Source organism: Oreochromis niloticus, linkage group LG22, assembly GCF_001858045.2.
Source record: "Oreochromis niloticus isolate F11D_XX linkage group LG22, O_niloticus_UMD_NMBU, whole genome shotgun sequence".
In the NCBI taxonomy this organism is placed as follows: Eukaryota; Metazoa; Chordata; class Actinopteri; order Cichliformes; family Cichlidae; genus Oreochromis; species Oreochromis niloticus.
In genome coordinates this window covers 8940528-9061219 of record NC_031985.2, presented here as the reverse complement: position 1 = coordinate 9061219, position 120692 = coordinate 8940528, and the positions used below count along the sequence as shown (strand labels likewise).

Here is a 120692-nt window from a genome sequence, read left to right as displayed (position 1 = left end):
GGGAATACTAAAGCTTTTTTTAATATTATGTTTTTCACTAATGGCAGTGGTTGCCTCAGGACAACCTTTTAAAGGGTGTGGCAGTGTTATGCCCAATGCATTATTTACTTTGCGACTTGGTATCTCATATTTGACCTGGAACACTTTCAGCAGTTGACGGTGGATTACTGGCACCTACTGGAAGAATTTTAAAAACCCTGCTATAACCCACCCACACACTCGCTTGGTCATTTACTTTTCCCTCATTTCACTTTCTAGACTGTTTTCCAAGTTGCACTTTGTGACTCCACTGCGGTGTATCCCTCAAAGCGCACTTGCAACATTTCCAGATCCTTACATCTCCCCAAGCATACAATCTGATGGCAAACAGATGTTGATTCAGCAGCTGTTTAAATACAGCAACACAATTAAAGCTACGATAATGTGTGAAGGCTGAGTTGTTACCTACTCTGTGTTGTGGCAGGAAAGAAACATCTTCCTTGCGAGAGAGTTCACAAGGGAGCTTAAAACCTCCCTGATATTCTGGTTTTGAAGGCATGTGGAAAGAGATTTCATTTGGCTTTCATGTTTTTTAAGCCTGCTCATCAGTCAACCATAAAAAATATTTGTTTAATATTCTGCTCATCTCACAGTGCACAGATTTAAAAACCAGAGCAGTGGGACACAACAATAGAAAATACAGGAAACATGACTAGTGATGGAATTGCTTCCCTCAATGTGGAAGGGTTTTATTTATGACTGATAACTAACAGACAGACAGACAGACAGACAGATAGATGTGTGTGTGTGTGTGTGTGTGTGTGTGTGTGTGTGTGTGTGTGTGTGTGTGTGTGTGGTGTAAAACTAACCATAGTGCATGTTTATCAGAGCCGTCAGATTAACACACAAAAAAAATAAAAGCATTAGAAAATCTCAAATGGGCTTGTTCCTAATATAAATTAAAATTTCATGCATGATGCACCACCTTTGTCCTGTAATTAAATCGTTCATTACTAAAAACTTAAAAAAAAAATTTTTTAAAAACAGTTGTCAAAATTCTTCAAACTTCAGGTTAAAAGAAACGTGCGCCACACGTAGAACAAAACAATGTTTCAACAGCAAAAAGTTTAATAAAGTTTTACCACGATCAAAGAACAGTTTTCCCAGGAGTTTGCAGGAAGCAGGCCAGAAAGGGAACAAGCCAGTCAGTCTGAACTACACCCCCCAAATCTATCCCTCAGTCAGCATCTACCCAGGATGAAAGGCTTTCCTCGTGTCTCTAATCTGAGCTTCCTCGTCTCCTTCTCTTTCTGTGACGCTGAAATCAATCTCAGTACGTCACACTGAAGGATTTACCAGTGTCTAAAATTCATCTGGAGGACAAAGGCAGGCGGAGAGAAGAGAGAGGAGGATTGAGGAGTTTTTACCTTCAGTTAAAGAGGAATATACAAATCACTGTGGGAGAAGGACTCTTAGTATTCACATGTTGTTTCAGGCATTTAAGGTGATCAAACCTTCTACCCTTCACCCTTTTGTGTGTGTGTGTGTGATTAAAAAAGAGAACCTTGTTGCATATGAGGTCATAAAACACAGCAGTAATAACTCTTTATGATCCAGCTGTGCCAAATGTCATATTTAACTGACACCACTTTAAATTGGCAGCTCCAAAGAAAGGATCTCACATTTTGTTAAACGCTCTCTGGAATCTTAAGACTGTCCTTGAAAAAAATGACAACTTGTTGTGCATCTCTAGTGGGAGGAACTAAGACGCAAGGCAAAGAGGCGAGGATAAGAATCAAGGATGTACAAAGTGATAAATGAGAAATGGGCCTTAGGATGGCACGGCAGGATAAAAACATTAATGTTATTCCCCCTCAGCTGCTCTGTAAGATTAGCTCGCTGCTCTGCAGACCTCTGGTAAGTTTTACTGCTGGTCATTTTGTATGATATGCTTCATTAAGAAGAATCAAATGCATGTCAGTGATATTGGTTTCTCACCTGCTTTTAATGTTACTGCAGACAATGATGGTAAAGTCGTTAACCTGTTAGCTCATGTGTAAGTAAGAGCTCTGCCCCTATGTTTCCCTGTCTGCTTGTCTCTCTGTCTACGAGTCTATGTCTGAGTAATTCTCATGTCCCAGTTGTAGTGACTTCCTCCTTTGTTTTGACAACTGATCTTCCTTGTTTCCTTGTTGTTTTGCTTTCTTTGTCTCTCCATCTCTGCTATTTTTTTAACTCTTCTCGCATGTGTCTCGTCTTGTCTTTCTTTACTCTCTAGTTGCCTTCCTCCTCCTCCCCTGAGTTTTTCCTTGAGCTTTAGTTTCCTCTGTTGTGTTCCTGCTTTCTGGCTGCACTTAGTCTTTGGACTATATTTTGGACTCAGCCTGCTCTTCCTCAGCAGCACCCTTTGTTGTTTACACCCACTAGCAAGTTCATTAAAGAACCTGTTTTTTGCAACCTGCCTCCTTGCCTCTGTGTTGTCTTGCATTTGGATCCTCGCTTTGAACTGACAGTAAAAGATAATGGGTTATGATCCAGGTTTCCAGGCCATGCGAGACAAAACATTTCCTGAATACAGACCAATGGGTTATGTCAAAGCTCGCTACATTAATCTTTATATACAGTCCGTGGCACTGAAACGCATTTCATTTTGATGAAATTTACCCAAAGCCATCACATTTCTTCCTATTAAAATGTCAGAAGACAAACCCCTTCTGCAGCCTTCTGCCCCTGCAGTGGTTGCCATGCCTCCCCACTCTGATGCAGGGCCATGTGAGAGACCATCCCTGTGGCCAGGGAAGTCAGATTGATTAAACAAGCTGCCGGGATAATGTGATCATGTATCAGTCAGCCCACACGTTTAGCTCCATAATTCTTTCTCCATGGCAGCCTGTCTCCTCTCCAGCTTTGGCCTTTTGAAGTTTCACAAATCCACCCCCCTCCTCCTCACCAAGCCTTCTCTCCTCTTCTCTCTTCCTCCTCCTCCTCTTCCATTCCTCCATTCATCCTCCTCCATCATCTTCACCCTGTGTGTTCCTCTGTCCATCTTGGCTTCCAGCTCCCCTTCACCCTTAATAACTACTCTCACCCTGTCTATCCTGACCTCCAGTGTTCCTGCGGCCTCGATGACTCCCCACACCTCCTCCATCCACCCCCCTCTTGCTGCTTCTTCCCATCATTAGGCATTTTAACCCACTCCCTTCCCCTCCTCTATTAGTTGGCTCTGTAGCTGTTGCTTTGCTAATGGCACTCCAAGGGAGCACGGCGATAATACTGTTGGCTTTAATTAAAGACATTAAAGGCCTGGAAAGTCACAGAGCCCCCGGGATGATATGTTCTGTTCTCACACCTCCCGAAATACTTCTCTCTCTTCTCTTCTCCATCACTTTTTTCTTCTCTTTCCTTTGCTGTTGCTCATTTGATTCTTTTATTTTTGCGTTGAATCTCGAGCTCCCTCATTTCCCCTACACCTACTGTCTCTTCCTTCCTGTTTCAGTTCTTCTGCTGTTCATTCATTTTACTTTCCCTTCTTTTCAGTATCCCTTTGCTTCTCTTCCATTAAGACCTTTTTTCCTCGCCGTCTTTACCTTTACATGTCTTTCTTCCTGTGACTACCTGCAGCATGCTCTTGGCACACAGCTTGTAGATGGCTTCATTAGCATTGATGCCTAAGATGCTGTTTACCAGTAATTAATGTTTTCCTTGTGAGTTTGATTCACATTACAAGATTGTTGCCGATTTTCAAGAAACCAGTATGGCTCCATGTTCTTGTCAGAAGGCGAGCACCGATACCTTAAATTTAAAAACAGAGCACAGGTACTGCGTGACTTCTGTAGATTTTGTGTGTGTGCATGTCTTCATGTTTGGAATTACCTGGATTTCCTAATGCATTTATAATCCAAACCAAATAGCTTCAAGTGAGTTCTCCCAACGCTCCCAAATATGGTGCTGAAAATAAACAACAACTCAGGACCTCAGACTGGATTTTAAATGGGTTGGATTAAAGTACCTCCACAAATTCACCATCTCAGCTGGTTAAATTTCATTTCCAGAGTACCTGCCAGCTTTAGTGCATGCTATTCATACAATACATGGAGCAGCATTGTGTGCTTTAATGCTACCTCCTTCAAATTTCTGTGTGCGTGTGCTTGTATTAATAGAAGATGTGGACATTCAGCTACAAACTTCTAGCAACTGTGTCTCACACACACACACAGAGCCACGTGCACACATCCACATGCACACACCCCTTTATAGGGAAAGTTGTGCACTTCAAGGCGTTGATTAGTCTGGCTGTTGGTGCTTCCCTGCATCTCCATTTAGCCATTATTGGAGGCACATCTGCTCTCTATGAGCCGACTCCTGTTTATATCCCCATCATACACAATGCAAATACACACACACAAACACACAGGGACGTACAAACACCTTGACAGATCTGGAAACAAGCACGAATGCAAGTACACACACAGACAATCCCAGAAGCGAACTCATGCATGTCAACATCTACATGGACGCACATGCATTTGCATGCATACACACCTCAAGGAGAATCACAATGGGAGCGAGGCAGTTTCCGATCATCTCACATCAGCTCAACACCCCTCCATAAATAGAAAAACTGGCTCAGCACCGCAGGGAAGAAAACAACATTTGGAGAACAGATTAAAGTGGGGGTTTCTGAGGGTGGAGGTGAGCACATGAGCACGTGTGGCGTTGTATAGAGCTGTGTATCACATTGTGCATGGACATTCCAGTGAGGCTCATGGGTCACACGAGGATGAAACTTTTTTTTTCCCTCAATGCACTTTACATTTTGTGTCGGCCTGCAAACGCATGTCTGGATGTGTTAAACTACTTGTATCAGTGTTATCTCGTGTTTGTGTGTTTGTGTGTGTGTGTGTGTGTGTGTGTGTGTGTGTGTGTGAGAAAGAGAGAGAGAGACAGAGAGAGAGGGAGTGAGTGAGTGAGTGTCTTGGAATAAGGAAGACTGAGTCACCCTCTGGCTCGCCATCTTTATCCCTGGCACCCCTTTCTCTGTTTAGCCCTGCAGCAGTGACGATGAGAAGTCCTCTCAATTCAATCAAACAACATGAAGGGAAAAGAAGAAAAAAACCACACGCACACAGAAAACAATTAACTTTGACAGAGAAAGGAGCAATGAGGGGAGCCTCAGAGTTTAGGTGGAATTGGAGAGGGGATCAGGGGAGTAAATAAAGAAAGGTTAAAAGAGGGATATAAAAGAGATGGAAAGAAAGTAAGCACACTCATCAGAAATATGTTCAGTGGTGTAAGCCAAATGCTCAGGACCATCACATGGTCACAGACCACTTTGCTATATTGGAGCGATAAAGGTGCTCATGAGAAAAGGTAAAAAATACAGAAGTCGTTACAATTATTTGCATGCAAACACAAATGTTCCTCAGAGCGACATTTTGCAATGAACACCTGCAACTCTGTAAATGGTCTTCTGAGTAACAAACCCTCTAATCCTCTTTCCATAATTATCTTTACACAGAATGTGTGATAGAGTTAACGTGGTTTGCAATTTGCCAGGAAACTCCTTGAACATAACATAACACAACTAAAAATTAGGCTTTGAAGCATCAGTTCAACAGCAGACTAGTATTTGTTCACTCGCATAACCGCATGTGCTGCACCGGTAGTTAACTGAAAACACAAGGGGAACAGTGGGGTGTACTGACACGCTTGTTTCCTCCGCCATAGTGCTTTCTGAATGTTGTGCATCGCTGCGCACAAAGAGAAAATAAAGACCAGGTTCACGCAACATAATGACTTTACATGCTCATCACTGTAGAGGCAGTCCACACAGCGACAATGTCGTATTATGGCAAAAAGCGGGCCCAAAGAGCAGACTCAGACAACAGCAGAAAGCTTCGTACTGTTTACTGTGAAAGAATGAATTGTTAATGGGTTCAGACAGTTGGAGACACTTTAGACTGGTACACGGAAGCTCTGTTAGACAGGAGACAAGAGATTAACAGGAACCCAAGAGGATGATGAGAATAATGAGAGTGAACCAGAGGTCTTGGTTGCGTTGGAAGTGAGGGGAGGCTCAGAGGGAGTGTGAAGGTAGCTGGCGAGTATCAGACAGGTGGCGGAGAAAGCGCTTGAAGAGCGGGCAGGCAGGTGAGCGGGTAAGTCCTTCCTTTGACAGATTACATGGGGCTGGTGAGTAGTTCTGGGGGTTTCTGGAGGCAACAAGTGAGCAGGTTTCCAGGTAAGATGTGTGAGGAGGTTCAGAGCTGGTAACATCGCAGCGACAACAATCTGGGAAAGAACTGTTGGAACCTCCGGCCTGACACACTCCACACATATTATTTCCAGGTAAAAGGCGGGAGTGGGAAGGACTGCTCAAATGGAGGAACTCCATCCAGGGCAAGAGGAAGGAGCCAGCTCAGCGTTTCAACCTGAGGCTTCAAAACACAGAAACAAAAAAATGATAAAAAGCAGATCATCAGGCAATCAACTGCTCCACAAGAGAAGCATCTAAGAAGGCAGGCTAAAGTAAACAGAGCAGAGTTTTAAACAGTTAAAGAATCTTTTCAAAAGTTATTTTCAAACTCTGTAAGCAAGAATTTAACAGCACTGAACTTGACACACCACTTCAGATGTCCAGTGAAAGTTATTCGGTTATTTCAGTGCAATGCTGTGAATTTCATTTAATGTTTTTTTTTACTTCTTCCAAGAAGGTCTTTGGTAGTGTTTGCGTGCATGCGTGTGTATGTGTCATCATTCTGTCTGTAAACACAACAGTTGGAAAAGTTTTAAATGAATTCCAATAAAACTGTGTAGGGGTGTAGAGTGGGGTCGTGCTGACGGTCCATTGAAACTTGGCTTACATCCACCAAAGTCTTCAAGGTCAGCTTAATAATTTATTGGTTGAAAACGGGGGGAAAAAAAGGCTTCTAACTCCAAACTATGATTTTTACAAGTGTGGTGTGTCTGGTTAACACATAAAGTATCGTGTAAAGATTTCAACTATGTCACATTTGGTCAATAGATTGATATGAAGGTGATAACTGTGGTATATAGAGCTGTGTTTCATACAAGAACACAAGAATAGAAATACTATAATACTAAAATGCTGTCAGACCTAAAATGAGGACGTGGGCCCAGCAGGTGAATCTAAGTTACAAGTCTTTTTTTAAATGAACAACAAATAGGTATATGAACTATGTGGTTATTCTAAATATCACATTATTTTATTATGACTAATAACAGGTTATTAGGTTTAAATATATAACAATGCTAATACATGGACAATGTTCCTGAACACATTTTCTTAAACAGAACAAACCTGTGTTTAAACATCTTTCACTTGATATTTATTACTAAACATTTAAACACTTTTACTATATAAGGAAACAAATGCTACACATGTAATATATCCACATTAATAAAAATGAAAAAATGGAGTTTGCAGCTTGTGGTAACAAAATCTCCAATTCAGACAGATCCGTAATTCCTTCTCTCCACAGGAATACGTTCTCACGAGTTCCAGGTTTCCTGCGCAGAGACAAACGGAAAGTAAGTTGAGGTCACAGAGCCAAACATGCAGATTTCAGAAGCAACAATTCCACCAACTGTTTCCAGTCTAACAATCAGAAAGCTGATCACAAAATTACTCACAGGTGAGTTAATCATCCCAGGTGCATGGAGGTGGAAGGTGGGAAGCAGCAGAAGGACCCATCCCTGGAGCACAATGCATGGTTAGCTCTCACAAACACACATACAACACACATAGTTGACTGTACACCAATCCATCCAACCAACGTCATCGTCAGGTATGACGGAGGTAACAGAAGAAGAGAATTTGTCCTGTTGTTGTTGTTTAGAAAACAACCAAAACCAAAGAACTCATCATGGACGTGAGGAGGCACAGAGTGGTCTATTTTTCTCTCATTATAAATGGAGAACAGGTGGAATCTGTCTCCACCTTCAGGTTTCTGGGCACCTACATCTCCATGGATCTCACCTGGATGCACAACACCATAAAGAAGGCCCAGCAGCAGCTGGACTTCCTTTGTGTCCTGAGGAAGAAGAACCTGGACCAGAAGCTGCTGCTGGCTTTCTAACGATCCTCAGTGGAGAGGGTGGCCTCCTGCTGCCTGGGTGTTTGCTACGCACGGACCACAACAGAGAACTGGAAGGCTGCACAGACGGTAATTAAGACCACCTTAAAAAAAAAAATCACTGGCTGCCCTCTGCCACCCCTGGACGCCATCAGCAGATCCTCCTGTCTCAGGAAAACCAGGGCCGTCACAGGTGATCCCTTGCACCCTGGCTGCCTGTTTGACCCGCTGCCCTCTGGTCAGTGCCTCAGGTCAATCAGGTCCCACACCTTCAGACTCACAAACAGCTTCTTCCCCTGGGCCATTCGCACTGTTAACAAACACTACCCCCCACTCCTGCCCCCCCACCTCACCAATCTGAGCCATGGTGTGAGTAACCTTCATCGCTCAGACCACTTACACACAGACTCTTTCAGACCAAGTCCTTTGCATTACATTCAAGCACTTTGCAACCTGTTCTCTAATGTGTGCCTCCCTCATGTTTTGTATATATTCATCTTGACTGAATCCATTTCTCCTTTTTCTTATTTATTCCTGCTGTCTTACTATTTATGTTTTATTCCGCCACAGTTGGCATGGAGCACCCATTATGTGCATACATGTGCAATGAAAATAAAGGGCTATTCAATTCTATTCTACAACAGAAAAAGAGAAGATGAGGAGAACCTTGACAGTATATTCAAATGGGTTTCAACAGGGCAAATAACAAAAGCCTGCGATTTGCACCTATTTCTGTTGCACTACAATTTTCTTAAAATACAAATAAAAAGAACAAAGTTTAAAAAATGAACATACAGAAAATACAACACTATTGGCACTGAAAGTAAATCCTGCGCAGAGAGTGAGCTGCCTTGGCGGGGTCTGTGCTCTCAGAGTGCCACGTGTTGGTTTCTGGTTTTCAGTGATTTAAAATGAGTTTAAAAGAGCTCTTATGTGTACTGCTGTTTTATTATTTTAACAAGTCTACATAATGCAAACAGGAACAAATTTATGAATGCTGCAGTGAACTGCTGAATCCCAACATCACATGAAAAAATTCAGATTCTGATCATTTTAAGTTTCTGTCTGAGCTTTGCTCACAGTCACTCTTTACATTAGCTTACACAGAGCACAAACATGCCACCAGTGCTGATGAGGTCTGAGGACAGGCCTATTCATTTATATCCTCTGTAATGGACATTTGTTTTTCGTTTATATCTTTTGACTTATTTGAGCTGCCCTGATAAGTCCTGATGTACTAAATAGAGGACATCCTGGGCTTTCCATTGATATCTCACGTGTTTGGGTGGCCTCTGTTAGCTCCAAAGGGGAAGGAAATCACACAAAAAAAGTTCAGTTGGAAGACTCTTTTTTCCTCGGTTCTCAGTAGGTTAAATATAATATAATATAAATGCAGTGTTACTAAACAGTGTAAGTTTAGGGTGAATTTAAAAAAAACGGGCTTATAACACAATCTGCCTGTTTAAAGCAAAAGAGAGTCAAAGCTGCATTGAGCTATATCAAATAAAATCAAAACAACCTTACCGTTCATAATCTGATCTCGAATCTGCATGAATTGCTGCACAGCCAGACAACAATTTAAACACACCAGAAATCCATCCAACCCAGAGCAGAATCTAAGCTGACTGAAAATGAGCCTAAACTGAAATTTCATTGAGTGAACCAACTCAGAGTTAGTACCTGAGTATGCTCTTAGATCTTTTCCACAGACTCAGTGCTGGTGCTGGGCCCAAGACTGGAATCAGTGACATCAGAGGCTCTGAGAGCGTGCCACGGTCAGGACAGGCCTGGTTTCTGGCCAGCTTATCTTTCACCCCCACCCACAGGAAGAGTTTGTTGGATAACTGCGCGTCAGCTGTGATGCATGTTAGCCATCACCTAATTTATTTGCAGTATACGTGGACCAGCTCATCCTTTTACTTCCTGCCTGACTGGTGTCCCTTATTTACTGTGAAATCCCTTGCACATTGTAAGCTGAAGCCTCCTCAACATCCATTCTGCTGGTTTCATTGTGGTTCTTTGTGTTTATAAAGGTAGAATGGGAGGCAGAGCCTTCAGCCATCAGGCCTCTCTCATTTGGAGCCAGCTCCCAGTTTGAATTCAAGATGCAGATGTCTTCTCTACTTTTAAAATTAGACCCAACACTTTTTGAAGGCACTTTGTGATAAATGTTATATTTAAGGCTGGATCACATGATCCTGAACCATCCCTTTATTATGCTAATATAGGCCCAGAATGCTCCATCACAATGTGATACTCTTACTTGTTGGCATCTTAAGCAGGACAATCAGAGGAAGAACTGACAGTTAGGCAAGGATCCCAGGGAGCAGAGGGAGATTTGGCAAAGAGTGAGCAGGCAGCTTTCAGGTAAGTCTATTTTTATTTTATTGGTGCAGCATCCAGCTGGAGGGCCTGCGTTAGAAAATGGGAAGTGACCATTAAACTCAGAATTGGGAACACAGAGGAGACACACAGGTTTCGGGTAGGCAACTGGAGAACAAAGCAGAGTTACAGAGAAATTAAAAGAACAAGTATAAGACACAACAGGCTTAATTACCACCGCACTGGTGACTAGCAGAGAGTAGAAGCACAAGCCAGTAATACCATGAGCCAGTGAGCTGGGAGAAGGACTGTTATCCTTTCTCCCTGCTTTCTCTTTTCTCTTTCCCCTCATCAGTTGTAACAGATGGCTGCCTCTCCCTGAGCCTGCTTATGCTGCAGGTTTCTTCCTATTAAAAGGGAGTTTTTCCTTCCCACAGTTGTGAAGGCTCACAGAGGGCTGTTTGGGCTTTAGGGTCTTTAGCTTACAGCAGGGGTGTCCAACTCCAGTCCTCAAGAGCTACTGTCCTGCAGCTTTTAGATGCATCCTTGTTCCGACACAAATGAATCAAATGAATGGCTTGTTACCAGGCCTTTGCCAAACTTGATGGCATGCTGAAGAGGTAATCCAATCATCTGATTCAGCTGTGTTGGAGTAGGAATGCATTTATGTATAAATTAACATGAATCAAACTGAATCCTGCAAAAAAACAGGAAGGTACTGACTCCTGCCTGGACACCTTACCAGCACACCTGAGCTGGTCAACACATAAAGACTTTAACAGAACTGTTTTTATTTTCCTGCCACTGGCATGTCTGCCCACCCTACACCACTTCTGTATTCTCCAAACATCCAGCCTTTCCACCCCTTCCACCACCTGCTACCAAAACAGAGACAAAAGAGCATTTGAATCCGGCTCCAATCCAGCAGCCACAGCTTGATCTACAGATAATTCCCTGTCTTCACATTGGCCAAGCACTAACCTGTTCTGGCCTGAAACCCTCTCACCTGCAATCACTTACCTGCTCCAAGCTCTCGCCCTATTGAATTTCTGTGATAGTTCATTAAACCTTTTAAAACTGATTATTGATGTCTGGGTTCTGCTTTTGAGTCTAAAACCTTGTTGGTTAACAACCTGCTGCAAGAAATTAATGACTTTGGAGCCTATACAGATTCTAATTAACCTACACTTGGAAACACTATATAAGAAAAAAATGACTTAATTTAGACCTTTCATTTTCTACGTGTATATCTCACAATACAATTAATTTGATTATATTAACACATACAATGCTCATCTGGGGGAGTGTGTAGCCTTTTTTTTATAGCCACAGTTTACAGATGTGTGATTGTGCCTGTTCAGACCTTGGCTGTGCAGCTTTCTTGAGAACCATAAACAAAGAAATTATATCAGTTAAATAGATAAATGAAAATATAGTCTGCACAGCCATCTTCATGGGAGTTTTAGACCATCTGAGTCACCAAATATTGTAAAAGGTAAAATTTCTAGGCCGGCTCTCACTTTTTCACACCCCCTCAGGGCCTGTTTGAGGGTTATGAACGCTAGAAAGTTAGAAGTAGGCTTATATTAAAGTTATGATAAGGGTTTGACAGTTAGTTGTCAGTGTTGGTCAAGTTACTTGAAAAAAGTAATCAGTTACTAATTACTGATTACTTCCCCCAAAAAGTAATCCCGTTACTTTACTGATTACTTATTTTCAAAAGTAATCAATTACTTAGTTACTTAGTTACTTAGTTACTTTTTAAAAACACGATTTACAACCTGAACAGGTAATAAAGCGATAGATCTTTCAGCCCAATTCTACTTTTTCTGCATAATTCATCATACAAAATGTAATCAAATGGAAACGTCTCTTTTTAAAACTTGTTTTATTAGTTTTAATCTTTTAACTTTATGCATCAAGCAAAAATTAAATTATATGCAACATTCTCTGACTGGAAGAAATTTGTTTAACATTTAAACCTATTTTCTGCACATTCCAGCACATAAAATAAAATTTTTTTTATGTTTACACTCACTCTTTCAAATAGATGCAAGTAAAACACAGCAGAAAATAAATAAAATCAAAGACTAGCGGTCCTGTCGCTCTATTTTCACCTGTAAAGCAGGACTGGGGTAGGCGGAGGAGGTTTGCCCTGGTGCAGGTGTGCCGCAGCGGTCAGTGGAAGAATCCGCGAGTTTCTCTGTGAATTTCACATTACGTCGTAGTACACTCGGTGCTTGCTTGGAAGTTTAGGGTTTTTTTCGCTGTAAAAAGAAGTTTTCTTCCCACGCACAACGGACACTAATGTTTTTGTCACTTTTTATGGAATCAAACTCAAAATAAGGTCAGTACTTCCACGCTTTAAACGCTGCATGCTACACTCTGTCCCGCACTCGATATATTATGATCTGCAGACAGCTGTTGTCACGAACGTCGCACTCGCTTACGTCACTGTCATGAGACGTTCTCGCAAAAAATCACGGTTTTAGTAACGCAGTAACGCAGCGTTCCTACGTGAAAGTAACGGTAATCTAATTACCGTTTTTGCAATAGTAATCCCTTACATTACTCGTTACTTGAAAAAAGTAATCAGATTACAGTAACGCGTTACAAGTAACGCGTTACTGCCCATCTCTGTTAGTTGTGATGGTCAAACTTGGCTTGTGAATGCATCAGTGTCAATGAATGTCCTCACAAAAACAGGAAGACAAGCATGCCTATATACTCCAGCTTTTGGTGCAGCAGCAACATAATTTCCCAGCTGAGATATTCTGAGTTTTATCTACCCTAAAGACTGATACAGCCATTCTAGCACTAGCTGTATGAGACTTGTAAGGGAAATGTCAGATGTCTGAAACACCGGATGATGTTAAGGGCAGAATCTCATTCTCTGTGAAGTCAGGGTAAGTTGGACAGAATTTTCTGGCACATTAGCCAGAGAAAGTCCCTAATATCTGTGTTCGGGAATAAATCAGAGCTTCAGGGTTTGGAGGTAAAAAGACCAAATCAGCAGAGCTCATGCAGTAATACTAATGCTGTCCTGAGAGGGATTAAGAGAAAAATAATGCAGGAGAGAGAAAAACAGTGGACACGAACAAGCTGAAGGTGGGTAAGGTGAACATGAGAGGCAGCATGACATATTCATAATAACATCTTTTTGAATGTAGCTGGTAGTTTAGTAGGAGAAATGCGTATTTCATCAGTCTTTTACATTGATGCCACCTGTCAGCGTATCCACGCAGAGCTTTTTATCCACAGCAAATTACCATTCAGGTGTGTCCAAGTCAATCCAAGAACAGCAGTTATTAATGTCTATGAATACTGCATGTCAGGAAGACCATTTCAAAACTCACCTCTGCAAGACAGCTTAATTGTTTCCAATTATCAAAACATGTTGGCACAGGTGTCGCTTCTCAAAAGAAGTGTGCAGAATTGTGAGTGCTGTATCCAAACACGCACAAAAATCTGTCTCAGCAGCACTGATGCAGAGCTATCGTGACAATTTACATAATTCATAGACACAGTGCCGAAATAACAGGACCTCACTGGCAATGCAAAGAAATATGATCACTGCTACAGAAAATTTAACCGAGGAACTCAAAGGAAAGCAAGAGTTCAGTTCAGGCGGTGTCTTCCTTTTCGCTTTTAAAAGTTACAGCCGACTTATAATACAAAGAGACTCTTTAGGCGGTGTTACTGTGGCACCTCAGTCTCTGCTCCTTCATCTCTGAGCACTCGGCTGCCTACTGACATGACCTAAGAGGAATATACAGTATAACAAGAGTGCTCGTGGAGTTCAGCTGCCATTTGTTGTCTCATTAGTCTGCTTTTTGCGCTTCTCTGTCTCCCAGCGAGTGCATTACTTTGGCACAACCATAAACAGACTCTCCCTCTCATCAACATCATCATCGAGTTCCAAGAGCCGCGATACGAGCCTTAATGATTTGTAGCTTTTTTTTCTTCATAAAAGTTTTCGCGAGCAGACAGACTTTAATGTCACCGGGGAGGGGAAGGGGTGTTTATTTAGCTGCCGATCATTATCAATGACCGATAACATTACTAAGCTGACATTTCTGACTTTAAAAGTCTTTGTCAGTGCCTAAACTAGAGGAGTCGCCGAGGATTTGCTTCATTAAAAGACATAATTTAGAGGGAATAGAGACTCACTCCCACCCACACTCCCAAGTGGGAGATTGCAGTGACAACAGGACAAGATGAAGCAAGACTGAACAATGACTAGACAAAAATGATTGTTATATATTACACCTCCACACATAGGTTGTTGCTTTTCTGCACGGATGATTTTATGCAAAAAGGCTTAAAATCATTCAGTAATGTTTGTTTTAGGAAAGATGGCAAAAGACGAGATGTAAACAACCCGGATGGAAGCAGATTTTCTTCAGCGGGTAAGTGATCCAATCCTGATGTCATGATAATCTCAGAGTTATCACAAAGTGGAAGCTGAGATAGTACAGCCATGTCTCCAATTCTTCAGGCTTCATCTTGCAAGGAACAGTTCCAGGAATCCACAGATAAGGAAGACAACATCCCAAAATGAACAATGGGAAAGCCACTTTTTCACTGGAGAAATGACAACTTCAACAGGGGTGAAGAAACAAGTGGTTGCATGTGCAGTAGTGGTCTACTGTACACAAAGCAGTCCAGTTGCTCAAGATTACATCTTTACTTCAGAAGGAAGACCAAAAACTCTATGGGGCTTTAAACGTGGGTTAAAGTTCAAATCATGATGCAGTTCCTCTCAAATTTTAACATTGAAGGGGATACAAAAACATGACAAACCGATCAGATCAGATGAATATTTTTATAAGGAAATCCCATTAAAAGGCCAAATTATTCATGCTTTGTTTTGCTGACGGTTGCTAATTTTTCCTCAGACCTCCAACATTTTAATGGAGACATGAGAGTAAGTCGGTTTTCCGTTATATAAGATCTTACAGAGTATGTAAAGTGCTTGAGTGCTGTAAAGAGCACTATAGAAGCCAAGTAAAATGTATTACTCTTGCAGTTCTTTTCCTTTATGCTGTGGATTTGATTCAAGCCTCGATTAAGTTGATCTGAAGATGTTTCTACTAAGCACCTCCCCGCCATTACCAGCTTTTATGATGAGCATTGATTCTGAGGCATGGTGCTTCCTCTCTGCTTACTGTAACAGTTTCAAAGGATGGTTAACGGCTTACAGTATCTGCACTCCACCAATACCGCACTCTGCTGCCCATAATTACCAATCTTTCAAGTAAGCAGATCTGCACTGTGCCTCATAATCAGTTCTGCACTGTAAAGATCCACGATAATATAAACTTGTGGCCGGCGATGCGACGGAGAAATTGCACAGGAGCCGGGGTATTGATTTCATTCATCTCCGCTGGTGCTGGGACTTGTAAACAGGTGTCTGCTGATTCTGTTATGGAGTTGTAGCACGCTTTGCAGGTAATGCAGTGGAAGAATAACGCGAGGAGACACATCAAGGTCACCTTCCCTTTCAGCAGTTACCACAGAGGTGCATCTTAACTGCCTCGCTGTCCCCGCGGCCAGCTGTGCAGCGCTGGTTGCAGTGGCCAGGTGTGAATGAATGTGAAGTGGCTGTGTGAGTGTGAACCAGACCGTGGCTGATAGAAAACATGTGCACCTTGAAAAACTTTCCCTGGCGAGTAGCATGGTAAAGGAGCATTTTAAACATCAATATATCACTGTCAGGGTAATTACAAACACTTGGTGTAATTACCATTAGCAAATGAGACCACAGAGGAGACAACTGTCTGCAACTCACACCTGCAGAGGTGTTGATGATGCTGGTCTTTTTAAAAAAGCTGCAGAGAGTTCACAACTGATATTTAGATATAATTGCAGCTAATTTTCATAATCAATTCATGTATCTATTTTTTTCATTTACTGGTATTTGAAAAAGGGGGCTGAAAAAAGGGCCATAACAATTTCCCAGAGTAATCAATTTCTATTTTTTGTCCAAAACCCAGCCCTGTTTAATTCCTGAGAAATAAAAGCAGGAAACTCTGAAACCGCAGTAGCTAGAAGTAGCAAATGTCATGCACCTGGTAAGTGTGCAGTTGATCAAAAGAAAGCAAATCATCTAATTGTCTCAGAGCTGGTTCTTGAGAAGCAGACAAGCAGAATAAATGTGTTTTTGCTCATATCGGGAAGAATATATGACGTTTATGATCCTTTCACTTTAAAAACAAACGTGACTCTCTGTGAGAACATGAATGCTCATCAGTCTGCCAGTCTTGTCCATTTAATTACATCTGAATGTTTATTAAACTTGCATGTCAACTGAAATTAATGATGTCATGTTACTAGCCTGAAATATTTATGCACTTTATCTTTAATCATTATTTAATTGATCTTCTCTATTAGTTGTAATTTATGCACATATGCTCCATCGTGCTGCTATTTATCTTGTTATCTTGTTGTGATGCTCGCTGCAGATATCCAGAGATGTCCTTTTAGTATTCTTCTCTCTGCCCTCGGTGTTTCCTCATATTCATATAAATAAGTTCTACACTGCAGCAGTTGAGAACAATAGCAGACCGCAGGCACACAATCATGTACAGTAGTATATAAGCCAGTATCCATAATTAATATTCCCTGAAGAAAGTAGTGCAGCAGCACTCTTCATATTCAGTTCTAAGTCGAGACGTGATAAAGACGAGTGTGGAGAAACTGCGAGAAAACAAAAGCACTGATTACACGTTCCCTGTCAACAACTGTGAACACAAACAGGTCTTATATTTTAATTATCTTTCATTTGATACTGCAGCATCTCAAGCAGAGACCGGTTTAATTAAAAAGAATTTTTATCCAAGTTTACTGTTTCTTTTTTTTAAACACACCCACAATAGGTTTACAGCCTGTCATAATAAGACCAAATAAAATGTGAGTGTGAATAAAAATCCTCAATATCTGATCCAGATCTCATGAGCAGACACAGAGCAGTGTGCAGCAGGTTGTTATAGTACAGTAATTATGCAGACACTATAAAAGAAGAAGACTGGTGCAATATGTGATGGTGCAGCTTCTGTGCTAAATGGGTTAAAAGTCACATTTTGTTGATATGAAAAATTATATCAACCTTATATTTCAATAATATGAAAGGTTACTTACTTACTTAAAAACACAGAATTTTCAGGGACATCATTTGGTGCATTCATACCTGCACATCACTACACCAGAAATGTTATTCAAAAACAGCATGTCTTAGAAAGAGATTGTGAATCTATGTGGCTTTTTACTTTTTATAAACAATATAATATTCTCCTTTTACTTTATTGCCCTTCAATAGATGCTTTGACAATAAGGATTTGGACTTAATGTAGCAAATATTTTCAAATCAGGCAGTGATCTTACCATTTCACATATAAACACAAATGCTCTAAAAGAAAATGTGTTCAGTGTCTTAAGAATAAAATGAAACCATATTTTGAAACACTGAAAGGACGACAGTCATTTAAAACACCATAACACATGTTATATCATATCTATTCCTCTTCCTGTCCCTTTAATGTTACTAGTTGTGTCTATTTTTCATCTTTTTATCTTTATTAGCATTCAGCAAAAGAAGTGTTGGGAAAAATATTATATTATAAAACAGAGACTAAATAAATAAGATTTATCTGCTGTCTGCAGCAACTGAGGACTCGCCTGACAAAAACAGATGAGAACGTTTAGCATGTATTCTTGATGATTCAGAGCCTGTGCTCTAGGTAAAGTGAGCAGATGTGTATCTCTTTTGATGGGAATACAAATTATGCGCAAAGCATTAAGTGCCATGTTGTCTGTTTCAGCATTTCTAATGACTCCAAACTTGGCAAACACGTGCTTGTTTTGGTATACTGTAATTTAATAATCACCACTTCTTCCCATTAAAAGCCAACATTAAATACACGAGGAGACTGAGCTCATGTTTGTATTAAGGTGTCCCCGGGGAACCTGTGATGTGAAAAGCGATGACCTAAGTTAAAAAGACAAGAAATTTATACTTTAGAGGCACGAGGAGATCACAGCGAGCCCGGATGGAGAAAAATTTTGGCAAGTTTAAGCATCAATACATCCGCTCATGTTTTTCAGCAGTCTTTTGAGATGAAAGTGTTATTGGAAAAAAAAAAATGTTGAAGTCATACTCCCTCTTTTCAGACAAACAGTGGATCCCTGTGGATTTGAAAGGTGCCTTTAAAAGGTTCTAGCTTTCTCCTTCGCTGGAGGAGGTGGCTACGGTCATCTTGTATTCATAGTGGGTACAATGAATTCCAATGGTGCCCTGGGTTCACAGTAAAAAAGCATCAAAATAGAACAGAAACTTCTGGAAAAATGTGGCTCCTTTTTTCGATTTCCTTTTTTATTTGTACTTTTTGCGCTTACAGATCAGAGTGACTCCCTGGTTCATTTTTGGGGTAAAGACCTTTGGCAAATGCTACTAACCTGTTTTTGGCTGTCATGAACAATCTCTCCCTGGAAGCAAAACGCGGGACTCTTTAGAAAATCCTGCATATTTTCCTTCGTACTACTTTCACATCCCCTTAAATTAACTTTTCTTTCCCAGTACATAATTTCTCTTTTCTCTACATACATTTTGCATTACCTCACATTAAGCTTTATTCTCCCTCATTCATATGAATAATTGGTGTGTTGGACTTGTTCGGTTAAATCAGATGCTACAGTCAGGACGGATAATGTGGAAGCACATGCTGCACTGCTGCTGTTCTGCCTGGCTCTAATGGCTGAGGTTGTAATATGGTGATTGCTTGGACATTGGCTGCATTTGTGGTTGAATCCCGGGTGCTATTAGTATGTCTGTGCAGTATTGAACATTAGCAAGACAGCAACACTAAGCCACCCAGGATTTGAATCTGCGGTGCTTTTAATCAGATGTGTTACCAGCACACTGCAGGAGTCAGGAGAGTACAGCAATAAATTACGAATAACTCAATACAGCGTTCAGTCCACACAGCCAAGTTAATCTACTGCACACACACACACACACACACACACACACACACACACACACACACACACACACACACACACACACACACACACTATGTGCATGCAGTTAGCCATTTGGCACATCTAAGCTAATGTATCACAGCCATAATCATAACAACCAAAACAAAACCAACACTACAGCCACTATCAGCTGCAGCGCGTCAACCCATGGATATAGTTATAATCACAGCTACCGCCTGTCTCGATCAGCCTCAGGAGCAGCTGATGCAGGAGCCGGGTGAACTAGCTCCTCTAGTAATCTTTGTAACTGCTGCAGCACAGACTTGTGTATGAGCAGCCACAGCTGAGGCTAGAGCCTGACAGCCAGCATTAAGGCTATAAAACAGCTGATAATGCAACACGCTCAGTAGAAGATTGTGTTACAGTCGTTCTTCCTGCATTCATAAACAACTCAGCCTGTCAACACGTAATGTCTCTAGTCCTGTCGGTGGATGTAAGATGACTTCTTCAAGCATAATATTCAGGAGAAAAACTGTATCATATCAAGGGCAATACAATGGTTATCTCCAAAATGTACAAAATGCACCAGTGAGTGCAGAAAGCTTCCCCGATCAATGGAACGAGTAGGAGCTCGGGAGCTAACAAAAAAGCCATTCAAACAAGTATCCGTTTCCAATAAAGTCTCGCCTTGTTTTCAGTTTCAAGAGGTTCTGTGCATGCATTCAATAACAATGTAATTAACTGCAGCTACATCACAGAGTTACTCAAATGACCAGGTTTCAAACATATTAAAAGGATAATTAGACCGAAGCCAAAATGCATTTGACAGGAACACAGCAGAAGTACTGGCAGCAGCATAAGTGCCGCCAATTAACGAGCACTTTTCTTATGTTTCACAGTTCACACTCTCCATCTCACCTTAAGAAGCATACTTTTTCCCCGTGACATTATCACACACCTTGTGATCAGAGCTAACAGCAAGTCGATTTATAGCTACTGTGAATCCAACTTAACATGAATCTTTGCTGGATCGCAGCACGACCTATCAAAAAGTTCTATACCGCCATGTTCCACACAACAATGAAATCTCATCTGACTCTAACAAATCAGTTAATAAGGAGAAGCTACAAAGTATCAGAGTATGACTTTATAGTAACAGATGTTGTATTAACTTCACAAGGCTCAGTTGCATGTAAAGTCTATGCAAAGACACTAACTACTGCAAATTCACTCAAATAAAAGGACATATGATCGTCTGTGAAAGGCTCAGTCCTCAAATCTCCTGCTTTCCTCTCTGCGCACTAACAGTGACACCTGCAGTCATCGGTGCAACTAACTCCTCAGGTTGTCAGATGGTGCCAGTTCATGGGGTTCGTCTTAGATAGGGATGAGTCTGCCTACAGGAGGGAAACTGACAGTCTGGTGACCTTGTGTATGGACTACAACCTGGAGCTCACTCCAGTGGAGATAATTGTAGATTTCAAGATGAAACCAGCCCCACGAGATCCCAGGTACCTGCATGACTGCCCAGTTGAATGTGTGAAGTCTTCACGTTTCCTGGGAAGCGTCGTCTCCCAAACAACAACATCAACTCCCTCATCAAAAAAAAAGCACAGCAGAGGATTTCCTTCCCGCAGCAGCTGAAGAAATTCAACCTGCTGAAGTTAATGATGGTACATTTCTACTCCTCCATCACTGTATCTATCCTCACCTCCTCCATCACAATCTAATCTGCTGTCACCACTGCCTATACCACCACCAACACCTCACGCCCCCACCTGCATGGCAGTAATATCAGGTACTGGATACATGCAGGTGGAATAGCTGGCAGCTAACTGTGGTTCAGTTCTATGCATAATGACTGCAATGAGCAAATATTTAAAAAAATTTAACCATCGCAACAAGTTCAAGTGTTAAAAACTGTGACTCCTTAAATGGTGACTTGAAGGTGTCTTGATTCATGCTCAGTCACCCAGATAAGAAAATCCCAGGAAGTTGATTCTATTCATCTGGATGGAGAAATTTCAGTGGAAGAAACCTTTTCTCAGTCATCCAAGTGACTTATTCAGACTCAGCTGCCTGCAGGTTTTTCTAACCTTGTTTATAAACTTGAATTGGGTATATATGGATCATTTCCCCCTTTGTAACAACTGACTATGGGCTAAATTTTTAAAACTCATCAAGTTGGATTTTGCATGCTCAAAGTCTAGATGGATGTCTCTGAATGACAGGAGTGTTGACACAGGGAGGTGTAGCCAGCAGCTGTCTGTAACGCCAAATGTCCACTAATCCACCAAATTGGACCTCCTGCATGTGTTTGTGACTTCTGAAGCATTATCTGACCAATAATCTGGAACACTGTGTGATGCAGCCCATTTGGTGCTCGTTGCATTGGTACAGATTTTGGATTCATGCTGCTAACCAAGCTTGAAAAGTCTGCTAGCACTTCATCCTCTTGCCCAGATTTGCTGATTTCTGTAACTTCCTAAAAACAACACAGCAGTAGCCAAAGTGCTAACACTGAGGATTCAGTGTCACCACATTTAATATTCATTATTTCCTATTATTTTATCTTTAATAACAAAACTTTGACAAACAGATAGTGCATGTATTCATCCTCCTGTCACGTCTCTCTATTTAAAAAGCATTTTGTTTCTTGTAGTTATTTGCAGGCTGCTTCAACTTGGATTAAAGATTTGGCGTCTCATCCCACAGACTATAATGAAGGAAAGCAAGTTCAGTAATTCATGTGATCGGATTTCATTATCACATAATGATTTGTTATCATCCTTGGAACTGACGTGGGAGTAACAGCGGAACATATTTGTCTTCTATTGACACTGCGCGCGCGCGCGCGCACACACACACACACACACACACACACACACACACACACACACACACAAACTGACAAAAAAAAGAAGAGGAGATGAAGAGAAAATGACTCTTGGTTGTCAGCACACTTTCATGTATACTTGGAAACACAAGCAAACTCTTCCACATTGCTATATACAAAACCACTGAGAGGTAAAAATAGCCTTTGTAACAGTATTAGAGCACACGGCCAATTAACTGGTTTTGTGTTCGCACTCCTGAGGCTACACAATCCACCAGTGAGAATACGGAGCTAAAACAGACATCTGCTTTTGTTTTAAATGCTGAAAGGAGATAAAGGAGAAATTTCTTCTCAGATACTAAAAACTGTTATGTAGAGAATAATCAATCTGGAACGCTGCACTGCAGTCTGGGAGATTTTTAGTGTTGTAATTTTTTTTCTCTTTTTGGTCTTTCTGCTCGCCAACAGCCTGCCTAATTCACTGCTTGTACCTACATTTGCCCAGAAAGCCATCTGACAACCCCCTGAGGATAGACAAGAACCTTTTTTATTTAGCTATGGATTTTTCTTGTTCACAAAGAGAGCAATAAAGGTAGCCTAAGAAAAAACAGAAGTCCTTCTCTAATACCGTCACCTGTGGTCTTTGTGTATCACTTTTCACGAGAGATTACTTACATGTTTCCCATACGTGAAAAAACAAAGTCTAAAAGCACATTTTTCCTACTTTTACTACCATGGCTCAGTACACACACTGCAGTTTTTAAATACAATGACCTGCTCTGCTGTAGACATGTCGCTTAAATCTCTAAAGAAAAGAAGTAAAAGAAAAGATTCTTTGTCTGAATGATAACAAGGCAAACAGTAAAACTGTGCCTTTCACTGAGAGGAAATTCAGAAGAAGAAGTGTAGGATTTGAGAGCTTTGTAGACCTATTTATTAGAGTGAACTCATTAGTGGTCTTTTCTATAAAAGAAGCCAGGACATGCTGCGAGGAGAGAGCTTTATGAATGTGAAGCCACAGGAACAGTGACCCATCGCTGAGGACGCCTGTCTGGATCTAAAATATCACGTGTACTAAGAAAAGTGAGCACTGGTGGGGCACTAAAGAGGTTTAACCTGCTGTGCTTTTCTTTAAAGAAGTGCGACCTTTAAATGGAGAATCACCTATTATTTTTTCACATGAAAGAATCTTGATCGATCAATGAATTTGTGAAGGAAGGGTGTAATGAAAAAGTACCTGTTTTTGAGAAACCCCTGTTGATGTTGGAAGCACAAAGGAAAAGATGCAGTTTCCAGTCAGGATGTGCCAAGACTGTTGGAAGCAGAAAGAAATGGACCATCCGCCCATCCAGGGGGAACCAATCCCAGCTGTCATGGATCGGGAGGCAGGGTACACCCTGGATGGGTCAGCGTTCTTTCAAAGGGTTAATACACAGAGACAATCACTTACACTCACAATCACATACAATTAATTTAGAACTGGCAGCTAACCTAACATCCATGTCTTTGGACTATGAGAGGAATCCAGAAAGCCATCTGACAACCCCCTGAGGGGAGAGGACCCAATCAAACTGAACCCTGAAATCTCCCAGGACTTTCTTCCTGTAAGGCAACAGTGCTCCACCGTGCCACCCCTATTCAGGGAATTCAAATCAAATCTCTTTTTTTACCTGTTCTCTCGAGAGAAATGCACCATTATGTTTCTTGGGTCTGTCTAATTCAGACTGCAGCGTCCCTGCTCAGGGTTAATGTGGTGGTTTGTTCCCTGTTCACTCTCAGGATTTTGTGTTTTTACACTTCAAAGCTGCTTGCGTTTAACACTTGAACTTGTTTGAATGGATTTATTTGCATGGGGACAAAGAATTTAATGTTTCTCATAATTCTATTATAGTCTATGCCAAGAAGATGTTATTGTCCAAAACAAAGCCTTCAGTGCGGCCAACCTTAAGAAGACTGGAGTAAAAATTCATCAGGTTCTGTGTGCATTCATCCTCCTCAGGTGTTTATTCCAGCTCTAGCACAGACCTACATAAAAGCATAAAGAGGAACATTAATTATTTTATGTAAATCGGTACCTCAGAAAAGCTCCCACTTTAAAGTGTACATGTGACACATGAACTGTTACAAAGCTTCATGCCAGTTTTAATATCTGTGCGGGGCAGCGCGCTCTGATTAATTAGAAATTCAAAAACTGTCATTTTAAAGCACGCATACAGTGGCTGTATTTCAGAGGCTCTGTCATATTTGCATGAGAAAACAGTTTTGAATTGTTCAGCCGCTCCACAGGAGTTTGTAGCTGTAAATAAACATTTGGTTAACATAAACAAGGTGGAGGGTTTTGACAAGCTACAACTCCAATCAAGTGCAATTTAAACAATATAAATCTGAATGATGACCCACAATTGTGTGATTACAGTTAGTCATGAGTGACTTTACAAGAAAAACAAAGCTAATGGTAAATGTGTTTACACTGTCTGGGGTGCATCTATTTAGATCAGGAGTCTTGAACTCCAGTCCTCGAGGGCCGCTGCCCTGCAACTTTTCCATGTGTACGTGGTTGCAGCACACCTGAATACAATTAGTAGGTCATTAGACAGACTCTATAGAACGTGACTGCATGCTGAAGAGGCAACCGCTAAGCCTACTCAAGTAAAGTAAAAATAAGTATTTAGAAAAATGTACTTCTAAAAGTACTTTTATTGCACCATGTTCATTTACTCATGAGCTGCTGTAACATGAATCCAATGGCTGAATTACCACCTCAGCATGCAGGGAGTCAACTGTGCAAAAATGAATTAATTAAATACACCATTAAATAATTATTTAAATGTGTCAATAATTAATTAAAATGTGAAATAAATAAATAATTTAAATTTGTCAATAATTAATTAATTAAACGTGTCAAAAATATTTATTTAATTAATTATTGCCACATTTAATCAATTATTTAATGGTGTATTTAATTAATTAATTATGGCAGTCCTGGCGTTCCATACATATCGGGTCATATGTTGATAACATGATTTAATCACTGATTAAAAAAAATATGTCAAAGCAAGGAAATGCAAGTGGTTAATTAGTGTTATCTGTCACTATCCTGGGTCATGTGACCCAGCGTTTTGACTTGTCTTATATTTTGATGGTTTGTGTTGAAGTTCAGCTCCTTCTATTTTGCCTAAGTTCCCATGTTAGTTCAGTTTTTTCAGATCCCCTTTGTCTCGTCGCCCCCTGTGTTTATCTCCCTCGTCCTTCATGTATTTCTGTGACGTCTTTGTCTCATCTCCAGTTCCCTTTTTCCTTTGTGTGTATTTATAGTGTGCGCGTTCCTCGTCAGTTCGTCATGTTAAGTCCGCGCGTCTTAGTCTGTCATGTGTTTCTTGCTGCATGAACTATGCCGTCAAGCTCATGTTGTCATGTCTGCGTCCCGTTATGGTTCCTGTTTTATTTTGAAGAGGTCTGGTGTTCCATGTTCAGTGTTTCACTTCCCCTGTGGTGTCATTATGTTCATTTGTGTCAGCTGTGTTCCCCGTGTGTTTCCACTTCCCCCATTGTGGTTCTGTGCATTTAAGTCCTCTGTCTTCCTTTGTTCTGTCTCAGGTCGTCTGTTGAGTTCTTGTTGTGTTTCCAGGTTTTTATCATGTTCAAGGATTTGTTATTTGTGTCTCATGTGTTTAGCATTTAGTTTAGTTCTAGTTAATTTTGCCTCAGTGTGCATCTGCCTTTTGTTTTGTACCTTTTCCCAGGCACAAATACGGCTCGCCTTTTGTTAAGTTATAGTTTCGTTCCAAGTGTCTGCATTTGGGTCCTCCTCCTTCCACACAGGCTGCCAGTGCAAACCGTGACCTTATTGGCATCTGAGTGGCACACGTTGACCTTTTTTATGTCAGTTAAACTCAAACCAATACAAGTAGTGAAAAAACAACTGCTAGCAGACTTACAGCTGTAACCCAGAAAATATTTTTATGTTTTTTGCAAAAAGTCAAATGCAGCTTCATATTTCTTTCATTTATAAAGTTCTTTGGATGAATACAGATAAGTGAAACTCCTACTTTGGTATAAGAAAGAGTAATGCAACAGACTGAGCGCCCTTTATGTGCTATCAGGTTTTCCTATTCTTGAAGTTTATGGAAATGGGCTTATTAGAATTTATGATACTTCATATGGCACAGAAGACGATGGACCTCATTCAGTATATGGGCATGAAAATGCTCTTACCCTGCACAAAGAATGAGCTTGCACACAAAATCACCGTCAGATTCATGACACGTTCTTACCGCCATGGGTGTCATAGTGAGTCAAACTCATTTCAAATCCACTGGCTTGCGCTCACTGCCTGAAATCTTCATACTATCAGTGGACCGGTAGCAAGTTTATCATAAGGTGAACTGGAGAAAATGGTAGCAATGTTATAAAATATGAGCCTGCACCACTAAGCTAAAAAAAATAAGGAAAAGTATGCTTGAAGAAATTTAAATAATAGTGTCTGAGACGGAAAGGGCACAGCTTTCCAGAGTGTTTAAATGGGATATATGACATTGAAGAAAACAGCTGGAGGACAAGGAGCAGCTGATCTCTTAGCTGAGATGAGAAATTCACAGTGATAAAGCTGCAGAGTACGTTACTTTACAGAAACATGTGATCACAATGCACCCAACATGTGACATGCAGCACATACATGGAACATGTGATAGCGTAAGCACCAAATGTAAATGGAAGAAAAGGGTTGCAGACTGCAGGTCACTGGTGTCATTAATAACCATTTTTTTTGAGAAGCCACAAGTTTTTTGGTCAAAACAAAGTTTGTCTCCCAGTCGCAAAGATGAATAGATCACCGTTTCCAAACTCCAGATAAAACTGACCACTGGTGCTATTGTTATTATTCTGTTTTCAAGTTGTCACTGAAGGAAAAAGTAAAAAACTGTCTTTCCTACACTGTCACGGGAAAGTCAATTGAGCTGCATGAGGACAGTTTGCTCTGATATCATGGTGGGAACTGCTGATTGTTTGGTTTACCACCTGCGGTCTGAAGCCTGAAGAAGATTGCCATATACCTGCTGTGAAGCGCTGCTGAGTGAGTGATGGCTGAGTGCATGTGTGTGCATCATAAAAGATGTGAGGAAGTCAAGCTATGTGGATGAGTATGCAAGAAAAAAAAGGTGTTTAAGGATTAAAGGGTTAAAGTGCATGTGAGGAATATTCAGTTTAGCTCTAAAAGCTGCGTGTGTGTGTGTGTGTGTGTGTGTGTGTGTGTGTGTGTGTGTGTGTGTGTGTGTGCAGGGAAACTGTTTATTTTATTTTATTTCTTTTTTTTGGTGTGTTTTTAATTTGTGTAGGTGTGTGCGTACAAGCTTTTACAGTTGTGTGGGTGAGCAGCAGAAATCTTTCATCACAGTCAGGTGGGCGAGAAGGAGATAGAAAGCCTTCAAAAAAGGACAAAAACAATAACAGCGCAATCTTTGTAGTTTATGGGTCTGAAATTGAATTTGTGCATCAACCCTGTTCACCTGCCATGTCACAGTGGGTCATGTCATTTCAGCTCTGCCGGTGTTTTAATCTCCAAACCTGTGGCGAACTCCAACTAACCCCTCTCACCGGCTGACCCCAGAATGGCTGAAACGAAGCCATTAAACTGTCTCGTCCAATTACAGAGCCACTTAATCTGACACACACAACCATATTCGGCCGCACAAAGTCATTCGGTGATCTATTAGCACACTGTGATTCTCCCTTACCAGAAGCTATCATAAAACTTTAATGTCCTTCCAAACCCCCCACCTCATCTAACCATCATGTAAAGTAGGAAGACAAAGCCAGCGTGACCCTGGGCGTTGCTGTGTTCCTGTGAGCCACTGCTGGACTATTTTATACAGGACACTGAACGTATACATGAGCGCCGTTTGCATTTTTTTCCCCTCTCTATCAAATTTTCTTGTTCTTTTTCTTTGCTCTTGGCTTCTAAATCAAGTCTGAGCTGATGTCTGTCTCGGCTACTCCGTTCAAGTTGCTTCAATTCAATTTACTTTAGTTTCATACAATATAGCTTGATTGAAGCTGAAATCCACTGAAATATTCCTAATATGATTCTGGTTGTTCCTTGAACCACCAAAGAGAAGAGGAAAAAGAGAACTTTATTTTGTGTTTTTCCAGTAATTTGATCAACTGAAATCACTCTACGGCAGAGCAGTCGGAATATTTTTAAGGCTGTTGTCACAGTGGCATTTCATTATACCTAAACTACATACTGTGAGTCTTGCAGTATTTTATGGTAGACAGTAAGCATAAGACAGAGTTTTCCAAGTCTGTAAACAACAGTAAGCACCACAGACTGTTTATAAAAGATGAACAAAGTCTGTGAGTTTGAAAAGTAAAGTCGGTACTCGTGCATTCTTTCTAAATGCCAGTAGGGGGCCCCCATCTGAGTACACAAAGAAGTTTAGCTGTATAAAAGCCTATGCAAAGGCACCTTTTCCCTCATCATGTCACCACCGTAAACAGTTCACTGATGAGTTTATGATCTTAATTAGTAGTCTCAAGTTTTATTGAATACAGCATTAAGCTCATTTTGTAACTTGTGTTCCCCTTTACAGCCAAAGGAGGTTAAAGCATGGTGTGTTTTAAGGTGGATTTACCAGTGATTGGCATGTTGTGTGAGCATCCAGTGTCTCAGGTCCTCAGTCAGATCCTGCAGAATCTGTAGCTGGTGGTTTTATTTCTCTCACCGATGGCTAATGTCACTGTGGCTACTTCCATCTTTTACATAGTCTGTGTCACAAACCCTTTTTAAAACGTGGCAGAGCTAAAGTGTCATGTATCATTTATGTGTATATGAGTACAGAAGAGACTTGTGTTTTTGAGTGGAGTTGTTAGGCCACCCTGAGGGCACAGAGCCGTAAAAGGTGAGCAGGGTCGTGTGTACAGGAGTGATACAGGGTGGCACTGCTACCCTTTAAATATGAACCAAACCAGGGGTGTACATTTACCCAGATGAGTTGGTCTGAATATTTCACAAACCTCTACTGGGATATTCCACACAAACCATCTCTAAGGTTTAAATAATGGTCCAAAAAAGAGAAAACATACAGTAAGTAGTAGTTCTCTGGGCAAAAATGCCTCGTTCATGTCAGGGGTCAGAGGAGAATGGAACGACAGCTTGAAGCTGGAGGCCATAGCATCTCAAATAACCATTCATTAAAACCAAGGTATGCAGAAAAGCATCTATGAAAGCACAACATATCAAGCTTTTAAGCTGATATACAAAAGCAGAAGACCACACCAGCTGCGACTCCTGTCATCTGAGAGTAGGAAGCTGAGGCTACAGGTCACACGGCCCCAACAAAAATGGACAATACAAGATTGTAAAAACATTATCTGGGCTCAATTTCTGTGATACGGGGACAGTAACATCAGAATTTGGCATAAACCATGAAGCCATAATCCATAAAGCATGAATCTATCCTCCACTGCATCAGCGGCTCAGGCTGTTGGTGGTGTAATGGTGTGGGGAGATTGTTGGCACAGATTTTAGTCCCTTAGCACAACTGAGCATCGTTTAAATGCTACAGCCTACCTGAGTATTGTTGCTATGTTCATCCCTTTATGATCGTTGTGTACCCATCTCCTCCGTCCAGGGGGAGAATTATGCTTTGTTATTATAGATCAATCTAACTAAGAGAAAACACAGTCATTATAATTATCTACACCTACAGCACTGATGAAAGTGATGTACTAATTACTGAATCAATAATTATGATCCAACAGTATATATGAATCTGAAGATAAGCAGGATGTTTAAATGAAGCATTATTACTGATTTCTATTTTTACACTGTAGTGTATTTTTTAGGATCTAAATATTTCTTCCACAAAACCTTTTTTTAAATTAGTGCAAGGCTACATTTTAAAAATCAATTTTTCTTGAACTGCTCAAAATATGAAGGAGAACTAAGTTTGAGTGGCTATGATTCACAAGTGGAGAAGAAAAAACACACAGAGTCAAACAAAGATATGTAAGATTCAGACAATAAAACTTGAAGATGGGCAGATTTAGTAAGCAAACATGTCAGTCAAAGAAGAAAAATCTTGTCTTAGCCGTCTTAGTCTAGAAGGAGAGCCTCTTGTGTTTTGTGTTTGGGTTTTTTACTTACATGAGGCACATCTGATCCAGTAATATCATTTCAAACCATTATATATTCATTTTGTTTTGTTCCTGAAAACTTAATTATTTATACATGGATACATGATTTGATGATGCATCGTTTGTTTTTCCCTCCCAAAGGGAACACATAAGTAAATAAACTGCCACACTTGGTAAAGTTTTCGCTACGCCTAATATAGAAAAGACGGATGATAATATGAAAAAAACCTATTTAGCAAAGGGAGAAAAAATCCTTAAGGAAAATACCTGATCACACATGAAAAGTGCTTGACTTCAGTTTTTATTCAAAATGATCTCACTTACTATACTCTTAAAAGCCGATTTACAGACTGAAGCGTGTCTGAAAGGAGGCTTTATGTCTCGCACACGCATAACAATTTTTATGTCCCCACATTTCTGTCTCCATCTTCATATTTTTCACTCTTTCTTGTTCTGTTCGTTTAAATTCAGCCTCTCTGTCTTTTCCGTCTCATTTTCTCAATTTCATCGACTCTCCTCTTTTTATCCCTCTCGCTCTTTACTCTCCAATGGCAAGCTGTCCCCTCCAAACTTCCTCTGAGTAAATGGGAATTTGAATCCATTCAATTAACCCATCAGCCCGCTCTCTTTTTCTCCCCGTCTTCTGTCTTTCTTTCTTTCTTCTTCTCTCTGCTTGACTTCTTCCACGAGAATATTATTGAGCTCTCACTGCATAAAAAGTTAGCCCAACCGTACAATACTATCATAATAGTCATATCAATCAGACACTGCTGCTCACCTACCATTGAATTGCTTTGACAGTAATTGATGCCTTACTTCACACGCACAAAAGCTTTCGGGGAACAGCACAGCCTTTGTTTGCCACATGCAAGTGCGCCATTAGAGGGAACTTAAACTTCCCACATGAATCGTTGAAAACAGACCAAATTTGAGGAAAACAACCAAGTATTGTTGAAAGGTCCCTATTTCATCTGCATGAGTGATCTCCAAGTGCCAGCTCACTTGATTGTTCGTTGGCATAAAATTGCGCTGCCGGTGCTTCTCTTCTGCTTTAATGTGATGCTGGAGGATAAGGGACAGCAGACTGCAGAGTGTCCACTAACCGGAAAGGACTTGATCACGCTCCTGTCTGGTTTGTTTATTTAAAAATAGCTGTAGCTGCCTTTTATCCCTGCCTCGTGCTCTGTTTGCGTGGCTTTTATCTGTCATACGTGATCCCTGGGGGCACAGGGATGTTTCAGGTATATTGTTCCATCACAGTGGATAAAGTAGATTTGAGTGCCATTTATTGTTATATATCCACAGAACCGATTTTTTTTTTCCCAGGAATGTGACGGTCCTCAACAAAGACGTTATTATCTGACTTTATTTTGAAAGACTGTGGATCTTTATCGACTCACCGGGTTTGCAGGATTGATTTCAGCATTTGTTGCGCTGCCTCCAGTGCTGAAAGTGTCAGCAAAATGGCTCAAATGTGAGGAGGATGCTGAGATCTCGTCCAAGATAAACAAGCAGCTAATCTGAACTGATCATCTTTGTCTAGCAAAAAATGTTAGCGTCTGCCTTTGAATGCTTGTGTGGTTATTGCTCCTGTGGAAAATGCCACTCACCTGGAGGAAATATTGATGATCATACTTATCAGATATGGAGAGGTATTATAGGAAGGTTTATATTTACTGTGCAAACAATACAAAGTATGGCAGAGGTGCACTGAAACTTAGTGAGAACGCTCAGGTGGTTGAGACTGAGTGGAGCCTATTTTAAGTGCACACCTAGACACGAACAGATTGTGCAAGTATAACGATGAAATGTGTGGCATGCATATATTACTTGAGAATGACAGTGTGCCTTTGTCTGTTTTTTGTCAAAATTTCTGCAGATGGAGTCGGTTCACCGACTGTATACGGGCTGCATAATAAAGGATGTACAGCTGGAGGCAACAGCTAAAAATCAACCTTAACAACTGGAAAAAAAGAAACAACAAACAAACTTTGTGACAAATCTGTATACCAGCCACGCCCCACCAGGTTACAGACCAAAGAGTGTAAATGTCTGGTGAACCCTGACCAACTTGTTCTCATGTTCAGGTCTTTTTTCCTTTCTACAATAATTGTGTTGTTGAAATGGATTTAATAAAGTTGGATTATTGGACATATCTTACATGAATTGGCACACAGAAGAGTCTTAAATAGCAGCAAAAAGTAATCATCACAATAAAGTTGCCTGAATCCAAATGAATCCATTTTTATAAGGCTAACACTATATCTAATGTAAGTGTTACACACAAGGGCAGGCAAACAGATGCCCGCTGTTATCTCTTTTCTGTCTCTCGGACTCGGTGGGTGTTGGACTTTGCTGTCACCGTCATCTGTTCATAGTTTTTGGACAGAATGTCTCAGCGTAGCCACGTTGGTGGAGGGTCCCCACTTTGGTGGCCTCAAGATTTCTTCTTTGCTTTTTGCAGATGATGTGGTGGTGACCTCCAGCTTGCAATGGAGCAGTTTGAAGTGGCGAGAATGAGAACTTGTACCTCCAAGTTTGAGACCATAGTTCTCAGCCAATAGGGGGGAGTGCCTACTCCAAGTCAGGGACCAGTTACTCAGTTCAAGTATATCAGGGTCTCATTCACTAGTGACAGGAGAGAGAAAAGCAAGATTCACAAACGGATTGGGGCAGCATCCACAGTCAGAACAGATGCTGTTGAGTTAAGCATAAAAGCAAAGCAGTGGACCTCACTAGGTAAGGTATTTTGGGCACGTCCGACTGGGAGGAGGTCCTGGGACAGACCCAGGACTCGCCGGAGAAATTATATAGCTGGTTTGGGAACATCTTAATGTCTCACTGAGCTGGAATGAGGAGGAAGAGATGGCTGGGGTAGCAGAAGTCTGGGTTTATTTGCTCAGACTGCTGCCCAGCAAGCCAAACACAGATAAGTGGCAGAAAATGGATGGACTCATGGATGATTGAACAAAAAATAGCAATTTTGATTAAAATTGGGAATCACTGGCTTGTCTGTTTTCCTCTGTCATTCAGTAACTCCACTTCTGCTTTTTTCATTCATCTTGGAAATATTCTTCCTGCAATAGTTTGGAAGAAGCTACTGACCTCAGCAGTGTGGGGGAGAAAGAAGCAGGTGAGACTGCTGCCTTCTACCGATGACATTTTTGTTTTGTATTCATCAAAATATACATATATAGTTATTATGTAGTTTCAAAAACTAAAGTTTAAGAGAGAAAAAAAAAAAAATTCTTCATTTGCCTCTTGAATGGGTCCATACTGAACCATACGTGGGCCCCTGGCCACATGCCCAGAATGCCCAATGAATAATCCAGTAGGCATTCTGGGAAGACACAGCACCACTAAACCTACACATTTAAAACCTTATATATTTATTAAACGTGTAATTGTAGTTTATTAAAGATGGGCACAGCCAGGGTTTCTCAGCCTTGTGATAAGTTCAAGGTTTGGACACAAAGTTGCAGTCACAGTATTGAAGCCTCCAGGTACAAAAATGCGTAGTGGTAACACTACAGGTCTTCCAAACAACAGTTGGGGGTTCCTGTGCTGCTGACCTCAGAGTATGTGCAAAAGATCTGGAACTGATATCATACCAGCGTGGAGTTTACCTGGATTAACAAACTTTGTGTCAGGTGTTAAGGAATCAGGGCACATTGGTAAGAAGCTACATCTGCATCCTCCTCTTCTTCAAAATGGCCCCACCCTTAAACTTTAGGCTGTAGAAATAGAAACCAATGAGCTCTAAAAAAAAAAGCAAATGAAATAGTAACCAATTTTAGGTGAAAACAATAAGATCCAAGATTCCAAGTTGATGAATTTCATTTCTCTCAGCATTATTGCTGCCCTAAAAAAGTAGCAACCCCCTGTAGTGTAATTAAAAGAGCACAGTGCTGTGGTGGTTAGCATTGTCTCCTCACAGTAAGAAAGCCCAAGGTTTGAAGCTTTTCTGTGTGTTTGCATGTTCCCTGTGTCTCTATGGGCTCTCTCTGGGTACTTCCTTCATGCATGGGTTAAGTTAATTGGTGATTCAAAAATTTCTAATTGAATATCTCTTTCTTTCCTGTTTGCTCTCTGTGTTAACTGTGTAACAGACTGGTGGCCTGTCCCGGGTGTACCCTGCCTCTCGTCCCATGACAGCTGGGAAAGGCACCAGCCGCCCATGCATTCTCAAATTGGATAAACTTATTTGTTGTCTAGTAATTGCTAAGAGTTAGGAAAACAATTCTGAAAAGCCAAAAAAAAAAAAGAAAGAAATATTCCCAATGCACAGGATTAGATTCCTTCATCTGATGACGACATTCACATCAAATGATTAGTTTTAGAAGAATTTGTGTCTCTTTTCATGGCGAACAGGAACAAAACTAGCAAAATTAATCAGATTTCTACAAAAACTGACTTGCTGCAGAAGCAAATCCTGATTCCAATCGCTTTTCATGCTAAATATCTGTCTGCCTTGGCTGATAGAAAACATTTAATGCGCTCCGAGCTGATGCCGCTACAAGAAGATTGTGCAGAAACAAAGGTTCTCTATCTCAATCCTCCTAAAGAGTACAATTTGGAGATGCATTGTGGGTAGCTCTGTGCATACTAAATGCATATTGTCTCTCCCCAAGATGAGTTATTCCTGAGTTTGCGGCTCTAAACCACTTTACTGCAAACATTCTGCAGGAACTCATTCTGCTGCAGACTGACAGATAATTGCCACAGAGACTCGTGTGTCCCCACAGCTATCAGGCTGCACTTTAACAGGCCTGAAACAGACACCGTTAACCAACCAGAGCAGGGTACACTGGACACAAACTAGGATTGTTCCATTATGTTAAACCACTTTTTCTCTGCCTCTGTCTCTCTATCGAGCAATCTCAATAAAATAATAACATTTCATTACAAAATAACCTGTGGGTTGAGCCGAGCATCACAGATTGAGCATATCAGAGGAAGGACTTGCCCTTTAAATTATTAATTCTTTTTAACACATTTAGCCTTGGGTTTCTTTGTCTTACTAATTTGCTCCTGTCCCTCTGCAGTGGAAAGCCATGTTTCTGCCTCTCAGGAAAGTAGTTTTAAAAATCTGAGCCTGCAGTGAAAGACTCTCGGGATGTACCGAGCTGAACTGCTAAATCTCTTGAGGATCTGCTTCTGCCGGAGCCCTCCCTAGGATCAGCATACTGATGTAAAAAGTCAGTCTCATCCATACTGACACTTTTTTTAAACTCATTTTGTAGGTGTTTTTGCATCTGTTTGATAGTGAAAGTAGTAAAATGTCAGGAAGTGAGGGAAATAAGAGGGACAATAAGTAAAGGTCACGAGCTGAAATCCGACCGCGAGGATTTTCTAGCATTTCTTTCCGAAATGAAATTAACATTTTCTGATTTAAGCCAGAAAATCAATTCCTGCTAATCATTTATTGCTTTTCTTTAAATTTACAATGCGTCAGTAATAATTACTTAAACTATTAATTCTTATTTGTTTTGTATCCGCACTCTAATTTTAAGTTTCCCTTTATGTGAATGCTCATTAATGAGAATGAATGAGAAATACTTTATCTGTATTTAGGAAATTATTTTGTTGCAGCGGTTGAAGCAATACTGAAATAATTATAAGAATTATAATAATAATAATATTATCTGCCAGATGCCTCTTTGCCAGACACATATATTGTATTACAGGCGGTGATCATGTGGTATGAACGATTTAGTTTTCCTTTTGGCGACAGAGCTGAATCAGCCTGTTAGAGGCTGCCTGTCTGTAAGTCCTGCAGAGGGTGGTCGGCATTAGTGACCTTCTGCACAGCTTCAGAAGTTTCCGGTTTGCAGCCAATCACAGAGCCAGCCTTTCTGATCAGTTTGAGTACGTTAGTGCTAAAAAACCACAGCTAATTTCACCACACTCACCACAACGATCTATAGATAATCTTCATTTAGCTGCATATATTAAAGAACCCCTGTTTCCTTAGGAAATAGAGCCTACTCGCCTACTACTTGTGTACAGCCTCCGTGTTGGTCTTCCAGATCAGCCTGTTGTTGATGTGGATGCCCGGGTACTTGCACTACCCAACCACATCACATCCTGTCCCACGATAGACACGGGCCATGTAGGTCTTCTTTCTTCTGAAGTGGATCTCTCTCATCTTTCTCACATACAGAAGCAGATGATTCTTCCCAGACTGCTCCACAAAATCATCCACTAGTACTCTGCACACCTTCTGCCTCACGAATAATTCATCTAACCACTTCAGAATCAGTGACCTGGAGTTGTATTGAAAATCTGAGCCGTACAGGGTGAACAAGAATGGAGACAGCACAGCCCCTGTGGAGCTCCTGTGCTGCACATCATCAAATCACACAGAGCGCTGCCTAATTTCACATACTGTGGCCTCTGTCAGGTAGTCAGTAATCCTTCATCTGCAGTCTTAGGTAAGCCAAGACTATTATCTCCAGTCCCTTCGTCACACGTGATATAAGGCCAACTGGTTGATAGTCGTTAAGCTCTGAAGCTTTTGACTTCTTTGTTTCTGCTGCATCAGAGTTTGCACTGTGACAGTGATGTTTACCAGCCTAATGGTTTAGCTAGTACCATAGTCTGAGATTACTTACCGCATGCATAACTTTTATGCATTCAGTAAGGGGTGGCTGTAGCTCAGGTGGTAGAGCAGGTCACCTACTGATCGGTTCGATTCCTGGCTTCCCGTAGCCTGCATGCCAAATATCCTTGGGCAAGATACTAACCCCAAATTGTTCTCCGATGCATCCATCGGAGTATGAATGTGTGTGAATGGTAGCTAAAAGAAGCACTTGGACAAATGTGCTTGTGTAAATGGGTGAATGCACAAGTTGTGTAAAGCGCTTTGAGTGCTCAGAAGAGTAGAAAAGTGCTATATAAGAACCAGTCCATTTACCATATATTTATACACATGTTGTTAAGGTACAACATGGGGGGGCAGTGTCTACCAGGCTATTTCTGAACATTAAATCAGGTAAAACTATTTTTGAATATGCCTCTTTAATAGTAACCAGTTATCATTTACACTGTCACAATTTTTTTAGCTATTGAGAGAATTAATTGTAGGACACATTGGACTGCAAGAGATAAACAAGTTATATCGTCCAGTTTGAACAAAATAAAGCTAAATTTCAGTTAATCCAAACATGCCTTATTCATCTATTCTGAAGTCAAGTGCAGATGGTTGTGGCTCACGTACTGAGATGCATAATTCTGTTTTTTTTCCGTTCGAGCTATCAATGCTCAAACAAACAGTACTGTTGTGTTTACTGGAAACAGTTGTGGTTCTCACTGCCGGTAATTGGAAATTAATTACATCTTTTGCAACACAGTGTTTTCCCCAGTGTTTTACTCCACTGTGAATAAGCAAGAGACTGTGTGTGATATCCCTCAGAGCTCTCTCCAAGCTGAAACTTGGTGTGGTATTAAACTGTCGTTTTATCAGATTTGGAGCCTGAAATTTTAAATTGGGGGGACAGCATGGAGTCTGATCCAGGACTTGACCGCAGCTGTCAGTCAAGGCAAACCCAGATGCGGATCATAGGATCTGAGGCAGGAAGTAGAGGCAAAGGAATAATTTATTAGAAACTAGTAATGGATTTGGTAGAATGAATTATAGAGTCTCTTTAAGTCCTGGAGTGAGCTGAGGTAGGGAGGAGTGGAGCCAGCGACGAGGCTTGGAGCAGGCAGTTTGTGGCCGAGGCTGATGTTGAGACGGGGGAGCTGAGCGAAGGCAGACATTAGCTGAGGAGAATCCAGAGTGCAGGAAGTGTGCGAGTCTGGAGCAGAAAAGAAACAATAGCTCAAGTCAGGCTGGAGAAAAACTGCCAGAAGAGAGGGATGAGGATTAGCAAACAGTTTACCAAGCAAGCGAGAATGGCCTGACTGTGACTAACTGGGAAGCTGAGTCAACAATCTTGTGACATGGTGGAGCTGAAGACTGGTATTTATGGCATATAACAGTGAAGAAGATTGGCAGCCACACACACACAGAGAAGCACATAGATATACAGGGAAAGAGCTACTTTCTAGGAGGCAGCAAAAGTGAAGGGTGTGACACTTAAACCAGTTTAAATTTCAACATCTCAATAATTAATTTTAATATAATATCATACACATATATAATTAAATTATAATGTTAGGATTCAAACCAGACACCAATTAAAAGGAGTGAAATTACAGCCCTTGAGACGATAAATTATTTTGGTTAAAACTTAATCACTTCCAGACAGCTTGGATGTTTTGTCAACTCGTCTGTACAGCTGGAGTCATTTGGAGCCTGTGCAGTTATTAACTTGATAAACACTGACGCCTACAAATTACTTTTTTATAATACTAAATGTAAGGAAGTATAATTGCTTTATTGATTACACTCAGTGACTAAGCTGTTTGGAAGCAGGAGGCTCTATCTTTTATCACAATCCACCGTTTAGGTTTAAGCATCGAGAGCACTTTGCTAAAAGATGGTGAAAAACTGTAGCCTGGGTTAAACGTTTACGTGCCTCCACTTTTTTCTATTCTTTGTCCATCATTAACCAAGTGCCGAGTGGCAACCATTAGCATAAACAAGGTTAATTGCCTTTGGCGGATTTTTTTTTTGCAAGGGCACTTGTATTGTTGTTCATTAAAGACTTTCCTCGTTATGTAAAATATTTCCAGCAGCAACACATTCCTCTTCAAACATGGAATAGTTGCAAAATTCCAGTAAATATTTTTTTTTCAGAAAGCTTCTCTTATTTAGCTTACAAGAGACAAGCTTGAAACTCTGCTGCTTTCAAATGCATCACATGCTCTTTAATTTAGCTTAACTAAAAAGTGGAGATGACAATTTTTATGCTAAGATAAACAATTTATAAAACCAGAAGATTATTTACAATGAATTTATACACATTTTTTGCAAAGACAAAAGTTCTATGAAGATCCTTTCAGGGCATTTTGGAAAAAAAATGCTGTTTTTGTACTCGAAGTGATAAAAGGAGGAATGAAAACGTGTCATGAAGGTGTCATTCCAAAGGAAGTTTCCTAAAAATACCAGAGGTGTTTTCTTATTGCAGTGCTGAGATATCAGAAGCATCAGAAGTTAAATTAAAACATTTCACAGTTTCTAAGACACGTCTCTTGAAAACTTTCACCCTTTTTTCTCAACACTTTAAGCACAAAAATCCAATTTTGCAACTGCAGTCCATGAACTCTGACTTAGCAAAACTTTGGAAACACATGAAAACATTTTTATCTGCATCCAAAAACTACATTATAGCATCAGGTCACACAGCCAGTCAAAATACAAACACTACTGAGCATACGTTACGCAATGCAACAATAAGTTGAAAGCAATGTTCACAACATGCAACTCAAGGTTTGACAGTTTCAAGTGGCCATTGTACACTTCTACACAGAGAAACCGTGCGTAGCTCCATGTTTGATTTGGCAGATTTTTACCCCTGACACCCTTCCTGACGCAACTCCCAGGATCAAACTCAGATCTTCTGCTTTTTTTTGGCAGCTACACTAAACCTCTACACTTAAAGTTACAAAGCACGGAGTAAAAAATGAAAGTAGGGCCCTAAACTTCTTTTATTTACAAAATGATGCGCAGAATTGTCACTGTAACAACACAAAATCATGTGAACTGAACTCTTTACCTTGGGCTTTCCTCACTAACACGAGAAAGACAAACAGAACACAACCTGTAGCAAATGTGTATGTTTTGTATTTGCTGTGTCATATCTGTATAACACCGCTATGCCTCCATCAAACTACAGTTTACTTGTCAAAGTAGGCGACTTCAATTCTTTTTTTCTTTCATCCAACATAATTATAGTATGATCAAGTAAACACGATGTGGGGAAAAACTTTCATGAGTAAATCATAGCCTGGGACACACTCGAGTCTCATGTTGCACATTCCTCTGATTTATCTCATATGGGCTGTTGCTCCATAAACAAACATGGTAAACATGGCCTAACACAGTTAAATTTACTGGATTTTGTGTTCCCCGTCTTTCTCCTCCGTGTCTCTCATTGTTTCCATCCGCTGTTGGTTTCGACCTCCAGCTCACCCCTGCAAAAGTGAGTTTCATCACATCTGTAACAAGTGCGAACAATTTTGTGTAATCACGTTTAACTTCTGCCTCATGTGAGTAACTGTGCAAAAATGTGTTTTACTGAGTAACCATGTGTTTGGAGTTTTTCGAAAAGATTAAATGAGCTCTGCAAACTGTGTCTAACTGAGTGTAAACTGTTTAAGGTTTCCTCAAACAAGTGATTTATTCAATAAATCATCTTGGGAGCAGTCAGAGAACAGCAAATCTGAAAAACTGTAAGACACAAAGAACTGGCAGCTGTGCTATGAAGTAGGATTTGGGCTCAACCAGGTGACTTTAGGGTTAATCCTGGTACATAAACTGCTCCAGAACACGTTATGTTCTAGGTTACACATCAGCAGTTCTGTCAACATCACCATTCATGCAAGATCCCTCTGACCTCGCTGTTGCAGAGGTCAAACGTTTTAACAGTGTCTCTGTCTTCCTTCCTGCAGAGTCATAAACGTGACTTTATTTCACTAAAGTTGCATAAAAGGCAACATTTTTGCAAGATTTACTTTCTGGCTTCAAATAGGTTAAACTTCTTTTAAATGTAGTGTTTTCCAGTCTAGACTGACCAAAGTCTTTAAAGCATGCACACAAATACACACACATATACACTCATACTGCAGCTTTCAGTCTGTATTATGTTTAACTTGTTCCTATTATTCTGAAATTATAGTTTTATCTTCCTTTATAAGATCAGCTTCTCTGCTGTCAGTAAAATATCCATATTTGTGATTGTTCAGGTGCAGCCATCCCCACCTCTTTCCTGTGAATGTGCTCTGAGCTGATAAACCTTGGTTTCATTTATTGAGTTAATTGCCAGCTTCATATGACCACTTAACCCAGTTTCCAGTGTTGAAGGTAAGTAAACCCGGCCATGGATAACAAAGATACCTGGGTTTGTTTTTTCTTTTTAATGAAACCAGAGTGCAACAAAGCAGGGCTTTGTTTAGGAAAGTCCAGAGTCAACCTCAGTGTGGGTCAAAGCAGGAAGTTTAAAGTTTTCCAAAGGAGAGGTTTAAAATCCACTGAGACTCGGTGTTGAGAAAAAATGTGGCGTGGTTATCCCAGCTGGACATTTGTCAAAGCTGGGAAGGCACCTAAAGAAAGCTCCAGCTGATCCAGGAGAGAAGGACAACCGCTGCCTTTGAGAAAACCCTCAGAGATCCCGTATGTGTCACGAGTATCGGAACAGCTGAGACACATTTTTTCTAAACACCGGGTCTCTGTGGCTTTTAAACCCCAAAACACGCTGCACCAAAAATTGGTCCACCCCAAGGATCGGGTCCCCCGACACAAACAGAGTAACGTAGTGTACGCTGTTAAGTGCCAGGAGGATTGCCAGGATTTATACATCGGGGAAACCAAACAACCTCTGGCGAAGCGGATGGCACAACACAGAAGAGCTACCTCATCAGGCCAGGACTCTGCAGTCTATTTACACCTACAGGCCAGTGGACACTCTTTCAACGATGAGGATGTACACATCCTGGACAGGGAGGAACGCTGGTTTGACGCAGAGTCAAGGAGGCCATTTACGTTGTTAAGAGAATATTGTATAATATGATCAGCTATATGAAATGTATCTTTTTATATTATTATTAAGCACATGTTTAAATGACTTTTTACCTAGTAACTTGTGTGATGAACCGATGCAGCTACTAACCGCTTCCTGTCTTCAGAGAACATTTAGATGTAGAAAAGGGAAAGTCCCGCTACTGGAGTGATGATGTTATCTATGTAACAAACACACACACACACACACACACACACACACACACACACACACACACACACACACACACACACACACACACACACACACACACACACACACACACACAATACAGACAATCTTGTATAAATAAATGTCGCAGGCAGTCGTGGGGCGCAGTTCGTGCGTTCTACGACTGCCCCTCGCGAGTGAAAAACTTCTGCAGTGTTTGTGTGTTTTCTGACTTAGACGTCTCAACTGAACAACGGCAGGGTGATTTAAAGAAATCCCCTGTCATACGTGAAAAGGGAAAGACCATCTCTGAATCGAGGAGGGGGCCTAAGGGTACATCTTTCACTATCTTACAATGCTGTGATTGCAGCCATTCCCCAACTCTCTGTGAATGGTACTCATGGCCATTGATCAGTGTTCTTTGATCAGTGAGTCTGATCAGTGGTTGTTGATTAATAGTCATGAGAATTTGCATATTAATGATCAACAAACTGACCTCCCAGCTCATTGTTCCTTCAGTAATGCTGGTTTCAGTCATTCTGCAAATGTACTGTTTATAAGGTTTGGGGAAACCTGCAGTCAGCTGAGACTGAAGAAGTCACTTGGATGAGTGATGAAACGTTTCTCCCACTGAAAATTCTACGTCCAGATGAACAGAATCAACCTTTTGGGATTTTCCGGAGGGGCTGGTTGAGAGAGGGCAGGTAGGATTTGTCAACAGGGAGTTGACGGGCTTGACGAAGAACTATATCATGACATGTGGTTATCTCGAGCAAAGGAAGGCAGGATGAGCAAAGTCAAAGAAGCAAACAGCTGAGAAGCACTGGAGAACTAAATATGGAGCCCAAACATCTCCACCACTCCTGCTGACTGACAAAAATAAAAAAATCAGTGTGAGAGCGGATGGATGAGCCGGTGTACATTTACAGACGAGGTTGATTAGTTGATGAGTGTCAGGTGTGCATTTGAATCTGTTGAGAAGCAGTGCAGCTCCACACAAACAGGAAACTCACACACAAACACCCTAACAGAGAGGGAACGGAGGTTTTGAGGACAAACTAGAGGATCTGCGCTGGATGTACAGGAATCACAACAACATGGCATCAAGCATGGTGACCTTCATGTAGCCCAACAGTAGTCAGTGGAGAAAATGAGCCTAATACCCTCCTATTGCACAAAAATGACAAGTAGAACCCATCTGTTCAGTTTCCTGTTCCCCGAAACAAAAAAATAAATAAAGTCACACGTCACAGTGAAAAAAAGCAAATTTAGAACTTCCCACAGATCAAAACTGTTGGACTGTATAAATTTAATTGGTGGGAAATGTGATACGTGACCCATTTTCCCTTTACTGATTAATGAGTAACGACTATATTTAGTATGCTGAGAAAAAAAAACACTGATTTTTTTTTCCCCCGTTAGGTGAGAACACAAAATCCACTGTAGAAAATGTCAAGCACGCTGCTATGACAAAATCACTGATGACTAATCTGATTTTTGTTATTTAAACAGAGGAAATGATAAAAAATAAAATGCATTCACAAAGCAAAGCAAAGCTACCTGTTGATGTTTGGGTATGGAACATGCAAACTATACATAACTTTGGTCTGGCATTACAAAGTAATACCGTTTAGCTGTGCATCCTTCTCAAATCTATAGGAAAAAAAGTAAAAAGTTTTGTGGCATTGCTGAATTTTAACCTTTGGCTATTTAGCACTGGAATTATTTCTCAGTCATTAGTCAAAAAAGGAATTACCCATTTTTTCACACTTGCTGCTGTGTGGGAGGTGGCAGTAAAAATATGTCTGCGTGGGTGCTTGAGCTGAAGGCAGTTGGACTTCTTTTAGGTTCATGAAGATGTTTCACCTCTCATCCAGAAGGCTTCTTCACTTCTAAATGCTGATGGCGAGTTCCAGGTATTTAACCTCAGATGGTCCTGACCCACCACATGTTCATGAGCTGTTGCCTCGTGTGATCATGTGGGTTGACGTATGCAAAAAGCACCTTGGGGTAGGCTCTCGAGCTTAGGTGGTTTATAATTTGTGTTGTAGATCATCACCTCTGTTCAGTGATGGTTGTTCACAGTGAACATGAATGGACTCCTTTACTCTTCCATTTCCTCTGCAAAATGTGAACATTTGTAGCCTGAAAACAGTTTGCTGTCTCTTTTAAGTGGAAATATACAGCTGAGTCTTGTCCTGGAGAGCTGGCCCTCCTATAAAGTAGTTATTTGGTCGCCTCTGTGGAAAGGTCAGAGCAATTCTTACTGCATTGCACAGGTTGTTCAGCTTGTGCCTCGGTGTTTAGGGTCAAATCGGTTTTTGTGCGAATGCGATGTTGGATCTGAAGTTCATGGAGATGCCACACTTGGATAAAACTCAGATAATCCTGCCACTTACAGGAAACTGGGTTCCTCTGTGGTTGATGTTCTTTTCTGTATCTCTTTGCTGGTGGTAGGGGCCAAAATACAAGACAGAGAGCCAGTGACTAGTGGCCAAACACAGGCGAGACTACTGAGGGTGGGACAGGTGATCACAGTGAAGCAGAAAGAGCTGAAAAACAAGAACAAGACACATGAAAAACCAAACCTTCAAATTAAAATGCGAAATTAGGCAAATAATTACACTGGGACAGCAATGTATGGGAAACTAGAGACACACAAGGGCTTCTGGATCCCATGATCACATGTTCAGAAAAATGTATGAATTAAATAATCAGTATCACAAAAAGACTTATATACTATAAAAACAAGTTTCAAAGCACAGCCAAAATTAAAAGAAATGTAAATGAAGTTTAACTATAAATAATCTTTTCTTTTACAGGCATCTTAATCACCTACACACAAGCACACACACTATGTTGATCATTTATGATAAGTGAACAACTGCTGTACACTTTGAGTACAAAGTACAAAGTTTTCAGGTGCAAAAATGAAAGAAAATGTTTATTTTATTGCCTTTTTTGTAATATTACCTTTAAAATGTCAGAGACGGGACTGAAGTCTGGCTATGAGAAAGCAAATGTGCTTCATATATCAACACAGACCGTTAAAAAAGACTAAGGGAACAACTGATCCTCCATATAACACAAAGTCAGTTAAACTTCAGGGATATTAGTGTTTCTAATGGAAGCATAAACCACTGTGTGTCTGTTTCACCTGCGCAGGTGCTGTCAGCACAGCTGCCACTAAGGGATGTCATACTGACACGCCAGCCTCATGGAGTTTGTTTCTGACAGTTGGAAACTTGCACATAAGCTGTGCACGTGAGTTCATTTAGTAGGACGTAGTCCTCCTACTGCTCCTCCTCACACAAAGGAGCAGACGCTGGTACCTGTCCCGCTCTCCTCATGTAACACCCATGTCCTGGTATCTGCTCCGGATGTGCCTTCCTGGAAGACCTGTGCTACCTGGATGAGTTGCAGATACTGTTTCATGCAACCAGCAGTGACAAGGACAATAGCAAAAAGCAAAACCAAGGAAAAATCACTTCCTTTTCAGGGTTTCTCTTGTTTTTCTTCACTATTGTTGTGATTTGGAATGATATAACATAAATGGAATTGATTCAATTGATAATCCCTCGTGAATAGTGGCAAAACTCTGCTGTGTCTGATGTATTTTGATTGCACTGGTGCTGCAGAGTGGACATCAGCGGGTTAAATCACAACAATTTGGTGGATATAATTTGCAGGGAGTGGTGAATATCTCTCTTCATCTTTGACTATTAAAAATACATGACTGAGTTGCACTTTTCAAGCATGCAAAACAGCCTTTAAAACCAAATTGTAAAAACTGGGATATCTGCAGCGATTGGTTCTCATTCCTCTCTCTGCACAGTCTGTGTCCGTGTATATAGCGATACATAAGACCATGTAGTACAAGATGAAAGACCAATTAATTCAGAGCTTTTAGGAGACCCTGTCATAGCTCGGGGGCCCCTTAAATGGTAACCCACTTTCAGACCACTTATGGAGCCGGCTGTGCCAACGCAAAGTCAAAGCGAAATGATTAATGACGTTATTAAACAGTTTAGAGAGGTTGTGTGTTCTCCTAGCTGGAGCCAATTGAGAGCGATTTGTGAGGTGATACAATGTAGTGGAATGAAGTGAACCATGTGTGCGCGAATGTGGGTGGAAAAGTGTCGGAGTAAAATGGTTGTCGCTTTGCGAATGTGTGTGCAGAGACACGCGAGTGTGTGAGCCGACGGTCCCGACTGTCTCCGCTGAGGGAAGCGTACGTGTGGGGAAAGTTGAGGAAGGTATATGCATGAGTGTGTGTCAGGGGGTGGATAGGTGTGTGTGTTAGAAACAGAGAAAGGCACATGCAAAGGTCAAACTGGGGACAGGTGGAAATAAGCCAGTAAGCTAGAATCTCATTTCCTGTCAGCTGAAAGGGAGAGAGAGTGAGAGATGGAGGGGAGAAGAGGGAGGGGGGAGGGAAAAAGAGAGAAAGAAGAATGTCATCGATCGAATTTGGCATAAAGGAAGCGGGAAGCAGAATAGAAGAGGTGAGCAAAAAGGCACAGTGAAAGTGAGACAATATCGAAATGTTAGGGGGAGAGGAGAGGAGGGGAGAGGAGAGGAGAGGGAAAATCTGAAAAACAAAAGGAAGAGAGGATGCATACAGAAGGAAGACACAAAGGCAGATAACAGTAGGAGACAAAAGAAGAGGAAAAGAGAGAGAAAACAATGAGAGTGAGGGGTAATGATAGAAGAGGGAGATTTGAGATAAAAGAGGAAGTGAGCTGATGAAAAGAGAGGAATGTAAAGGAAAGAAGGGGAACGAAGGGAAACAAGGAGAGGAGCGAAAGAAAACATCAGCAGGAGAGGAATGGGGAAGAGACCAGATGAAAGGAAAGAAGAGGGGAGACATGGAGAGAGAAGGTGAAAGGAAACAACAATATGAAAAGAGGTGGCAGGAGATGAAAGCGGAGGAGGAAAAAATAAAGCAAAAAGGGAAGAGGAGAGTGGTGATAAAAAGAGACAATGAGAAGAGAGAAAGCAGGAGATGAAAGAAGAGAAGAGAGTGAAATGTGAAAGTGAGAGGCTATTGGGACAAATCGACAGCTGCTCCTGAGATCCTGTTAGGGCTCAGTCTGGAGAAAGACTGCTTGTAACACACACACACACATTTAACTACACAGCGCAGACATTCAGCACCAGTGCACACACAAATACGCCTCATTGCTTTTCAACTGGCTGCATACTATAGGCATAAATGGGAAACTCACACACACACAGTCACACGATTCACACAGAGATGCTGCAGCCATGCACACACACTAGCATGATGCAGGCAAACCTTCAGCTTTGCAGCATCCAAAAGGACACACTGCATCATCATCATCAGACTCAGGAGGACACACACACACACAAATCAGCTCCGATATAAGCCAAATGAAAACACGCAGGCGAGCTAAAGCGGCTCCAACAGCGTCTGTTTAGCATCATCTGAATGAAGAGACAATAGCAGTAAGTTGAACTCTGTGATCCATTAAAACCATTTAGATACAACCTTCACCCACCTCCCTCCCTCCCAACACCTCCCACTGCTCACTCCACTCACACTCACAAACGTTCAAAATGCCATCAGCTGCACTCTCTGAGAGGAATAATGAAAACTATGATTTCCATTCTGGGTGTAATGTGCAGGGAGTGGCTCCACACATTGTTTCCCTGTGTTCATCCTCTGCTGCCTGCTTTAACGCTCCTCTGTGGGTGTCCGCTGGAGCGCGCCAGGACAGCACTGCCCCCTGCTGGTCTGCAAGGAAACAACAACGAAAATCTAAGAAGAAGAGGCTGCCTTGGAGTTGCACCAGTTTGGTATTTGTTCGCTGGTCTGGCTGTTTTTTTATGAAGCTCACTTTTAAAAAATTCAAACGCCTGGAGCTTTTCACTGATTTTACACACTGAAGCTGGTTTTGCTCTGCCACTCAAACCGAGACAGTAGCCGTAGGCTACAATATGAAAAATCATAAAGATGATGCCATCAGAGTAGTTTGCTTTTTGACTGAAAGCCTGCATGCAAAACTGAAGGTGTGGTGTTTGAAAGAAGCAGTGTTTTAAACGACTGCTGAGAGATGCTTTGCTTATAAGCAGAAAGGATTATATTTTATCTCTGCTGCATTTTAGAGCTTCAGAGGGGCTTCTGTGATGTTTTTTCCACACCCATACAGTTGGCATACTCAGACGAGGCATTAAAAAAGCCTCTCAAAGATTCCCCATGCAAAACAAAATCAGTGAAGTACCTCTTAAGCTCTGTACCTATACGATAAGTTCCCTCTTTATTCATTACTCTCATCTCTTTTCTTTATAAATCTGCAACATTATGGCATTTCTTTGGATTCAGTACATGTATATTGTAAATGTAAGTGTATGTGTCTGCAGTGTTATATATTCCGAGACTAATCAGACTTACAAATAATCTTTAGACTAATGCACTTCATGTCCATTTTTGCATTAATGTTGCAAATGTAAATGTTTATTAAAATCCAAAACATTCTCATCCCACAGCATCAAAAACCACCACTCTGATTGTGTCTTCAATTTACACACATGATGTCCTTTGGTATCTCTGTTTTCACACCTGGCCAGAGATAACTTGTGGCTTTAGAAAGCTGGAGGTGTCAGACGTTAGTCAAGTCAGCCAATCAACACTGTCACTTTCACTCGCTGGTTAGGTTTAGGAAGCAAAAACCAAAAAAGTTTAAGAAAAGATCAGAGTTTAGGCTTGAACACAGTCTGAATTGAAGTATAGATGTTAGTTGCACAGTGAAAAACAATGCTTACTCACTGCTTTTTAATGTGACACAATGGGGTCTTTACAAGCAGCACACATGATGTTTTGAGAGTGAGACACATCTCATTATTGTCTGAACCTGGAGTGCTTACACGCTGATGCCAAAGGACACCTTGTTCATAATTTAGAGACACAGGTGACTTTGAAAAGCAGCAGTTTCTGACTCTTGGCGAACAAAAAAAGACTGAAAACTTTTACATTTTGAGCACTTTTCTTTAATGGATTTGATTTGAATCCAGTAGAAATGGTCCAATCTACCTGCACTACAAGTCAGAGTGACACTGCACTATCAGTGCAGGAGCAGAATCTCACAATACCAGCATTACATTCAACCCAGAGCCCAGGAGTGCTGGCTTGTTTCTGCTGTGCTCTGATGACCGAGAGAGGGAAAATGACCGTGTGAGTGAGCGCGAGAGACAGGCTGGAAAACTGCTGGAAGAGGAATATGGACTTTACAGTTTCTGCTTCTGCTTTCATCTCGACGTGACCTCTCCCTTTTGCCAGCTTCAAAACACAATGGGAGCACACTCGCTTATTACTGATTTGGATCCAGCATACACACTTACGCCTCCACTCCCTCCACCTCAGTTTCAAATAAGCAGATCAGCTGTGCGCCCTCTGCCTCGTGCCATGCATCATCGAGGCAAAGAAGGTGTCGGCGCTTATTACAGGATGGAAGGCTGACTGATTTCCTGCAACTCTTCAATTTCCAATAAATAAATAAATAAGAAGAAATAGAGAGAAAGACAGGGAGAGAGAGGGAAAATGTTGCTATGGAAACAGTTCAGACAAATGTAATTGTCTCCCTCCATCTTTGCAGGTCAAGGCAGTGGACATTTCAGCTCCATAATCTCTCCATCGCCTCTCCATCTGCCCACTGGCCTAAGAGCGCATAATAGGTTTTTTGGAGTCGTGAGCTACAAATAAGCTGAGTGATGCATAAGGTGATTTCATAACGTGTGTGCGTGTGCTCTATTACTGCCTCTTTGCATGGCAGAACAACTGTTTCTGAAGTTGTCTTAAAAACATTTCACTTCCGTTTAACAGGAAAACTTTAATTTTTATTTTCATCATCCACTTATCACAATCTTAAAGATACTCAAGGACATTTTATTAGAACTGACTCCATTAGTTGACTCAGTTTTTGCATTACATCATTTTATGTCCTTGTTAATGTCTCTTATTAGCTTCAAATATAGATGAGTTCATTATTTTCAGTTCTATTTGAAAATCAATGCAGGGTTTCTTTTGTAAAATGATGGATTATGTGAATTCAGGTTGGCGCCGTATGATGGCTCTTTACAGAGCAATAGTCAAACTCTCAAATCAGCAGGTGTTTTTGAGAAGTCAGACAGAAACTGTGGTCTTAGAAGAGCTTTATAACTGACAAACAACACAGACTAATCATGAAACAACAGACTTTAAGTGTTCCTAAAGTCGGCTTGTGCAGCAAATTGAATAAGCTTGAGGTTAACGAGTGAAGAGTCAACACCTGGAATGAGAAGAGATTACAAAAAGCTTTGTAGCCAATGAAAAATGCAAACAAATCTGAGCACCCTCTCCTGCAGCCACACCATAGAAGAGGACATAACTAATCTTTCATGTCCTTGTTACGTGGATTGTCACAACAAAACACCAGCAGGTGGGTGTGACAGCTCATTTTGCTCATAAGTATCCTGGTTTCTGATGTGTTGACTGATACGGGGAAACAACAAGCAGTTGATGTTTAAGGCTCGCCACTGTTCCACACAGTCATGTAAAATGGAAACGATGTCTCTGGCTCCAAAGCTGTAACTGCAAGCCGTTTCTCACGACTTTCTGCGCTGTGTGTGTCCTTGTGACAGTTTGCAGTGGAGTTTTGCAGCTACACTGATTGATGTGTTTGTTTACAAGCTACTGAGGTCGCTCTGCTGAGTCCATCTTTGTGTGAATTGTGAGGCTGAACTTTGGGAGTAGTCTATTGAAGTGGATCACGCAGTATATTGAAAGGTTGTTTACATATATTGATGATTTACATTTATTTCAACTCCCAAAGCAAACTGAGACTCACTGAGCTCTTTCAGTAGGAACATCAAACCGTGCAGGGCCTCCCACTGCTTTCAAAGCTGCCGCACCTCTTTGTGGCATCTGTGAATTCATTTTGTGTGACCCACCGGAGAATGATCCAATTTCTACCATCCCCCCAGAGGTGTTCTAATGGATTCTGATCTGGAGACTGACGAGGCCGTTGAACTTTGCTTTGTGACATGGCGCATCATTATGCTGAAAGCATCCTTCAGGAGATGGGACTGGAGCCATAAAGGGATGCACCTGGTCAGCAGCAATCCTCAGAATTGGCTGTGGCTTTAAAATGATGATTTATTGGTCTCAACGGGCACAAAGCATGCCAGGAAAACCTTCCCCACATCATTACACTGCCAGTCTGGACTGTTGACACGAGACAGGTTGGATCCGTGGATTAATGCTGTTGAAGCAAACATTCATCAAGCTTGGCTTTATTTCCAGACTTCCACTGTGGGTGTTTGGTGTGAGTGTAGCCACTGCAGCCCCACCCCTCTGCTCTTAGCTGACTGGATGGATAAACTTGTGACAAAACAATTCTGCAATCATGCACGATTATATCTGTGTTGCTCCTGCAGCACAACTGGCTGATTGCATAATCATGCAGGTAAGCAGGTGTACATTTGTTTCTCTGGTGTTTGATGAGGATTCATATGGAGATAGTTTACCTCAATTTCAGGAGTGGGACCACATCTTATACCCTCTGCTTGTGATTGTATATTTATGAATGCCCTTCCTGCCCTACGTACCAGTTTGTTGTCGTTTCCATGCCCCAGCTTCCCTCCTCCTTTCTCGGTTTATCGCTCCGTCTCGGTGGCACCAGGAGGATCTGCCTGACCCGGAAACCACCGTTGATCCTCAGTAAGGACTTCCCCAAACCGCAGTCTTGGGCCTACATGCTTGAGGTTGTGGTGACTGCCACTCACTGACTCTTAGAGGGATTTTATATGTTGAACTCCTCCTTAAACATGTTTCTGTAGGATACCACAAAAGGGGACATGTGGAAGGTTATGCTTTGAGGGGACATTTTTCTGCCTGCTATGGTTTGGGTTCACTTCTTCCTTCAAAGACATGTAATATGTAATGGCCAACTCTTTCCAGCTGGAAGCATTTTTTTCCTATTATGGCAATGTCTCCATATACTGGGGAGTTGGGGGGGCACACTGAATATATGGAAATGCTGTTAATCACAAAATCCTCACAAGAGGGGGGAAAAAAAACAACATTCACCACCTCGATTTAAATAAGCCTCCAATCCCATTTCCACTGGATTGGAGGTCTGGGTTCAGCAATGTTACTAAATGACCGGGTTTTTGCTTCAATGGATTTCCTTCCTTCCCTGAGTGGTTTATAGAGGATGATACATTATTTTCACGCATGGATTGGCCGCCACAGAGTCCAGAACTTAACTCCAACGAGGAGCTTTGCGATGTGCTGGAGAAGACTTTAGACAGCGGTCTGATTCGTCCACCATCAACAGAAGATCTCGGTGAAAAATTAATGCAACTCTGGACAGAAATAAAAGTTGTGATATTGCATAAAGTTGTCGAAACTATTCCACAGTGAATCCTCAAAGCTAAAGGCAGGGTGAAATATTTTTTGGAGAGTCGGTGTGGGTCATGGCATTTGCAAAATCAATGCATTACACTGTAGTTGTCAAACATAAGGCCCGGAGGCCAGAATCAGCCAGGCAAAGACTCTGAACGGGCCCACTGAAAGGTTGTGGAAAATGTAAAAGACGGCATATATTTTGAACCTTTTTAATTTCAAAGAAATTAAGTAAATTCACCAGTTTTATAACTACAGAAAAGTCCGGGCAATGAGCTATCAGGACTTTTTCTGTAATTTTACACATTTTTCACATAGAAAAACTGACACGTGTTAAAATTGCACTTTTTTTCCCCTATATTCAGATGTATTGGGGGTTAAATGTTTACTTAAATGCATTTATACAGACAGAGAGGGGAGTGTGTGCTGCATGTGGCCTGTGATGTAAAATGAGTTTGACATTCCACTATCAGGGAATATTCTTTGGGGGAAAAGGGTCCATCCAGTGGATCACTGATACAGAGTATACACGTTGACCCAACACTTCACACTGGTCTGTCCTTTACCTTATCCTTGGTCTTTAGGAGTAAATGGATCCCCAGCCTCCCCAGATTAACCAATAACCTTACAGTGGGAGGAAGCCTGAGGACCTGGAGGCTCAAATCCAGAGCTTACTTCCTGTGATGGTGCCAAACACTCTGCATCCTTGTGCTGTACATCACAAATATTTAAATACCCGTGTGTATGTTTGCCCACGTTTCACGTTCATCTCATCTGAGCCACCAACCCGGCGTCACTGTAAGCAGTAATTCTGCGAATAAATGTAACTTCATGCATGGAGAACTCAGATAAGACCCCATCCATTATAAAGCAAAGCAACAAAAAAAAATTAAAATATGTGAGATAATGGGCTTCAATTATGAGGATGTTTCTTTTGTGTGTTGAATCGCACTCCTCTATTATTGTTTCAGAGGAAACAACAACAATGAAAATAATAACCACATATTTCACATCTCTGCTTGAGATCAGAAGTTTTTCCTTTTTTCCTTCTAACAACACAAAAGACCGGAGGAAAACAAAATGTAAATTCCTAATATCAATGTTTCATCAGTCACGACTTGAGCCGGATGCATAAGAATTTATAATAAACCAAATGTGTTTCAGATCACAGCCTCTTTCTTCCCAAAAGAAAGAGGAAAGATTTCTTTGGGAACATGAAAAAAAGTCGAGCCTGTGAAGATAAAACAGACAATGCAAACATTATTTTGTGAATTTTCTTTATTTCTTCCCAGATAACTTTGATGTCAACGGCATCTCAGAGAATAATGACAAATGGTTTAACTCTGTAGAACGACAGAAAACAAATAAAGTCAAACCGTTTCCGTATTTTAATGTGATCATTAAAGTGAAGGCAGGGTAAAAGCGTAAAACGGGGCTGTGAAGCTCTCATACGAACCAGTTTGTGTAATGCAAAACAATGCTTTTGATTAAGTACATCTGCACTCGCTGCTAATGGAGCTTCACCTCGAGTCCAGTCCAGAATTAACTCAGTTTAAAGAAAAGGGGAAAAAGCCAGCGCCTGATTGTGCTGCAGTTTTAGCAGATGGCACGAAGGAAACACTGAGCACAATGAGGCGACCACAGCGGCGTAATGATCAGGAAGTCTGCCTGCTACAAACTTCATTTAATCTGCGAAAGCCTTGAAAGGCGATACGAGCGACGTGTTTATCTGCGAAGCACCGCAAATGGGAAAAATAAAGGACTGATTGTGATGTGTTTAGCATATGCAAGGCTAATTTATTAAACAGCCACTTATGCGGCTCCCTCGTGGCTTTGATGGTGTTTGCTTCCTGACCACAGAGAAGAAACCGAGGCGGGAAGTTTTATTTTCACATTAAACATGTATGAAGGCGATTGTTGTTCCACTGAAGAGACGCTAGCAAAAAAAAGAATAATGTTGGAAGTAAACACTGAATATTTAAAGAACTCATATTTTGATTGTGCTAAAATATCATCGGTGGCAAAGAGCTGAGCTCCTAATTGTACTTGATGTTATCTCCCATTCCCTTTTTATTCTGCTGGTCTAAAAAAAAAAAATGCCTCCCAAAAGGATTCCCAAATCAGTCAAATCAAGAATTCATCTTTCATTCTTTAGTTTTTCATATAAACTTCACTCAGAAACTGAATCAGAGCATTTTGCTGCGGATCTGAAAGATGTGATGAATCCGAGCTGAACTACTGAAGCCTCGGGAACAGTCAGCGCCAAGATCAGGTTTAAGCATCTCTCCTCTGGCCTGTAGCGTCAGTTATTCATCAAGATGGTTTTTGTTTGAGCTGCGCAGTATTGAAGATATCTGCCTTCCCTCAAATATACAGTTATAGAAACAGATGGCACTCGCAGCACCAAAATACACCAATGTCCCTTTACAGCTCCTTCAAATACATCTACACTGTGCTGTGAGCAGCTTCATACGGGAACTATTTTCTTTCTATAAAACTACATCCGCTGACCATGACTGTACAAAAATATGCACAACAAAAGGCTCGTCCTCGAGATAGCTCGACAGGATGTAAATATTAGAGGTATCCCCGTGTTGTGGGCTGTAATGACAGTCAGGCTCGTGACAGTGTCTGTGGATTTTTCCCCACAGTAACTGGTTTATGATTTCACGCGGAGTTCTTCGAATTGAATTTTCGCTGCAGTGAACACTGCAAGGCAAAGGCCATCTAGGTCCATTATATTAAAGAGAAGGCACACGTCTCTAAAGCTGACTTCACTGTGAGAACTTGCACAGTAACAGTCTAGATGTATAAAAGCACTGCAAGTCAAAGGAAACAGATTTTCCTAAAAATGAACCTAAAAATAAAATTTTTGCACAAAACTTGCAACAAACTTACATCAGGAAGGTTTCACTGTAAAGGCAGCATTTAGGTGCATTTACAATAAAACAGCACATCAGTCATAAATTAGAGTAAATTTTAAAATCTGAGGGGAATTGTGTCTGCTTCATTTTCACCTTTGCCTTGAGCTGCTTTCAAGGAAGAGGAGAAAGATTAAAAGTGTCTTCAGTCGACAGTTTCATTGTTGCCACATTTTGAGTCTCAATTTAAGTAATTTAACTTGAAAAAAACTGCCTCTTCTGGGTTTTTACATCACAGGTTTCGTTAGGAGGTTCTTACAGTCTGTGTCACGCTGCCCGTTTTAACTTCTTAGCAATTACAAATTTTCACGCCCTCACTGACGGCTCATTTTAAAACAGCTGTAACTGCGGGGGTCACACAAGCATCCTTTTAAAGACACCTCTAACTGTCTGGCGAGCCACATGAAAGCGAAAAACAGGTGCAAGCCAAGGTGCCGTTATCAGAGCAGCACGCCGCCGAACAGCAGTGAGTGATGTGGTGGAGATGGCACACATTTAAGAGAAGTCATGAAGGCGTAAACAGACGTTTAAATATCAAACGAGAGAATGCGACACTTCCATCTTTACTGGGGAATAAAACTGCAAACAAACTCCATTTAAGACACCCGAAGATCAGCAGAGAGAAAGAACAAACAATTTCTTTTAAGACTGTTAAACAGGAGCAAACAGGTCATTAAACCCTGAATTTCACATGAGGTCATATTGTTAATCTGTATATAACTAACATTGTATTATTGCAGCAGCGTGAAGAAACACGTATTTTATTGTGATATGTTGTTGAACATCAAAATGGACAAAAATACTCAAACTACCAAAAACAGTTTGCGTACATTAAGATGCTTGGATTTTTTTTTTTTTACTCAATCCACTGAATTGAAAATGAAGTGATAAATCAGTGCACAGATTTTTGATTTTTTTTATATATACACAAATATATTTTTCTCCTCAACTATTTGCTGGATTTCTGACAATCAGCAAAGCAGCAGGAGAGGCTGTCAGCATCCAAGCACCAGTGAAACTGACAAAATCCAAGTTAAGTGAACTGCAAGCAATCAATGTTACAGTCCACATCAACCTCTATCGACATTAGTATGTAAAATATATATATTTATGGGTTTTTTTGTTTTTTTCCCCCCCGTTTTTGATGTTATTGCTCAAAAAAAAATGAAACTTTCCACACATTCTCCCACTTTAAGCTCGCTCAGAGAACTGCAGTGCTCCCATTGTGGTACAATAAAAGGAAAAAAAAAAAACACATACAACACCAGCACAGACTTTTCATTACAACACTATCATATCTCATCTGAACAGAGATGGAGCTATTATAAAGACTGTAAGAGTGGAGCAGAATTGAGTGGGGAAAAGAGGCCGTTTCCACTCCAGATGAGCCAGAACATGTAGAAATTTGGAATTAAATAAAAAGCAAGGTGCTTGAGAAAGATTTTGGCGTTCCACACTTTGATTTCATACTCACACGCAGCACCGAAGTGAAGATTTCTGCTTTTCAGAGACAGTTCAGTCAGGTCCAGCCCTTTTCACTCAGGACTGAAGCACCCATTTTGGCCCCACAGTTCAGTAGTGTGAAGAGTCTCTTGAAGGTGGAAGCAGAGCTGAAGAGACGACCCTAAAAATCATCTGTGACATCAAAACTCATCCCACCAGTCAGAGGCGACAAGATCATTTTTATGAGTCTGTTTTTTTCCTGTTACACCAGCGGATTATACGACATGACATTTGACTGGTAATGAGTCCTGCCTTCAGCAGCCGCCACACTGCCAGCCTGCACTCAGTCACAAACATCCCTCCCAGAAACCAGCAGCTGCTGCTGCCTCTGCTGCCACAGAAGTGCCTTCAAACATTTGATTAGCATCCCAGGAGCACTTCTCATCAGCAGCATCAACACAAGTCTGCTGACACATTTCTTGGCATTTCACATCGAATGATTACAGATCTACTCCTACACAGCAGCTACCACTCAAGAAAGCCGCACTCAAATCTCTAATGAAGTCTGATTACCAAGCAAAATTTTTTTTAATGGCTTTGAAATTGTGAAGGTGGCAGCGGAACAAAATTCAGGACGTTAAAGAGCTTTTTATAGAGTCCAGCAATGGCCTGAATTTTCCTGAATGCACTTCGCTCCCTGGATAGCCACAGCCACGCTGGGGATGTGCTCAAACATTGTGTTTTCCTGCTCTGATTGCACCTCTCCAGGCAGTCAAAGCCATAATGAAATCCAAGCTGAGACATTTCATTAGAGTTGTGCCTCCTTCTCCAAAAGCCTAAGCTCTGAGGCTGAGTGGGCTCGAGGCTCGTGGAGTAACTCTGTTACTGTTGGGTCACAAATGCTCAAACTTTGTCAAATCAGGATGTAAAAAATATCAAAAGAAATTCTTTTCTTGAATTAACAGCCACGTTTGAGGCGAGAGAAAAGCGCCGCGTGCTCGTGCAGAGCGGCTCAGCGGTCATTAGATGAAGTCGCAGCCCGTCTTCAAAGGAAAAAATCTTAATTTCCACTTTATGACTGAAAAGAAGCATTTAAGGAGGGGAAAGTGTCAGCTTTAAAGTTCAAAGTGAGGCTTTTGATTTCATTTAATCATCCAGAATTTGGCTTCCCTGCCGTCAGCGACAGCCGCAGTGGAAGTCAGCGTTGGGGTCCATCAGGAGTTTCTTGCGGTCGACGTGCAGACAGTCTATGTGGTACCAGGCGTCGCACACGTCACACTGGATCCACTGCACCGTGTCCTGCTGGGGCAGCCGGCACCGCGGCGCCGCGCACGGCTCCACCGTGCCAACCATCACGTCGTCCTCTTCCTCGTCGTCTTCGTCCTCGTCCGAGGAGGAAGAGGAGGAGCCGGAGGAGGAGGAGGCCGAGGAGGTAGAGGATGAAGATGAGGAGGATGGAGAGGGCAGGGAAGGCCGTGGTGGGAGGGGGTGTTTCCTGGGGCGGCCGCGTCGCTTACTTCAAGGAGAACAAAAACATAAACAGGAAGAAATGAGAAGGACTGATGGTGACATCACAAAAAACAGACGAACAAATATGATTTTTTTTTTTTTAAACTGTTGCCTTTCAACTCACGCATTAAACCTCTAAAAGGGATCCACAACTCTTACATCATGTTGTAGTTGATCTGACTTTCAAGCAGCGATTGGCACCAAAACCTCATCAGAAAACAGTTTAACGAGGTCAGAACCGAGGGAAAGAAAGGGTTTTCTGACTGGTTGTCCTTTACAAACAACAGGTTTGTGCATCTGGTCTGAATCCCGAGCTTGTGCCTCACAGAGGAGTTCAGGCCTTGTTTAATATGAAGCTCCAACATTGTATAGTTTGTATATATGACAGAAAATCATATAGGGCTGTGCTTTGTAGAGATTTTTTAGAAAAACCTTCCAAACTCACCCTGTTGGATGATGAAATCGGTTGAACTGCACGCTAACTCTCTCGTCTGCGCGGATCCTCACCGACGGCGAGGCCAGGTTGTAGTTCTCCCCTCCTACCACCAGCGGGGAGAATACAGGGGAGCTGTTGGCTCTCCGCCTCCCTCTCGCTGCGGTTGGGGAGCAATGGGCAGGCTTCTGCTGGCGGAAGGCCGCGATGTTTCCGTGCACCACCGTCTTGACTCGGTTCACCTTCTCCACCTCTTGTTTGCTTGTGAAGGATGCCTGGAAGAGGTGCTCGTTGAGTCTGCTGTTTGTCATGGCTCCGTGGAAGCTGCCGATGGTCCGGATACCGACGGGGAAGGGCTTGGCCTCCAGCGGCCTGCGGATGTCGCTGTGAGTCTTGGGCTGCAGCTGAGGAGGCGGCGGCAAGCTGAAACCTTCAGATTCAGACTTGTAGAGCCTCCGCCTCTTCTTCCCACGAGCTCTCTGTCCATCCTCCACAACTCCTGCCAAAACTAAGAACAATGGAGAGAGAGGAAGGTAATGTAAGTGGAGACAGAAGCATCCACAACACTAATTTGTTCTTTTCCCTACTTTTATTTTGCAGAGAAAAGCCTTGAAAAGAAACCAGGAGTAACTTCATAAACTAATATTGAGTCTTTTTAAAAGCTGCCAAAAACAAATTTTGTGATAAAAATCTGCAGCTTCATGTCAGAAAGCTCCAGAAAGTGAGCAGTGTCATGCTGCAGCACGCCGCTGTGCTTTACCTCCTCGACTTCTGGGCTCGTCTGAGCTGTCGTCCTCCAGCAGCACCGTGTGAGCCGACTTCCTCCTGCTCCTGGAGGTCTGAGGGAGGGCCTTCGTTTGAGGCAGTGAAGCTGCGGAGGTGAATGATGGAGGAGTGGAGGGCAGTAGCAGGGAGGAAAAGCCCACGGCAAGAGGAGGCGAGGTCGAGGTGCCGGGGTCAGAGACGGTTCCCTCGTGGCTGTGGCTCCTCTTGAAGGTCCAGGCGCTGCCCTTCATCTTGCTCAGGCTGCCGATGGAGTTGAGGATGACCGTGGCTCTGTTGATGGACAGCTTCGAAAGGTCCAGGTTTGCAGCTACCTTGCGGTCCAAGCTGGTCCTAATCCTGTTCTGCAAGTCGGACGAAAAGGTTCCCGCCTAGGAAACCAGATATAAATATTTCATTTAAACCTTCACGAAGCGCAGGCCAAATGTCAATATCCAGAGGTGCGAGTCTAATTTGTCTGGCTGATGTATTTCTTCCCAGAAAAGTCATGGCACCTTTGAGATAATAAATCTATTTCTGCCTCTTGCTGCAAATCAACCTCATGCATCAGCACTTTTTTAATTGAAGTAGAAAAGTACGATTGCACATGATTTAATCTTCAAATTTCATTTAGTGACAGTATGCCTCCATGTCTTCATAGATAAAATGCTTTGGGGGGTTTTTGTGGGCTTGTTGTTGTTTACCAGACATTGTGGTACATTTTTATTGGCATTCTGAATACAAATAGTTCCCAGCACCACCTAATGAACGATGGCTGCACACACTTTGACGCACGAGTGGGATGGAAATTACAGGGTAACGTCGACATCAACATTTTCATTACTGTCAACATATTACACAAAAAAAGAAGGTGGAAAAAGGCATGTTAGTCCTTTTCATTAGTTTCTGTATCGACTCAGCTGTCTGTGGCAAAGACCAAAGATAACAATTTAAAAACCACTGACAAATGTAGGGTTTGTTTTTGTAAGAAAGTCCCTTCTTAAGCAGATGGTCACTGTGATTTCTAACGAATTCCTCAAACAGAAGGACATAAAGTGCATTTGTTGAAAGACGTTTGGTTTCCTACTGAGTATTTAGAGCAGCAGGACTGTGGGGGACCAAATCAAAAACCTATAATAACAGTCTCTGACAAGCATCTAAAATTAATGTCCTTATCGCAACTGAGGAATATTAGTTTTCTTCCCTCATACAGCCGCTACATTAATGCTGCTCCTCTGGTAGACTACATCATGGGTCACGTGATCTTTTGCCTTGGGGGACGTTAGCCTGCAAGCAAGGAAGGCTGCTGGTGGTACAGAATGTGATTCTTACGTGCATTAAGAAAACAACAGACTCAGATGTAACTTTTAGGGATATTTACTGTATTTTAGCATAAAGGAGAATCAGAGCGAGCACACAAGCTTACAGATCAATGGGCACCACGATTCGAGGCCATGCTTCTACCATGAATGTTTTTTTATGCTTCAAAATATTTATTCAGAAATCCTCTAACATCTGCAGACATTAGCAAACATAGTACAGAGGCTGGAAAAAGACTTTGAGCCCACTACCCGAATCTATCCGCCCATTTTCTTGAAAGCTTGTCCAGTTCAGGGTTGCAGAGGAGCCGGAGCCCGTCTGTCACAGGGTAACAGGACGGCACACTCTGAACTGCCTGCCACACCACTATATACACCTACAGCCAGTTTAGAACCACCAGTTAATCTAACGCTGGAGTGAAGTGTTAACAGTGACTATGGAGTCTAGAAATTTACAAATGTGCCCAACAAAACAATTTAACTATTTAAGAAAGGTTTAAAATGACTAAAATAGACACAAAATATGTGTAAACTCACTGTTTAACCTCGTCTGTTGAACTTCGCTTGAGTTTTTATATTTTCTTACTTTTAGACTCGTCGATTATTAAGTTTGTCTCTCCTGTACAATCAATGTAGACTGCTAAAAATAATAGTTAGGAATGTCTCGACTGTGTAACGTTGAGATAAGGACATCAGCAGTGTCACATGGTGCATTTACTCATGCAGCAGACAGAACATGTCCAGATTTATCCTTTAACCTTAAACTTATTTTTTAAGAAAAGTGTCACCATGACTCTGGCTTCATACTGAATGTAAATAGTTGATTCCAAACTACAGACTTACCTTTGGAAGCGTGATTGCATCGAAGTCCAGCGGGCGAACTTTAACCTTCTGGAAAAGGAAGTAGAACTCCGGGTTTCCTGGAGCAGTCTGGCCTCCGAAGATCAGCGTGTCGCCATCTGAGAGTTCCCACTGTATGCCCGGCTGGAGGCGGACCTCATTGACCCACGTGCCTAGAAACACAAGACCACGAAGATTTGAAGAAATGTTAAACTAAACACTGCCGGGCACAGATCAGCCCTCAAAATAAAACATTTTAAAGGTTTCTAGGAGGTCACACTGGCATGTAAGGTAGTGGGAAACTCTCTGAAGACACAAACGAGCAACAGTTTTCCAACTGAAGGCCGATGTTACCGGAGGCCAGGTATTCACAGAGCTTTTTAATATATGAATCTGACAGGGGCAAAAAAAAAGAATAAATCATGCAGAGCCCTGAAATAAAGTCGTTCGGTGACTGTGTGTTTACAGCTTCCAGAATTTAGGAGAAATGTAAAACAGTCTGCGAAATGGACCCAGAACTGAAGAGCTGGAAGGCTACAAGGCAATCAAACGGCCATGACAGCACAGCACAAAATGAGAAATGCGGGGCGAATACTAAAATGTAACTTTAATAGCAAAAATGAAAAATGTGGGAAACAGACTGTGAAATTACTTGAAAAATTAGGCAGTAAGGGTGCAGTTTAGATTCTGAGCCTGTCGGACAGCCACTGAATGAAGACCCAACTTTCACTCTTAATCTCCCCCTTCCTCACTCCGTGCATCTTCCTGTCCACTTCAGACTGCACTGAACACTCTCAGTAACCTGAGGTTCAGACTAACTTGTGTCCTGAATGTTTTTTCTTTGGTTCTTCTGTTTGTACATTTGCTTTTATTTGTTCTCCTGAAATTTCAGTTTACTGGTCCATTTTACACCCTCAGCTGTGAACGACCCGTTGAGACCGAATGAAATGGACCTCCTCTGTGCGAATGCTTTTCAAAGCCGGCGTGTGCAGGCGTGACATGTTATTTTCTTCATTCACAGCAGAATGCACCTGGCGGCAGGTATTGTTAAGTTTCAAACCAAATGTCTGAAACTCCTGTTTTTGTGGTGCCCTTTTTGCACAATTTTGTATCCATCAGGCTGTCCTATTATTTCTAACTGAGGCTGAAGCTGATGGCTCTTTTCTTTCCTGCAGGCTCTGAATGGGCTTTTTGGGGTTCTTCTGCAAACACAGTTGGTCCATTTGCAGTGAAAGATGATGCCTCCGCATTACGGCATCTGACAAAAATCTATCTGTTCGTGTCAGCTCCGACTGTTTGCATACGCAATAGTTATAGCTTTTATATTACCGGGCTAAAAGAATCAACCAGGATTTTATAAAACTTTTTTTTTTTTTTTTTTAAATTTGTATGACCAACAGCTCTAATCAAACCAAATGTGATTTGTAAGTAGAGAACGAGGTGGAACATGTTTGGCATGTTTGCTTGTAAACTGACATCGCTGATTAATCCATTTATGAAACGCCTGACATTTAATTTATTTTCCGTCTGAAAACTGAACAATTAATCAAATATTTTCTGTCAGGTCTATTCTTAAGCATAACATTTCTTTTTTACGGTGAGCCTGCGGCCCGTTCGGCTGCACAGAGCAGCCGCGTGCATTTTTGCATTGGTGACACCAGCCGCCATCATCTGATAACGCCGCCACTGATATTCATAGACTCTGACATTTTAATAACAAAGGTAATCTTTTGATCAGCGATATCCTGTTAATAATATAGAATCACGTGTTCCGACCTCACTGGATGGTGTGAAGAAATTTATACACGCATTCAGTGGCCACTTTATTAGGTACACCTCGTTAATACCAGTAAATGCCTTCTTTGTGGTACAAATTTAACACAGTGCTGGAAACATTAATCAGACATGTTGGTCAATATTAACATGACAGCTTCACACAGCTGCTGCACATCAATGTGAATTTCCAGTTGCACCACATCCTAAAGGTGAGCTGGTGATTGTGGAGCCCAATGAAGTAAAGTCAAGTCATTGTCATGTTCAAGAAACCAGTTTGAGCTTTGTGACATGGTGCATTACCCCGCTGGATGCAGCCATCAAATGATGGGCACACTGCTGTCATAAAGGAACAGACATGTTCAGCAACAACACTCAGGTAAGCTGTGGTGTTTAATGAAGGCTCAGTTGGTACTAAGGATCCCCAAGTGTACCAAGAAAATTTCCCTTACACTGTTACATCACCACCAGCAGCCTCAATGCCTGATACAAGCCAGGATAGAGTCATCCTGTCCCTTTCTAGTCTCTTCTGTTGCGCAGTTCTGAGGATGCAGCCCATGGGATCTGCATCCTCAGTTTCCTGTTTATAGTGACGTCTGAAGTGGTGCGGTCTTCTGCTGTGGCCCATCTGCTTCAAGGCCTGATTTGTTATGCATTCAGAGATGCTCTTCTGCATACACTGCTTGTAACAAACGGTTATTTTACCTCATGTTTCCTTTGTATGAAGCAGCATGGCGTCCTCTGATGTCTGACATCAGCAAAGTCACTTAAATCATCTTTCACCTAAAGCTCAGCTTGAACTTCAGCAGATCAACTTGATCACATGTATGTAACTAAATAAATTGCTGCCATGTGATTGGCTCATTAGATATTCTAGCTGACAACCAGCTGCACAGGTGCTTAACAAATTTATCATATTTATCACTACCCAGTGTAATGTTTATGCCACAGTATTGGTAATTACCAAAATCACTCTATGTTTCTGTACTGGTCAGTTCAGCAGTACTCTTTAATCAAAATCATCATTTCAGTGCTAAAACATCATTGTTGTTGTTGCTGTTATCCATGAGTTTTCAAATATACTGCTTTACAAAAAAGTAACATGCATCATTATTTTTTAGTTAAGATGCCAAATTACAAATTATTTAATTGCATTTCTGAACAGATAAATTTGTTTCAGTGGTTGAATTTTATGCTTGTTTGATTTCTGACTTCCCAGAGAGATTCAGTGTTTTGGCTTGAATTGTGCTACAAAAACATGAATTCAGTTAGAAATTTCTGTCTCCTGTTCAAAAATAGTAAACTGTGTGAAATGTCAAGAATGCGCTGAACAGGAAAGAGGCTGTATTAAACCACTTTGTGATGCAGGCTGGCCTTTGAGACAAATGGGGTAAAAAGTGTTCTTGCAGTGTGGTCAAGTATGCCTCAGAGTTGATTGCCGGGAGCCGTACTTACAAAAATGCGTCAAGGAAGAAGAAAACGAACGCTGGCTGAAGAGAATGTCAGGGTCCTCAAGATATTCAAGTGCTAGAAGAAAGAAGACTAGGCAGAAGGATGCTCATTTACCTCTGACCTTTAGAGGTAAATGCTTCTAGATCATATTCATAGATCTCCAGATAGACCTGAGCAGACAACTGAATGAACGATGCTTAAAGAGAGCAGCTGCTAAGAAGAAATCCAGCATCCAGAAACTCCTCCAAACGCCGGACTGTTCTGAGGTTCTGGAAGAAAGCTCTCTGGATGAAAGAGTCCAAGTCTGAGCTCTTTAATCAACACGTATAACAGGTGTTGAAATATACACTCACAGGTCAGGTGTCTTAAACTGCGCTCCACTGCACTGAGTGAACACCTGTCTGAAGAACGGTGTTCATCTCTCTGACGGCGCACCTCAAACCTGATACACGTTATGCTTTGTTTAAGATGTAAAGAGGAACTTTCCCCTAAATTAAATGTGCATATTTTATCTTCTGCTGGTTGGTGCCTGTTTCTCTTGAATTTAACTGATCCAGATGGCAACTTGTCTTGTGGCACCAAAAGTGGAGCCAAGTCTCTTTCTAGAACGCACAGTTACTCAAAAATAAATAAAGCTACGAATCGTGAGCTTGTTTTAAATCACTTCATATAAGGACAATTTGCTTTCTAAAAACTACAACAACAAACCATGGCGCCAACATTACAGCGCAGCTGAGGGGCAACCCCGTCAGTGTTTACATCCTGTCACGCTGTCATTAGCACGAGCCCCTCGTCATGGCTAAATGCACATTCAGAATGTTACGCTAGCAGGTGTAACCGAGTAGTAAACAGTTCCTACACGAAACTGCTCACAACAAGGTTTGTGGATGTTTTTGAGGAGCCAGGTCAGGATTTGTGTAAGAAGACACGGCTGCTGATTTGTTTTTTTATCTAATTTTTTGGTGTTTTGAAACCAAACAGTGGGACTGCCATTTAGATCAGTTACAGCACAGAAAAATACAAACATCTCTAAAACAGATGGAATTACAGCACCGCAGACCAGAGGAGAAACGCATGGATTCAAATTTATAATTACAAATAAAACGTGTACACAATCCATTTGAAGCTAACGTCATGCTTCGTGCTCACACTTGCATGGATGGTGAAATCAGGGTCAAAGATCAGGAACAACTGAGCACAGTTTAATTACTTCCTTATCACCAACACACTTTAATTTGAGTTTGATTGTTTGTTTGCTTTTAAACAAATCAAACAGGAAGGAGAAAATGCTTCTCGGTGGGCTGAAACAATTCTGTAACTGTAACGGTTCAGATAAAATAAAAGTTCTGGGGGCAGAGATAAGAGAAGTTTTTGAAGTTGAGGTTTCAGAGATGCTCTTTGTTGGTGATGCACGTGTGCGAGTCTTTAACTGCACGTGTGCGGCTGTGTTTAGGAGCGTAATGGCTCACTTTGTTTTGATAATTCAGTCGGTAAATAAGAAGAAGAATGTTTTCACTGCTTGAGTGCACAACAGAACTTTAGGGGAGGGTTAATTAGGATTTCTTTTTCAGTTTAGTTTCAGTTCAGATTTCAGACTGAAGGTTTGATTTTTATATTTCCAGAGAAGATGCAACACATTTTGAAGGCTGCTGAGTGAGAGTCCTGCAGACGTGCTGAACCTTGTCTGCTGGCAGCATTGATAACTTTGAATAAATTGACAAAGTCTCAAACTAAAGGACATTTTTTCCTGTATACTTAGAATTTTTTTAGGCCTGTTTTTTATGTCAGTTCACTGAAATGTGTTTTCACACATTTTGACCTGACTTTAATAAAATACTTCCGTTCTCAGTAGAAGTGGTGTTATTCCTGTAAGCGGGTGTGTTTTTACCTCATTCTCTTCCACAATGACTGCGGGAGGGTGTGACAGTGTGAGAATCTCAGGTTGACTGTGATGGTGTGTGTGTGATTCAGCCCTCGTGTCTCACCATGGCTGCTCCTGTCCTTAATGTGGACCCTCCATCCTTCCTCCTCTTGAGCTTCATCTCCTTCAACCGTCTCCCTCTCAGCTTCGACCTCAGCATGGATGCGGGACACCGACGGCGAGTCCAGCGTGACGTCGCACAGCTCCGCCGCTCGACCCAGACGAAAGACCGAGTGGTTCTGCGCCGGCCTGAAGGTGTACAGGTCCCGCGCCGAGTCACCCGCCGACGACCCGATCCGAAGCAGCTGGAAGCACGGCTGCACCCCGGCCAGCATGGCTTAAGCCTGTGATTGTCTGCCACCACGAAACCCCCCCCAACCTGCCCCACCCAGAGGCCACCCCTGATCTGTGACAGGCCCTGACTTAGAGCAAGCTACGATCCATTTTTGAACAAATCTGTGCTAGTGAAGTGGAGCTAAAATGAAGCCATTTGTGCTCGACCCAAGAGCACTGACAGCTAACAGCAATCTATACTTGACGATAAAATATTCCTGACATGCACCAGAAAGCAGCAAGTGTGAAGGTTACAGACAGGTGCAGCTGCTTTGAGCAACAGGTGTTTGCATTAGTATGGAAAGCTGATGTCTTCTTGTGTCCTCCTGTGCATACATGAATAAGTAATGAGGATATAGAGGAGCGTATAAGCCGGTGAAGTGTGGAAATGAGCTCCCGCACTCTGTTATGAGCCCCAGTTTAAACAGACTAAATCCCCCGTGGAGTGGAAGCTAGAAGACGGTGGGCCCGAGAATAAAAGAGCTGCTGTGATGTGGACCGTGCGCGCGCTAATGTGCCGCAAACATTAAACCCCGGAAAAGTAAACCTGGTGGTAACAGGTGCGACTTTTAGCTTGAAAACTAATATTTTTCAGGTTTGAGCAGCTGTCACCAGAGGCCTGATCTCTCTGTGTGTGCGCGTGCGTTTGTGTGTGTGTGGAGGGGATTAAAATCCCAGACTCGCTGACATCAATTGACATCAGCCAACTCACAGGTGGGAAGCTTGACAGGGTGCAACAGCTGGGGACTGTCTAATCTGAAAGAAAACAAGAGAAAAGTCACTCAGATGTAAAGTGCTTCTTCTTAATTGCTACACTTAGTGTCTGAAGGAGGGAAAAAACAGCTGTGAAATACAACTTATCTGACACTTAGAGAGGACAGAAAAGCTTAAAACCCCTTTTGTCACATCACATGGTGCAGGAGGTGAAGTAAGGGGATATCACACTTGTGGTAACTGTACAGCAGAGCAGAAAAAACCCTGTCAGCTGCACTTTTTTTCTTTTTAAGAGGCTGCTGCATCGTGCATCAGCTGCCTGCGGACTCCTTGACAATCACGGGATCAGCACACAAAGCAAAGCACACAAACCGAAACAAATTAAGCCAAAAAACTTATTTCTTCAAATAAAATTTCTATATATTCTCGTTTAATCCGCATAATATTTGACGAAGCCCTGAGTGCCTGGTGTTAAAATGAGGTTTAAGATAAACAGTGTTTGCCGATCAGAAGCAGGCTGAAGCTAGCTGACGTTAGTTCCTTGTAGGTGGAGTGAAAGTCAAAGCAGCCACTTACAACAATGAAAAAGCTGTGCACCCACTTCATGTCTTTAAATCCTCAGATCCACGCAGATTGACTCAATCCACGGCTCAGCGGGGGGATTTCACCCATAAAACATCGGCTTAGCTTTATTTTTCTGCGGTATTCTGTCGCCGCTGTTTGCCGGACTTCGGTGGGGCTTCTCGCCGTCTTTCCTCCCAGGAGGAAGTCCTTTGAAATTTGGCGCGCCACTCCGGGAGCTTCCTTGCGCGAGAAGCGACGTCACGTCCTGCTCCGCCCCCATTGGCTGCGGGCCAGGGCGCCTTCAGCGGGAGCAGGAGCGGCCCGGCCGGAGGAGGAGGCCCGAGGCAAGTGCCACAGCTGGGCTAGCCACTTTACTCAAGCTCAGCAGGCCAAGCTGCCGCATAGCGAGCAGTAAAAGTAGTTTAAAGAGATTTTGCAGAAGTTCAACAGACAAAAAAGGGTTAAACTCAAACACAGGGCAAACAACAAAGTAATATATTTAGCAGCTCATATTGTTCTCACAAAGACAGCTGTGAACAGGACCTAAGTTAAGAACAAGCTAGGAAAATACTGTTAGTGCATACATGCTGGTGCTGTGCAGCACTGCAAAATTTGGTATAGATCTGATTACTAAATATAAGTAAAGCTGTATAATAACTGAGCTCTGTGTATGCCTGTACAGGCAATAACATAAACTCAATGAAAGTTTAGTTATATAGCGCCAAATAGCAACAGCAGTCACCTCGAGCTGCTGTATATTGAAATGTGAAGACCCAACAATATAGCAGAGAAATCCCCAATAATTAAACAATCAAGCACTTGATAACAGTGGCAAAGAAAAACTCATTTTTAACAGGAAGAACCAGGATCAGGTAGGGCCAGCCATCTGCTTCGAACATTTGGGGGTGATGGGAGAAAGACAGGATAAAAAACACACACTGTGGAAGTGGTTATTAATGAAAGCAGTGAGATGACTCATCATCAGTTTGCAAATTCTGAACACATTTTAATGCCACACTGTGATTTTGACTTACACAATCATTAGTTAGTACAACAAAACACACCTTTTCCTGTATTTTGAAACGGCAATCTTTAAAGATCTGAAATGTAAATGTGTTTATCTCCAAAGCACTTCGGGTCAGCTTATGTTGTTTAAATGTGCACTTTATAGCATGAATGAGATAAAGCACAATACATTATCTCATTTATCCATATAAACGCGCACTAATGCAGGCACTTTTTTCTACGTTTAAACTCTTTATCTAATATCCACACTCCAATAAACACAACTCATGGTTCAGTATCTTGCCCAAAGACACTTTGGCATGCAGAGTGGAGCAGCCAGCAATTAAACCACCAACCTTCCTGTTAGTGGATGACCCGCTCTGAGCCACAGCCATCCCAGCGGATGTCAATGGCCTGCCAGAACTGCCCTGCCGACGGATCCAGTTCAGCCCGCTGGCTTTGCAAAGTGTGAAAATTGAATTGAAGTCCGAAATTACTCTAATTTTCTAATAAAATGAACTGCTATTCCCATGTGGTGGAGCTTCCATGTGCCTGCTACACGGGAGTGGAAGTGCATAGAAAGTTAAAAGTATTTCCAGAGCTTGACAACTTATTTAAATTATAAAAATATAAAATACTAATACTTCATTCCAAAAACTCCACATGTGCAGGTTTTGTGGTTTTTCACTGTGATCTGTAAACTGTAGATTCAATCAATGTAGTAAAACTGATGAATTTTGTTACAGTTGTGCTTGTTTATCTTCTTTATTCTCAGTTGTTTTATAAATGGATCTCTTTGTAAATGAGAAGAACCACTGAAGAAGAAACTATGCCTCATGATGTCGAGTAGTCTTTAAGATATTCTGGAAAAATCTGTGTTCATTTAGGCCTTTGTTTGGTGGTCTGATCAAATTAGAATTATAAACTGAGTCTAGAGGGCTTTTCATTACAGCAGAACTGAGTTTATCCAACAGAGTGGTTTCCTCAAAGTTGCAGCACACTTATTTATGCTGTACACACACAGTAACTCTATGCAGCATAAATAAGTTTAAGTATAGAAAACATTAAAGTGAAACACGATGGTAGCGCAGTGCGGCGTTGCCTGACAGCAAGAAGGTTTCTGGTTTCCGCCTCAGGCTGTCGGGATGTTGATGCGTGGAGTTTGCATGTTTTCCCAGTGCCTGCATGTGTGTCTCAACTGGTCTCAACTATGAGATTAGATGGACAGAAGAGAGTGAAACAAACTAAACCCACATAAAACTGCAGTAAATTCTCCAAGATGCTTCAAACACCCTTTGTGCCAAGTCCCCAGAAAATCTTGCACAAGCCTCCTGAAATCATCTTATTTACACTCACACATCATAAAGTCCGATTTGAGATGAGAAAAGAGAAACCCAAGAGTCTTCATAGGTCAACTCACAGTCACGGCTAAACATATTATTCTGCACAAACACGAACATCAAGGGGAAGTAACAGCAAGAGAGACATTGTCGAATATGTCAATAATAGCAGCAGGCACGCTAATAGTCCTCATTTGTATTTGTGTCGTTTTTATGTGATTCTGTTAATGTGAATTTTGTTAATTTGATGTAGCAGGAGGAGCGAGTCAGAGGGAGCATTTATTCTCATTTAACTGTTTATTATTAGTGCCTGTTTAGAGGGAACCCATACATGATGATATTTATAAGAAAATATGATTCCTGTTGGTATGTTTTTGCATTTTGTCATTATCTGTGATTCGGGATAATGTTTCTTAAAACTCTGCACTACAACCGCTAAAGCACTGAGATAATATTATGCAAAAGGACTTAAGAGGCACCAGTGCCTACAGGCAAGCACTGCACAATCAACTGGAGTGCTTTCATCACTACTTCCTATTACCTCTGGGTATATTTAGGTGAACTTAAAGAATTCAAAATGTGCTCTGTGCTTTCTCGGGAAAGTGGTTACCTTCTCTTACAGATTAAAACCATTTATATATAATGTGGCTTTCCTGATACGTTTTGGAAATGCGTGCTAATCCTTTATTGAAGTTCAAATGAAAAATACTTGAGTTGAATGAAGGAAACGGAAAGAGTACCTTAAAAAGCAGCGAGACAAAAATATAAATCTCGTCATTTGCTCTGGGTTGAAAATTCATTTAATTGGAATTATTCATTCATTACAGAAAAAGAGAGGAGCTTTACAAAAGTATGTGCCATTATGCCAAAAGGTCTCAAAGGTAATACAAATAAGCACTGATGTATCCTTCAAGCAAACCAGGCTTGTTTATGGCAGTACACTGAAGTATTGTTAGAGTCAATGACTGCATGTGTGACCTGAAAGACCTGATTTCTTTTTAAAACAAAACCAAGATGTTCATCAGAAAAGAAGAAAGGAGAGGAAAGCAATCGGACCAGAATTCCTGGTATCAATCAAACAGGTACAATCGTGTCTCCTTGAATCGTTTTGTCTCACTTCCTGTGACCTAGACTCACAACATTAACACAGATTTCTGTGTTTCAGTGTTTTTTTCTTCATAAAAGTCAGTCAGATGTCAGCACAACCTGCATATTTCTCACATTTTTCTCCAGAAATGCAGGCTAAAAGAATTACCCTGTTTTGTATCAGACTTTAAGAGCTTGTCTTTCTACTTTCTCCATTTAATTTCATTGATCAGCATAAAGAGAGACACTTCACTTTCATATCAGGTGATAAAAACAGTCACCTTCTAGCTTTTTAGTGTAAAGTCCACTGAGACAAAAGATCACGGCCCCGATCAAACTGAAAGAGAAAGTGAAATGATCCCAGCATCAAACACAGTCCTAAATAAAACAGAGTTGTGTTTTTCAGAAAAAGCTATAACAGTAATATTGACAATAACAATACTTCTGATGGGCTAAAACAACAAAGAGGATCCAGTTAAGCTTCAAGAACCACCCTGACTACCTGATCCCTATAAGCCAAGGAGATTAAACTCACACAGGTAGACTTACTAAACAGACCAGGCAAGATGCAAGGTGAACCCAGTGTCAATGTAATATTCAGATCACATAAACTAAACATCTGGAATACAAATTTTAATGCCACTTAGAGTCAGATCATGCATTTCAGATTTGAAATAGACATCAACTTGACAATTAAGAGTTTCAGTCTATGCACATTACGCCGTATGTTAAAGGAGAATACCAGCATCAAGGCAATATCTCATTTTAATGCATGCCATTTCATTTTTGTCAAAAACAGAATGAAAAAGTTAAATATGATAAAAACAAATTTCAAAGACTAAATCAAATAAAGGCAAAATTCTTTAATATTTCACATGTTTATCATTTATTTCATACTGGGTGTTAATAAATGCAACAAACATCCACTTCTGAAGGAAAATCAATTTTTATGATGAACAAATGGCAGAAAAGCACATGTGAAAAAGCACTAATATTCATCCTCAACTCACACTCGCTGCTGAATCCCTGCAGTGAAAGGTGATTTTGTTTTTTTAAGGTTAAGGAGGATCATGGGAAACAGCCACGAGTTCACAGTGAACTCTGGTGGCCGCCTGTACAGAAAAGTGCAGTTCACATTATTATTATCAATATTAGGTCACGTCTGCTGTCCCACAAGCAATCTACTGGTCGGCATGCTGCAGTTACACTAACTCTTAGGTATACTTGGACAGCATATATAGGCTATAATATCAGAGTAAGGAGAAATACTAAGCACAGCTAGAATAATTTTGTGCTCAATGTGATGCTATAAAAAGTCCAGACAATGAAAGTCATTCATTCAAAGGAGGTGAGTTTTTAAGCATATCCACTTCTCTCCTCTGAGATCAAGTACATTTATTTCAAAGTAAAGACAATGATTATGTGATTATTTTTTCATACGTACATTTTTTTACCTTTTCTTACATGAAAAACATCCGCAGGTGCTGGGAGGCTCGCGATAGGTCAGAAGTTTGACTACAAAACAGATTTCAAGCAGAAAATGATACACTGCACTCCTGAATAATTCACAATGCTGCTCAGAGCCGAAGTGCTGCTGAACCCGGATCAGTTTGTCCAAAAGATTACCGGCAATATTAGCGTGGTAAAATATTGCACTCAGAGTGATGGAGTGATAAGCGCTTTCCAATTAGTTTCTCCAATTATCCGTCATGAATCAGAGATGAGACTAAATTCAATCACAAAAGCCACTGATTTGAACTGGAGTGAATTAAATTTAATTGATGTGAGAGTCAGAAGCTGCAGTGAACAGTAGTGTGGGTATTTCGTGCGAGAGTGTATTTCTGTTATGATCAGAGGTATTAGCGCACTGCCACACTGCAGACATCATTTCGTGTTTTTTTTATTATATTCTTTGGATTTACAGAGAATAGTAGATTAACAGAAGAGCGAATCTACCAGAACTGAAAGAACATTTTATTAAATCTCCCCCTACCCACACACGGATCAACACTTCTGTTCTGAGAGGCTTTGTGAATAGCGGCTCAGATGTGTAATGAAAGAGAAAACATCAGACTGAGGATGAATGACAGCAAGTGAAATCCTTTCATAAAGCCTATGTCAGCCGTGATTGCCTGAACCTAAAGTTTTATTATTCCAGCAGGCACAGGCTGCGATCCAAAGGAGGGCGGTGTCCTTTCACCCTGCCAAGCGCAAAGTGCCCTCCAAAAGAGGCTTTATGATGCATGTTCGATCTGAAACCTTTCATCTTTATAAAGTAAAATGCATTTGAGAAAGTCTGCTGCTCTCAAAATTGAAGTACACAAAATAAAATGTCGACCAGGATCTGAAATATCTGCACGTAAATGTTAAATCTTCCTGATGAATGCATCTCAGATATTCTGATGTGATGCTTTCATAACAGCTCAGACTGAACAGTAAGGATAGCAGGCAGGTATTTGTCTTGAGCAATACCTGGGGCTCCACAAAGGACTCCGTATATCTGCTGAATATCTTGGCAGCCCGTGCAGCAGATATACCCCGCTGTGGTTAAATGGAAGTTTGTTTTTTTAAAATTCGACTTAGCATACAGCAACATTTTGAATAATATGCTAATTTCGTTTCTTGTGCCACAGTAAAACTGCAGCACGTCTGGCAGCAGGACAAGAACAGCATCCTAGTTAAGATGCATCGTTTCCATCTAGCTGCTAGCTTTGCAGATGCCAGATAAATGGCTTACGCTGTCTCTGAGGAAGATTAGCCTGTACAAAAACTAACAGGCTGAATTCTCTGAATCTTGGTGGTCAGGTGCAGCATGATCACAAGAGGAACGCATTTCTGATGCTTTAAAGTTGATAAATGAGTCGCTGGCCTTGGTACAGGATGCACCCTGATTGCTTATCTAGTTTAGAGGTATTTTTTTTCATGTTACCTTATCACAAACCTTCAGACACTCTGTAACTCAGAAAAAAAATCCCAAGTGTGCTGCTAGTTCACAAGTTATAAAACAAGCAAGCAAACGATGAGTCAGAAATCATTCACAATTTTATTTCTCCCTCTCTCTCTCCATATATATGAATATAGTGAATTGTGTGTATATATAGTGAATATATATGCTAGGTCTAAGTGTCTGGTATCCTTTTTCCCCATCGTGCACTTAAAATGTACCACAATGTTCTACTAAATAGTGTAAATACAACTACTACAAAAGATACAATCGCACACTGTGCTGAAGTTAAATGACAAATTATTTCAGTTTATGACACTGAGAAAATCTGCATTAATACCCAAAATACTGCCAGTTTATTAGATTGATGCTGTTATGTTTTAACTGTGTGACAGCAGCAGAGAATCACCTGACTGATATTTAAAAGTTTGATCACAGACAGCTGTCTACACAGAACTTCCTTTATAGACATCAACCAATAACGAATGAGTGAATGATTTCAGACACGACCAGAATCACCTGGGACTTTCCTGAAGTTATAGATTTGGGCAAGAAACCAAAGAAGCGTGCACGAATTCATGTAAAACAGATGTGCTTCTTTACATATCATCAATTTATTATCCTGTAACTATATCCTGCTGGCCTGCATTTGTTTGGATTTCTGGAACTTTATGTGAATCCGACATTCCTGCCCCGGTCTCGGAGGCAGTACGAGGTTAAATCAACAACGCTCGTGATGCTTTGCACCCCAGAGGCAGCCGAGTCTCCGCTGACATCAGCTTTGATGAAAGGACTTCACAGACCACGACCGAGGCCCAGACACACAAACATGGCACGAGCTACGAGTCTTCCCAGCTAAAGGCATAGTTTTCTGCTTACTGTCGATGTGTGGTTAAAGGATAAATGCAGCGTTTTAATAGTATAAAATCTTGCATAAGCCTTGCAGTAAGAAATATGTTAGTATTTTCACACTATACACATGCAGATCACATATCTGTATATTTACAACAGTGAAAAAAGGATAACTAAGTGAGCATGATCATGTTAGGATGCGCTACGCCTGATTCCTCTTTCCTGTGGGTGACAGTAATGTGTAAGTGCTATAATAGTAATATTGCTTTAGAATTAATTCAAACTCCACTGACCATCAATTTGCTCACCTAACAAGAGTTTTGGAAGCCCCTCAGTTTACACATATATCAGATGAAGTCCCTGCATGAGCAAAAGCACATCCATAGAAAACAGCCATATAAAATCATTCAGTCACATTAATGTAGGGCACGCAAGTCATTGTAAACACATGACGCTGAAATACGCAACTCAAACTAAGTTTTCCTGAATAAGAAGGGAACGAGCTAATAAAAAGTCTGTGTTTGCAAATAGCTTTACTGTATTTACAATAGCTGCTTCTTATCTTTGACCCTTTTTAAGTACAGTATGAACCCTTTTTTACATTTAAAAAGGGATTACTTGTTAAATTTTGTGCTTTTCTTTGCCAGGCATTGATTATCTGCACCTGTCTGACTGCTATTAGTCACCCTGGAAGGTTTGGATCGTAAATCTCTCAGACTTTTCCAGTTGACATTGATTCGGTTACAGCATGAGGTAGCCGTACTGCTAACAGCTGTCAATGGCAAACATAATAGTGATATCGAAATGTGGACTCGGTGATGAAGATAAGTGTGGTTCGGGTGTAATTCAGAGGGTGTAGCACGTGGCCGATGTTGCCGTGACACAACCTTGGTGGTATCACAGACTGTCGGGCCCCGCGGAGGACAGGACATGCCTGGACGCCGTTTCGTCAGCGCCGTGAGATGCCTCGCTCTCGTACTGTGGTGTAAATCAGCTTCCCGTGACCTGGATTAGCCCACGGGCCCCTTTCACAGCGAGGAAGGGGAACCAATTAGTCAGGAGCAGTTGTTAGGATGGAGAGAGCTTAATCTAATTGACTCTGTTCATGCTTCTTTTAAAAAATGTTTTATCTGCCATCACTTATTCCATTTCTCATCTGTAGCGTCTGTGTGTGTTCTCCCACAAAATGTTTTCATTGCTCTTAAGTGACCGCTAATTTACCAAACCTCCCTGTGTAAAAAGAAGCCCCTTCAAAAGCAGAAGAAAAAGCAGATTTTATTCAAGGATGTAATTTAAAAGAGATTTGACTACATCCCCAGCCCATTCTGCGGCCTCTTTTTAAAATCACGCTTTTAAAGCTCAAATCTGCAGCACGATGTCAGGATTGCCCTTGAGTAGATGAAAGGTGGTCGTGCAGCACTTAAACTTAAACATCGCTCTTACTTCAGTGATTGAACAGATTTTGAGCAATGCCTTTGTAACATTGTAACAGCTAAGTCAACAACACTGGACTATTATATAGTAAATTATGTGATAAGTTGGGATTCATAAAGCACAAGCAACAAGTTATTGGTTTAACCCTTAATTTGTGATTTGTATCTTCTCCTCTTTTTAATTTCCTGTTTTTAATGGGTTGAATTGACTCATGCCTCCATACGAAGCACTGAGTGTCTAATAATGTTGTTTCGGTTTACACGAACCACCCTCTCCACACACACACACACACACACACACACACATTTACACTTCTCACGACTTATTCAGTCTCCTTCTGTTGAGGCTGTGGGCTGCATCGTTATCGCAGACTGATCCAAACTGTGCCTTTCCACTCACTTCATTTTGGCAAACAACCGGGCTACAATAATTGGAGCACCGTGAGATGGATTGGGGCTGAGATGAAAATAGGGGGCTTTAAATCATGCAAGTCATTTATCTGTTCGCCGAATAGAACACTGTTCCATCTCTGTCGTCTCTTTTATCACCGCTCCTCACTCGACGGTGTCTGTGAATTGGTCCGTCTGCAAAGAGACCGAGAATCCAATTACGTTCTCAGGAGCCGTTCCAAAAGCCCCAGACGTGTTGCGCGCTAGTCTCTGGATTTTATTTTCCTCTGACAGGGCTTGTGACAACTCCCTTGGGTGGGTAAAACAGATGAGGACAGTTTCTGCAGTTAGTTGTTGCTCTTTTGGGTGGTTTTTTTTCTTCTTTTTTTGGCTTTTATCATTAGTGCAAGTGAGATGAAGTGGACGTTTAGGCGGTTTTCTCTAGATGATGCGTTGAAATTTGGCAGATTTGACACATTGGATATAAGAAAAGGGGAAACAGCCATCCAGTAGTAGGGTACTCAATCTAATCTAGCTTGTTTCACTTTGCAGGTTTTTGAGAAATAATACCTCGAGTAGATTTTTCTCCGGGTAAATGACTGCTGAAACAAGCACTTTTGTCGGAGATGTGGAGGCACTTTCCGACATGCTTGTACTGTTAATAATAGAGAGGCTGCGTGTGGGTGGGCTGAAATGCAATCATCACTGTGTTTGTCTGATGCAGTGAGAGCAGACAAAAGTGCTGTCATTCGCCATTGGAAAGGGAGACGCTCTCTGCTGTTATTGTCGTTAGTAGCCTTGGTCCTAGAAAATAATGTCTGATTCCTTGATGCGCGCTGGCTCTACCTGTCAAACTGTCACACTGCTGTCACATTTTTTGACCACTATTCACAGGAATCAAAATCATTTGATCCCCTTCAGGCGTTTCCCTAAAACTGATGAATGTGTTTTACCCTTTTCGTGTCATCACAGCTTCTTTTGTAAGCCTATGCTTCTTTAGCTGGCATGCAGTCTACTCTAATGTCAGCAATGTCCTGTAGATCTGAACTATGATAGCTACTCTAATGTTTCATTTAAATGCATGCATTTTCCAGATGCACGGAGCTGCTTTTGATACAGCTCGGGGGTTTCTATTTTTACCTTTCATTTTTCAGAGCATATTGCTTTAAATTTTGCATTGTGCATTCTGAGCAACTGCTGCTTTAGTTATTTTCTTCTAGGCTAGGCTAAACATCCGGATCCAAGCTTTAACATTTGTCTGTGATGTTGCTTCTTATGCAGTGATGAAGGACTTGATGGTGTTGAGATATGAGAAGTTCCTGCCAGACGACTGTGGATGTGTTAGGAGAGGTGAGCTTAAAAAAAATACACCCTGGTACTCCCTCTCAGGTGCTCTGGGCTGTTTCCTCCTTCTGCTCACCTTCTCCACTCTCAGCCCCTCCCTCTGACTTGGCTGTATCTGACTCAGCAGTGCCTCTGGAGGCGGTTCCCGGTGATGCAGCGCCACGGAGGCTTCCGTCAGGCATCGCAGCTGCGAGCGAGTGAGGATTAGAGATGGGGCTCAAGGCAGAGTCAGGGGTTTGGCTAGCGCTGAGGTCGCCATCGGGGACCACAGTGGCCTCCAAGCCCTCGGAGTGCGATCCTTCAGAGATGGCTGGAGGGGAGGCGGCATTCAGCAGGGGCTTGTGGGAAGCGTAGGTCATCGCAGCATCCGTGTCGCTGTCCAGTGGGAGGCCAGAGCTGGTGAACTCGACTCCGGAGTCACTCATCTCCAAAAAGTTATCAGAGTTGAGAGTGTGGTAGCGGCCTGGTTTGGACACCTCGAGGCCCTGCATGAAAAGAGGCAGGAGATGAAAGGCAAGCTAAATATACAATTCAGAAGAGTTACAATGCAAAGTAAGATGAAAGGAAAGATAAAGAAGGAAAAGATGAGTAAAAGAGGAGAAAGTAGGACCCAACAAAAGATGAAAGTAAAACACAAAGTAAAGTTTAAAAAAACAACTACTAGAAAGTAGAGAGGCGATAAAGCAAAAGAAAGCCAGGTAGAATGGTAAAGAGGAAAAATATTATACAGGGACAGAGGGCTGAGATGAAAAGACAAAAGAAGCAGGAGTCGAAGTGAGTACAAAACAGATGCCCCCAACAGGGCGCAGGAGGTGAAGGAAGGAGGTGATACAGGATCGAAGAACGGAAGAAAAACAAGTGGTTAAAATTTAGGTCAGAGGAAAAAATAAAGTGAATAATTTATGTACATTTCAACCATATTTATAGAGTTACCTCACCATGTCCTGCAGCCATCCCTACTCTTATGTTACATGGACACAAACAAAGAGGTGCAGCAAAATGATAAAGAAAACACCTGAATAGATCAAATCAGATTTATACTAAATGTTTGGCCTGTAAGATGTGGGCTACGCCTGCTTTCAGTGTGAAATGTAGAAACCACATTTTCATTGTTGTTGTTCCTGAGACGCAAAGCTCTCTGTTGTCACATGCATGTTAATGTAGGACAGCAAAACTCAATTTAACATTTACCTGTAAGACATGTTTGTAACAAACAGACTAAATTTAATTTACATTTAATCCAGACGCTGCTGCGTTCTTTGATTTTTGAAACAACAAATTTAGAAAAGCAACTGTAGTTTTATTGTGATATTCCACGTTGGAGCCCAAGAAGTCCTGTGGGAGCTTTAATCAACCGTTTTAAAGGACTCCCTGAACCTTGACCGCTTCACTTTCTTTACTCCTTTATTGCAGTTATAAACTTGAGTCTAATTTGTTCCACTGCTGAGTGCAGCGTGTAAGGTCGATTGCATTTTAATTACTCTTGGCACTGAGGTGACATTTTATAGCAGGTAGTTTCTGAGCAATCTCAAACACAAAGATGGGCAATGATGTTTCTGTCTTTAAATCTTTTTTAATCTTTTTTTTAATTAATATATTACTTTGAGTGGAAACTTTTCCAAAAGTACATCAAGTGTTGGACATTATTAAGCTTCAGATTGTTCTCTTAATCAAGATCAAGACTTCAGTCTCAGACGATATTGCTCTAATCATTCTTGTATCTACAGCTCTTATCACTAATAATTATGTAACCTATAAAAGCTGATGGTGAAACTCTTCTTCTGTTGACCTATTAGCCTGATTTTCATGCCAGGACCAAACAACATCGCACAAAGATAAGAAGCTGGAGCCAAAGCTGATTATTCAGACATCCACTGATGGCACAAAAATGCTTATTCATCTGGCTACACACCAGTATTCTTATTATCCTTTATTAGCTAAACAAAAAATGCATCTAGTCTAGGTTTACACTAGTCAAAAAAGCAACATGAGTTTTACATCATGAATATTTGAATATATTTTCCGTCTTTGTTTTAATCCATTTCTCAGCATATAATTTTAATCCCTTAGATAACACAAACTTCTTCTGTGAGTAGTTGTTGGTTCCCGTTGATTTTAGTCAATGGCAGGGCGGTAATTTGTTTACCGAATACAAATAAGCTCACTTCACTCCTCAGAAAAGGTTCAGTTTACTACATTCTTGTTCCAGTGGTCTCAAAAATACAAATACTCAGTGTGTGCACAACACTGTGATCAGTGTCATCATGCTGCAAATGACTGAAGCTGATCCAGGCCAGTTTATTGAGTTGTTGCTGCAGCCTTACATGACCCTGAGAGCACCACGTCTGAACTTGGTGGAAATGTGACGGGACAAAGATGAGCTGCTCCAACCTGTACCTCTGCCAGTCGTGCAGCTGCACCCCAGGAAAATGTTTGGACACACTGTCAGAGCAGCTCGGGCTTTTCTGGATCAGGATCGCATCCAGACACTTTCCTGCATTTTGGCTGTTACTGAAAAAGCCTGAGATATGCAGGGTCGATGTAATCATCACTGGCAGCCACAACCAATGACCACTGCACAGCTGCAGGCTATACCCAGGAATGCAGAGCAAGTCCTCAGCAGCTAATCCTTACACTTGTGCAGTGCACAGATGGCTGACTGCTTGTTTCACATCCAGAGGCCATCATGTTAAATATCTCATATATACATATTTTATAGTGTTGGTCTATAAAATCTAATATAGCTCCTGTTTTGAATACCAAAGTTAAAAAGGTAGCACTCCGCAAAGTTCTCCAGCTGGTCGTGGGAATTGTACAGTTTTATGAGCATGTAAGAGCCATGAGAGTGAATAAAGCTGTAGCTGTGCAACAAACTTGCCCATGGAGAGCCAAGATGTGAATCATCTTTCTAGGCTCATCTGTCTTTCAGCTTATGTGTTGCTATTTTGATGCATGATTATTAAAAATATGTATGAATTTGCAGCTAAAGAACCAAGTTGGCTATTTGAAGCTGTGATCTTTTAATTTCTGAGATGTGTAATTTATCATTTTAACCTTTTTTGCATTTAAATGGCTTTTTGTTTCCACCACTGACCTTGATGGTGACCTCTGTGCTCTCCATGGGTTTATCACACATCGACTGTGTCAGCGATTCCTCGGTGAACCTGCTGTAAGCCTCACGAACCACCTGCAGACACACACACAGAAAGACACATACAAACATACAGGAGGCATGTAAAAATCTACCGCCAGCAACAGCTGTTTTTACATGTTTGTCATCATACATGTTGTATGTTTCTACAGAGGACAATGACACACATACACAGGCTACATTTAACTGCACAGAAAGCTCCTAAACAGAGATATTAAAGAGGATCCTTGTGTCACATGACAGAGAGGACTTCTTTGTCTTCATGGCAGGGATGGAGGTTGAGAGGAAACAGAGCCTGGGGGGTTGGGGGGTTTACAATATTTCACAAGTGCCTATTCCCTTCAACTGCAGGGAAGACAGCATGGGGGCTGATTGAAGATAGATGGACTCAAGGTGTACTCTGAAAGTTTTAAAAAGGACAAGAAAGAGCCAGATGGATGTGCTGAAAGAGAGGTAAAGCAAGAAAAATGAGGAAATCGGGGTGAGTGGAGATGTTTACGTGAAAAGTGTGAAGGCGTAAACGGGAGAGAGACGGTAAAAAAGCTCAGAAGCTCTGTGCATTTTAAATAAACTGTCCATTAGTCAGCACAGTGGAGGGATAAGGACACAGACAGGGAACGGTGAGGATTACAGTCAGCATTAAGCAAATGACTGGATTTGTGCTGAAAGAGAGAATCCTGCTGAGGATGCTGTGCAGATACAAAAGATTAACTTCAAAATCCTTTATTAATTAAAAAAACTTGGTTGACGTCCCCTTTCTGGTAAAGCTGGAACTCTTTTGCTCATATTTTTCAGCTCCCACAGGAACATCTGTTCTGATCACCTGCACTTGTGGTTTTATAGTGTGCACCGTATCTCTTCTAATAAAATCTGGGAGACGGTTACAAAGCTACACAAAGCCAAAGCTGCCAAGTGCAATGGGTGGGCTGAACATGGATGACTAAACATTTCCACCTTTTTATTGCGCTGTATGCCAGCAGTGATGTGATGTGGCACAGTGTCCTCTCTCAGAAGTCACAGTTTCAGTCTGACTCGAGGAATTCATGGTTCATCGCTTCTGAGCTGCTTTGGGATGTTGCTGGTGATGATTTGAGGTCAGGGTGGCACAGAAGCTGATCAATGGCACGTGGTGAAACAGTTTAGAAATGCATGAGAGCATGACCTTCAGAGTAGGATGGAAATTTTATTGCTTTAAAAGTTACTGTTATGGGCGGACTCGCAGAACTTTTTTATCATGCACGGAAATTTACTGTTGTTTGTTCTGTGGTGTGTGAAAGGTAAATGATTGAAGGAGCACACCTTTGTCTCCAGTTTACAAAATGAAAAAATTCCTTTATAATATGCTAAAGATAAAAAGGCTGCAAACATTCTGCACGGTGGTAAAAACATAAATAATGTTGTTTTAAGTAGACAAATTAAAGTAAATGCAGCTGATATGTTAGTTAGAAGTTCCATATCTGGTGTCTTTTTACCGGAGAGGGAAGCAAAGAAGTAGTACAAATAAAAAGAGACCAAACAGGAGGAGGAGGGGCCGGAGAGATAAACATGGTATTTGACAGACAGCAAGCAGGAGTAAGATAAACGTCAGTAAATGTGACAGAAGAGACTTAAAGTGGAAGAAATAATCAGCAGATAGTGAAGATGTACAGAGGAGAGCAGGACGGTGAGATGGATGTAATAAAATGCAAAGGATGAGACAAGCGGTCAGGTGAGGTGATGAGTCAGGCGTGATTGATCTGAGCTTCATGTCGGCCTCTTGGGTTAAGTCCCGAAAGGTTGCTGACATCCTCTCACGCTCGTCTGCGATCTAACAGCTACAAGAAAATCCATAACAGCGAGGCCACCTGCTGTCATCTCAACCTCGGCTGTCAACACACAAACACACATCAGGCTCACACACAACACCACAGCTTTAACACACATTAAAGGGATTAACACAAATATACAGTATATCACTGGTGATCACAAACAAAACGTTAGGACTCACAAACATACACTCAGAAAAAATAACCACACAGAGACAAATACAGTGAATAAAGGCTGGAAGGATCTGCTGCTTTAACATTTCTCCCACAATCATCAGTAATCATGAAAAATGGAAATAATCACAGGTCAGAATTTGTTTTATTGGGTAAATATTTGTAAAAAAAAAAATTACTTAATACTTTAGTTTTATTTTAATATTTATTAAAAATCTAAATATGAGGTGGAGGGAACCAAATGCAGGACTGTACTCGGACAAATCAGAAACCCAGAGAGAGCCAGGAGAGCACATCAGGGGAGAGAGGCTGAGATAAAGACTAAAGGGAGGGCACGACTCTATAAGTACAGTGAGGACCAATCAGAGATAAGATACAGATGAAGATAAATAGAAAATAAAAAACTAACGCTGAAACTTTAAAATAATATTCTAAACTTGAATGAACGAGGCAGAGGGAAACCCAGAAGGCTTGAAGACACAGACAAAACTGAGGGGAAGGAAAAAGCAGGGAAATACTGATAAAATCATCAAGCCATAAACCACAAACACAACAACACAATCACAAAAATAAAAAACCTCCAACACAAACAAAGCAAAGAAATCCAAACTCAAAAGCAACTCAAATTTTTAATGTTCTGATCAAAACTAGATTTGATTGAAGCAACAGCAGCTGATATTTATTTAACAGTAGTGAGCTGTAACAGTGACTGTAGTGTAAATGTAGTTAAAACAAACAGAGTGAGAAGAATCACCCTTTGATGGAAACTTAATAAAGGCTAAATTGAGAAGGCTTTTTTATTTTGAAAGGCATCCATGACGCGGTATTTTTAGCCGTGTTTGGTGAGGGACATCAGAGCTTTACTGACTGGCTCACAAAGTGTTTTGTCCCAGCAGCTGACACATTTTTTTAATTAACACTTTAAGAAGCGATATCTGTAGCGCCTTAAATCTGTAAAGTCTCAAATGACTTTTTGAGCTTTAAGTTGTAACTGTGAACAGCGTCGAAACTATTTCTTGGTTTTAATTTGATGAATTGGAGGGAAACGAGTTTCCCCAATTTGGGTGAAAAAAGTGTCCAAAATATTCTAAAGGTGGAAATTACATATTGCTTCATAAAGAGAGTGAGTTTTGTAATATGTAGCATATTTTTAGAAAACCTATGTTCTTGAAATGCATAACTTTACTGTTTTAAGCCTAAATTGAGACTTGAAACAGTTTTACGTGAAAAAATGTCTTGGAAAGGATTGTTAGATGTTAGATAAAGTTCAGATCTGCTGGCAGGTCCTGATAATAAATCATAATTTAATGTTCCACATAATTTGTTTCTTGGAAAATGGAGGGTTCAGGCCAGCAGACTGCTATTTATCTGTTAACACCGGGGGAGTGTTAATCCCTTTAGGAGCTTGGCCTCGAGGCATAGCCTGAACTTATCAAGAGGAGTAAGACTGTAATAAGACCGAGAATCACAGCTATGGGTTTTTTTGTGAAATCCTATTACAATCACATTTCCTGTGCATGTAAAATATGTGATAAAGGAAAAGTCTTGACCTGATTCACGCTTGTAAGATTTCCTTTTTCTTTCTTTCTAAGGAGGAATTCCCCCGACAGGATACAGAATACAGCATTTAACCATTTTTAAACGTGTTATACATAAATAAATGAGCAGAATGTTACACAATAAAACAATGTTTTTTAATCAGACTTTAAATCAGATCACTTTACAAACCTGATAGATTACCCAATAAGCACAGAAACACACGCTTAACTGAATTTACCTGTGACCTGGAAAATTAGTTTTTCACTGTATTGCAGTTTTGTGTCTCAATGAAAACACTTTCTAACTTACAGCCTGTCACATCCTGATACAGGAATCCATTTTTATCGAACTTTTAACCAGGGCAAATATGATTGTTGAGATTTTTCCAATGCACAGGGAATTAGAAGGAAAAAAACTGCATTGGGAGAGAGGCAGGAGACAGCACCGAGGCAGGGTCTCCAGAAAGAGTTGAGGAGACAGAAAGAACTTTTCTTTTCTGTCACTGTTTGGTTTGATTTATGTGTTAGAACTACTATGTTAAGCTTATGAGCAGCCTCCATTTTCACTACATAAAAACATGAAGTTATTACTGCAGCAGTCTGGGTTTGTCCTGTTTTCCTGCTCTTCTCTGTCAAAATAAAGGCCTCAAAAGCCAAAAATAAATCTTACATTTTTTTTAAAAAAGTCTTTCGTTTCCATGGATATGCATGCTTGGTTAAAATGGTTTACAGGTCACGTGACAGTGACTGTTTCCCATTGAAAACAGTGCCTGCTTCACTTTCCTTGTGTCATGTACCAAACAAACCCTCCTCATTTAACATCTGTTAAAGCTGCAAAATCTCTGCTCTAACATGTTGTTGTTGCTGTTGCTTACATCACTTCCTGCTGTTCCAACCCCATCCACCTGCAGCCTCTGAAAGGATATTGTTGTTTTATATAATTAATAGTTTCTATGAGTGTGAATGTCTCTCTCTGTGTTCCCCCTGTGATGGACTGCTGACCTGTCCAGAGTATATACAGCACCACCACCTCTCACCCAGTGACAGCTGGGATCAGCTCCAGCCGCTCACAGACCAGAGCAGTTAAGAAAATGTACATATAAGACCGAGATGTATTAGTAAGAAGTGTTATGGATTATTTAATATTTTATAATGAAAAACAAAAGTCAAAGCCAAATTATAACAACAGTTTAATGTGAAAATAAAAAACTTACTTGTGAATAATGTACGGTAAGCAACAGGAAGAATAACGACCGGGCATCAAGTGATAGACTAATTTTTCATGACTGGTGTCATTAAGGAGTAAATGTAAAAGCAGCAAATAAATGGAGGGTGTCTCACATCATGTCACATTTTAATTTATTACTTTGCATCACTTGAGAAAAATGAACACGTAACACTGAATGCAGATAAACACACACACATTAAAAGGAAACAACTGACACACACACACACACTTTCTGGGCTGTTTGACTGCACAGTTAAAATTCTCTACACAACAACAAACAAACAAAAACACATATAATGCACACAACTCTTCAACACTGCCTTTTTGTTAGCAACTAAAACACACAAACAGCACGTACACCCACAAATATTACACTGCATATTTACCTTGTGATTCACGCCACACTATAAAACACCACCGAAGAAGAAGAAATGTGTGCACGCTTAGCTGGCTGGGTTTTATTCTAGCAGTGAAGCGTCAGTACGAGCAGTTATCATAACCACACTGTTTATGAGTAACTGCAGTGCTCTGAGGTTTTATCAGCAGTGGGGGAGAGAGGAAGCGGAGGGAAGGAGCGGGAATATTTCACTGATGCTGGAACCAAAGCGCCACACGTGATATCAGCGTGACTTTCTCAAAGTTAGAAATTCCCAGCTGAAGTTACGCCAATACTGAGGAGGTTAAAGCCATCTCAATAGGTCATTCAATCACTATACTGAAGTTTAAAGATCCCCTCCGGACATGTGTGCAGACTCTGTTTAAAATAATGATTCGCGTCCGAGTTTTTCCCTTAAAAAAAGGTTAATTAGCCTCCTGGAAATTCCTAAAATGACAGTCGCCCTCCGTCTTAATGGGAAATCCTGAATTTCTGAATATGCAAATGTCTTTCGCTTCAAAATTGTAATACTTTTGCTCTGCAAGGTGTTTCCTAAACACCACTGAAGGGTTATTTTCAATATATGTGCAAATCAAACCTCAAGTTTCCACATCATGCTAGTCAAAGTCATCTATTGAACCACAGCTAACTTCTCGTGTAGCATCACCATTTCTGCTTGAACACCTTAGAGTTATATTTCCAGACAAACTTTGAACACTGGAGGCAGAACCACTAGTGAAAATATAAATTTTGAGTGGAGGGAAACTTTAAAAAAATCAAAGTTTTTTTTTGTTAAAGCAAGTAAAGCTGTTTCTGTTGTTCCCAAACTCAGATGGAGCCGAGCAGAAACAGCCCTCCTCTTCATCAACTGAGATTATTACTTGTTTTAAAAAACTTGAGAGTTAATATTGGATTAAATGACTTGTTAAAATGGGCATTTCTGGTGTTTGCACCCCGACCTGGCTCAAAACTGTGACTGAAATCCTGCAAGACAATTCCTAAAGTTGACTGAGCTTTAAAACCTGAAAAAGATATAACATCTAAACTGCCTTCTTTAATTCAAATCTTAGTTTTTAAAAGTAAATACAGATTGTTTTGGACATTTGCTTGTTTTACCCCATTAATGAAAGCAAATAGTAAGTCATTAATGTACCCCATCCACATAATAACCTTATAAAGTGAATTAAAAAGGATGCAGCTCAGTCACATGACTACTGAAAAGTCTGCAAGGATCACAGAAACAGTTTGTTCCAAGTCGTAGAGCCAGATCCACTTAAGGTAATTTATCGACTTTTTGTCAAATTAGGTCTTCGATCAACCTCTGCTTGTTCATTAGGATTGATAGCAGTTTCTCTCGTGTCCAGGATTTATCGAGTGTGCCGGTGCTCAATATCTTTAATGGTTTCATACAATCTCAAACACACTGAACACATCGTTTTTGAAACTGTCACCAATGGTGGGATCACACAAAAGCCAGTTGATCAAGGAACTTATTTGCCACAAAAGCAGCACATCTGTTCAGACACCAAAACGAAGAAGGGAGAGCAGCAGTAAAAGAGGCCAGAACGCAATTCTCTCACCAAGAAGAGGCTCCGTGTGAGGCTCCTTAAAGTAAGAGGGAGAAAACGCAACGCACATGCATCAGCGTTAGCCGGGCTAAGATATCAGAGACATCCAGCTGAGAGCACGAAGGCCTCTATTCACGCTCATACCTTCAATTCACTAAACACTCATGAAGCTGAAGCAAGATAAACAACATTAACGCACCATAACAGTTTTCATTCTAACATCTAAATATTTTAAAGACAGAGAGAGCATAAAATCAGTGTGTGCATTTATATTTCTTTGATTTTTATTTTTGTCACATTGTGATTGGTTATTAAAGCTAAAATGCATTTGTAGCTTGAGGATGATATGGTAAGAGATGTTATACCTAATCTACAAATAAAAAAAGTTACTGAAATGTGAAGCAGCTCTAAGAAGAAGCCATAAAACGTTTGGATTTTTGATGAGAATCCAGCTTAAAATGCAAAATCCGAAACATTAATTATCCATCCATCGTGACACAACTGGGAATTTAGCCTTTCCATTAAATAAGTAATGTGACATATTGTTATTGTAAACATTTGGTATCTTCTAATAGGATCTGCGGGGCCATCAGTCTCTGTGGCTGTAGCTGGTTTGTTTACAATGAGTGAGCCATCTGCCTGCAGCAGGTTTTTAATTGGTCCAATCGCTGTAAAGGATCATTTAATGGGGATTCTGGGCAGCAAAGTGTTAACGCTCTACTAGTTTTAATGACTTCACAGTCAGCTTTTAGTTAAAACAGTGAAAAACTGTTATTTTCTGTCTAAATTAGTTTGAAGCTGAACGATTATCCCTGCCAACTATTTTTAATTACATCAAAAGACTGAATTCTGATTTCTTCATTTATAAGGCGGACTGATTTCAGCATTCACTGCTTTTTGTATTAAATGCTCATAAAATTGATCTGAACATTTTCCTCAAACAGTTTGGTTGCTCATATCGAACCGTCGTCCCCTCGGCACAGCGATCAATGTCTGAGCGTGATGTTTAGGTGCTTTCTATAGGCGAGTCATCCGTTTGGTGTGTAATGGGGTTTTAATGGGAATCCATAAATTCACTTGGTTAACAAACCGCCTCCTGGGGACGCCGGGTGAGCAGCCGGGGTTAACTGTCAGCTCTTCTAAATCATCCAATCCGTCAGTTGATCAGCCGGTAATGAGCAGGTGAATCAAAGAAAGCGAGGATTTTAACGAGCTGATTGGAAAACAATCACCTGTTTGTTTTTGTCTCTGCAGGCTCAGCATAATTAAAATACATTTTATTCAAAATTGACATTTTAAGAATGAGAAACAAAGTAATAACCACAGCTCAAAAAGGCTTTGGGTTATAACTGCTTTTTAAAAACAACACAGACTCTCTAAAGACTGATTAACGGCACTAAATCATGAACAAAAAGTCAACTGAAAATCATGTTTTTTTACCTGGTGGGTTCTAAACTATTTTTGCTCCATTTAAGAGACATTTATTATGGATTTGTCATTTAAAAAATAATAATTAAAATGAAACTAATCATGAGTATCCTGCAGTCTCTAAAAAAGTACCAGAGGCATAAAACTCTGTGCAGACGCACAACTAAAACTGTGTGAATGCCCACAGCACAGCTCATATTTTCATCATATTTATAAAGCCATCTGTACGCACTGCGCTCTCTCTCAGTCATCATGAAATGTTATGCACATGCACAAGCCTCATCTTGGTTCTGGTCTTTAGCAATAAATTCATCATTAACATATAAAAGTCACTCTTTGCACCTCAAGCTATTAATGAAGCAATTAAAAAATCATTTGAAGACGAAGAAGTGGAGAAAAGGAGATCTGGATTCGCTGGTCTCACTTCTGCAACTGTGCAGTTCAGAGCACAGGGCTCTGGCAGAAGTCGGTAAGTATGTAAGCTACAACTATGTGTTGTACCCAGAATTAATTAGATAAGAATAAGAATAAGAATTATATGATAATAAGAAACGGACTGTAAAATGCCCAGTTTTGCAGTATCGGGCTTGACTTGCTACTTGCTCCAAAATCATGTGGTCCAATGTCTTTATGTATGTCTTTATTTATCAAAACTAGTTTGTGTGTATGTGTATTTATGTTAATGAAACAGGTGTGCATGTGTTTTCTATGTTATTTAAACTTCAGGGTCCTGGTGTCCGTGTTAGCATCCCTGGATATCAGTTTTGGGAATGTTACTTTGTAGTTCAATTTAAAAAATGAAAAATATAACATGTTATAAGAAAACACAAAGGCCTACAGTAGTTATTTATGAAGCATAGAGTTTTACTATAAATAAAGGAAAAATCAAGTCATTTTCTTCATGGACATTTACCTTAGTTTGTAATTTAATTGCAGTTTAATTTAATATTAGCTGCAGCTTCTTTCGATATATTTTACTGATACGGATGATGGGGAAATATCTGGATATGTATGATAGTTAATGAGGCATTTTATTCTGGTGCTTTCCTGAGTCATCCTCAGCCGAGGTGATCTGTTTAATTTGAGTGTGAACATGTTTGTCTGGTGCAGCACTGGAGAGGAGGAAGCTGACCAGCTGACCATCTTCACTCCCACAGCAGGAGCAGGTCCGTCCTCTGTCTCTCACTCCCATCACAGACATCACAGTCCTACTGCTCACTTTCTTTTACACCACTAAGAGAAATAAAGAACGATGGAGGTTACCTGTCTGAAAGCCTCGCCGTCACTCTTGCCAGCCTGCTGAGCAATAAGCATCAGCTTCTTGTTCTTCTCGTTCCTCTTATGTACTTTATAGAGGCAGGACAGCAGGCACGCCAGCAGCATGAGGGCAACCAGGCCCAGCAGCGAGAGGATGGCCAGAGTCAGGGGAGGCAACTTATAAGCTGAGCGAGACAGACGAGGACGGGTAAGAAAAAAAACAACAGTGGAGAGAAATAATGAGCCTTCTGTGACAACAGGAATGATGCTTCAAAACCCTGAAAGAACAGATATCAGCTTTCATCTCTGCCTCCTTTAAATCTCATCATTTTCTGTTGTTAGCACATCAGTCATCCGTGCACATGTGCCGGCAACATCGCCCGCATAAAACTGATAAGAAATAAATAAGCATTTAACATTGTGAACTATGATACAGAAAAACACAATTGCAGAGCCATGATAAATATCATGCGTTGTCTCCTCAGGAGGAATTGAACGATCAGATGTGGGGATTTAAGAAGGTACTCTTATCCACCTGCATTTATTATATTTATAAATATTGCTCGCAAATGTTAAACGGGATGTATTACAGTAAAATGTCACTAATTTATTTATTATTCATTGGTTTCTGCTCTTCAGATTCCCTTTGTATTACACTTTATATAAAAATAGAAATACATCTCGGGCACGCAGGCACATAAATGTCAGCAGCCTGCAGTGTTGTACATCCTTCAGCATGTTATTGCTTAAATTATTAATATTTATGACTACACTGTGACACAGAAAGACCAGCTTCAGTGTCTGCTCTTTAAAAAAGGGAAAGTCAGTCAGACAGCTGTATGTAGCCTCTGGACCTGAAGCGCTAAGCTAATGCAGAAATGCAGAAAAAAACAGCTTTTCTGTCTAATTGCCAGCAGGGGGCGACTCCTCTGGCTGAGGAAGTTATGAGTGTGTTATCCTACTGCTCATTTCATCTATGACTCAGCAAACACTTTCCTAATGAGTTTTTGATCTGAAATGCTAGCTTGAAGTCTTATTTGATACAACACGAGGTTCACTTTTGTAATTTATGGTCCCATTAGGTGCAAGAAAGCTGGAAATGATTTTGGGCATCATTTGTCCTTCATTTATCAGTCAGACGCACTTTCCTCTCTCTGCATTGATTCTGATGCTCGAACTTCTCAGCTTGAATTTGAATACGATAAAAGTTTGATGTTAACCCTGGCGCTCTGTCTCTCTTTGCTTCCAGCCTTTGTGCATGTAGTTCATGTCGGATTACACTGACTTGCACACATTATGCTAGCAGCCCTCTCTGTGTCTTTATTTGCATTTTTACAATACAAAAATTATGCTAATTCGTTTATTATGCTTGTTAGCCAACAGCAATACAGAGCACGTTGTTCATTTAAGTGTGTTTTTTCACTTACGGGCTACATCTATGTAGACAGCAGCCACAGGATGCCCAGCCAGATCCGTCACATTGAAGACACCCGAGTCAGACACCTGGACCTTCTTCATGATGAGATGTGAACCCTCCACGTTCACCCTGCCCTCCAGCAGCGGGTCCATCGGCGTCACCACAACCCCCTCGTCCACGATGGCTCGGCCCTGATTGTCTGATTTGGGCTTGAAGACGACGTTGACGCTGGAGTAGGGCAGGTGGAGCTGCATGTTGAAGTTGTCTCCATAGGCGAGGTGCTTGAAGTACAGGTGATCTGTGGCAGACCAGAAAAACACACATAGCAACTGTAATAAAGTTCTGTGTGTGTGTTCAGAGAAATTTAAACTTTAAACCTGTTAGAAGACTTGTTTTTCTAAATGCAGCAAATATAAAACTTAAATCTGATGCTGATCACCATAATAGCATAAACACAGGATATAAATGGCCCTAAATGTGTCACTACAAATGTAATCATATGATTATAAGCCAGCCTGCATTAGTGGGGGTCTGGAGGTGCCCTGCTGTCCTACCCCAAGACAAGGGGTCAGCAAAACAGTTGTCTTTAAAACAGACCATTGTGCTGTACTGGTGAAAATTACATCTAAACATATGGAAATTTTTAATAATAATAAAACAGGGATTTATTTTCCCAGATTATCTTCAGGCCAGTGAGACCCATGATTGTATGTTTTTTGGACTTCTTATTAAACAATATTCAATTCAATTAAATTCAGTTTTATTTATACAGCACCAAATCACAACAACAGTCACCTCAAGGCGCTGTACATATTACTGTGAGGCAGACCTTACAGTAATATGTACAGAGAAAAACCCAACAATCATATGACCCCCTATGAGCAAGCAGTTTGGCGACAGTGGGAAGGAAAAACTCCCTTTTAACAGGAAGAAACCTCCAGCAGAGCCAGGCTCAGGGAGGGGCGGGGCCATCTGCAGCGTGGGATGAGAGAAGGAAGACAGAATAAAAGACATGCAGTGGACGAGAGCCAGAGATTAATATCTGTTTGGTTTTCTGTTTGAGTCTTCATATCTTACATTATCTTTTTGTTTCTTAAGTTTTCTTAGTCACAGTTACTGCTCGTACGAGAGTATTAGTTTCCTCGGGTTCTTCTTTTGTTGCTTTCTCATTTTGAGTTTACTGTTGTTGTGTCTTTAGTTTCCCTATTTAGTTCCTTCCTGTTTTCATTTGTTAGTTAGTTGTGTTTTAAATTTAGTTTTACTTCCCTTGTGTCGTGATCCTGATTACTTTCACCTGTGCTTTGAGCCTCAGCTGTGTCTAACTCCCTGATTGGCCCTCAGTGTCTGTGTTCATGTAGCCCCAGTTTCCTTTCGTCCTTTGTATCAGCATCTGTTAATTTTCCCTCTTAGTTTCCTGCAATTGAGTGTGTTGAACATCTGTTTTGCATTTTGAGCCTCATTTATGAACTCTGGCATTCCTCCTAACAAAAGGTTTGCTTTCACTTTATTCCTTTGTGTCTGTGAGTCCTGCGTTTCAGTTCTGTAAACCTTTGACAAACAGAAGTGGGCAGGAAGGACCCCACTCTGACTTGGTGGTCCTTGCCTGGCTTATTAGTTGGAAGCACGGAGAAACCATTGAGTATGAAGCAACATATCAATCATTCATTCAATGAGAGCGCTGCACTGAGGCTGGACTGAAACATGGGATGAACTGATGAGAGGTTAATAAGATTGATTAATGAAATTTGATGGACATTATTCCTCCCAATGAGATGAATTACTCATCACATTGAAACACAAAACCACCCAGTTATGAAAAAGAACATCTATATTACTCATAATAAATTCTCCCATGAGGCTTAGCCATATATTGTTATAATACTAGTTAATTAAAATGGTACATAACTACATTACCTGCATGAAAGCATGCAAATGTTGGCATTTAGCTCAAAGACCAGCCTCACAGACGCTCTTGTGTTGCTGTAGAAACTCACCAGTGTTTTAATTTCAGTGATATTTATCAGTCTTCAGTTGTAATATTTTGGCTCCATAACCTTCATCAAAGTAAATGTGTTTTTGATATATTTCACTGAGAGCTCAAACCGCCCAGAATCCCTATAGGTGGGTTTAACCTTTTTTTAATATATTAAATAAAGACTTGTGACCTTTTCTGAGATTAAGGATTTTAAGACAGTGGCACTCAGCCAACATGACCATTTAGGGAAAATTTAGGAAAACATGAAAAGCACAAAAAGCCCTTATTAAAAACTACGGTATGTAGGCTTTAATAAATGACCGGACACATCGAGCTACTCAGCTACTTAACCTCTTCCTCCCTAGAGACCCTTTTTCTGGTTCCAGGACATATTTATTAAGAGAAAATTGGAGACTGCTGAGGAGGCCATCTGTTACTACTGTGACTGCAGTAAACACAGGATTCAGTGCTTTTTATTTCCACAGCATTAAATTAGAAGAGCTGAAGCTAAGACTTTATTAAAAACAGGTTCAGTAACACCAGCAGAATGTTTGTCTCGTGGCTTTTTTGTCACTTTTGATTAGGTAGAAAAATATTGCAAAAACTTTATAAACTGTATTTCAAATCACACTCTGAACTAACAATATTTAAAATTAGCCTTACTGTGCATCAAAAGTTTTTTTCTCGCATACTTACCAAGGTTACTTATTTTTACCTGACACTTTATTTTAAATTCGATTTTTTTTCTCCTCAGGCAAAATTTTAAAAGTGTAGCCTTGGGCTTGTGGGGTTAAGAACTACACACATCAACTCACAGCAGTGGCTCTCAGTCTGTGGGGCAAACCCCAGTCGGGGGGCACAGAGTCACTGCAGGTGGGCCAAGCAGAAAAAATGATACATGAAGTGCAAATAAGTTCAGGGAAAATAAACAAGAGTTTGCCATTGTGGTAGAATTTAAGTAAAATACAAAGAAAAGAGCCACTGACTGACAGGAAGTCGGAGGCACATCTGCACACACACAGCATGACGCACTTTAACGCTGAGTGATCGATTAAAGCCGAGAGGATGCTGTAAAGCTCTGATCTTGCCTTACCTCTGACATTCAGGCAGGTCCGAATCTTGACTTTGCCCTCGCTGTCTTTTACTGTAAAGCTGCCTTCATCTGTCATCCTGACCGAGTGCAGCACCACACGCTTCTCCGACACGCTGAGGCGTTTCATGTATTCTTCTGCCAACACTCCCGTCTGGTCGTACAGCACCACAGGTGGAGGCTCGGTGGTGTACTGCGTCTCTGACTGATTAAGTTGAGACGGACTGGGCCTAAAAATGGTGAAAGATCAGACTGATACAGAACAGATAAAGTAACACAGTGACTGCGATCAAAGATGTTTCCAGAGATGTTAACCAATCGGTTTCTTCTTCTGTTTATGAATTCATTTCTGGTTTATTTCAACACACAAAAGATGTAACACAGAAGGAGCTGAAGATCAGCACACCCTCTGTCTGTGTTTTATTGTTATTCCTTTGTGTGTTTCTAGTCGTCCCCTCTCTGTCATGTGTGTCTTTCTGGTTTATTTTTGGTAACTGTTTTTCTTTGTATGTCTTATGTGCTTTACTTACTGTTTCCCTGGATTTTCCCACCTGTTTCCTAATGTGTGGTCAGTCCTCTGTGTATACAGCCCTTTGGCCTTTGTCACACACCCATCTGTTATCTCTGGATTTCTGCTTTGAGTTCCCTTTTTCTGGATTTTATGGCATGTTTGCTTTTGTTTTCAACCATTTCTGGGGTCTTCCCATCACACTGTCCTTGTTTAGCTCAAAACATTCAAACAATCTGTAAAGAAAATGCTTCCAGCTTTGGTACTGATTAACTTTGATGACCATACCTGAACTCCAGAGTGATGGGTCCTTTAATGTTGCTAAGATGGATGTAGTAGGTTTCTCCGTATTTGACAATTTGCTCCAAAGCGCAGTCTGATCATCGACACAGAGAACAAAAACGGTCAAAGGTGAGAAATTTGTCATGTTGTGTAAATATTAAACTCTCAGGAGAAATCTCAGTGACCCCAACCCTCTCATGTCCTTCATTACATCCATGAATGTTCCCTGTGGTCTTCCTCTTCTCCTCCTGCCTGGCAGCTCCATCTTCACCATCCTTTGTCCAGTATATCTACCATCCGACCTCTGCACGTGTCCAAACCATCTCAGTCTTGGCTCTCTGACTTTGTCTCCACCTGCTCAACCTGAGCTGTTCCACTGATCTCTGCCACCTCCACCTCAGGCTACTGTCTTCTTGTCAGCACCACCATCTCCAAACCAAACACGGCAAACACACCACCTCTCACTATCATCTTCACTCTTGCTGCTATCCTTCAGTCATAATCACCCCCGACACCCATCTTCACCCACTCCACCCTGCCTGCACGCTCTTCTTCACCTCTCTTCTGCACTATTCCCGACATGGGTCCTATTGCTCAATATATCCTCACGTACATAAAGCACAGTGTGTATCTTATCAAACTTGTGTCAAGTAAAGTCACTTTTATTTACAAAGCACATTTTTAAAAACACAAGAGATCCCCCAAAGTGTTTATCAGTCATCTAACATGACCTGTTGTGTTTCCTTTTAAGATGCTGACTAATTTATCTTTTCTGGCTTCCTGCAACAACAACCTGGTTTTCTTTGTGTGTTTGAGTTGAACAATCTTTGCTGTAAGACACGTGAAATTAAAAAAATCAAGACCGATGATAGAGGACGTTTATAATTTCTTCACGGTTATACTGCTGGCCTGCACAGAATGTCTCCTTCGTATTTCACCAGAATCTCTCGTGTGCAGATTCTTTCTGTTTCCAAACCACATTTTAAACAATATAACTTAAAGCACATGAAGAAGACAGAGGGAGGCTTACCCTTGACGATGAGTTTGAAATGCCTTTCAGTGTTCGGATTGTTGGTGTCCCTGATGATGTACGTGCCCTCATTCTGCTCCTGCACATCCTCCAGCACCAGGTAGCCCAAAGTGTTGGAGTAGGAGATGTTGTGATTCACCACGTTGCCCGCTTTGATCAGCGGCATGTCGTCGGACTCACTGGTCGCAGATTTAAAGATGACCTCGCTGCCATTCCCGCGTGGGACATCAATGTGGATGTCCTCGCCAAAGAAAGCCGTCCTGTGTTCTGTTTTTACTGGTAGAAGCAATCAAGATGTTTTTTATTAGATATGCTGAATTACTCTTTTTGTTACTTTTTATACTTGGCTTTAACCTGAAAGCACAAACACTCTGTCTTTGTCATGTATATAATATAATAATCCTCAAAGAGCGTGTTCAGGCGTGCATTAACATCCAAACAACCATTTTTACCTTTTGCAGATGCTGGCAGGACTGTGGGAAAACAAAAAAAGATTAGTTTAAAATGAGTTTATTTTGAAGCGCATCTTTTTTTAGTCTGCTGGATTATACAAAAACCTTTAAATCATTTCCTTTGTTCCAAGTGAAAAACCACACAGCTTCCACAGAAAGCATTAAAGCATTTGAAATGTAAATGCTGCCAATAATGACAGCTAACAATAGACTGGATACAAAAACAAAGAGCCAGATTCTTCATTACAGGCAAAATGAAAGGAAATAAGTGGAAATTAACTAGATCACAATGTGTTTTAGCTTCTTTGGTGAGGCTTTCACAGCATCCATGCTAATCACCCAGTTAAAACAAATGTGGTTTTGCAGAAAGTCTGTTTCAACAGTTCATCTATCTAAACTCTCTCCCTAGTGACTGATTATGTTCTTGCTTACCCGTGCAGAACAGGACGCTGAGCACTGCGGCGCCGATTACTTTCATCTTGAACAGTTGATCTGTGCACAAAAGAGAAGAGAAACCCACAGACAATACACAACAAATTAAAAAAGGCTTTTTATAGCAGGATCGTGGCTCCAGGTTTTCAAAAAAAGAAACATTTCCCATAATTTTATTTGACAAGATATATTTGTTAGCTTCTGTGTTTAATTTAGAAACACCTCGCTAAGGTAGAAGCATGCCAACTTCAATTTTTGTCCTCAAGCTGAGGAGAAGCACCCAACCCCGCCCTCCCCCAAATTCTCTACACCGCTGTGCGGCACTGAAGAGCTTTTCGCAAATTAGCTCGTTAAATATCTAAGAGGAGACTTCCGCCAACACTCTTTGGCAAGAAAACCTATAGTGCTGTTGCAAAGTCAAATATATTTTCAAGTCAAGTTTTATAGATAAAGTGTCTTCAAGACAAAAACGTGATGTTGTGCTGTGTGAGCTGAACAGCGGCTCGTGTCTCCCGTGGTGCTGGGAGATAATCGGCTTTCCACTCACGACACAGGATCACAAACTGCAACGGAGGAAGAGGGGAGGAATCAAGAGGAGGAAAAAGATGAAGAGTAAATGAAGAGAAAGTAGGAGATATTTAAATGCAAGAGTGCACAGCCACTACTTTGGGATGATGAGCTGGACAGGAGCCAGCTGGCAGGAGGGGACTGACCTTTAGCTGCTACTGCACAGGCTTACACTAAGCAGTAGTAGCATAGTTATTAAGGTGGGATAATTAAATGAAAGATTAAGACAGACATGATGAAACAGCTAGAAACAAAAACTTTAACAACATACATTGGTTAATGCAAATATCTAATGAACATTTAGGAATGTAAAGACGACTTACTGAAGCTCAAACTGAGAATCAGAATGAAGAAGAACTCTGACAGTCGGCTCGCTGCAGCATTTTGCATAAACAACATGAAACCACAGTTTCCATCGTGTCTGGTATCAGTGGTTTAGGGTGGTGGTGGGGATTATAGTTTCTTATCATCAGCCTCCCTGAGTATTGTTTCTATGTCCATCTCTTACAACCACAGTGTACCCATCTTCTGATGGCTACCAGCAGGATAATGCACCATCTCACAAAACTGACATCATCTAGAAACTGCTTTCTTGGACATGACAACCAGCTCTCTGTACTTAAATGGCCTCCAGAGTCACCAGATCTCAATCTATTACAGCACCTTTGGGATGTATTGAAATGGTAGGGTCACATGGATGTGCTGTCAACAAATCAGGAGCAAATGTGTGATGCTTTCATGCCAATATGGATCAAAATCTCTGAGGAATCTTTCCAGAGCTTTGTTGAATGAATGCTATAAAGAATTAAGGCAGTTGTGAAGGTAAAAAATGAGTCTAACCTGATACTAGTAAGGTGTAACTAATGATGTGGCCACTCAGTGTATACTCTGATCTTTGAATAGTCTAAATAAATAAATTCTCCAGAATATGTTGAATCTTAATGGAAAATGAGATTTATGTTATTAGTAGCTCACTTGTTTCTGTTTGTAGTCCAAATGGACTACAAATGGACTATTGCAATAGGACTACAAGTATTACTGACCAATCACAGTTGAGCAGGCCTCAATTATTGTAAATCAATAACAAAAAACAGACAGCAGAACTCCCTAGTCAAATACTCAGAGTACATGTCATTAAAGTAGGCCTAAATGCTCATTTCCAGCACCTTATACTCATTTTTTTAATTCTAGTGGAGTCCAAAAACGAGCATCGCCGCTTACATTATTCACAGGTCAAAATAATCCTTGATCATCTTATATTGGTGCAGCTCCTCACTTTATTCACTGTCTGAAACCAGTTGCTTCAGCTCCTTTCATTTTAAGTCCAACCTTCATTTAAGCCACCTTTATTCTGAGTGAACCTCCCTCACAGCACCTACCTTCCCCACAGGTAGGTGCTGCACTACAGAGCTCCAGCTACACATGCAGTATTCAGGAGAACGTCAAAGAAGCATTACAGGAGTTACTACTTCATGTACTTTGTGTCTACACCTGTCTGTGTCCATCTTACACGCACAGCCCTGTTATAGAAGCTAGTAATAATCCTGTCGGGGAACATGAAGACATGTGGGTGTAAAAGACTGACATATTGTCGAAGCATTAAATTGTGCCATTAACTGCAGATTTACGTCAAAGACTTGCATTCATCTACAACACAAATCCACTGTCCTAACGCTACACCTGCAATCAGGCTGACACTTGGATGACAATAATCAATCCACCTGCTTCCATCCTTGGCATTGTTTGGACAGCGCTGCTCTAATGGGGCGGCTGACACAACCGACTTCAAAACGCCTGCTCAGCAAAATAAAACACACAAACAGGGACGGGCTAAATATGTCCGCTTTTAATTTGAAACTTACTGAACCTTCCACATAACTCTGAACAACAAAGACAAAATGAACAGGAATGCCAAATACCTGCTGATAATTCAATTTTTATTCAAATTAAAGCGGTTCTTCCTGCTGATTACAGATTTCAGCCTGCGAAAAGTTATTAAATCCAAAGCAGGTTTCAGAGCTCTGCAGCATATTTGGAAGTATAATTTATTTTCCTGCTTGGATCCAGTTCAGGGTGGTGGAAAAGAGGGAATCACTACATCTTTAGACTGAGAGAACAATAAAATGGCACTGTGTTTCTGCCAGCTCCTTCAGATGAGGGATTAGAGGGCTATTTAAAGACAAAAATAAGCCCATACACTTTCCTTCAGCACATCAACACATGTGAAGACATTTCAAAAATGACACCCTAGCATTAACGTGGGCAGGAAAACTGTTCCAGAGGCTCTTAGTCCTTTGCAGAAAACACAGTAATCATAGCATATTTTCTAATCGCCGCCCTTTTGAAGCAGGTTTAAATCATCTCACTTTAATGTTCTACAGCGCCATTAGTTTATTGCATGTGTGAGTGCTCATGCTGGGGTGCAGCAAAGACATAAATCACAGGTTTGATTCATTGATTGAGAGGAAGTATGTGTCTGACAGGAAAATGACAGGCTGCTGCTGATTACATAAACGTACACATCCACTTTAAAACATGAAATATGTATTCAGTGAAGTGCGGTGGGAGTAGTGGCTGTGCATTTCATGAAAACAACTGAATGCTGCACGAGGCCAAGTTAGCAAGAGGCCTCTTCCAAGAAAACAAACACTTCTCTCCAAAATAGGAGGCGTAGCACGAACAAAGAACAGAATAAAACTCAGACCTGACACCACCAGTTTGAATTTCTTCCTAAGTGCAGGTATGATGATGCATTTTCCAGAGTTTCTGGTTTTCTAAACATCTCGTTTGCTGCGTCAGAGGGAAGAGCCATAATCAGCTAAGAAGCCTGTTATACAGATGTAATCGCTGTCCTTTGGCTGAGTCTCTCGTGTCCATTTATAGAGGCTGACTCTAAATGGGGTCATAGCTCTCATGTCTCCTATTATAACTAAAAGGATCAATCAAACTATACAAGGCATAGCATTTAGTGAAGTGCGTATGACACGTCCAGCAGCCTCCCCGCGGTGAGAGGCTTGGAGGCTACATCTTTCCGGCTGATCTCATCAGTCTGACATCAATCGTGACTGACGGATTTAAGAGCCTTTTCCACCTCATCGCTGCTCTCCCACACAAGACGGAGGGCAGCAGCATCATGCCTCAGTCCTCCTCCTGTTTCAGTATCAGCTCTCTCATCTCCCAGCTTCAATCTGATTCTGGTTTCCTGTTTGTCTTTCTGTACTATCTTCAAACACTTTCCCTTCTTTGTCTTCTCTCTCATTAAATATCCTTCTGATTCCTTTCAAGGTTAGTTTGACTCATAAGCTGTGATGATAGTGCACTAATGTCAAATATCCTCCACCTGTACTGAGTCATCGCAGCAGAAACAGTTTCTCATTAGCATCAGAAGAAGGTTTTGGGCACCTCGACCCTCCAAAACTATGTTGTCACACCAGTGCAAGCACAGGTGGAAATAAGAGGTGGACACAGTGTTGTCCTCCACACTGCATCAAATATACCTATATAATAAAAGGTAATATAATTAAATACACTGAAATCTTTAAATATGAATTTGAGACAATAAATCACCTTCATATGCCTCACAGTGATGCTGAGGGTCCACATGCCCGAACCCCAGTGCCCGCCGACACAAGTGGTGGGTCTACAGGGGGGCTAAACCACGTTAACTTTTTGGGCTGTGCCCACCATCTACACTGACCTAGTCACCAGACACTTGTCTTTGAGCTTTCCTCCCAGGCCTGGGTCTGAGAGAGAGCCCCAGTTTCCCACTTCCAGGCTTGGTTAACCGACTCGGAGAACACTGTTCCATTACGGTTTTCCATCGCTCTTTGTCCGATTCCTCCCCTGAGACCAATTTGCTATAACCCTACCCCTGATGGGGTCAACCCCCTTTCACTGTGGTAAGGTGGTGATTTGTCAGGGAGGATTGATCTACGATCTGCTATTCTCCAAGTCCTTTACTTGCAAGAAATTAATTTAAGATGGTATAAAAGATAGAAGTAGGTTCCACAGAAGTGCAGAAAAGCCTTAAACCTGAATTACTTTTAATGGCCAGCAGGGGGCAACTCATCTAAACTTCCAAAGAAGGCTTTGTAAAAACAGCTCTCTGCTAGCTTGCTCCACAACCTTAGTAGACATTTTCCTGATGACTTCTAGGCTCTCTCAGTGATTTCAGGTCATATTGAGTGAAACTTTAAGTTTTTGGTTTTTTTAAACTTTGGTCATTATTAGAGGTAAAAGTTGATGTACATTCCTGACATCCACTTTCAAACCACCAAGATGGGAACAGAGAAAATGCTTAACTTCCTAATGACACGTCACTTACTAATGAGTGATGGTGGCTGCATGCATCTTTTATACTGCCAGTGCTGGTAATGCATGTTTATGCAGGCCAGTTGTGATGTTTATAACTCGATGACTTTTCAATCAATTTTCAAGTGCTATTTTTTTCCTAATAGCATTTTCCTATTTCCTATCTGCCACACCTAAGTGGTGCCTGGTCCCTTCTGCACCACCTCAAAATGCTGAACATCAGTGTCCTGATGCTCAAAATGCTAATCCAAAGCTTCTCCCTTGTGTCTGTTTTCCAGTCAGAGTGATTGTTATCAGCAGAGGAACTTCAAATCTAAAGCTGCTGCACCTTAAGATTGGCTCCTCTCTCTGGACTTGCATATACTCTCTTCTGCACCTCCACCCCCATCCCCCCTTTAACCCCTCCTTATACTGGTGCAGCCAGGGTGTGTCACGACCACCACCAGCATGAATGGGACCAGTCCCAATTTGTGGATGTCCTGATAAAAGATGGAGGGGAGTAAAGGTAAAGAGTGAACATGAATGGAGACTCTCTCTGTCTCATTATTTCACAGATATCAGAGGTGTGACAGTGAGCCATCAATTTATGGCTTTAAGTGAAGACTGATCGAATATTGGCACACAACTTAGAGGAGATTTGTAGCAAAGCAAACCCTAATAAGGAGCATTTTTCATAAATATGACGCACAAACCGGTGCCTTGGTTCATATATTTACGACTAAATAAAAACAAGGCTGCCCACAGTTCATCACAGCACTTATTCATCCATCCATTTTCTTAATAAAATGTAAATGACTTTTCAGTGTGGCCAATACTTCAGTCCTTCAGCGCGAGGCTGTGGTGTGTGCTATAGTACATTGCATAACCGTTTCTGCCTGGAAAATACCCTGTTTTCAGACGGGTATTTCCCGAACACAGCACACGATAATGCACCACAGCCAGGGGCAGCATACACAGATCATACGCTACACAGGATATCGAGCGTTAAACCACTTGGTGATCTGATTATCAGCATCAGTGCAAAGACTGCTTTTTCCGTCGCGTCAGCAGAAACATGAATGAATTTATAGAATTAAGCCGAAATTAGAAGAAGGGAGGAGGCCACTGTGCGCAGTGGCACCCTGCAAACTAACGCAGCGCTTTGATTTCTGCCTGAATGCTGTGAAATTTGCAATTTTCCCGGGAAATTCAGAAAGTTTGCCCCTTCTGTAGCGTTAATTGCTTTATTATTGTGTGAAGGAGATCCCTGTAACTGCTGCTCCCGGTGGTCACACGCCCTACATCACCGGTGCGAGCGCTCAACACAAGCAAATAGTCAAAACAGCGAAGAAAAACTGCAGAATTTAACCCACTACCTCCCTGACTGAGCGAAATCACGAGGAAAAAAGACCAGTCGCTGTAATATGCAATTATAAATGGATGAGGGTAATTACCTTTGTCAAGCCTCGGATCCGAAAATCACTGGACAGGGAGGGGCTCAGGAGTGATGGAAATGTTTTTCCTTCTTTATTTCACCAATCTCGTCCACCCCATCACCCCCCAACCCGACAACAAGAGACTTCAATGAGGCCGATTCGGGAGTGGGCTGAGGACTTTCGGTTGATGTCGGGTTTGTGGACCATTTCATTTCGGCTTTGCTCGGAAAGCTTCGGTAGAAAACGTCGATTCTGGCTCGGAGCCACAAGAAACCGCTCTGCATTTTAACCTCGGGCCACCATTACACATGCACGATTTCTCCAGCCCGCTGTTCAGCCTTCACTGAAAGGCGATCCGTATTTAGAATTACCTTCGTAAACAGGTTTATATTGATTAATATTTTTTTGCATTAACATTGTATATACATTTAAATAATTATTATTTTACAGTATTTATTTCTAACAAGAACTGCAGCATGTGCTCTTCTCTTAATTTTCTGTTACATTAAAGTGCTTTGTTCCTTTGCAAACAACAAGATTTACATAAAAACACAGAGATATTTAACCCATTAAGTGATAGACAACTACAAATCAGAAACGAAGAAAGCCTTTTAAAATCAACATTAAGTGGCATGTGAATGGTCTCCTGTTAATCACAAGCAAAAAACAAACACCTTAAGCTGTATAAAACATTTATGTAAAACATGCGGAAGCTTTTGCAGTGTGATTAAAACGCCTTTTGCTAGACTGCGTCGGCAAAAAGACTTGCAATATGTTCTAATGAAGACATTAGGCAGCTTCTTACTGTTAACTGTCACAGTGCATACATAGAGCTGCACTGCTGCAATAATAAAAGTTCCTCTGTTGTGTATTAATGCAAATATTTAGTATTTGCACTAATATGCTGCATGTCTACAGTATATTCAGTAGATATCCTAAAGATCTACAGATAATATGACACTAATGTGCACTGCAAAGGCAGAAAATGATCACCCACTGGATATACCACAGACAAAAATAGAAAGCCGATTGGTTTAGTTATTAATATGACAGAGTGGGTACATATCAGATCACTCCAAAGTTTCTCAGTTTAAGCTGGAATCCTATAATAAAGTCTGATCATATATTCACAGAGCGTAATGTCAGTATGAGGTTCAGTTTTTACTGAGCTGTAATTTAAGGGGCTGGCAAGTTACCATAGCAACTTCTAACTGTGTATAGTTATCTCTTTTTTAGTCTAAAATCACAAAAATATTGAAAATGACTCCCTACAGACATGTGTAAGCAAATAAAAACAACTTGTTAGACTGTAATTTGTTTCTGTGTCTCATCAGATTAATTAATTGCATACATGTGTGATCACAAGCTAGAAAAGCATGCATGAGGTAGGACTCATCTAATATGCTTCTTTTCTTCCCATTCTAAGCCGTCACCCAGCTGGGTGAGCTCTGCTTTAAAACAGCCTTTTAAAAACAGCTCTTCTCTTTTTGTTTGTGTTGGCTACTAAATAGTCAAATTAACTCATCCATATCCTTTGGTCTCCTCTGTCTCATATCCCATCAGACTTTGTCCTCCATATGACTCTATTTCCTGAGGTATACTAGGACTTTCTATACCAGGGCACAGGTGTTCATCAGTCAGTGTTGTCTGTAAGTGTTTTTTTTTTTTAATTAATTTTGGTGTGGAATAACTGTTTACAAGCAGCAGTGCTCAATGTTACTGCAACCGCAATTTTACACAAGGAGAAAAGTAGTAAAAGCAGTACTCAAACAGCTCTTGTCAGGGAGCCAGAGAATGATTGACAGCACTCTTCTCCAATAAGGCTGGGAAGTTTTTAGATTCCATTTACTCCATTTACTACAGTTTACTAGATTGAACACATTTGTTGTCAGTTTTTAAAAATAATTGTTTTACGATATTGTATTTTATTTTAATTTTATTAAAAAAATATATTAACGGAGCCACTTTGACTCATCACATTTCATTTATGTGAGAAAAAGGATTTACTTTATTGAAACATTTTCATAGTCTAATGCACTGTGCTTTTCTACTTTATTTATTTATTTGTCTTAGAATGGATGCAAAAATCTGGACTGAAACCACTGGCTCATTTTTACACCATTAGCAATAAATCAACCAGAAATCTATGTTGGATGTAAATTAGCACGGTCTTTCATCTTCCCTGCTTACTGTGGAGGTGCTGACCAAGGTCCCAATTTCCTGACTTGTACTTCTCTGTTGACGCTGTCCAAGGTCCTGATTTATGCCAGCTCCCAGCGTCACTGCCTTCGACTGAATCACAGCCCCGACCTGCCGGAGGTGCAGGGCCTGTCTGAGTGCTATTTATCTGCCTATTTGTGGAGTCTAGACATTATTATACTTGAATTAGTTATCCTGACTTGACGCGCATACATGCTGAAGATGTTTAGATGCTCATTCATCACTAGGGGAGCCTCTGATGGGTCTCAGATTTGCTCTGCAGCAGCACAGCGACCCCAAACACACAGAGGAGTTATAATGAAAACCTTCAAAGAGCAACGAGCACTGCAGCAGATGGTAACCTCCTCCCCCCACAGAGTGAAAGGGATCACTCCTTATTTACACTGAGTCAGTGGTGTTTGTAATTATTGATCTATCATGTTTTAAATAAATGGACCTGCAGTGTATACAGTATAGGTACCCAGATTTAAGGTGTACATCAGCAGAAAACAGGGTCAACTTTAACCCTGTTTTGACTATATTTTGGTTATTTTGTGTTTAATCATTTCTTACCTCTGTAGTTGTCATGGCCTCTTTACTCTCAAGCCTCTCCCCTCCTTACTGCTCTTACCTTTTTCTTCCCTGTTCTCTGGAGTTCTCTGGCAGACACACCTTTCTCCCATCTATACTTAAACTCAGCCATGCTCCTCCTTGCCAGATCCTTAGACTATACTTGTGGTAGCACTGTGTAAACCACAGTATCTTGCTAATTTGTTACTCCTGCCCTGCACTTCATTATGTTCATTCTCCAGTTTCTTCTTTCACCTTAAACCAATCAGAAAGTCTGGCTGTCCCACTTTCACCCACTCCTGTTGGATTGTTCTCTGGTTTCCAGTTCTCCAGTTACACCCTGTGGAAACGAGGAAAGACTGAGACACTTTGGCTTCTGGTTTGTCCCTCACATTGTGAACCTTGTCAAATCTTCTGGAAACCACCGTCTACCCAAAATTTAAAGTATTCTCTTGTCTAAGTAGCGAACGCTCTCAGACCTGCTTGCTTAATACCGATTGCCTCTTTGTCCCACAGTTTCCTACCCACTCACAGTTCCTGCTTATTTCACAAAAAATTTCTAAAAACATCCCCACTTTAATACCTAAAACCTCGCAGTGTAATAAAATATCCAAGTGTTAAACAGAATGAGTTACTGTAGCAAATGTCTGATATTTATGTTTCACCTTGTTGGGATGGTGACTTTAAGTTACCGTGGAAACCAGATTAAAATCTTTCACCATTTCCTTACATGTTATAAACTAAACAGTAACTTAATGTTAAAGAAATACAGGCATAATTAAAAAATGAGAATAAAAACACTTTTCAGTTCAAGAAATATAACTTTGCTCTGATGGGAAAAGATGTTTTTGGATGTTTGCCTTTGCCTGCAGCTCTCACTCGGTTTGTTGCTGTTATAATAATGTACCGACTTCCTGAAAGCTGCTACTGAAAGCTGTTTACAGGCAGACTAAAAGCTGATCATTAATAATGACTGACACGGCAGGTGTTTTTTTCCTATAAATGTGTTTTTATTTCTCCCAAATGTTTCACAGTCAACAAGATACCAAATGAAACAGTTTCAAACGAGCTTCAAAATAAAAAAGTAGTAACAACAGGAAGCACAAAGAAAACATGGCTGAAGTTCACGTGCATACTGTAGTGGCTCAGAGTGAAAAGATTTAGCAGAATGAAAAATTAAATTAATACGTTAAAGGATGAAATATATAAATTGCAAAGTAGCTGGGGGATTCTTTCAAAATAAAAGCACGTGGGTATTTTATTCTTAAAATATGTTTCAGGAAATGTTAAGGTTAGACTTCAGATCTTCAGATGTTGGACTGAATGTTTTGGGACACTAATAGTGAGGTTATAATAACAGTGTGTGAAGTTTTTCCATTTTTATCCGCGACATTAACACTTCAAAAACAACGTCGCTGCTCTTTTCTGTCACTCTGACTTTCTCAACACTCAGATTTGTGTTTCTTTGCTTTAATTTAAATACATTAATTTTATTTTGATTGGAAAATGTCCCATTGAGCCTGAGAAATGAATTTTTAGTTCTAACTTTGTTAAAGTCTTTTCAAACAGTACGGCAGACGGTTTTAATCCAACAACAGCCGACATGCTTTTCACACAGAGGAGCTGAGGGCTCTGTTAGCCTGAGACGTGTATGAAAGGAGCAGTTTTTATGTGCACTGCGCTTCTCCTCTAACATTGGCTGGTAATAAATATATATCTAAAAATGAATTTGTTTCTTGGAAATCCACTGAATGGGACTTTAGTTGTGGTTAATCATTTCAAGGGATCTGTACTGACTACAGTATAATAGACAGTGAGCATGTGCAGTGTGTTTCTCCTCAAAACGTTGGCTGGCGTCTGAGAAAAATCCTGCTGCTGCTGCTATGAAAGCTCTGCCAATGTATATATCACAGAAAAGCGAATTATTTTCTTTGACGTTACACTGAATGTGACTTTTGTTGTGGTTAACCACTTCCAAGAATCTGTATTTGCTAGAAGATAACAGATGTTGCCGTCTTTGACATTAACTTTCAATCTTGTGCTTTCGTTAAAAAAAAAAGAAAAAGAAAAGAATAATGGCCTGATTATAACTGATGGCTCCCTTCAGTCTAGTAAGACGAGAATGCCTCTTCCCCACAAAAGCTAATGACAGCACGACGCTGTAGAAAAACCACTCTCTCAGTTCACGGAGGCTGGAGAGATGTTTACAGAAAGGTGCAAACCCTGATGTCCGGAAAAGGAAAAATCTATTCTGCAAGCGTAAGACTGACTCACACAGGATTGTTTTTCTTGTCTCACACAGTCTTAAAAAGGTTGCGACAAAAGCGTCAAAAATGAGAGATTATCCAGCTAATTAAGCATATCTGCCTCAGAAGAAGAAACACTGATAACGTTTTCTCACCTGCTGCCCAAAATCACATTTATCACTGAGAGCTGATCTGGAAAACTGATACAAAACAGTAAATAACACTGATAAAAGTCATTAACACTGATAAGAACATGATTTATTATTACTTAAACTTACTACGAGGTTACACACCTGAAACTATCTCAACACTCGATGTGATAACCTCGATTACGCCGACATCATTTTCTAATTTTCTCCTTTTGTTCAACAAACCCAATGAAAAGGCCAAAACCAACAATCAGCTGATGCTAAACATGATGAGGCCACCCAGAGTGACTGTACAGCTCAGTTATTTGTTTTGAATCAGGCGTCTCACACAAACACTTTCCACCTCTTCTGCCAAAATCAGCAAAGTCCAAAGATGATTTTTCCACTGAGGCTGAAAGTGTGTTTTTGATCAGAGGTAATTTTGGCAAAAACTAAGCTTGTTTGAATGAATGTAGGGTTTGGTTTAACCTCAGTGTAACAGCACTGAGCTGAAACCTTCACAGTAAAGAAAATCCTTGTATGTAATGAAATAAAAGTGTTAGAAGTGCGTCTGTTTCACTTGGAGTTAAAAAAAAAAGATTTTGGGAGACTAGTTTTGATCAAACCGGCTTACGTGGCATCACACGAAACAGTAAACCATGGCACATTAATTTGGTCATGACATCATCTTTCCTTTGTCTACATTCTCCGCTCTTCTGTCCTATTCAGACCTCCACCCTCCTCTGACCTTCCTCATCTCCTCTCCTACATTCCTTCATTTCACATCATTTTTTTTAATTTTTTTCTATTTTTTTTTGTTTTGTTTTTGGTTATTAACTTCTCCCCTCCTGTATCACTTTTTCTTGCTTTCACTTAGGCATCTTCCTCCACCTCCTCCTCAAACTCCCCCTCCTCCTCGGCGGTGGCGTCCTGGTACTGCTGGTACTCTGACACCAGGTCGTTCATGTTGCTCTCTGCCTCGGTGAACTCCATCTCGTCCATGCCCTCGCCGGTGTACCAGTGGAGGAAGGCCTTGCGGCGGAACATGGCCGTGAACTGCTCGGAGATGCGCTTGAACAGCTCCTGAATGGCCGTGCTGTTGCCGATGAAGGTGACGGCCATCTTGAGGCCTCGCGGCGGGATGTCGCAGACGGCCGTCTTGACGTTGTTGGGGATCCACTCCACAAAGTAGCTGCTGTTCTTGTTTTGGACGTTCAGCATCTGCTCATCCACCTCCTTCATGGACATGCGCCCACGGAACACGGCGGCCACCGTCAGGTAGCGTCCGTGGCGAGGGTCGCAAGCCGCCATCATGTTTTTGGCGTCGAACACCTGCTGGGTGAGCTCCGGCACGGTGAGGGCACGGTACTGCTGGCTGCCCCGGCTGGTGAGAGGGGCGAAGCCGGGCATGAAGAAGTGGAGACGAGGGAAGGGCACCATGTTGACGGCCAGCTTCCTCAGATCGGCGTTCAGCTGCCCGGGGAAACGCAGGCAGGTGGTCACGCCACTCATGGTGGCCGAAACCAGGTGGTTCAGGTCGCCGTAGGTGGGCGTAGTGAGTTTGAGGGTGCGGAAGCAAATGTCATAAAGAGCTTCGTTGTCAATGCAGTAGGTCTCATCTGTGTTTTCTACCAGCTGGTGAACGGACAGCGTGGCGTTGTAGGGCTCCACCACGGTGTCTGATACCTGAAGACAGAGCGGGAGGAAACGTCGATACTCACGGCTGATGCAAAAAATGTTATAAACATTTATTATAAACAAACAGATAATTTATTGTCCAGTAGATTTATTTCCCATAGTTCAAAGTGCTGAACATGGATATATGGGCACTGATATATGCCAGCCTGTCACTCATACTCAGCTTTATCTTCTTTTCTGACTGTTGTTGGGACATAATTTACAAAATGGACATTATATTTTTTTCAATATGACTTAAAACTGGCAACTGAAAACATAAAGTCATTAAGAAAGTGTTTACTGAGGTGCTGAGGTCTTACAGACTTTGCCTCGGGCTGATTTTTAGAGAGAATACAGATTTAAGGCTTCACTTTTCGGATCTTTTATTGTGCAGCCTATGGTTGCCAGTAGTAAACATGACTTCTGCAACTAAAACTACCATAAGTAAGCACTGAAAGGTCATTTAAACACAGTGCACTCTGTGGGGCAATGCTCTACCTTAGGGGAGGGCACCACACTGAAGGTGTTCATGATGCGGTCGGGGTACTCCTCTCTGATCTTGCTGATGAGCAGGGTTCCCATGCCGGAGCCGGTGCCTCCTCCCAGAGAGTGCGTGAGCTGGAAACCCTGCAGGCACTCGCAGCTCTCGGCCTCTTTCCTCACCACGTCCAGGACTGAATCCACCAGCTCGGCCCCCTCCGTGTAGTGACCTTTAGCCCAGTTGTTTCCTGCCCCACTTTGACCTGGGAAACAAAAGTGAAGCTGATTATACTATTTCAGTTTTTAGTCAAACTGTTTAAGAAAACATTTTTCCCACTGTTTGCGAAAGGAAAGAACAACAAAGGAAAGTCAGCCTGGCTTTGAAGCATTGTACTGAGTCAGAATCGGGTCCCACAGGGTTTCATGCTGGGATTTTATGGCAGGAGTGAGCTTGTTTGTGCCATGTAGGACAGTCTGCTGAGCTAAATTTGACCAATGGACTGGATGTGACTTTAACCACAAAATAGAGCAACACAGACACTCATCAGCTGGAGTCCAAACCCTGACAGCTGCAGACCATCTGATACTTTTTAACTTTATAGCTGTTTTCACTCATGCACCGCAGGCTTGAACTTTTCTAGAGATGACCTGAAAGAGGGGCATGTGATAATGCAAGCGTGCAGTGCTGTCCGGTCAAACATGAGCTGGTTTTAACCACCCAGCTCCCCACAATACATGTCCAAGTGACTGTTGATCGTGATGATGTGCCCATGGAGCGGCTAACTGCCCAGTGAGTTCACAGTTAGTGAGTGGGAGTCAAATGTGCTGCCTCCTGCCCACTCTATCCAGGCAGCCCCTTCACTTTAATAACACAGCAGATTGTCAGTAATGTGAGTGCATGTGGAGTGGACCAGTACCTGCTGTGCACTACATGTGGGGAAAAAACAGTGGAAAATCTGACCTGATTCTCCTGAAACTGACCAAAGTTCATGCTAAACAGCTCATGTGTTCAGTGAGTGCACCACAGCCCACCCTCTCCAGTAGGTGGCGTTCTTACCAAAGACAAAGTTGTCGGGTCTGAAGATTTGCCCAAAGGGTCCAGAACGGACTGAATCCATGGTTCCTGGTTCCAGGTCAACTAGGATGGCTCTGGGCACGTACTTCCCACCTGCATATATTAAAATGGACACAAATAGAGATCAAATAAAAGATTAACAAAAAGGATGTAAACTTGTAGAAGCTGTAACTGCAAAAAGAAAGAAAGCTGAAATATACATATATATATATACATACATATACATACATATATATATATATATATATATATATATATATATATATATATATATATATATATATATATATATATATATATGTATATGTATAGTATAAACAGCTTATCATGGTCCAGTGTAATAGATGGTGTGTAGTATCTAATGTGGCCACTAGATGGAGACATTTATTGCAAAGTTACAGGATGTCTAGACTCAACACACTGAGGCTAAAGTGCATATTTAACAGACCGTTTACTCTTGTGAGCTTTCAGCAAAGCTTATCCAGCTCATTTTCATTCATTAAAAAAATGCCCAACTTTATTTAGTTTCTCAGCTCCTGAGTAAACCTGTGATATTTCAGCTTTACTTTAGGCTGCTTTAGGCTGTCAGGTTAAATTAGGTTTATGCAACAACTGAAGGCAGAAGTGTCAAACTCGTTTTAGTTCACGGCCCGCAAACAGTCGAGCATGATCTTAAGAGGGTGGACAAGTTAAACCTCTGCATAACGAGTTATATTTACAACAAACAGCCCTCAGAGGTTTTTGAGGTTCAAGAGATTTATTGTTGTTCAGAAAGGAAACAGCACAAGAGGGAATAAAACTATGTTATGAGGTCCTGTTGAGACAGCACTACAGCAAGCAAACAACTAACAACAATCTAAACTAGGAAAAGAAAAAGCAAGCAAGGATGTGAAAAACTAATTTAACTTAATTGTTTAATTTAATGAATGATTCATGCAGAAAACAGGTTACGGACACCCTCAGATGTCTTTAAAAGGTTTAATTTTTCCACATTCTTTCAGTCTGCTGTCATTACACGTTGTTACGTCCCTAGCAGGGCCTCCTTTGGGTTGCAGCTTGTGAGCTGTGTGTATGGTGTTGGGTTGCTCCTGCTCTGTGGAGAGGAGTGTGTGTGTTGGTGAATAACTCTCTTTGACTTACTTGTCAGTTTATTGACCAACACCTGAATTTTGTTTTCTTTCTTTAAAAGGTGATATCGGCTTGTTCGTCTCTTTTAGTTTAGTTAGTAGTAGAAACATTAATAAAAGCCTTTAATTTAACTGTTTTGCTTCCCTGTCTCCTTTTTCAACCTGGGCACCTTTTGTTACTTTCCTTCATCCTCTGGACCTTTTTAGGGGAGCGTAACATGTTCAATATAATTTTCAGACCAAAGTAAAAAGGCCCATGTTAAGTTTCAGAAGCAAACAGAAACAGAATTTTATGTTTTTTAGTTTTGAACAACTCGTCTGGTTCCAGAAATACTTTTAACTTTCTCTAGTTTTTTACTAGTAGTAGTAAGCCAATGCTGGCATCACCACACCATAAAAATGTATGTTACTGAAACAAAATGAGTAATTACTGACTTCACTGCAATGTTTAAAGCCATCCAGAGCAGTGGGATGAAGCCTTTGGCAGGCTCCTTCTGGCTCCTGGGCTACATTTGAGCCTCTGACTGAGTAATTCAGACTCATATAGTCCACTCTCACCGTGTCAAACAGAGTTTGGTACAAATGTTTTCAGGATAGACTACCTTTGTTTAATGCATGCTTGTTTAGTGTTTCTGGCACTTTAGGCAGTGTGCCCCCCTAATAAATGTCATCATGAGAACAGGTGAAGATAACACATCACATCCTCACCTGTAACAATGTGAAACCAGCCAACAAAACATTCGTGCCTCATTGTTTTATATTTATCGGCATCTTCTGCTTCTCTGCTGCAGTGAGCCGGTGTCTCCACAGGGAGGAGATGTCTTCTTTCATTTTATCAAACACAGACCTCGCTGTAGTCGGGATGAACTCACCTGTGGCTTCATTGTAGTACACGCTGATCCTGTCCAGCTGCAGGTCGCTGTCTCCGTGGTAGGTGCCCGTCGGGTCGATGCCGTGCTCGTCGCTGATCACCTCCCAGAACTAAATAAAGATAAAGGTGGACAGGCTGTTATTGCAAGAACTAATACAGAAAGCATCCACATGTCAGTGTTTTATACACTTAATGAGCTTAATGACATGGAGCGAGCACAACACTAAGCACTTTTTTTTACCCCTGAGCCATCCATGTGCCATCATAGCTAAAATGCTAAAAGTGTACTCAGTAAGGTTTTTCATGCAAAGTTAGGAAACATCTCACAAAGAGGTGTCTTTGTGGCGTTATTAAGGACATAACTGCAAGCGAATTTAAAGGAATAAACAAGAGTCTTCTGACCTCTGCGCTTCCAAAGACTCGCTGACATATGATCACAGTTAGCACTCACAAGATCACCTAAAAACAGCGACGTGTTCTGTAAGACCGCAGGAAGGATTTCCTGCGATAAACAGTCACCTCGTGGTTCCATTCCAACCATTAAACTGATTTTGGCTGAACATGCTCTTAGTCTAGACATGAATACTTTTAATAATTTCTCAATATCAGTGGCAGTATTGATTCTCACTTATAGCTCAGATTTCTTATTGAGTCCCTCAATAAACCTCCTACACAGAAAATGTCAGGCTACAGAGTTTTTTCAGCTAGAACAAACGTTTTATGTCTCTCAGTGTGAACACAGTGTAGAAACAGTAAAAAAGATGCCTGCATGTGACTCAAGTTTGCAAACGTTGCAAATCACATGGAGAGGGTGGACGAGACAATCTGATAACAGTGCAAACAGCTCTCTGAGTTTGGTGTAAATCTTCTAGAAAATCAACAAATGTTTTAAATTAAGTTGAATTTTTATAGCGATAATTCACAACACTGCTTATCTCAAGGGAATTTATACAATAAGGGAAAGTAGATAAGGGCAATTAAAAGAGTTTTCAACTATGCTCAGTTATGTTTAATTGTGATTTTGGCTTCTAAAGATTATGAGAACAACATTTAAAAAAAACAAACATTTTTGCATCAATTTTTTATACAGATCTCTCATTTTTATCACGTGTTATGTGGCTGACTCCCCATCCATCTCAACCTCCACCTGCTTTTTTTATTACATTTATTTATCATTTGAATCATATTTTGATTTCAGGGAAACTCCCTGTAACATGTTTTATAAACTACCCCAACAGTATAAGCAGTTAAGAAAATAGATGCATATGAAGACAAACTCTGGGTCTGCCTCAGCTGGTCTGACTGTAACAAAATAAATACAGTCAGTCCTTTTATGTCTCATGCCAGTAAATAATCAAAGGTAAGTCTTGTGGATATATTTGGTTTCTGCTCCGAGTGAAACTTCCTGGAAGAAGCACAAGCCAAAGCAGTTTCAAAGCTTTGACACCTGGACAGGAAAACAGAAGGAGGAAGTACAGGAGGCTGATGAAAAAGGAGCATAAAAGAAGCAAACAAGAGCGAGCACACACGGCAGCTCAGAATTATTTTAATCACGCAGTCACGTGGTGAATACATAATCTGTCATTTAGATTAAAAATGCTGACAAATTCACAACTTCTGATACAGTTCAGGGAGTTTAATGATAGAAAACTAAGAAAAAAACAACAACAAATATTTATATCTTAAAGCTAGAGCTAACATGTTTGCTTAAAGAAGACTTCAAAGATAAACTGATACCAGATAATGTTGTTTTTATGAGCTGAAGTTTAAAGTTCTGCTGCTATTTAAAAAGCTAACAGCTCATTAATCTGGATGTATGAAAATATTTTAATGTGTTTCTTATAGGAAAGAAAGAATGGATGAAGCCTTCACTGGATCTGGCTGAGAGACGGAAATTTAAACGTATAAATTATAGTGTCATGTGTGAAAAAATGTGTCTCTGTAAAAATTGATTTGCTCTGCTCTAACTGGATGTTCTTATCTTCAGCTCTACTTTGTAACTTCAGCTATGATTTGAGTTTAGAAAGGAAAGGCAGGGAGGAAGTCATGTAATTACCCCCACCTGGATTTTTCCAGCTGGCTCAGTGAATCATACACAGACTCATAAAAAGTTGCCCACAGCTTAAAGTAGTAAAACTCTTTGTTCTATTCGCTGTCAGGTCAGGACTCTCTCAGAGGATTTTGTGTTTCATGGGTTGAAACATCAACACCAAACTGAGCTGAGACAGACTGTCACACCAGCTCAGTCAAGTGACCCTAATCTGTGAGAGTGCATGTGTGTGTTTAAGGGAAAGAGATAAGCAGGGGAAAGGTTGGTTTGTCCAAGGCAAAAACATACACTTCAGGATTTCTGAAATTGCAAACCACATGTGAGCTGGCAGGTTTTGAAGTCCGTGTTTGAAAACCTAAGCCTCCGTTCAATCGTATCTATGAGAAGTTATCCAGAAACGTGGGAAAGCTCAGCAGATTTGGGCTGGATTGGGTAAGCGAGTGAATTCAGGCACAGTTAATCCATTGTGAAATGACCTCAGCCTCACTAAGTCCACTGTAAATACACTTGTCTTCACCGATCAGGACCTTTGAGTAGCAGAGACTAAGTCAGCCCATATGTTGCTGCCCCACCCGCTGTTGTGCTGAGCTGTACGAGGGCAGAACAGGCCAAATGTATGAATAAAATTCAAGTTATATATAGAATCACATTCTTAAAATTACATGACCTGGTGGCTGTTATGCTGCTACATAGCACGCAATGTTTAAGCTGTTTTATGATATCTAAAGTAGTTCTTGTACAAGTGATTCATTCTTATTTAATTGTAGAGTTTACTGAATATCTCATCGATAAAACTGTGACTGTATGGCTGCATGTATAATATTTTAAAGCTTTACCTTGTGTATTATCTTCTTAATTAACTAATCAGTCAATAAAATCTCCAAAAAAGTAAAAAATCTCCATAATTTCTAAGAAAAGCAAGGGTTGCATGCTTGTTTTTAAAGAAAAGGTCTCCTTTATATAGCTGAAACAATTCATTCCTGAATTAATCTATTGGGACACTTCCATAAAGGAGGCAGAATAACCATACAAATTAAATTATCCTGTGGTTCCAGCTTGAAATATTAATGCAGAGTTAAAGCATGCTGTAAAAAGCTGTAATGTCTGAGTGTTTTTAGTTAATGCGAAAAGGAGAATAATGGAGTTTATTCTTCTCCTTGGACCGGCATTTATAAAGGATTTTTTCTGATCAAAGAGCATCCAGGACAAATCTCAAAGCATTTTTCTTTTCTTTTTCTTTTTAATCCATCTGAAGAAAAACAGATATGATCTGAAACCGTGGCCTAAAAATCATGTTATGAACTGTGGTTTGGGGGGATTTTTACAACCGTATTTCACTGGATTCATTTTGCATCCCTTGACTGATCCACTAACTGCTGCAGCTCGAGGTAAGTAGCTGTAGATTTCCAAGAAATCCTTTAAAGTGTTGCAACAAAATGCAGATAAATAGAAAACCCTTACGATTACCCATGGGTAAACAGGGATTTAAGTGGGACTGCTGGTTTGGGGGGCTTGGGACATGCGCATGTGTCACACTGCCTGGAAAAGGCAGCCATTTAAATGACCTCATCTGTGCATTCAGCGTAGACACTGAACCACTTGTTATCTTCCTCCCCCCTTCACCCTCCTCCTGCTGCGTTCCTCTCCTCTGCCTCAGCAAATTTCTCCTTTCTTTTCACCCCTTTTCTCTTGTTTTTTTCTTTCTCCTCGATGACAAAGACTCGAGCTCAACAGGCAGCCAAGGCAGCAGCTGGCCCTGTGAGTCGACTCCAGCCTGGCCAGCTTCATTAATCACAGCTCAGTGACTGGAGTCACTGTTTTGCCTGCAGTTACAAATCTGCAAATGTTACTGTATTCATGTGCAGAGAAAGTATGAAAGACTACTGCTAGACAGAAGTCTTATGATATTTCTGTAATTAATATGCCATGTATTACATTCTTTTGTCAGATCCTACAGCTTCATAATACTTCAATAAAAATAATAATATTTAATAGCAAAGTTATCTATACTTTACTGCGCTTTTATGTCCCAACACTGATTTATTGTTTCTGCCTAAGAGTGCTTCAATTTATAAAAGGATTAGATCAGCTCTGTCAAACTTTTACCAAGAAAAAAATCCAAGAGTCATGTAACATATGATAAAAACACAAAATATGCACATTCCCCTTTATATTAAAGTAGGTTAGCTAAAGTAGAAAAGAGTAAAGTAACTTTTAAATGGTCGGCGGGGGGGGGGACAATAGAACTCTCAATTGTTCTGGGTCCAGTTAAAGGTTTGTACATTTAAAAAAATAAAAAACAAAAATCCTCTTAGTAAGTTACAGGAATTAATCAGTTTATTTCTATGTAATTTCATGATTTAATACAGTGTAAGTATATATTGAAACTGTAAAAAAAAACGAGCAGCAACTTAAATGATTTAAAAATGAAGAACTTTGAACAAAAACTTTATTAAACTGGTAAATAAATAAATAAATAAATAAATAACCACAAAAAAGAAGAGAAAAGTTAATTTTTTTCATCACTAGCTTTTCTTACCTTTGCACCAATCTGGTTTCCGCACTGACCGGCCTGGATGTGCACGATTTCCCTCATGATGGATGGACAGTTGGTGATGGAGCAGAGAGCGGTGGAGGTAAGTGAAGGCTGCTGACCTACTGACTGTGGAGAGTGTGTGGCAGCGCTGAGTCCAGCTGGCTCCGGGGGGTGGGGCATAGCTCAGTCCAGGCTACTGATTGGTTAGTCTGGCTGCGGCTTTGGAGCTGATTGGCTGAAGGCTGAGATTTTTTTTTTTCCAAAGGGGTTTCCTTCCCTCTGAGGCAAGGACCGGAAGAGGAGAAGGAGTGCCGGGTGTTGTCATCACTGCCTCGTTGGAGCTCCAAACAAAAGCTGGAAAGTAACGAAGTAGTGGATTTCAGATGCTTTACTCGAGTATTTCCTTTTTCTGCTCCTCTACATTTCAGAAGGAAATATTTCATCAGTACATTAATGTGACAGCTGAATTTTAAAGCCTATGTATGAAGAGTAGAAAGTTACACCTTCTAAATCATCAGCAGCAGCATCCATCATCCAAGGAGATAATGGACTGGGGCGTTCACGTCACATTTTACTCTTAAATGTAAGGGCCTGATGTTTTTAATAGTATGAACACAAGTATATACACTCACCTGCCACTTTGATAGGTACACCTGTTCAACTTTTTATAGCAAATATCTAATTGGTCAACCGCAACAGCAACTGAGTGCATTTAGGTATATAGACATGATCAAGACAATCTGCTGATGTTCAAACGGCATCACAAT

General features: G+C 41.0%; 3 protein-coding genes and 3 long non-coding RNA genes across 8 annotated transcripts; 1 reads left to right on the top strand and 5 right to left on the bottom strand.

Moving 5' to 3' along the window:
* Window positions 1–4599: 4599 nt before the first annotated feature.
* Window positions 4600–24698, bottom strand: LOC102078250 (uncharacterized). Its single transcript, XR_003215743.1, has 4 exons — window positions 24682–24698; window positions 24156–24237; window positions 23450–23626; window positions 4600–6416 (listed from the first exon to the last, which is right to left on the bottom strand). It is a non-coding gene; the product is annotated as an uncharacterized LOC102078250 (long non-coding RNA).
* On the bottom strand, window positions 6482–9306 carry LOC112841679 (uncharacterized). Its single transcript, XR_001225256.3, has 3 exons — window positions 7979–9306; window positions 7633–7695; window positions 6482–7509 (listed from the first exon to the last, which is right to left on the bottom strand). It is a non-coding gene; the product is annotated as an uncharacterized LOC112841679 (long non-coding RNA).
* Window positions 10143–16994, top strand: LOC102078313 (uncharacterized). Its single transcript, XR_267036.3, has 3 exons — window positions 10143–10442; window positions 14748–14806; window positions 14896–16994. It is a non-coding gene; the product is annotated as an uncharacterized LOC102078313 (long non-coding RNA).
* A 31347-nt stretch (window positions 24699–56045) lies between the features above and the next one.
* tcf19l (transcription factor 19 (SC1), like) lies at window positions 56046–68815 on the bottom strand. Of its 2 annotated transcripts, none has more exons than XM_003454596.5 (6): window positions 68581–68815; window positions 67022–68046; window positions 61815–61984; window positions 59651–60044; window positions 58903–59398; window positions 56046–58464 (listed from the first exon to the last, which is right to left on the bottom strand). In XM_003454596.5, exons 2-6 carry the CDS (start codon window positions 67290–67292, stop codon window positions 58125–58127), a joined length of 1671 nt encoding a protein of 556 aa, XP_003454644.1. In that variant the 5' UTR covers window positions 67293–68046; window positions 68581–68815; the 3' UTR covers window positions 56046–58124. The 2 variants fall into 2 exon arrangements, with proteins under 2 accessions (XP_003454644.1, XP_005459142.1); XM_005459085.4 differs by having other exon boundaries at window positions 68606–68815.
* Window positions 68816–71695: 2880 nt separating this feature from the next.
* Window positions 71696–105273, bottom strand: LOC102078001 (uncharacterized). 2 transcript variants are annotated; one of them, XR_003215909.1, is made up of 11 exons: window positions 104985–105273; window positions 98674–98733; window positions 98242–98262; window positions 97790–98065; window positions 96766–96853; window positions 95973–96199; window positions 92915–93202; window positions 91494–91672; window positions 88815–88839; window positions 82057–82149; window positions 79392–79447 (listed from the first exon to the last, which is right to left on the bottom strand). XR_003215909.1 is itself a non-coding variant. In XM_005459084.4 (10 exons), exons 2-10 carry the CDS (start codon window positions 98717–98719, stop codon window positions 79004–79006), a joined length of 1662 nt encoding a protein of 553 aa, XP_005459141.1. In that variant the 5' UTR covers window positions 98720–98733; window positions 104985–105271; the 3' UTR covers window positions 71696–79003. The 2 variants fall into 2 exon arrangements, 1 of the variants encoding a protein (XP_005459141.1); XM_005459084.4 differs by lacking the exon at window positions 88815–88839 and having other exon boundaries at window positions 71696–79447; window positions 104985–105271.
* Window positions 105274–108723: 3450 nt separating this feature from the next.
* Window positions 108724–120120, bottom strand: LOC100704725 (tubulin beta chain). Its single transcript, XM_003454595.5, has 5 exons — window positions 119929–120120; window positions 115341–115449; window positions 113324–113434; window positions 112285–112529; window positions 108724–111795 (listed from the first exon to the last, which is right to left on the bottom strand). The coding sequence occupies exons 1-5, from the start codon at window positions 120103–120105 to the stop codon at window positions 110983–110985; spliced, it is 1455 nt and encodes a 484-aa protein (XP_003454643.4). The 5' UTR covers window positions 120106–120120; the 3' UTR covers window positions 108724–110982.
* Window positions 120121–120692: the final 572 nt, after the last annotated feature.

What these genes read in the sequence shown, in the direction of transcription:
- tcf19l (XM_003454596.5), bottom strand. Translation starts at nt 67,292, where the DNA reads ATGCTGGCCGGGGTGCAGCCGTGCTTCCAGCTGCTTCGGATCGGGTCG. An exon ending in TAAGGACAGGAGCAGCCATG is followed by an intron (nt 61,985 to 67,021) that starts GTGAGACACGAG and finishes TTGTGTTTCTAG; the next exon opens with GCACGTGGGTCAATGAGGTC. An exon ending in CGATTTCATCATCCAACAGG is followed by an intron (nt 58,465 to 58,902) that starts GTGAGTTTGGAA and finishes TTCTCCTTGAAG; the next exon opens with TAAGCGACGCGGCCGCCCCA.
- LOC102078001 (XM_005459084.4), bottom strand. Translation starts at nt 98,719, where the DNA reads ATGAAAGTAATCGGCGCCGCAGTGCTCAGCGTCCTGTTCTGCACGG. An exon ending in CCTGCCAGCATCTGCAAAAG is followed by an intron (nt 98,066 to 98,241) that starts GTAAAAATGGTT and finishes TGCTTCTACCAG; the next exon opens with TAAAAACAGAACACAGGACG. An exon ending in GCACAGAGGTCACCATCAAG is followed by an intron (nt 79,448 to 82,056) that starts GTCAGTGGTGGA and finishes CTTTTCATGCAG; the next exon opens with GGCCTCGAGGTGTCCAAACC.
- LOC100704725 (XM_003454595.5), bottom strand. Translation starts at nt 120,105, where the DNA reads ATGCCCCACCCCCCGGAGCCAGCTGGACTCAGCGCTGCCACACACTCT. An exon ending in GAAACCAGATTGGTGCAAAG is followed by an intron (nt 115,450 to 119,928) that starts GTAAGAAAAGCT and finishes ATCTTTATTTAG; the next exon opens with TTCTGGGAGGTGATCAGCGA. An exon ending in GTGTGGTGCCCTCCCCTAAG is followed by an intron (nt 111,796 to 112,284) that starts GTAGAGCATTGC and finishes CTCTGTCTTCAG; the next exon opens with GTATCAGACACCGTGGTGGA.